Source organism: Haemorhous mexicanus, chromosome 5 (assembly GCF_027477595.1).
Source record: "Haemorhous mexicanus isolate bHaeMex1 chromosome 5, bHaeMex1.pri, whole genome shotgun sequence".
NCBI lineage: Eukaryota > Metazoa > Chordata > Aves > Passeriformes > Fringillidae > Haemorhous > Haemorhous mexicanus.
Genome location: NC_082345.1, coordinates 7,318,266 through 7,462,444, shown reverse-complemented (window position 1 = coordinate 7,462,444; position 144,179 = coordinate 7,318,266). Strand labels below are relative to the sequence as shown.

Below are 144,179 nucleotides of genomic sequence, written 5' to 3'. Positions count from 1 at the left end.
CCTCAGTAAGCTCACTCCAATGTAACTTACACTAGGGCTGGTTAAGAAAGATCCAAGCTTTTTCAAAATGGCTTTAGAGACTGAAATTACATCACTTGTGCTGTTGTATTTCCTATTAGCACCATGGACACCAGCTAACACAGCTGAAGTGAGTATCAGGTAGGTTTCAGCAGGAGGACATTGAACACTCACAGCCCAAAAGGGGACCTGGAGGGAGGCAGTTCCATTGAGGAACTGAACATTTGGGACTATATGGGAAATTAATAAATGACTAATGTAAAATTGAAGGATAATTCATACAGAGGCACACAAAACAGGTGCTAAGTGTCTCACATCATACCTTAATTTGTTATTAATCCTCCTCTAATATTCCAAGCTGCCTTCAACCATAAAACCTGTGTATACAGAATCAATGTGTGATAAGTCATTCGTCTTTCAGTTAAAAATCACACAGAAAACTCTCTCTGAAGTCCTCTGGTGATGGTCTCACACACTTTTTTCAGGTACAGCTGAAGAAAAAAACAATTCCAGTTCAGGCTCTTGATTTAACACCACATCTGGAATCGGTGACAAAAGACTAAGGCAGAGCAAAAGTAAACTGGAGCAACTGGTGTTACTGAGAATCTGACAGGTCTCCTTTTCTTTGTTATGTCAGTAAGCTTTGTTATAAAGCACAGTTTCCTCTTTTCAGCATAGAATTATACAGGGAAGAAGCTTTCTTGATAAAAGAAATTCTATGCTACTCAACATGCAAATATTATAAGCCTCATTTCAAATACAGATACTTAAATAAACAGATTCATAAAGCCAGCAAAGGTTTTTTAGCATGGACATGAATGCCAGTTATCCTAGATAAACATTAGCTATGAAGATCACTCACTTATTTTTAAACTGCTATTTATTTTTTAAATGGTTCCATTACACAAATGGAAACAAAGCAGGCCAGAAACAGAGTGCTCTGAGACAAGTCCCCTGGGCACGGCCTGCGTGCATAAATCCAGCTCAGAATATGCCCTATGGACAGTGAACTCCAAAAAATTTCAGCCTATCTCCTTGGAGAGAATGCTGTAGTATCTAGGATCAGTTCTGGGTGGTCTCCAGTTGCATTGGAGAGACTGTTTTAATACAGATAATTTAACTTTGTGAAGTATTTGGGACTCTGGGGAGCAATGATAGTGATAAAAACTGTGGAAACTGTGGTATTTGACACAGCTCCTGCACCATCTCTACAAGATGCACCACACCAACACCTGCCTAGGTCACCTTCAGTTTGTTTGGACTGAAATTCAGCCAGGTAATTCCAGTGTTAGCCAGATGCTGAGGCTTGGAAAGGTGCCCCAACCCACCGAGATGGGTGGAAAAGGCACTGAGCTGGGACAGAGAGCTATGGATTGAACTGGGACATTGAGCTGGGACACAGAGCTATGGATTGAACTGGGACACAGGGCTGTGGATTGAACTGGGACATTGAGCTGGGACACAGAGCTAGGGATTGAACTGGGACACAGAGCTATGGATTGAACTGGGACATTGAGCTGGGACACAGAGCTATGGATTGAACTGGGACACAGAGCTATGGATTTGTCCTGGGCTCACTCACTCCTGGCCCTGGTTGACTTTGCCTCTGCTCCAGTTTTAGCTTTGGTGGTCTCACAGCACAGTTTTGTAGGACTATCTGCAACTGCAGGGGCAGGCTGGGGCTCGTGTGTGTTACAGCACTGAACCCCAACAGCAGCAGCCAAACACCAGACAGGCTGGGCCATGAACTGCTGCTCAGAGGAAACCTTCACAGCAAAGCACAGGAACAGCTCAGAAACCAGCTCCCACCTCTCCTACAGGGAAAGCATCAGGCTAGTGCAGCTGCACTCCATATTCCCCAGGCTGAGGTCTGCTAAGAATTGCCTCATCATGTGGCACTTGCTTCTTGACTTCTGGGCAGTGGAAACCATATATACAATATCTTTCCTGCTTTCCCAGTATCACATTTCTATTAAAATCATTGCAACAGATACTACAGAAGCACAGTCTGTGCTCAGAAACAGCAGGAAAGGTGATCTGTGATACAAGCTTTGTGTGAAAATGTAGTCCACCACACGAATGCAATCAAGTCTCTGAAAGATAGGAGAGGAGGGCAATACAACCCTAGCCCACAAACCAGGGCATTCAGACGCATTAGCAAAAGATTAGGGCCAGCCACATAAAGATACTTGAGCACAAAGCCCTTTTGTGGCATCAGAGGATGATTGTTATCTAATAAGTTCAGCTCAATATCACCTGGAGCACTCTGGATTTGCTTCTGTGCTTCCTCACTTTTGCTTTCTAGCACGAGGTCCACATCAAACCTGAGAAAAGCTGTTTCCAACGAATCACCTAAATTCTTACCCCATGCACTTTCTTCATGCTGTGCCAGCACACACCATGCCAGTAAAGTCACAGAGGGAATTCTACAAACAGCTACATGAGGGCTCCTTTCTTTTGCAAAGTGCTGCTCTTTGAAGTGGCAGCATTTTGACTCTGTCAGAAGCTAAGACTGTGGCACTGAAAATCTATGGTGGAATCTGTCCCCTACTGAATGGCAAAACTCCCAGCAACTTTAGCAAGACCAGGAGCAGATTCAATGTCCTGTATCTGTAGCAACTCAGAGGCATAAATTGCATTTGTGGGACCTTAAAAGTCAGAAAGCAATGGGTGGTAATCATAACAAAGTTGTTTTTCCCAGGATTCTTAGAAAACAGAAGACAAATAAATAAAAATTCAGAATATTTTAACATTTCATTTTCCCAATTCCTGCTCATGATCAGCTACAAGTCCTCAGACTTTCCCACTGCCAGTGGTCAATGATATCATTCACAGTGATTTTTCTACAACCTTCATTAGCTGGCCTTTCTTAGAGTTGTTAGAGTTTCCTGTGGGCTTTGGTCTGACTTGTGTTTTTCTTGGCCATAAGTTGACCTGAAAATATGAGGCTATTTCAGGCAAAAGTATCAAAAAATAAAGCATGCTTTTTCAAACAAAATGGCCACACCCCTGTGCCTCCTGCCATTCTGTCCAGTTAGTATTTTTAAAGCATGTTGTTTATTTATTTATTTATGCATTCAATTGAAATAGCAGGATTACTGGAGGCAACCAGAATATAATTACAGAGGCTGTAATTTGGCAGTAGAAATCACAAAGAATTCAAAAAGAATTTCAAGTCCATGGGGCCAGATGGGATCCACCCAGGGGTACTGAGGGAGCTGGTGGCAGTGCTCATGGAGCCACTTCCCACCATTTCCCAGCAGTGCTGGCTCACCAGGGGGGTCCCAGGTGAAGGGAAGTTGGCCAGTGGGACACTCCTGTACGAAGGGCTGAAGGAGGATCCAGGGAGCTACGGGGCTGCCTGGACTTTAGGAAAACCTCTGACACTGTTTCTCACAGCATTTTCCTCCTGGCTTGGACAGGGACATGCACTGTTCACTGGGTAAAGGACTGGCTGGATGTCTGGGCCCAGAGAGTGCTGGGGAGTGGAGCTACATCCAGCTCCACTGGTCCTCCCTAGGCTCAGAACTGAGTTTTGGGGTCAGTTTTTTAACATCTTCAACAATAACCCTCAGACACTTTGCAGATGACACCAGACTGGGTGGGAGTGTTGGGTGCTCTGCAGAGAGAGGCTGGAAAGAGGTTATTGCAAGGTGAGGGGTTGGTAGCAAGGGACAAGACAAGAAAAAGTGGCCTCAAGTAGTGCCAGGAATGTCTGTGTTGGATATCATGAAAAATTGCTTCACTGAAAGGGTTGTCAAGCATTGGAACAGGGAAGTGCTGGAATCACTGTCCCTGTAAATGTGTACATGGGACACTTACAGGCATTGTCTACTGGTAGATTTGAAATTATGTGTTAATGGTGGAACTTGATGACTTTAGAGGTCTTTTCCAACCTAAATGATTCTATGATTTTAGAAGCTGTCACAAAAAGATACTTACAGAAGCTGTGCCATGACCAGCTCCATTGTTTCTCCCATCATCCAAAACAGACTCCTCTTGCCACAGGATGCCACTCCAGTGAGGAATGGCTGGAGAAGCAGCCATGCCCCTGATGACCACCAGCACCACTCTGGGTGTTTTTTGGGATTTTCTTCCCCTGGAGCTTTCCCCATGAGCAGGCTCTGATGAGGTGGCAGGATTAGGTGATACCACAACACATCCTAGAACCTGCACTTCCAGCCCTCCCTTCCCTTCTCAGGAACTTCCAAGCTTGCCATAATACAAATTGACATAGTAATTTAACAGATTGCCTATATCCATGTGGACAACCAAATATATAATTGGAGGAATATTCTAATATTCAATTAGTCATATTTTTCAACTGGTATGAGCCTAACACTGTAATCATGACATTACAGAACACTTGCATAGTTTGATGTGGTTGTTTTATAATAATACACAAGGCAATGGCATCATTTTGTCCAACTGAAAATCTGCATGGTGGCACTGAATCTAAGTTTTTCCAGTTGCCAAAATGAATCTCACTATTCAACAAGAAGAGATGAAAAAATCCTCAAGTGAATTGCATTTCTAATTTATTGAAAGCTGCATATAAAAGAAAACAACCTCTCACCCAGAACCCTGTAGATTTATCCAATTTTCCTTGCATGTAAAGGTACAGTCATGAAACAACTGTAAATTGTTTAGGATTTCTCCTTACTGAAGAAATGCTCACAGTGAAGTACAGACCAGTCTAACTGCTGCAAAACTACTTTGAAATAAATGAAATAAAGTGATTGAATAAAATGGGAACCAATTTTACCCGTGTGATAAGGAAAGTACAGACTGTGATATACTCTGAATTTTGTCAGGCTTTTGACAAATTTGCAGGGGAAGTCACTTATGCTGTGATACAGGAAAGCAGATGAACATGAAAACAACCCTCTGAAACAACAGAGCCCATTAATTCACCTAGGGTAAAACTGGAAGTCTTTGAGGGTATCCACCACCCAGGTGACTCCTGTAGAATTTTAACTCAATATAGCTTTGGAAAGCATCCAGCTGGTGGTTGTAACAGTCCATCCAAGCTTTTTCTATGATCAGAAAACTTGTGAAAGCACTGTTTGGACAAGGCCAGTGAGACAAAGTTCTCCCCTCAGAGCCAAATAAGCAATTGAGTGGGTACTTGGCAGCCTCTCATCCCCACAGCCAGTCAGCAGAGGGGCACAGCAAACACCCCTGAACTGCTCTGCACCTGAGCCTGTAGCTTACATCTTTTCAGTGCTCACCTCCAGAAGGAGCTTTGTCTGAAGACATCAGGAGACTGGGGACACACCACTTCCTTCAGACTTTTGTTGCAACACACAATTACTCCTCATTTAATAATTTCCTTCAACTGCTCTAGTGACTCATTATAAAATCAGTGATACTCACCCACATAAATGCAAGCTCATAGGACTTCAGACAAAAATATGCAAAGCTTTTTATCTCTGCTTTTCATCTGCAGCTGACTTCTCTGCAGCCTTGCTATGGCTGCTTTGATCTCACATTGGCCAGCTTCCATGCCATCCTTCACTTCATTTGGGAAAGACTGCACTGAGTCATGGGCAGCGTGGTTTTATGCCAAGCTCCTTCTGTTCAGAGATGAAATTCCCAAAGTGGTGCCCAATTCTCCCTTCCTAAATTCTTGTTTGACCACTTTGTTAACTGGTTTTTTGGTTTTCAAAGATTTGGAGTGAAAGGCTTCTTCTGACAGGAGCTTTCAGGTGCAAGCCTAGCTTTGTAGAAAACATAGATCTGGTTTTCATGTTCCTAAATAGCAAATTAGAATTACAGGTTTTCTTCTGTGGGCTCAAAGATCTTGACAGGAATGCCTATCCGCTGTTTATGACCCACATCATTTGGCAATCCACATCATTTGGCAGCAATTACTCAAGTTGCCATGAGCAGTTTAAATCTTCACCAGTCACATAATTTGCTCATTGGAAAGCAAGTAGCTGGGTAAAATCAGATGGTGCAGGATCAAGATGTGAAGAGAAGTCCACAAAGCTGGGTCTAATAAATACAGTTACAAGACCTCTAAATGATACCAGAAGGAGGTGAGAGCCACATCACAGTTCCATAACTTCATTCAGTTTCTAAGTATTTCTGGACTGCATCATATTGCTTTAGAGTGGGATTCCAAACTTTCATTCACCTAATATATGTATGTTCCACCACCATAAGACCTATTTTAAAATATTTCATATATTTACCATTAACTCTGTGAAACACTAACTTTTAGGGTTAGCTTGGATTGTTAACCTGGCTGTAGAGCAAAACTCATTCCTTTTCTGGATTGGCAGATCTCCAGCTTCTAAACCCAATGGCATTCCGCAGATTTAATGGCATCAACACTTGAAGTGGCTAAATCATCTGAACATTATTGAGGCATAATTTCCTCTATGGACATTTAGGGAAAAACACTTCAGCCCAAAGGAAAATAAAACATGGCCCAGTACACACAGAGTAGCAGCAGGAGCAAGCTTTGCTGTGGAAATGTTCCTGGACTATATTAATTTAGGAGTTAATTTCCTGGACTAACTTGACTACTGTGCCTTGATAGGAACTTTTGTGATTACAGAATAAATTTGTAAAGATGGGAGAACACCTATTTCACTTCTTAGCCAGTGTCCTCCTTTCTGATCTTATCCTTCCTCAAAACTACCCCTGCAGAGCACCACGTCCTGCCCCCCAAACCTGCAGCTCCAGGACTCCTGAGCCAGCCAGCAGAGCCTTTACAAGGGTGGCAACTGAGGTGCTCCCAACACTCTCAGTTTCTAACTGGACCCAAACAGAGGCTTGCCCTCCCAATGGTCCTACTGGGCAGCATCAACCAGGAAAAGGAGAATTCCTTGGAAGTCCAGCAAGCACTGTGTGCCTGGTCCACTCCTCCAGTACCGTGCAGTCTTGCAGCCAAAGCCTAAATTAATGTCAACAGCCTCAAATCTTGTGCTTTTTTTGTGCTACTGTTGTCACTCAGTCTTGAACTGACACAAAACCAAACATAACAACCTGACAACTTTGCCCATGAAAAGTGGAAACTTTGTAAATATCCCCAAAAATTTATCCTTAGGGGTAACCTTGTCATCGTCTCTGGTGGAGGCAGTAAGTTGCTAGCAAGCTACATTGGGCTGATTTGATTTCCTTCACATCCCTACCTTTCTCCTTGTTAATCTAAGGTAGCTAAGGCCAATGCCCAAAAAAATCTGGTGGAAATGTTAATCTTGATCTCTGCCTGCCAACAAAAACTTGTAGGCTGACTGGTACAAGTTTAGGACATTTCCCATATGTCTACTAAAATTAGTGGCAAAAGGTCTTCTACAAGCATATTCACTGGAGTTTTTGGATGCGAGGCACGATTTCAAACCAAATTGTATTTAATCTCAAAATTAATTAATTAGCATTTACATCATTACATTTACATTTTAAATTAATTAATTAACATTTAAATCACAGAAAAGAAGAAAACTCTTTACTTTTAAAAGAGCCACTGCTCTCTTCTGTCTGAGCTGTAGGTGAGAGGTTTGCTATCATCTCTGTGATTTGGAATAACACCTTTTCCCATAGGAACTGGAGTAATATGACTTTATACCCTAAGAATTGTCCTTCAAAGCTGCATCTTCTGCTCCTGAGTCTGAAAACAAGTGTGGTGTTAGAAATTGCAGCCAGAGGGACATGGTCTCCATGCCTTTGGCTCCCTGCAGCCATGTCCTGAGTGAATCCAGGACAAGATCATGGAACTTGAATTACTGGAAATCTTCACAGAAGCCAGGAAAAGAACCGCCAGTGTTAAGTGAAAACAATCTTGAATCAATGTTGTGCTACAGCATCAAGATGTTCCAGACAGATTGTAATGACCAAAAGTGCAGCTGTGCTGAATGTCAGCTGTACTGGAAACCTGTGCTGAGTCTGATTTGCAGACTTTTCTTTTCACCCCCACCTTATTTTCATCGTGTCCTTTAAATGGTGTTCTCAAAGATCTCCATGTGAGTTTGGTTCCTTTGGAACAGAGCCCTGAACATAAAATTATCTAAAGCAATCTTTCTTTTATTCTAATACTGACATTCATAATCCTCTAAGGACTTAGAAGAAATAGAAGGAATAATATCAATTATGGGAAAAAGGCTTTCATAAACTGAAAAGGCGTTTTGATCTATTAAAAAAAAAATCAGTCATTTGCATTACATTTCCCAGGCTAATCCCTGGTATAATTCAAATGAGATGGTTTAGCACACAGAAAATCAGAGAAATCCTTTTTATGGGACAAACCCACAAGGTTTTGTTTATTTAAGATAATTGCAGCTGTGGGATAAAGAACTTTCACTGTACCAAATGATCTTCATTCACATATTACCAGAAATTGCTTCTCCTTTCCATTCCTTTTAGAAGAGAGAGGTGATTACAAAGACAAAGTCCAGCAAATCTTAGTTGTAGACTATTACAGCTCTTTGGAAGACACAGGATCACCTTTACTGCCTTCAGGGATACAGGAAGGAACAAAAAGAGATGCCTTGAACAAGTAAGAGGAGAACATCATCCTTCTCCTCAGACAAGGGTATTAATAGCCCTGGGTGAGCTGCCTTTTGAGAAAAAGCCTTTTTTCCTTTTTTTTCCCAATTTTTTGAATTAGCTGATGCTAAGGCTAATGCTCCAACTGCCCAGCTATTGAGCTGTACCATCCAACTCAGGGAGATGCTTTTTGTGTGGTAGGTATGGTCCTCCAACATCTATCTTAGAGTAAACATAATCCTTGGCTCTAGACTGCCTCTTGAAAACACAAGTATTTCAAGAATAAACCTAAAATCATGGTTCTTCTCCCCACTGCTACCTATGCTTTCACTCTAGCACATACCAACAAAACCCACCATACTTGCAATTTCACTAATGGGTTAATATTTGGGAGGACTTAGCTCAATTCTCTGCATTTCTCCAATTTTTACATTTTTCCATGTTCACTGAAAGAATTTGTAAAACAAATAAACAAAATATTTAAGTCTTTTTACACTTCCCTGAAGAACAAACTGGGAGCAGTCATGAGGTCTGGTAGCCATATGCTTGCTAGAGCTGGGACAGCCTGAGGAATCATGAGTCTAGATTATATTTTATACCAAGATATTCTCATTAAAGTGAAGAGCAGAGCCTTAATCCATCCTCTGGACATCTGCAGTTAGAGTCAGGGCTGGGACTGGGATTCACATTTCTCTACTCCAGAAAGGGCACTTTCTGCTCCTCTGTATCAAAGCACAACAGTCTTAGAGTTGTGCATTTGCTGCCAGGCAATTACAGCCCCAAAGCTCATGGACCCTGCAGGTCTGTCTCTCTTTCCCTGAGAGACCCCTCAAACCCAGCCTGGAAAACTCCTGTGCAGTTTTGTGAATGCTGGAAAGGGGTGCTGAAATCCCAAAAGAGTTGCCCTAAGCTGTTTTTTTCCTTTGACTGCTGGACCCGACTTGTCCAGCTTTTCTACTCCTCTGTAATTCCCCAAAAATATTCTGTTCTTGTGCCACATCTACTTCCAGCTGACAGTTCCCAGGGCAAATAAAAAATGGAAAAGTGTGGGAGCAAGGATAACAGGAGCTTTCCAAAAGTTCATGCTTGACTATCAACAGAACAAACAGCAGCTGAGGTGAAGGTAAGAGTGATGCATTCACTTTTCATGAACAGATTTCAAACCAGTTCACATTTTGTGAGGGTTTCATTACTGTACCTCTTTAGTCACATAGAAATATTGTCTCTAATTTTAGCATACTCAATAAATTATTATAAAGTGCATTCCTACATTCAGGTGAACACCAACTGCATAGCTGACAGTCAAACAAACAAAATTAATTGGCATTACCCCGTTTCTGTGGAGCTGCTCTGACACATCTCACAGTATTTGATGTTGATCCATTTTACAGCCACTAGCAATTTTTAGAGAAAAATGTATTGCCAAACCAGATAGCTGCAAAAAGTAGCTAAAAAGAGTAACCATGTTTATGTCCAAGGTTCAGCCCTGCCAGTTTCATACTTTCATTTCACATTTTTAACCCAATCATCCTATTATTGTTAGACCCATGAACACTAAGGGTTCCACAAAAGATTCACCAAGCTACTTGACTGTTGAATTTCTTCCCCACCTTTCACCCACTTCATTGCTATGGAGTAACCACAAAACTCACTTTTGTGCTGCCACATATCACACACAACATAGTATGAGCCACAGATAAAGTCAGACTTTGCTTTTTTCTTTAACTTCAGCAAATGCCACACACTTCAGAAGCACAGGTCCTTAAAGGCACACTGCTGTACCATTGGTTTCACCTGCGAATACTCTGCAGCCAACTAGATTCCAACCACTTCAAAACCTATCAAACCTTTAGATAATCTTAAATGCTGAAGATTTCTGTAAGATTCAGAAGTTCAACAGCATAGGGAATATAAGCAAGAGGAATTGTCTTCATCAAAGGCAAACAGATGTTGCTATAACCTTTTAAAAAAACCCTTGCTCTTGGAAGCACTATAGTAAATATGTAAATATACTTTGAAATTGAATATCCTTCCTGGAGTGGAAGGCCTGGAGTACAAGAGCTCTTTGAGAGTATGTTTTGGTTTCATGGGGTCATATGTATGCAATAGTGAGCTGTGCCTGGCAAGGCCTGGAGTCATTGCTACCATATCCTCTGGCAAGAAGGTTGCAAGGAGGAGAGCTGTCCCAGAGACAGGAGCAGGTAATAAATGTGTGTGCACTGTGATGGCATCCACATGCCTCTGACCAGGCACCCAAGAATACATATACCCCCAAAATTCTGCCTCCATATAAAACAATCTGAAGCATTTTCTATTTCTCTTCCAATCTCATTCATGTGGAGTTCATGTTCACCTCACACAGTTTTTCACTTGTCTGTTTCCAGATATGAAACAGAAATTTCATTGCCATAAATTACATCTGCACTATTAGAAATTAGTTCTGAAAGAGAAGTGAAATTTTTATTCTTTTAACACAGAATCACAGACTGGGTAAGGTTGGAAGGGATCTCATCTGGTCTCACCTCCCTGCTCCAGCAGGGCCATCCCAGAGCACAGGATTGTGTCCAGAGGGGTCTGGAATATCTCCAGCGAGGAGACTCCACATCCTCTCTGGACAATCTGTTCAGTGTTCAGGCACTGCCCAGGAAGAAGTTCTGCCTCCTGTCCAGGTGGAACCTCCTGGCATCAGTTCCTGCCCGTGGCTCTGGTGCCACTGCTGGGCCCCCAGAGCAGAGCCTGGGCCCTGCTCTGCCCCTCCCTGCACACAGGGACACCCAGGGCTGAGGGCCCCTCTCAGCTGGGGCTCCTCTCCAGGCTGGACAGCCCCAGCTCCCTCAGCCTTTCCTTGTCAGGGAGATGCTCCAGGCCCTAAATCATCTCTGCAGCCTCTGCTGGCCCCACTCCAGGAGCTCCATGTCCCTCCTGTCCTGATGATCCCAGAGCTGGACACAGCTCCCCAGATGTGCCTCCCAGGGCTGAGCAGAGGGGCAGGATCACTCCCTGACCTGCTGGCACTGCTCTTCCTGATGCACCCCAGGGTTCCAGTGGCCCTCTTGTCCCCCAGGCCCTGCTGGCCCAGGGACAGCTTGTCCAGCAGGGGCCTCAGCTCCTTCTCAAACATTTTCCCATCTCAGAGGTTTTCCCTCAAAGGGTTCTGGCTCCAGCCCACCCGTTTGCTGAAGAAGATTGAGAAGTGGAAGCAGCCTTTGGTCTTTGTCCCCAGGAGACTGTTTCCAGCTGTGGAATATGGGTTAGTGCTGCTAAGGTGAGTTATGTCCCAGGTGAGATGCAGGAAAGGACATTTCTGGGCCAGGAGAAAAACAGAACAAACACAGATGTTTCACAGTCTTGGGGGATTCAGGAAGAGCAGAAACACAGGCACCACGTGGAAGAGACCACATGGTGCTGGGACCAGAGAAAGCTCTCCAAGGAGATGGCACAGGATGATGATAAATGGTTTTCTGTCAGTCCAGTGCACTGAACCTAAAAACTCTTCAAGGGTGATATCTTCCCCTTGCAAGCAGCCAGTCTGAGCAGTGGGTAGCTCATGATCAGCTCGAATGACTGAAACCAAATCATGGTACAAAGCATTTCATCTTCTGCTCAATTCCTCTCATAAATCTGAGGCAGGGGATTCATAAGCTACCCATTTCTTGTGAAGTATCTTCCACAAATATTCCCTTGGATCACCTCCCAGGGAAGAGCAGTCTCTTTTTCAGCTCTGTCTGTAGCTCCTTCAGAAACCTACAAACAGCATCTGGAGGAGCTCACATGCAGAAAGATCTAACAGCCCTCTGCTTTAGGGGTGTAACCCCAGCATTTCAAAGGGCTTCTCAGAGGGCTTGCCAAACCTTTCCCTGTTCCCAGGCAGGCATCAGGCAGTAACACAGCAGTGCCCACAGCTGTGACACCAGGGGTGAGGGCTGGGCTGGGATGTCACCCTTGACCAGCGTGGGGAGGCTCCTGGCACAACTCCCAGGGCTCCTTCTCTGGTCTGTCCCACATCAGGGCTGGGCTGCAGCTCTGGCAGGCAGCCCTGAGGAGGAGCCAGAGGAAGGAGCTGAAGAAAAAGCTCAAGGAAGAAAAAGTGACTGTTTGGCTCTGCTTGGGGACAAAACACAAGCAAGATAGGAAACAACTGATTTACCTAATCATGTTTCTAATTATCACAATGGACAGACAGGGCACATTGAGGGTGCTGAATAATCAATCCCAGACCAAAATCACCCAATCTGCAGCATCAACTTTTATTTTTGCCTTTTCTGCACTCATAGAAGGGCTGGAAGTTGATAATGGGGGAGGGTCCTCATCTGCACTGTACTGACTTGCAGAGGCAGTCATCCAAAACTAATATTCTGGGTTGAGTTCCTGGAGAGGGATGTTGGGGTTTTGTGGTGGGGAAAGGTTGGCAACCTTGACTCTGATCTGTAAAATTCCTCCTTTAGCCCTTATACATTTATTAGCTTGTTTTCACACCTTGCCCTCTTTGAAGGATTATATGCAGTAACACAATGCAGTCTGGAGCCTCAGCTTTCAAAGGTACATTAAGCTTGAAGCAAACCCTGGCACCCCAGAAAATTCCCCCACACTGAAGGTCAGATCTACATTGACTGGCTTCCTAAACTTTCCCTGCCTCTCTGTTTTTTGTAAGAACTTATGTGTGTTCTAACACATCCTTTCTAACTCAACAAAAATGCCATATCTAAAGCTTTAACTGCCATATGTCCCATACAGGCATATGAAGCATATTTCTTTTTAATTCATATTTTATTGGAAGCCTTACAAAGCACACAGAACAGATGCCAGGACATCAAATTCATCATGCCTAGCCTTGATTATACAGACCCAGAAGCCCCAGCCCTGCCATACAATCCTTCCTTTCAGGAAATAAAACCCAAAGCCCAGTTTTCCCGCAGGACCACTTGTGGGTAGAAGCTGAAGCCCTTATTACTGGAGGTTCCTTGGATACAATTTAAAGTTTGAAAGTTCCTCATATAGCTGTTCACTCATCACAACGTGCCTCTCAAAGCCCAGGCATGCTGCTCCAAGGAGGAACGCCCGTCCAAAACCAGGCAAGCACTCGGCCAAATATCTACTTCAGTCTTAGCAGCAGCTTTCTCCTTTTCTCTGAGCAGGAGTGCAGCAGATAAGGAGGGATATAGGAGAGTGAAACATCACAAATCACCACCACCAGGAGCTGCTGCTGTGTGTGAGGAGATGCCATGTCAGTCACAGCAAAACAGGGTTGTCACCTGAACCAAATCTACTCTGCAAAGAGGAGATCTAAAAGGTCCCTGAGGGTGTGACGTGCTGTGCCATGACAAAATGCCAATTGAAAATAAATTAACAGAGCAGATTCTCACTGGCCTGGAATTTCCTCCTATAGCTTGTGGTGTAAATCAAAGCATGGTATACTACAAAATTTTAGCTATATTTACATGTGTTTGGGCTGACCATGTTTACTCACTCAGGGTTTCCACTCCACCACTTGTTAATGCATTTGGCATGGTCTCATGTAAATACATCTAGGATTTCAAAGGAAGGTCACTCGCTTTTCCCCCCTCCATAGAGAGGGAAGATGCCAGAACTGTGCTGAGGATATGGAATGAGATCACTCAAGATCAGAGGCACTGTGGGTGGGTAACCATGAGGTTACCCCTATGGCATATGTCAAAGTATTGCAAACCCTCATTACAGTTGTGATACATTCACAGGAACACAACAATCCCATCTTTGAAACTCTTCCTTGATTTCAAGGCTACTTGCTGCTTTATGGAAGTCACTCCTGCAGTAATTTTCTGCTGGTGTAATGCTAAAAGGCAGCAAATAGGGGGGAAAAGGCAGCAGGGGTCATGAATGGAGGAATATTCACAACAGAGGAGTGCAGAAAAGGGAATACAGGGAGAGGGTGGTGGAGGAGAATGGGAGAAAACCAGGGCACCATCATGCATTTGAGGGTGTAACTTCAGACCAGTTCTGAGCCCCTGTTTGTAAATCACTACGAGGAGCCAGCTGTGTGTGATCCCAATACCCAGGGCAGCCTCCCTGCACTCAGACTCACTGCTTCAAGAATCAGACCCTGCCCAGTCCTGTGCTTCTCTTTCATCATTTAGAGCTTTTCAGTCAAAGCAAAGCTTCTTGAAACTCGGCCAAGCAGTGAAAGTTGCAAAAATTTCCATGTGTTTTGGTCAAAAAGGCTTCAGTGCTATATAAGAAAGGAGATGCCACTATCAAATACAAAAAACCCTGCAGAAATCTCTTTCCTGTGTGTATCCAGGCAATTGCCCTGGTCCTTGTTCAGGCAATGCCCCTGCAATGCACAAACATCAGTTCTGACCCCATGTGACAGAGATTTTGTTCATATTTATTCTAAGCTGTTGTGGAAATAAAGCCTATGTTGGTTTTCAGCTTTATTTTTTAGACTTTATGGTAAAGAGTTTTGAATTTATTTTTCTTAGAATAGAATTTTATTTCTTTAAAATACATCTGGCTAGTGGGCATAAAATGAAACTATTGCTGGCTCAGTCCCTAGAGTTTAAAGGAATATTTCTGGTCACAGGGGACGTAGCTCAAAATTTATTTCAGGATTATGCACTTGAGGATTAAAGCAAAATACAGCCCATGCAACACTTACTATTTTATATTTAAAATTTAGAACTGCTTTGAAAAGCCCAGCCAGAATTTTTTTTTAACTTGTAAAAGATTTCTGTTAATCTTTCAAATTTTAATGCTGAAGTTATCTTTTTAGGAACTGTACATATCTGTGAAACACCTCTTTGCATAAAATGACAGGATTTGTTGAAGTCATACTTCAAATGGGTTTCTTTGTTTTCTATTTCTTTTCAAGAATGCACCACACTGACACCCCTAACTCTTCTTCTGTACCTAGGATGGGATTTCTGAAAGCTTTTTTTTTTTCATCTAACTCTAGTCCACCTCAATCCCAATAGAGGCTTAAATGGGAGCAGGATTAAGTAATTTCAGAAGACATTTGAAAATCCAAAATTGATGCCCATTTTTCCTTAATTTAGACCACAATAATTCATTTTTGCAGGGTACTGAACTAACCCTCTTAAGAATACAGCTTTCCATTACTCAAGAGGAATCTAAGATGGAACTTTGACATCTGGATTTATGAAAGCCCAGAAATATTGGGCTTTCCCCCAGGTGTGTGTGAGAGACCAGCTGCAGGGTGGATGCCTGCTGCTGGGGAGCACACAAGGCAGGTTTTGAGCAGGTGTAAAAACACACAGCTCTTCTGAGACATAATTTTCAGGGGAGCTATGGCAGCTGAGCTCCTTGTGTCAGGCTTAAAACAACTTCTTTGCTGAGTGGTTTATGTCACTGAGTAAAGTGTTGGCACCCTTAGGTGGGACCCCACCTGCAGAGCTGCCTCCAGCCCTGGGGTCCCAGCTCAGGGAGGACATGGAGCTGCTGGAGCAAGTTCAGAGGAGGCACCAACATGACCAGAGGGATGGAGCAGCTCTGCTGTGAGGAAAGGCTGAGAGAATTTGGTTTTTTCAGCCTGCAGAAGAGAAGCTCAGGGGTGACTTCATTGTGGCCTTCCAGTACCTGAAGGGAACCTGGAACAAAGATGGAGAGAAACAATTGACAAGGGCCTGGAATGGCAGGACAAGGGGGGATGGCTTCAAACTGAAAGAGAGTAGGCTTAGATTAGATGTTAGGAGGAAATTCTTCCCTGTGAGGGTGGTGAGTCCCTGGCACAGGTTGCCCAGAGAAGCTGTGGCTGCCCCATCCCTGGAAGTGTCCAAGGCCAGGCTGGACAGGGCTTGGAACAACCTGGGAGGTGCCTCTGTCCATGGCAAGGGGTGGGATGAGAAGAGTTCAATGTCTCTTCCAAGCCAAACCATTCTGTGATTCCATGATTCTGACATCCTGATGGTCCCCAGAAGGAACTCCTCTAGAGGAGAGCACAAGGCCTGTCACTGCCTCCAGGGATTCACAGAAAGCAGGGAGGGTTTCCACACAATGACAAACCTCAGTGCTGCCCTGTCACATCCTCCCCATGTGTGTGTCCAGCCCCACAGCCAACCCTAAAACTCCTGGCCACACATTCCCCATCAGCAGCATCATCACCTGTGAGAATTTCAACCAGCCCCAGCTAACATTGCAACAGAAAGAGGGTACAAAAGTGTCAAAACATCTCTTCTCTCACCAAGCTACACAGCAGCAGCTCAATATAACAGAGCAATAGCAGACCAATGCAGCTTTATGAGCTGATTTCTAAAAAGCAAAAGCAGAAATGTAAAAATGAACTTGTTTCCTGCTTTCCAGTGTAACACCACTTTGCCTACATCCCATTCAAATATTATCTTGCCCTTTCAGCCAGCTCCTACTCGAGCTGACCACAGCAAAACTAACAGCTCTAGTGACCTTTTTTGCCATATGTCAATTCAGCTGAATTAAATTGAAAATGTATGAAAATATGCAGCTTGGATGAGGGGCACTTTTAATAGTTCTTGGGAAGGCAAAAATCTCTGCTAAGAAGGACACAGCACTTGCAGAAACCAGCAAAAATAGGAGAAACTCAGAGAAGCTCCTCACATCAATAAACAGTGTGAGATTTGACAAACCCATGTTAAATGGAGGAACCATGGTAGCTCATTCAGCTCATTGCTTCCCTTCAGAACAGACATTCTATAATTTTTTGTTTCTTATCTTTAACTAAAGTTTGATTGAAACTCATCTTGACCAAGCCCATTCACTCACCCACGGTTTCACAGCCCAGTAGTTGTGTTTGAGAAGCACAAGTGGTTTTGTGCAGGGTTTGTGGATATATCCCTCATGGGAGGAGGAACTATTTTTAGACATATCCTGATGCATCATTGTGTTTATGTAGAAAATTTAAAAACAGTTGGTTAGAGAAAATTTGCCTTCTCTGTTAGCACATGAGTGAGAGCTGACTCACATTTTTATTATCTGAGTGGGTCTCATCTACTGGAACCACTGTTTCCAGTAGTTGCATCTAGTACTTCTCACATCATCAGTTCTTCCTCTGCATGTCTCTCCCACACATATCTGAACTTTTGAGTATCAAGAATAAGGGAAGTGAAAACACCCTATTCATTTCAGGATGCAAAATAAACCACTCTTGGGGTTAAAATCAGAACAGCAATTTCAGGATACAGTTACTAGTCCATGCTTTGTGCAAAGGTTTTCTGGAAGACCAAAATGAAGCCCCTGCAAGCAAAGGCTGCCATGATTTTAACAGGGAAGTCTTTGCTAAGCTATGCCAAATAAAATAAATTATTTGTGATCTTGAATTATTTGGATTTTTTCAGTAAATTTTCACATGAAGATTAACACACTGGAGAACTTTGTTGCATCAGACAAGTAATTACAGAATCATAAACCTGGAAGCCCTCTGAAGACAATTAATAATGCACACTCTTATCCTAAGATCAGCCCCAAATTTTTCAGTTCTCCAAAACCTTGATCAAGCCACTCATGTTCAGTGATAGAACTGACACCCATTTCCCAGGCTGTCTGGTCCCAGTGATTCAGTTCTTACCATTAGTTTCTTCTTCTCATGTCTATTTAAATCCAGTCCTCCTTCCAGAACCCTCTGGCACAAGGAGCAGAGTTTTCCTTCTCTCATTGAGACTCTTACTATGGTAAAACAAAATTTCAAGTAAGAGGAAACATTTCCAGAAAACAAACCCAGTGTTTGAGATTGCAAAACACGAGGCCTTCTTGATGTTTATTTCTTTGTTTTAATGTTTGTATGCATGTGTTTTCTCACTGGTTTTAGTCAAAATCATTATTTAAAAAAAAAAAAAAAGGTGGTTTTGTTGGTGTTTCAGAAATGGAGTCCCAATCTCATTATGCAATAAATCAGAAAAGGCAAGCTACTCTCATGGGACTGAAATGCTGCTTTCTGGACCAGAATGGTTTCAGAAATCTAAACATTAAGATTTTTATCTGAACCAAGCTATGTGAGGCTCTCCCATCACTTGTTAGTAGCCTGGTTTTTCACCTCCAGAGACTTCAGTTAACATCCTGGTTTAGGTCACAGGGAGAATGAGAGTTTGGTGGTTTGCATCTAGTGGACTTCTGTCAACAGTGAAAAACCACCACACAATCCTGCTCAACTGGAAAGTTCTGCTTAAGAGAAAGTCTGGACTGGAATATCAGAGGTCCTGACAAGTCAGGACAGAAGGGTGATGCCACAGCTGCATGGAGAACTGGGAACAGTACCTGACACAAAGAAGTCCAGGGACAAGCATAATGAATTTCCTGCTGGCTTAAACTGGGACATATTTATCATTTGTCCAAACTCAATGAGTTTGTCAAACTCATTTTGAAAGAATAACTTCACCTTTTAGTCAAAAAAACCTGATGAGAACCTCATGCTGAGCAGTGGTGACAAGGAAAGCAATCTCAGACACTGCAGATCAGAGTATGGGTTTTACATTTACCATACTAAAAAAACCAAGCCCCAAGGAAAATAAAAAATTGCAAATAATGTCTTCCTCACCTTTTACTCCAGTTGCCCTTTTGTCCTCCAGTCACACACACACAGAAAGACAGAAGTCCTTCTCAGCTGCTCTGCAAACACGTGGACACAAAAAGAAGTAGAAGCACTCTTGTCTGTAGGCAGATGCCAAGCACAGGCTTCCCAGCTCAGGTGTTCCAAAGCTGTGAAAGAGCTCACTGTCCTGTGACCCAAAGGACCAAGAGGATTTCCCACCAACTTTCAAAAATAATTCACAAGTGCTTTTGGACCAGAGGTGGTAAGTTTCTTCTCCCCATAGGACTATCTGAGGAAACACCAAATGGAAATGAACAGTTTTTGCTGTGAGCATGGATGTCACTTCAGGTACTGGCAGAAAGCTGGGAATTCAATCACCTGTGCTGGACTTTGCAGCTTTTATTAAATAAAACCAGAACAATTGTGCCTTTTTTTCTTTTTCCTTTTTTTTCCACCACAGTTGCACTAGATGTTTATACTCCCCATGGCAGGGGATTGGAACGATATGATCTTTAAGATCCTTAAGGTCTGACCATTCTATGATTCTGTGATTTAGAGGACAACATAAATAAGTAAAAAAATTGTTTTCTTGAGTTTGAGGTGTGCCTAAAGTGAGACTGGAGTCATGTGAAAACTCACATGAATCTCAGCAGAATATCAGCCATGAAGAGGGAAGCTAGAGTGACCCACATCATCTTCCAATCAAATTTATTTGATTGAAAACATGACAACAACCCCTATGAGAGCTCTGGCACCGATTTTATCATTCATTTGCAAAAATGAATTCAAAGTATGTATTTTTCTGATGCTATCACAGCTTTATCTATAGGTTATTTTCTGAAGAACTCAAGCTACACTCCACCCTGAAAACAGCTTTGTCATACAGTGAAATCTAGTGCATAATACAGTAACCCTAACAAACATGCTCTTGCAATAGTTTTCATCTGCTTTTTAAATTTCACATTATTATCCACAGCCCACAGCAGAATGTCAGCTGTGGGACTGGATCAAAATTCAATTTTGCAGTCCCTTATGAATGGGACAATAGATATTCAACCACATATCAGCTGAGGAGAGATAAAAGAGTTTGCATTCTCAGCAACAAGACTGATGGATTTCTGCAAACAGTGAAATCAAAATTAACATAAATGTATCAAGAGTTAAAAAACATACATTAGTCTATTTTAAAATGGAAACACAAGAAAGCAGACCTTGGTAAACAAGTGAAATGTCCTTAAAATGAAAGGCACTGGAAAGCCTCTTCACAACAAAAGTGAAGGTTCTGCACAGCTCAAGTTCCATGTTTGCTGATGTCCACCTCAGAAACATCGGGGATCAGCTCCATGCACTTGAAGGCAATGATCACAGTCCCATTAATTGCTGTATCAGCTGTGTGCACAATTTAAGAGCCTGAACCTAATCAAGCCTCAAGCCTTCAAGGGGAGGATTGACCCCAGCAGTGAGCTCCTGCTTCATAATCTCACTTAAAGCATTTATTTTTGAATGAAAAGTAATGGAAACCTCGATTCTTTTGAAGCATTCAGTTCCTCATGGTGACTTTTTCTGCAAGAGTATAAATTACCAGATGGGATTTCTGCACCAAATTCCACTTCAGAAAACAGCAACTTGAAGACTTAAGTGCAATTTTGGGTTGAAATGCTATTGCTGTGCTGCCATTTTCAGCTTGGAATAGACATTTCAGGAACTGTAAAATGTTCTTGAGCATTCAGGACCTGCAATGATCTGTAGCATGCAGTAATTGAATCAGCATGGTAATCTTCTCTTTGGAGCCCATTAAAGTCAAACTTACAAGAACAGCCTGCTTCCAAATACAGTACAAATGCAGATCTAATGCAATGATCAGATAATAAGATCAAAAACATGGAGGAAATGCTTTCTTCCAAAACACATAATTAAATTCTAGACCTCACTGATACAGGAGGCTTTGGGATTGAGATAAAAAATCCCATCAGAGAAACACAATGACAATGCATGTGTCAGTAGCTATAAAAAACAGGAGTGCAGACTGAACCTCTGGCCAGGAGAAGCACCAAGAGAAGTATTTAAAGTAAAATACAAAATTTCAAGGGGATTCCTGGGCAGAGACATGTTCTTTTTCCTCCTGTCTTGCTCAGGAGCAAGTCAACAATCGAAGGGCAGCACAATTTGGTATGGAAAGAGTTGCATAACATTGCAACCTCCCTCCTTTCTTAGTCATTATGGAAGTGCTGAGCTTTTTGCCTCCAGACTGTAGCTGTCACCTGAGGAAGGGTCATTGCAAGTGACAAGCTTTGTCTTCAAGCCAGGAAGGGTTATGGCAGAGATTACAATTAGCCCCATCATTCCTGGCTGCACACATTAGGAGAATTGTCTTTATAAAACAAGAACATGTGGGAATAATTGGTTTTTCTTCCCCTTGCTTCTCAGTCCCACCTGCAGCTGGAGTCAGTAGGAACAAATGGGATTGTCTCGACCTGGGGCTCCCCCAGCAGCCAGCATGGGAAAGTCACACACTGCAGGCACAATTTCCTGCCTCCAGGGCAGTGGTTTATTGCACATTATTTACAGAATTCTGCAAAGGCAAGAGAAGTCCAGGTCTGCACATAAATACACCATGCTACTTCTTAAAGCAACTTTTCTACTGCATTTACTCCTTGGGCCATTCCACAGAATCACAGAGCTGGAAAACACCTCCAAGGCCACTGAGTCCAGCCTGTGACTGATCCCCACCTTGCCACCCAGACCAGAGCACTGAGTGCCATGTCCAGGCATTCCTTGGACACCTCCAGGGATGGGGACTCCACCATCTCTCTGCGTAGTCCCTGCCAATGCCTGGCCACCCTTTCAGTGAAGAAATTCCTCCTGATGTCCAAACTGAATCTCCCCTGGCACAGCTTGAAGCCCTTTCCTTTTGTCCTGTCCCTTGTTCCCTGAGAAAACAGCCTGACACCCCGGGCTGCCCCCTCCTGTCAGGGAGCTGTGCAGAGCCAGAAGGTTCCCCTGAGCCTCCTTTTCTTCACCCTGAGCCCCCCCAGCTCCCTGACCTGCTCCACACTGGACTGACTCTCTAGAACCTTCACTATATTCCTGATGGGATATCACAGCTCTTTCAGAGTCAATGAGAAAACAATCTTTAAAATGTAACTCCCCATATACTCTTTCAGTGCAGACTGGATGCTGAAGTGTCAGATCAGACAAGTAATTAAGATTTTGTGGGCTTTACTCCCAATTATAGAAATGGCTGAATGAGCTGGATGGGGAAGAATCAGAGCATTATGAGACTTGTGTTTGTCTTTCTGCAATTACAGGGGAGAATTTAGATGAAACCATTCCGCTGTCTGTGGCTTTAATGAAGACCACTTGCCTTGCCTAATCAAAAAAACAAAAAGTATATAGTTGAGATCCAAAAATATCTTGGTTTAATGACGCACACAGGCAGAAGTTTATAAGTGGGCAAACTTCCTTGCTGCACAGCCTCAGTGCACCTGTGCAACAGCTGGGTTTAATCTGCCAGGGACTGTATTTTAGGCTGGAAACTGAATAGTGCCCCACCCAGCCATGGTCCTGTCCACAGGCTTTTAACATTTCAGTGAGGGTAGAAAAATTGTATTCTGTGGGTTAAAGAAATCCAGGGATGAGCTATGTGGTGTTGGGTGTTTAAAGAGAAGAAAATAAAGAAAAAAAAGAAAGAGGGCAATTCAGCTAACAAGAAAACAGCCCAATCACCTGGTCTGGTGCAGCAAAGAGAACACCTAGACTTACCAATAAACATGATTGATACTTGTGCTACTTTCATTACAGAACAGTATGGACAAAGAGGATTCTGATCAATTCCAGTTAAGTGCATAATTTTCACAGCTTTATTAGAAAAAAGATCTGCACTTCTTCCATATCTTTCAGCAGTTACATGTATTAATAGTCTGCACAGTGCAATAACACAATAACAAACACACAGACATAGACATAAAGATAAATACTCTGTCCAAGGGCCAAGCACAAATAACTATCAGCCAAACGACAGCAGGGTAAATAAACAAGGCTCTAAAGCCTGCAGGCTTTCCCAGCAGTGATTTAGGAGACCTATCTTTGGACACTTTTTTCTTCCTCCCCCTCCAATCGTGGGTAAGATCTTGATACCACTGACCTAAGTGGAGCCAGGTTTTTAACCATTAGCCTTGCCATCCACACCCATCTGTTAAACAGATGGTATGAGATCAGGCTATGATCTCATACCTTCTCAGGCACAATATCAAACCCCAAAGCATCTAGAGCAAAGGAGCTGCATGTGACAAGACCATCTCAACACCACTGCTTCACAATGAAGATCAGCAGAGATCTCCTTCCCAAACTTGCAGAAGGCAGGTTTTTCCAAAACTGCCATAAAAATGTTGGTTGGCTTGCTCTGTAAGATCTGACACTGCAGGGCACTGTTCCTAAGGCCTGACACACTACCTTATACACTGCCCCTTCTCCCTTCTATTTTTGAAGCCACTCTTTTTGCATTGAAGATTGCTGGACTGAAAAGCAAAACACAAAATAAAATTAACCAAAGTTATTACTGAAATAATAAACCCTCCTTAACACTGTGATTAAACTGTCAATTTATGGCCATGTGGAAAAGTTATTCCACCAACAGCCAATCCAGTCCACTGATGCTTCCTGCCAATTCAGAAGCTAATACAGCATCTCAGTGCTATCTGGCAATGTTCTGGTCTATAAATCACAAAATCATTTAGGCTGAAGAAGATCTCTAAAAACATCAAGACCAATTGTTAACCAAACACTGCCAAGGCCACCACTAAACCATGACCCCAAGTGCCATATCCATGACTTTTAAATATGCCCAGGGATTCTGACTTCACCATTCTCCAGCCAGCCTTTTCCAATGCTTGAAAACCCTTTCTATGAAGAAATTTTCCTTAATGGCCAGCTGAACCTCCCCTGGCACAGCTTGAGGCCATTTCCCCATGTCCTGTCTCCTGTTTTGTGGGAGAACAGACCAATCCCAATCTGGCTGCCCCCTCCTGTCAGGGAGTTGTGCAGAGCCAGAAGGTCCCCCCTGAGCCTCTTTTTCTCCAGGCTGAGCCCTCCCTGCTCCCTCAGCTGCTCCTGGTACTCCAGATCCTTCCCCAGCTCCATTCCCTTCTCAAGGTCTTTCTTGCAGTGGGGATTCCAGAACTGCCCATGGGATTTGCAGTGCCCCAGCAGTGCCAGCACAGGGACACTTTCCCTTTCCATCAGCTACAGATCAACATCCTCTCCTCTGTGGCCCATCTCAGACAAAGTGAAGCTCCTCCACTCAAGGGACTGATGAAAATTCATTCCTCAAGCCATGACATTCCATTGGTTAGACATCCATCAGGGGCTGGGGCCCTGGATTGTGTTCCCTGTTTTGGGGCCTGCTTATGTGTGACCTCAAGTGCCATTGTAACCACAGAAATTCAGAATCCTCCTGAGTCCAGTGACCAGGACCAAGCTCTGGGAGAAGGTCTGCCCTGAAGCCCTGCTTTAGATCAAAAAGGTTGAATGAAGTGAGAACACTTGCTTTTCATTTTAATGAGTGAAAGGGGAGGCAAGTAGCTGCAGTTGACCTGAAGCAAATATTTTTTCTATAAGTTTTGCTGAACTGGAAAATCAACTTTTCACAAAGCCCCTAATCAACGCAGGGTTTCATGGTGAACACAGATGGATAAACTCCCCCACTGTATATTGCATTTTTTTCCCTTAGAAATACTATTATTTTCTTCCTCAGTTTCAATTTTTCTCAGGAATGAGCTTTGCTTACACTAACTTAGAAGTTTGAGCTTAGAGGCTTAGAGGTGCAAGATGAGATTCCTAATCCCCTAGTGCAGCCACTCCATGGAAATTAGAAAACCTCCTCCTTTTAAAGATTTATCTGTGAGTTTCAGTTCATCAAGCACAAGAGAAGGATCTCAGCCTGCGTAGAATTCAACATTAGAAGGGAATGCAATTTACAAGACACATGCATTAAAAATAAAAAAATAAGCAAAACCCCAGCCCTTTACCCAAATAAACCAGCAGATTTCTGAGTTGCTGGGGCTGGGGGGTGAGGAGACAATGCTGAATTCCCGTGGTGTAAGAATACAGGTACACAAATTACACATTGAAATATACAGCTTGTGGTGTTATTTGGAAGATGAAAGTTTCACCACAACAGAATGTGAGAGGGTCTTTCTGTCAGTGACAAGCCCTTTCACAAGTCTTTACCCTGAAAAGAAAGGAATGCCAGCACACCCAGTCACTTCTGCATCTCCTGTCACCATATTTTTCTTTCCCATGCTCATCTTGGGCAGCTGTGACATTGCCCCTGCTCTTCTCTATTTGAACAGCTGGATGTCCAGATGGTATTCTGGATGGTATTCTGGAGCAGCAAGGTGGCCCTGCCAGGCAATTCCCATCCTCATCCACAGCTCTTGCTGGTCTTGGCCATATCTCACCACATACATTTACAGGGATAGACAGAGAGCTGCCTGAGTGACTTACAGAGAGCTGGTGGATGGTGGAGCTCTGAAAGTAAACTCAGACTCTAAACTTCATTTGTTCGTGGTTTAGTTCTTCTCAAGGGCTTCAAAGCAATAATTCTCATGTTTTCTCACAAGATTTCCTTAACAACAAGCTCTGCAGAAATTCCTTTTGCACAAATCCCCAGGATGCAGTTTCAACACAGCTTTAGGCAAATCTCATTTTTAAATGGCAGCTCAGATTCTTCTACTCACCTTTGCTTTCATGAAGCAACTAGAGATTTTGCCAATTGACATTGGGGTGCTCACCATATGTCAGCCATGACTCTATATTACCATGCTATTATTTTTTCTCAAATATTTATCTTAACAATACCCCTGAATGGTTAAGAAGTGTTTTGAATTTCCCACCTGTAAAACAGGAATTAGAAAACCTTCCCCAACAAACCCACAATAAAAGGCAAAGTCTAATGTCCTCAAGGAGAAATTTGGACTCTAAATCTGAGCACATCTTTCTCAAACACACTGTTTAGACAAAATATTTTTCAGTAAAAAGCCAATACATAAATAATATAGATAATAATTAAGTAATGTAAGTATAAGTAATAATTATTAAGTAATATTTAGGTTTTCCCACTATACTTGCACAAGACTGAAAACTTTCTGAAACTTCAGAAAAGAGAGGTTTTACTCTTATCTCATGGAAAAACCTGTTTGGGAGCTACATACTAGGAGGAGTCTTAAGGTCTAAAATCCTTGAAGGAATCTGAGCATACCAAAAACTTGCTTCCTATACTGAGTTCAATCCCAAACCCAACCAACTTTGTTTTCAGCATCTAAAGAAAATGTACTCAAATTTGTTCAGTTTTATCTGAACAGGAGACATTGGACCTACTTGGATTGAATAACTGGGATGGGGCAAGAATTGCATTGACCTGAAAAGAAAAACACCAAGGCTGCATGGCCCAGAAGATACAGGCACTGCAGGGATGGAGCCAGAAGTGATAGATTTTCTTGTGGCCACAGGCAGGTGTAATAGCACATGTTACTGACCCAAAGCTCCCTCCATCAGGATGCTCCTTCCCAACACAGGAGCCAGAACTCCTGCAGATAATTCCCCCCAGATTATTTGCATCTGCTCAGGCAATTGCATTCAGTACACAAAAATCTTGACTGGCATTAAGAAAAGCAGAACACTTTGGCCAACACCTCCCTTGCCAGAAGTGACAACTCTGTGTCACAGCTCCAAGCCTTGCTCTCAGCTCTCCAGCCCAGTGACAGCTCTCTCTCTGTCTCTCACTCCAAGCCCTGCTCTCAGCTCTCTCTGTCACTCCAAGCCCTGCTCTCAGCTCTCTCTGTCTCTCACTCCAAGCCCTGCTCTCAGCTCTCTCTGTCTCTCACTCCAAGCCCTGCTCTCAGCTCTCTCTGTCACTCCAAGCTCTGCTCTCAGCTCTCTCTGTCACTCCAAGCCCTGCTCTCAGCTCTCTCTGTCTCTCTCACTCCAAGCCCTGCTCTCAGCTCTCCAGCCCTTGTTCAGCTGTGACAGAGGTAAGTTGTGCTGTCAACCACCAGCCCATATCTCTGAAAATCCTGTGCTCAGAACTCCAGGCCTCTCTACAGCACTGAGCCTTCAATCAAAACAAATTGTTTATTTCTTTCTGACCACAAGGAGAAGTCGGGTTTCATCGTTTTCTTTGGCTACGTGGCCTGACTGAAAACATGCTACAACGCTAGGAACTGCATGCAGCCCTCTCTGGAGCTAAAGTCATGCAGTTGCAGTTTACAGTTCTGACTGACAAAGCCAAATAACAATTCAGAACTGCTTTTGAGGCCATGGCACTCACTGAGCAAGCCTTCATTATACAGGGAACAGCCCCACGAGCATGAAGATGAAGATACTCAATAAAGGGTTTTGAAGGATGGCAATGAGGAAGAGTTTCCAGGGATCTGTAGTGCAGAACACAGGAATACTGACCTAGCATGGGAATGGAATGCCACCCAGCTGGCACAGCTTGTGGCTCCTCAGGCCTCTCTTCAGCCTGTGCACAGCACCCAAACCTCCTTGGCTCACCCCAGGCTCCACTGCAGATTAGGCTGTCCCAGGGTGATCTGCTTCACTACTCTGACAGCAGCTTGGGAACAGAAAGACAAATGATAATGTTTGAAAACATTATTTTCCTAGTTTATGCTCTTCCTTGTTGCTGGAAGAGCTGCCCTGAATCCTCCTTGTTCTTCACACTTTGTTCACTCACAAATGCTGCTGCCTCTGTCTCCAAGTCCCCAGCTCCCTGGCACATCTCCTGCTGTAAAACAGAGCCCACCAGCAGAAACCTGTGATAAGTCTCAGCGTGGGTGCAATCCTGCAGTTAACAGAGACAGACAAAAACTATACTGAACTGGGACAAATCTGTAAATTTAGCTCCCCATCTTTTGTATTGTCTAACAGAATGTCAGAAGACCATAACACAGCCTGAAAGAGGGTAAGACAATGTGGGTTCCTGAGACTGGGAGGGATTGGAGCCAGTGACCCAGGAGGTCTCATCCCTTCCCATGCTCTTCTTTTCTTTCCATGCTCCCTTCTTGCTGCTACACATCTAAATTTAGGCTGTAAACTAATTTTAACTGTAAGGGGCACGGGGTTGACTCTTTTGAGTGTCTGACACATTGTAAGAGCATGGTAACTAAAACACAAATGCTTATGTAAATCCATCTTTGATTTTGTAATCAATTTAGTCCAGTAATTTGTTGCAGGGATTGGCTGAAGAAACATGCCAGAATTTTTACAGCCTCTCTGCCATAAAACTGACAAGCGTAGGTTTTCTGGTTTTGTTTTTACTTCCTTTCAAGTGTAATAACTTCCCTTTTCATAAAATGCCAACATATTCTTTTAAAACTGTCAGGCTGCCATCAACCTGGTCATGATCCAGTGCCAGGCCATAGCCAGACAGGATGAGTTACAAGGTAATCTTTTCTCTGCCAAACAATACAAAGATATTGGCACCTTTTCTCACTGCTGCAAATCAGCTCAAAGGGCCACAGAAATCAGAAACCCAAGAAGGGCTTCTTCCGTTTTTTGGGGTTTGCCTTGCAAGGAAAGTGGTGTTCTGCAAGGAATCTAATGTTTCATTAATAGCATGCTGGCTTCTTCCCTTTCTCCAAGACTTTTCCTCCACAGAAGTCCTGGATATAATTTTAATGAAATTGAGGATACCCTCCCCCTCTCCAAGTTACACACTGGATTCCTGAAGACTGGTTTCAAGGAAATGCTACTCCCGAGATGAAATGCAAAGCAGCTGCACAGCTTTGGCAGGGGAGGCTGCATAAATGCCACCAGAAAGTGAATCACTGCCTCAGCCTAACTGGAAGTGTATCAATATTCCTGCTCAGGAAGGTCATGCAGCAGTGGAGACCATCCATAACATGTAGAAAAAATAGTACAAAAGGCCACAGAACCAGAGGACAAGACCCTATTTTTTTCATGTAGCTGACATGGAAATTGAGGTTTTTCAAAGCTTCTCAGCCAGTAAATTAATACATCAGTATGGTCAGAGTTTTAAGAGAGATCTATAAAGCAGTGGTATTTGCACATGACTTCAAGACTGCACCTACATTCTTTACTGCTATAATCCCTCCAAATTTGCTTTTAAATTATTTGAGATGTATGTGGATGGTACCAAACTTCCACCTCCTTCTTCCATCTCTTGCTTGGGTATTCAAAGGGAGGGTATGCCAGCTCTTAATTTAATAGCTCTGGAAGGACATCAAGAGTTGTGATGAAAACAAGTGTCTCCATGCAGGACTTGCTGGGATAAATGCAGAACCACCAGGTTTGCACATGCAGAGATCAGGTAGGGATTGTAAGAAGACCCAGTTAGTGCTTCTGGGAGAATATGCTTTTTTTTAAAAACATTTTTAATTGTATGACCATAAAGTACACAATAAACCTAGAGACATTAGTGCATCAATCCTTCCTCATACCTATATGTTGTGCAACACAGCACTGATGTTTTGCCAAGCTGAGAAAAGTTCACCTGGACACTGACAAGAGTCAAGCTGGTTTCCATTTTGCCTTCATGGCACCACTGGGAACAGAAATTCCAGGAGTCAAATCCTGCTTTCAACTCAATGGGGACGACTCCCTGTTTCCCACAAGGCAGAACAATGCCAAGTTAAGGACAGGATTCACATCCACAGTGACAAAATAGTTAAAAATGCTAAGACATATCAAAAACTGAGCCATCCACACACTCTGGCAATGCTTGCAACAATAAAAGTATAAATATTAATTTCTTTCACAACAGCAAGCATGTAGGGATATATTATCAGGTGTCTGCTGATAATGGTGTGTTATGGAGAGATAATGGTACAGAGGAAAGGTGAAATTTTTTCCAAATGACTTCTCAGAGTAGAAAGCATTGAATTAACTAATCTATTATTGGCATTTATTGCTATAATTACTTGGTATTAGAACAAATATCCACATATGGTACTTGCAAAAAAGCCCATACAGGTACAGTATCCATCACACATATCCTTTCTGAAAACTGGGACTGTCATTGGAATTTAATCAGCTTTGGGCTCTACACAAACTATTTAGCAACCCACAATAGCCATTTATCAGAGAATTCCAGCAAGGTATTCTCTTTGGGAAACCTGAATAAGAATTTCCAGCAGCAGGTTACAGGTCCCCAGAGTGGTAAGGGCACATAACTCCAGCATTCACAATTCCAGTGTTTGCACCTTTTAATCCAACACAACGAATCATTGGAAAGGTAATGTTTGAAGTCATGCTGGAAATCCCAACCCCCCATGCATGCAATGTTAGAGAGAAGGTAGCTGGATATCAAACACACCGAGTACTGAGGTATGAAGTTTGAGACAGGCACACAGAAGATGATAGGAAATCTTTCACAAGACTTCAGCTCGTTCCGGAAGCATGAAAAGAATGATTAAAGAAAATAAAAAAGAGAGGTGACACAGCTCACTGAAAGCTTGGAGTGATTTAGGAGTTTGTCTAGTTCTGCTTAGGAAGCCAAATGAACCACTCACCAAAGGAAAATGATAACCAGCAAGGAAAGGAAATCAGATGAATACACAATTTACACACCATCTAGATAAGAAATATTTACCTTCAGATAACTTTAAATTCAACTACTGAAATCAAACATTTCCGGTCTCCAAAACTCTTGTGACTTAGACCAACATCTTTATAGCTCTAATCCATGTACTTGGAGATGAAAAAAAAAAAAAGGAAAAAGAAAATTAAACAAAGCTTGAGGTACCCACACTTCAACTTGATCTGTTAGTGGATACCCAGCAAGATAAGCTACAGTCCACAAGGAAGTCCTCAGGCAATCTTCTGCCTATAGAATACCCCAAACAAAGTAGCCCTCTTTTTCTTGCTCAGTATATTTCATTTGAAATGTTTAACTAGAAAATGGGATTAGATCAAAAACAGATTTACAAGGAGAGCTGCACTTCAGCTGCACTCCAAAGCTCAGTGCAAAATATTAGACATGCCAGCCATGGTGATGGAGAAACAAAGTGTCCACTCTTAAATTTATATAGTATAATTAGCAACAAATCTATTCAGGAAAGTATTTTAAATATATTTTGGTGGTTAAGCAGCACTTTCCTATGTGATTACATAATGTTATTCTTTACATCAAATCCAACTTCACCCAAGAGTTGCATTTGACTTAAAGTCAAGTCTGGTAGTATAAAAGCATATTAAAACTGATGTGAAGTTGATTTTTATATGTGCTTCAAGACATCTTGAAAGAAGTGGTAAAGGTTGTCTTGGTGGCATTGGAACCCAGTTTCTTTGCTCATACATGAACAGCCTTTCAAGGTTTCACTGAAGAGAATCATTTAGGTTGGAAAAAACCCTTTTGACCCTTGAGTCCAACCACTTCTGCCAGTCTTTCTCTCCTCCTTCCTCTTTTTTCCTGCAACAACATAACACTTGTCAGTGGATCATGTCAGTCAAATGAAAATGCACCCTCTGGATCTCAGGGGGTCAGGAATCAGCACCAGCATCATTCTCCTCTCAATCTCCACCACATCATGATGCCACAACTCAGGAGAACAAGCCCACAACAAACACATTTTGCACATGGTGCCACAGCCTCAAGATTTTTGGACAAAGACATGTGGACAGGTGGGAGGCAAAGGGGAGAGGCTGCAGGTGCATCCTACCAATGAGCTGGACACCCCTTTCCAGGTGAAAACCCATGTAAAGGGAGCACTGGTTTGATGCCAAAGCTCTAGTAACATACCAAGTCAATAACTGAGCTAAAAGAGTAATCTCATAACAAACCAACCTCACTCCTCTCTTAAGAAAAGGACTCCCTCTTCTTAGGAAAAACCATGTGCTGTTGGGTGTATAGAGAGTGAGCATTATTATGGGCAAGGATCTAGGTACTGTTTGAGGCTCTTGCCTCAGAGGACTCCCAAATAATGAGGTCAAGAGAGAAGATACATATTCAGGCAGACAGACAAAAGACGAAAGAGTAGCTTTGTAAAAGCAGTTGCAATAAGCTGTAGACAAAACTGTATTTGTAGATGCTCTTGAGGTGCAGGAAGATTTTGAAGGAAAATAACATAATGTGATTTTGTATAACTACAGAAGAATCCTCTAATACATGATCAGCAGCAGTAGAAGGGCAGCTTGATATATTCAGCATATGGCAGTGCATGATTTTTAAGTGAAAAATAATAAAATAGGTCATGAAACCAACCTACCTTGAGCACAGGGTGATATTTTTAAATTACCTATATTTATTTTGATATTTCTGTATTTACTACTTACCCACTCTTTCACTTTAACATTGAACCAATCTGGCTTTATTTTAGCAGGCAGCACTTTATTAGCACTCTAAATCTTCAAGTTTCCTCAAAAATGCCTTCAACATGCAATTTGGATGACAGCCAGGTGTGAAAAGCCACCTCTAACAGAAAAGTACTAAGAAATGGAATGAACTTTGGAATGGAGAGTATGTTGAGTTCAATTATTATGAAAATACAGCAAACATGAAGAGTAGCTGGTGTGCCACAGGGAAAAGCCTTACACAGGCTGATTGCCTAATCCACATTTCTTTCGTGGGCTGCTAATGATAACACACTGGTGAGTAAAGCAGTGCCAGTGCTGAGAGTTACATTCACACACCAATTCAATCTTTAACATATTTGCCTTAAAGAAGAAACAGTCCCGTGGCAATCCCATAGTCTACCTCAATCCCCCCACCCCAGGTACCCCAGAGGTAGCAGAGGATCACTTCCTGCAACACAAATAGGAGTGGGAAAGGACTAAATACACATTGAAACATTTAGCTAGTGTATTTTTTAAAAGGTGCATTCCCTCCATGCTGGGCCCACATGGCTGAGCTCACAGCCCTACTGCAGTGCCTCTCTCTCCACTTCAGCTCCAAGGGCAGCTGCAAACCTTCAAAACCATGTTTTGCCCTGGGTTGTTTTCTTCAAAGAGTAATAAAAAATAGAAAAAAAATTAGAAAAACTGAAACAGGGCACAGCATTAATATTTATCTTTTTACCTCCAGTGACTGAGCAGGACCAAGGATTGGCTTCTTTGCAGAAATGCTCTAGAGGAGAAAGAATGAAATTTTGCTCCTCTCAGGAGCAGTTTTTAGGAATGGTACCAACAGGAGAGGGAAAGTGTTCTCACAACTGTGTGCCTTCCTAGCGTTCTTCCCCAGCATTCATGGGACAGAAAAAACCCAGAGAAAAAGAACTTCCCTGCCTCACCTAGTCATTAATTACAGAGTCAATCAAACTGGAAAGGCCACACAACCCCATTTAATTAGAAACTTGGAGAGAAATCACTCTTTTTTTTTCACTGTTGCTTTTCCATTGCTTCTAGGCAGGGGGAGAGTAATCAGCAAATATCATTTTCTGACTGCATGGACAGGCAAAAGCCAGAACTGACTTATTTAAGGTGGGAGGAATAAAGGTGAGATTTCTGGTGAATGGCAGGAAAAAACTAGAAAGAAACCTGCTAACTACTGAAACTCTACTGAGCAGAGCAGCATGACCCCACTTACAGAAAGCTTGGATTACAGGACATTTGTTGTAAGAAACAGAAAAACCCCAGGGAAGCCAAGGCAGGGGCCAGGCTGGGCAGCCAGGCAGGGCACAGCTCTCTCCCCAAGGTGCCAGCCTTTCCCTGGGGCAAAGACCAGCCCTGCCAAGGAAACACTTGGGATCTGCCTGGCCAGTCTCCTTCTCCTCCCTTGGCCACAAGACCTGGAGGAAGGCTTGTTCTGCTGCTCATCCCATAGGAAGCTTCAGGCAGGGGAAAGGGTTGTTCTGCTGATGGGAAGAAGGGAGTGGCAGGGAGATGTGAGGAATGTCCTTGCTCCTTTTCTGTCCTTCACCTGCAAGACAAGGAAATTACAACAATGTTGTTATCATTTCTGCAAGTGAAAAACCCTCTCTTCCCCACCTAAGTCTCTACATGATCATCTAGAGAAAGCTTCACAATCACCAGCTCTCAGGTCCTTGCAAGAGGCAGCTGGGGAATTTATTAGCTCCAGCACACCCAGGACAGCTCAGGGCTCCTCAAGACAGGAAAGACCTGGAGCTCCTGGAGCAGGTCCAGGGGAGGGTGGCATGACTCTGTAATTAATGTCATGATAAGGGGACTGGAACATCTCCCTGATGAGGGAGCTGGAGCTGCTCAGCCTGGAGAGGAGCCCCAGCTGAGAGGGGAATGCCTTCCCAAGGACTGGGATGATCCACTAGAGAACCAAGGTAGCTCAGAATATGGAAAGGCCAGGCACTGCTTCCCACAAAGAAACTGCACATGCTGTAATTTAACTAATCTTCTTGCAAATGAATTGAAAAAAAATTTAATGCCTAGCTAGTCTTAGGAAGCAATGGCATATATAAGCCACAGCCCCAGTGTAGACTGCTTGCTTTCCAGTGTATTTGGGTACCATTATCAAAAGTGGATGCATACAGCTGAATGACAGAACAGCTATAATTGAGGGGAAAATTTGGCCTGGTCTCAAAGATCAAGCAAAAATTATAGTTACATCCATATTAAGTAGAAAAAGCCCCCAACCATTAGTTTCCTAACTTAAATCTCTTGCTGAAAACACACTTTAAAATCTGATACTAAACAGCCCAGCCATAGTCCTGATACAAAATACAGTACTACAGATGACACACTAGGAAAAATAAAACAAAATTAACATACCAATGTTTGTGGCTGGACCACTGTACCATTACTGGCATTTTGCTTATGTAGTGATTCCATTGGTGTTTTGCATTACATGGCAAAAACATAGGTTCCCCTTCTAAGAAAAGAATTGCTTAATGTGCCAAATGGTACATCTGGAGAGAAGTACTGCCAGCCTGCAACGATAACAACAAAAACAGATTCATCCAATGCTTGCTGGCTAGGTTTCTAGAAGAGGATATTCCTATTAAGAATCATATATTGGTGTATCACTTAAAGCTTTCAGGCTGGAAAGCATCCTTAAACCACTGGGTTTTTGTTTTTTGACCTTTCACTGTCAGAGACACTATCAGGCACAAAAATAGTTTGATCTTCAAATGAGTAACTTAAAATGAAGCCTTCTGCCTGATAGTGTGGATTAAGTGTCATGTGGTATTTAAGGTTCAGCACATGTGTAATGGCAAACAGGCAGAAAGGACCTCCTAGATCACACATGATCCATATAGAATTATAATTATAATATATTATAATTATATTATACATTATATTATAATTATATAATACATTATAATATGAATTTCCAAAGCCTATTACACTACTACCATATAAAGTCTAGCAGGCCCTTACAAACAAGCAGTGACTTTGCTACTTCTTTGGGAGGTTCCTGCACAAACCAAGCCTCTCCTGGAATGGGATTCTGGCAGGAGAAGCCTCAGTGCCCCTTGTCTAACTTTTTGCAGGGCTCTGGAGTGGCTGAAAGTCTATGGCTGTGCAGCTCAGCATGAAAACTGCAGTGCAGCACACCTCAGCTGGAGCCTTAAATTCAAATTATGCCTCCTTTTTAACAGTGTTTTCTTCCTGACAATTTCACTGAAAGAAAGGACACCCCAAGCATTTTAGATTTCAAAGACTCAAGTTTACAGAGAATGATACAAACCTCAGCCAGATATGCTGATTTAACCCCAGTAACACAAAATACCTCTGCCAGCAGAAGGAACTCAGCAGATGTTGTTGAAGATGCTGCTGCAGTAGAGAAAATGACTAATTCAGGGTAGGTTAGAGACATCACCAGCCTCACCTGTCCCAGCAGATGAGACAGGGATGTGGAGGTGCCTCAGAGCAAGGCTCTGCTTTGTGACAGCTGCACCAAACCATCAAAGAGCACAACCAGGCAGAGATGCAGCTCTTCCAGAAGCTGGAGCAGCTCTCTGGTTTAGAGGTTGGTGACAGTCCCTGCATTACAAAAGGCCATCCAAAGAATATGGGTGATTTTTTTTTTTTCCCCACTAAGGGGGAAAGGTTTTCCAACTGAATACTTCCCTAATTTGGAGGCTCCAGGCACGCTTTTGGGAGCTTACAGTAAGTGGCCTATCCTATAGATCTTGGAGCAAAAGTTGCTCAAAACATTGTTCTGGAATTGTTCACAACCAGTCTGAAATAGTCTGTGGATCATTTTAAATACTCAGTGGTTAGAAAAATGAAAAGGTGTTCTGAGAAAGCTCAAACAGGATACTTAACAGGGCAGTAGAAATGTTTCAGGGATGACACATCAGTGCATGTGGAAATGTAGATACAGCACAGGTGAAATATTTGAAATTCTGTAAAAACCTGGGGGTTATTACTACACACTGCTCAGGGCTGGAGGGGTGAGAAAAGATGTGGCTTTCAGGGTTCCATCCCTCAGAAGCTGCTTTTATGCTGTAAAAATTCTCATCAGCTAGAGTAAAGACACTGCAGGGTGGGACTGGGGGAACTGCTGGTTGAGCAGCACATGGATGGCCCCAGGTTGCCCAAACCCCTCCCTGTTTGGGTGTAAGGGACAGTGCTGTAGATGTCTGCTGGGGAGTTACACCATTCAGACTTCAACTAGATAATTATCACCTAGCATAGTATCAATGAATACTGAAAAACACAATTAAACCCAAAATTTAATTTCTCAAAAGCTGCCATTCATCCTCTCCCCAACATGGACAAATTGCCAATAGTCACAGGAAGCTTCCATGTTCCATCACCTGAAAAATGGAAATAGTTTTGACATTTACCAGTGCTTCCCAAAACTGAAAGCACCCCCTCATAAACTGACCATGCACTTTCAAAGACAGACTTGAAGCTTGTTTGGCAAACAAACTCACCTGTCCTCCAAATGTATTGACCTTTTCCTCTCACACAGCAATTCCTTTATTTTCCCAAAGATCAGAATTTTTCCATTCCAGTAGATATTTTTCAGGACTGCTCTTTAGTTCCTTCCTGAAAAACATGTTTGAAGATTGATCTTATCTAAGTTATTTCCTTGTCTGACACAGAATATTAATGGAAGTTGGAACAACAAATTCAGAGCAGCATGCCTGTCACCAAGGGGATGAGGAGTGCCCACAGAGAGACCCAATTATGGAACTTTCCAAACAGCTTTGGAAGGCTGATCTCTACAAAGTCCTGTGTTATTTGTTTACTTTCAATGCCCAGACTTGTGCTTCATTTTATTGAACAACCAGCCCTGAATTCTTCCTAGTGGCATTTAACATGCATCTCTTAGTGCCAGACATCAAATCTACAAGTCTAGCTTGCACAACGTGCACCATGAATTTCTGCCTAACTTACTTTCATGCAGTGAAAACATTGTTTTTCCTGAAAAATGTAATGTAAAGAAAATGTAATAGCAAAAGAACAAAGTTCACAGTGAAAATGGTGTGGCATGGCTTTATCCTATGATAACACAATATTTCTTTAATATTTAACTTTGATAATAACAGCTGAACTAGATACATGCTTCCAGAGACACAAACTGTTCCAAGCCTGGCTGCTCCACAGGTGGTGGATGCAGAGATTAAGTGACTGCCTGAAAGCAGCACTGGGGGTCTGTGGCACAGTCAAAATCTGATCCAAGAGCTCCCAATTCCTCTCCATTGTGTGCACCACAGGGCTGTTGTGCCTTTTGACTAGTGCTGTTATTTTGTACCTGTAACAGTGTTTGTCCTCACCAGCGCTGTTAAAATCTCTCAATGCCATTAGAAAACACCAGCTCCCACCTCCAACAACCCCCATCTTTGGCCTCACATGTCCTAAACCCCCTCAAAGCTGGGGGAATGTCCAGGAGCATCTCCTAGCACAGCTTCCAGACACCCAGCACTGACAATCCCATCTCCCTCCCATCCTAAGAACAACCCCACAGAGCTCCCACCTCCTCCAGCCCCCTGAACAATCTGCCTCACAATTTATTTGCCAAACCTGCAGATCTGGCAGCATGGTGTGCCAAGTCTCACCAGCCATTAGTGTCTAGAAGGAAGCTGTGCCTCAGGAACCCCTTTCATATCCAGCCTGGGATGCCCATGCTCACCTGGTGCCCAGCAGCTCCAGCTGTAGGAATGAGTTGCTGCTGCTTTTGGAGGGACCTTAGCAAGTTTATTTTTGCAGAGCTTCATTTCCAGAGAAGATAGCCCCAAAGCCTTCACCTTTTATTTGGGGTAACTGAGAACATGGAAACTGAAAGACTGTATGGGAGGGATTCACAAAAATACAACCAGCTCTTAACCACTCATGTTACTGCATGTCAGGGGGAAATAAACATCAGACATGTGCCCTCCAAAACCTCCCAGGTGTGATTTGTTCAGAGCTGCAATACAACCAGAAGTACAATCTAGGAATTGCACACCAGTGTGTCTTGGCACTGATCACCACAGAACAGCCACTGCACCTCATGTTCACACAGGGCTGCCCCACTTAGGGCACTAAGTGAAGAGAAATCATGGTGTTCCAGAAGCCATCAAATCCAGCTTCCATAAATCTGCTAAAAATGCTGAAGGAAAAAATAAAACATGAAATGCTTGGAAGGAGCAGTGAATGAATATGGAAGTCTACAGTACATCAAAAATCTAAAATGACTCACTATTTTAAAAGTATTATTTCCCTTTTCACAACTCCTTAGTTTTCACAAACACACATACCTGTTTTTATTATTGCATAAGCCAGCTCATCCAGCTGTGTTCCTATAGTCCAGATTCTATAACTTACAGTAGATGAAAACCAAAAAGCTGGATTCTGTCTTGTGATTAAAAAAGATTTCAGGGATGAAGTTTCCCAAGTAACCACGGAAAAGCCACATATTGATCATTTGTGCTCAGAGTTCTCCCTTTCCCAAGGGAAAGGACATAAAAACATCCATCTGTTTATATCAGTTTGAGAGGAAGTGGTAGAAAGGATGACTGTAACAGTGCCCTGTCCAACATGATTTCCTGGAGCTCATCTGCTGATGTTTGAGGTGCATCTGCACAAAGTAGACCTTTGCTAAACTTCTCAAAATATATGAACCCTCAAGTATTTCAGAACAACAAAATCAAAATTAGGTGATAATAGATATGCAAAACCAAAGCCACCTTCTCCCTCTCTTTCATCCACCTGCAGGAGTCAGCAAAGCATATCCAAATTTGTGTTTGAACCCATCAGCACCAGCGCAAACACGATTTTCAGAAATCTCAGAACAAAAGCATTTATTTCATTAATTTCTAGTCCCTGTCTCCTGTTGGAATAATTCCCACAGCAAACTCTGGAGGCTTCGAAATGGCAATGACAGCAGAGAAGGGAAAGAGGATTACCATCACAGAGACTTACCCTACAGTGATCACTTGCCAATATTAGCATATGCATAATACTTTTAACATAGACATAGAAATGACAGGGAAATATTCCTTTCAAACTATTAAGTTATCCCCAGGGTGATGGTTTTGAAAAAGTAGAATACCTTATACTCTCTACTAATTTAATTGCACAACATGGAAAACAGCACAGTGCTTTTCCCAACAGGCATCAAGTGGAGGGGCTCTTGTGGAGACTCACACTGTTCATTTGATTGGTAATCCCTGGAATCCCTCTGGCATTGCCATACATTCCTGTTCCACAACATATTGGACAGCTTGCTGACAATTCCTTTCTCTGGAAACCTGCTGTCCTTCCAGGGTGTGCTGGGCAGCCTCCAGCACATAACAGGCTCCAGAAGATGCTCCCAAACTCCCAGTGCTTTGTAGGCTTTGGCAATGATCAGAATGAGAAAGGACAAGATGCTGAGTGTTTTCTGTGAGGGTTCTGCATCTTAGCAATTAAAAAACTGGATTTGTAATCCCATTAATTTACCTCACTAATAAGACAAGACATTTTTTTGGTTTAGGTTTATTTTCATTGAATGATAGAGGATAGCAGGATCTCAGTGAGTGAAACTGAAGGCACCTGCTTGGCGTTCAGTGCCTGATATTTTCTAATGCCATGGGTTGGAAAAGTGTAATCTAGAATTTGCTTTAAAAGAAAGAGGGGAAAAAAACCAGTTAATAGATCAAAAGAGATATGTGGCTGTGGTGCAGGGATCCTTGTGATCTGGCATTTGGAGAACCAGCAGTGGATTTGGCACCCAAGGAGAAGCAGCACTCACCAAATCCTCCCTGCCATATCCAGCACAACCTTCACAGTAGCAAGTTGTCCTTGGTGTGACCCACAGGACTTTTCCAGCTAGTAAAGTCCTCCTCTCTTCCGCCTATTCCCTCAGAAGGCATCAGTTTTCTATTTTAAAAATATCAAGTCACCCTATCTCAGCTGCATTATAAACAAAGACAAACAAAACAACCCCAAACAGTTTCGTGTGTGTGGAACAAGAAAAAAAACACTTCAAACCCAAAGAAGTTTCCAATAAGTCACTCATTGAAATTCAGGAAGAAAAAACCCCAAAGGGTAAAAATACCCCCACGTATCCAAGTTCTCTGAGGCCATTTCTTTCCCTCATCTGTGTTCCATCATCTTCTTCCTTATCCAAAAAAGTTGTGGTGTCCGTGGGAGTATGAACAAACATTGGTGTGACCACGGGAAGGAACTCTGTGTCTGGCAGCAGAAAGCCGTGCGTTATCCCGTCTCCAGGAACTCAGCCTTCCTTCGATGGTCATAAATATTCTCTGATGACAAAGCAGAGGGTAGTCATTCACCCAGACTGAATAATCCTGTACAACCCTGAAAAGCACACTGGGATCTGTGCTCTGTCCCCAGCCACAACAAAGATCCACAGGAAACAACACGACTGGCCTCGTGTAGGACACCCTGTGCTGTCACATCCACCTCAGGGCGATTCAGGCAGGAGTGCTGGGCTTCCCTCTCTCGGAGGTCTCAACACACCTGGTGGCCATAAAATTTATCTGAGCACAGTGTCATCCAGAGCAGCCCTTGGGGAAGGACTCGGGGGTGCTGGTGGGTGAGAGCTGGACGTGCCCCAGCTGTGCTGGGACCCCAAACTCCCCTTGTGCTGGGCTGAGCGCGATCAGCCTCAACCACACATCACTGAAGGACACACAAAGGCTGGAGAAAGCACCAAAGCACAGGCTAGCTCATTAATGACAGCTATTAATGAGTACACAATCAGCCATGACACCTTTTTAGTTACACTTTGTCCTTGGGAGTTTTCCAAGTTTTACAAAACATTTAGACACAATTTTTTTTGAAGGGAGGGGAAAAAAAAGACTCACTACACCATTACCTTTACACTACACTGTGTAATCAAGATCTCCTAATTTTCAGGAGAACGTTACTTGACATTTTGTTGCATAAATATTCTGCTTGTGCAAGCAGATCTGGGAGTTATCAGTAAAGTGTGTCATAGTCTTGCCAAAGTTATTGATGAGAAAATGATCTTCATGACCAACCTTCCTCTACCCAGAAGAAAAAAAAAATAAGACTTAAATGTAAGTCACTCTCTTCTGCTGGCCTCCCTTTGCACTCCCCAAACCCCAAATTAATAAATTTAGAGTGAATAAACAAATAATCACTTCATGCTTACCCATATGACTTCTCCTTTTACAGTAGCCTTATAAATTAAATTTAATCTTGCCCTTCAAGGTAGAAACTAGTAATAAAATGAACCTGTTTATTAGCCAGTGTAGTTTGAGAATTATACTGGCATTTCTGCCTTTGAGAACGTGAGGGATTGTTGACACAATGGAGGCCAAGCATGCATTTATGGTGCATGATATCACCGTGGGGCTCACAGAGGCAGTTTACTTATTCCACAGATGACTGCCACAAGAGAATGTAATTGCTCAATAATGTGTCAATGTACCCATGGGAAGCATTTAAGTCATCTGAGACCTGTATTGGGAAGTTGCCAGGGACCCTAGCACTACCTCCAATTTGCACGAAATGGAGGAATTGTGGCCATCTTCTGCAGCAAGGATAAACAGAGCAAGGGAGAAAGTCAGGAGGAGTCAAAAAGGCCACCCTTTCTCAGAAAACTGACCACAGCTGGAAGGGGAAAAACTGCTCCCCAGATTCAGGAAATAAAAGCAGTAAGACTAACAAACTTCCAAGCAGGGGAGTCAACATCAGTGTGGTATACTCCAGCACATGAGATGATCTGCACCGGGGAGAAATCACCTCTTCAAGAATTAAAGCCTCAGAAATAGATGTAACACCTGACTGAAAAGCTATTTATGGACAATGAAATCCTCATCTCCACCATGGCTTTATTTTTTTAGTCATAAATCAAGTTAAGGTGAAACGTCCAAGTGATTGGATATTAGTGTGAGATAAATAACAATTAAATCTCTCTGAACACTGCAAACCGAGAAGCATCGTGTAGGATCAGCTTAATAAATCAGAGTTTTTTCCATACTTCTCAAGAATTAAAAGGGTTATAGGATGAGATCCAACTTTGTGGATGCCTACTTTTAAGCATGTAACTAGTTCCATTGATTTTGAGAACACTACCCAAATGCTTTAGTTCAGGTATGTGAAAATATCTGGGTGAGTGAAAGCCTTGGTAAGGAAACCATCACTGGAAGCTTTGGGAAACTTTTCAAGCCAAAGGAAATTGTATCTCCCTCCAATAAGACCCACAACAATGTAAAGAGACCCTGCAGCTAGGCTGAGAATGACCAGAGTCCCCAGTGGCTCAAATGATACAGGAATTTACAGCCTTTCCCAGCATCCTATTGAAGAATCTTTCATGAATTTTAAAATGGTTTACAGGATGTTTTCTGTTCACCTTTCCTCTTCCTCAGTCCAGAAGAACCTGCCCCCTTTTAGCTGAAATCTGTTCAGTCCTCAGCCCCACAATGAGTCAAAGATCTGGCTGAAGGATGTCCACTGTGCCATGCCTTGATGCTCAGCTCAGGGCCCACATGTGACCCACTCCATGTAAAAAAAAAAACAAAACAAAACAACAAAATTCCTAGTTCTGCTAATTTCAGGTTACTCTTTCAATCTAGTTTTTTTTCCCCTCCAGCCCTCCCTCCACTTCTTCCTCCCACCCTGATCTGACTTTTCCCATTTCAAATGAGATTCAGAAGTCTGCCTGATGGCAGGTGGGTGGAGGCACTCCAGATACTATGTTTGTTGGTAGCCCAGCAGTTATTTGTGGTTGACTTTTTTGTTTGCCCACAAGAATTTCCAGGGTGGTGTAAACAGACAGATGTGGGTTCTCTTCTGCTCTACAGATCACACCATAGAGAGATATCAAAGGACAAACCCAAGCCCATGAATAATGCACTAGTGAGAGCATTTGAAGCTCTGAACTTAAAAGACTGGCCTCTGAATTTATTGGTTTAATTGTTAGGTATGGGCACTTGGGCTGCCAGATAGCTTTTGAAATCAAAACATCATGCAAAGGCTTCCCGAATATTTAGAACTTGATGCAAAGTGTAAGTGGGCTCAAGCACTGGCAGACTCCAGGCTGGTCCCACCCTGACAGCACTGCCCTAATCTTACATGCTAAAATTGCTCTTTCCTTCTTTCCCTCAGTGGCACAGTGCTTTGATTCTTACTTCAGCAAGGCATCTCAACAACTATCCCATGGCTCACTGCTGCTGTAGCCCTGGCATGCTGAAGGGGAGGGTTTCAAAGGTATGGATTAGTAAAGCTCCACTGATTTCAGGTTAATTCATACCAGCCAGGAATTCTGCCCCTTGTTCTCTTGGTTTTTTTGCTTCTACTGTTACCATATTATGCAAATTCTACTTTTGCCATGTAATTTCTACGTGCCTTGTGCTCACCTCACACACCATGGCATTTTTAGCCTTGAGATGAACAATAAGCCCATGATTAAAATCACGTTAAGTCAACAGTGCAACTTGCTAATCATTCTTACTCTGGAGCTCCCAGCTAAAGCTTTTCTCATCATTTATTTTTCCAGAAGGATTTGTATATGTTTCTGTCAGTCTATTTTGGAGCAAGGCAGGTTACAGAGGACCTTTGATTCATGGCTGGACATGGATTATTTTAAGTAGAAAGAAAAAGGAGCCTTGGTTTTAACAGCCTTGCACTGTCATCTTGCGGTTGCAGTGCTCAGTTCCTCACCCTTATTTGGAAGTGCCTTGAACAAGAATTCTATTTGAGCAGAAAGAAATGCTGATAGCCCCACTCCTAGGGCTTTGGTTTGATTGGAGGCCTCCTTCCTGACATTCTTGAGACAAGACAGAGTGACCTTGCCAACTGTTTCCACTACAGCTTTTTTCATGGCCATGTCCTTCCTTTGTGAGAAGAAAGCACCACCTCCTCCATAAACCATCATTATTTAGAAGACTTCATCTCCTCCAGGCTTACAGCACTTCCACCATGAACATGTGCTCCAAGACAAGTTTTCAGGGCAGTGTTATACACAGTCCTCCTTCCTGCCTGAGCTTTAAAGAGGAAAAGCTCTACCACCATCAGCTCCAGGTGAGGGATACATGAGTTTCTCAACTGAGGTGAATCACTCACAGCATCTTCTTGGCTTTGCCCACTGGTCTCAACCTGCCTACAGCAATCATTTTTGCCTCTTTTCCAGACTGCTCAAGACACCAAGCATGGGATTATCCTTGTAGACCCTTCCAAGAGTTAATTTCCTGAGCTTGTCCAAAAGACAAGAGAAAGCCCTGAGCCAGGCTTCTCTTCATCTCCAGCAGTGCTGTTCCCAGCCAGAAAGGTGGTCTCCCACTTAGTTCCTTATACCTTCCTATTGGATAAAAATAAACCATATTCTGCAAGGATAGCCCAAATCCATCCCCTCCAAAGTGAAGCCTGGCCAAATCATCTATCAGTGAGTGACCAGAAATGAGGAAATCAACCTAACTAGTAACTTGGATGTGTGCAGCAGGATGTTATCCCAACCTAAACTACAGATTTCAAAAGTTGCATCCCTGTCCTCCTCAACAGGGAATACTTAGATCTCCTTTTTTACCAAATCCTCCTTACCATTTTACCAATACCAGCTTAATTTTTAAGCTTAATCACAAGCATAAAAATATACATTGTTTCTATTTGTGCTATTCACTTCAGTCATTTGTCTCAATTAAGAGGTAAAAAATCCTCATAAGGTCACTCTTGTTACATTCAGTTTCAGCATCTCTATTTGGGCTGCCAATACCTTGAGGAAATGTTTATTTTTACAGAAACCACAGTTAACATTAAGAGTCAGGGGGAAAAAATAAAAAATGGGTTTCTAAGGGACTTATTTTAGTACTTGGGGGAAAACCCACTCTATTTTGATTAGAATTGTGTTACTATCATTCCCTTGAATGAAATGTAGAGTGTGAAAAATGAACTCCCTCTTTTTGGAAAAAACTGTCTCTCAGCATAAAATGTTGCAAACCATATTTACTTCAACTTTTCTTTAACATGTGAAAATTGTCATGATTTTGCAGACAGATTGCCACAGATAAGATTTGTTTATCAACCCAAAATCTCACTGCCAGCAGAGGGATCCTCTGTGGCCTTTGGAGCCCATTAAAGATCCATCCAGAATCTCTGTGAGGATTATACTCTAAAACTCCCAAAATACAAGAAATTTATGCAAGTGGTTTTTTTTTTTTTTTTTTTGCTATAAGGGATTTTAAAGGATAAGAATTATCTATTTTGTCCCCACACTTTCAAAATGACAACATTTTAGTTTAGTTTCAGAAAAAAAAACTTTAGATAAAATGTAAAACCACTTCAGAAAGAGGACTGCAAAATAATGGGGTGGTATGGAAACTTTGGGAGCTGAGAGTTACCAGAAGTGTGACTACTGTTATCAAACAAAGGGATTGAAATCACAGACTCACAGAACCATTCAGGCTGGAAAACACCTCCAAGGCCATTGAGTCCAACCTAGGACTGATCCTTGTCACCCATTCCAGAGCACTGAGTGCCATGTCCAGGCATTCCTTGGACACCTCCAGGGATGGGGACTCCACCACCTCCCTGTGCCATCCCTGCCAATGCCTGGCCACCCTTTTGGTGAAGAAATTCCTCCAGATGTCCAACCTGCACCTCCCCTGGCACAGCTTGGGGCCATTTCCTTTTGTCCTGTCCCTTGTTCCCTGGAAGCAGAGCCTGACTACCCCCTCCTGTCAGGGAGTTGTGGAGAGCCAGAAGGTCCTCCCTGAGCCTCCTTTTCTGCAGGCTGAGCTCCCCCAGCTCTCTCAGCTGTTCCTGGTACTCCAGGCCCTCTCCCCAGTTCCGTTCCCTTCTCTGGACTCACAAACACGAAGAATCTCTTTTTTGTCAGGCTTAGCAGGGATGTCAAGAGACAAATCCGACTGACAAAGGGCGTGTAGGAAACCCCCATGCATGGAGAGGCCCTTGAACCAAGGGGCTGATAACCTGCAGAGGCAAAGCAAAACCAAACCCACACGGGGACCCAGCTCAGCACTCGGGAGCTGTGCAGGAACACACATCCCACAAGGCCAGCAGCACCAAGCCCAGCTGCTGCTGCTGCTGCAGGGCTCCCAGAGCAGCAGGGACCACCTCTGACAGCAGGAGCAGCACACACTAATTCCATCCTTCCCCTGCTGCCGGCACTGCCAGCCCGGCTGATAATTGGCACCGACTGCAGCCGTGGTTGCTGTGATGTGGGAGCTGCTTGCCAAGAGCTGGACTGAGACCACCAACTCACTTCAGACAGGCCACTAAACACCCATCTGAGGGTAACCACGAGGTCGCTCTCAGCTTGGGCTCGATCCAAACTGGGGACTTGGAGGTGAAAAGGCTCCGCATTCAATTACCAGTCCCCTGAGTCATCCCATCCACCCTCTATAGTTATTTCAAAGTGCTCTGGTAAGCAATATCTGAGAACATTACATGTATTCAAAATGCTAAAAATACACGTCTAAGAAGGCAGGGGAAAGTTCAGATCACTCAAGAGTACATTTTCCTTTCTCTTTAAAAATAATGTAATAATAATAAAAAAAAAGCAATTCACTTTCAATTTCCTTTTTCTTTTTTCCAAATATTTTTTTCCACACCCTGCTTTGCCATTCCAATTAATTTCTTGCAAATATCTTTAGAATACTTTTAATGTCCTTAGAATCTTTAAATATCTTTAGAATCTTTAAATATCTTTAGAAAAGAGAGACAGTTCTTGGAAAAAAAATAAATGTTCCTTTTACCTTTGTATTTTCTAAACAGCTAAATCAGAACTAGAAAAAAGGCGAAAGTACTTGGGGGGGGAGGGGGTGTGAGAAGGGTAGCAGGAACAAAACAAAATGTTAAAAGATGGATTAAAAAGGCCCCACACTGAAATGACAAGTCCCAGGGATTCTCAAATGCGAGGATTTGTTTTCAGAGTGGTGCTGCCCTCTGGTCCCCCAGGATATGGTATTTTCAATGCAGCTCCAGAGGGTCACCAACCCATTTGTGTCACCTATCCTAGGATCTGACAACTCTCCCCAGGGGCTCAGTTAAACAAGCCTGCAGTTTTTAAACAAAGTGGATTTTAATTGAGAAGCACCTGTGGTGAGAGTCTACCAGCATTTATTAAAAAGCAGATTTATCACAGTGAATCATAGAGGGGGGAGGTGGGGGAGCAGCAGGGAGGGGGAGTCCACACGTACGTCATACCTGCAGCACAGAACCAGCCCTTTCACAGAAAACCCTCAGAGAAATGTGTAGGATTTGCCTGCACCCCACAAAGAGTGTTCTTCCCAACAAGCTGTTCCCAGGGTGCTGAAAAGCTGTCATTCATAAAAAATTATTGAGGGGGAAGGAGGTAGCAAAAGGGAGTTCAGGAGGCCAGGGATGCCAGGGGGAGCTGCAGAATGAGACCCTCTGTAAAGCACGCACCTGTTTGTGGCCACCATAAAAGCTTAACTAGAAAGCCTAAAGTTCCAAACTGGGGGGGTGGGAGAGAGGGGGAAAGAGGGAAAACATAATGAAAGCTTGTCTTAATATAAAAATAAACTTTAACCCATGCAGTGCAGACTCACAACAGACAGCTGCAATTTAGAAAAAAGCCCTGGCAATGAGAAATACACAGAACTGAGGAGGAAACTCTTCCAGACACATCTTGGTATCATCAAACATGGGCTTGGGGCAAAGACTGGGATTGCACCACTTTATAAAATATGTGGCTAAAAACCCTGCTTTTAAAACAAAATTTAATGTTGGCCTAGAGAGCAGTTGATAGGAGGTGCCAAGGTCTGTCTAAATGCAGTAATAAACAATTCCAGTAAGGAACAGTTTGCAAGACAAGGAGAGAGTGAAGCCAACAGTTACATGACACACAAACATTTACAGTGACAAGGGATGTGCTGTAATTTTAATGACACTATTAGTAAGATCCCTTGGTGATTTGTTGCAGTGTTATGCACTCACTTTACCCTTGGTGAGGGGCAGAAATGATGTGCTCAAGCCTGTTGGCCCAGTTTAGAAGACTTAAAATTAAGGGTGAGGCTTCTCAAAGGAGTCACTAAGGATGCTTTTTACCCGTGAAAAAATCTGGGCATTTTCATCCATTATTTCCTTATCAATGTTTTCCCATTTATTGCACATGTAAAACTGCCTTTTTCCCCCTTGTGTAAGTAAATCAGCCTCACTTCTAATCAAAAGTAGGCACAGCCTGTGGTGTTCATAAGAAAAGAAATGCATGGTGCAGAATAAAGGGGGCAAGGAACAGAAATATCAGCCACTCTACATCCCATGTCTGGGGAAATGTGGTTTTCTAAATGGTTTATCAACAATTTCAGAATTTGCTTTTTTTCTCTTTTAAAATCACTGCTAAAGTAAAAATCTACTTCTCCCCTGCCCTGCCACAGTGCCTTGATCTGCAAGGCTTGCTTCAAGTTTTTTTGTTAAGACACTGTCAGCTTGGACTTGCATGGAGAGAGACTTTTCACAAGAACATGGTGTGACAAGAGAAGGGGGGATGGCTTCAAACTGAAAGAGAGTAGGCTTAGATTAGATATTAGGAGAAAACTCTTCCCTGTGAGGGTGGTGAGGGCCTGGCACAGGGTGTCCAGAGAAGCTGTGGCTGCCCCACTCCTGGAAGTGTCCAAGGCCAGGCTGGACAGGGCTTGGAGCAACCTGGGATAGTGGAAGGTGTCCCTGCCCATGGCAGGGGGGTGGAATGAAATGAGCTTTAAGGTCCCTTCCAACACAAACCATTCTATGATTCTATAACTGTTTAGATCTCTTTTTTTAGGGATTATCTTTTTTACTCAGCCTATCTCAAATATTCTTCCAGCATGCTCTTCCCTTCCTCCACTTTAATTCTTACATTTAACATTAACAGCTCAATAGCTCTGTGGCAAATGTAGACAACCTCCTCCCCAATTAAAACAGAGGTAATATGAAGCAGCCAAGTGATTCTTCTCCCCCAGCTGCACCCTCAGAAAAGTCCATGAACACTATTTCCATGACCTGTTCCCTGAGAAAAGTGCCAACAGAGAACCGCAAATGCTGAGTGCTAAACTGATTCCTAGTCAAAGGTTTAAATACAATTAAAAGAAGCAATAGACATAGGATGTGTCATGAAAGCCAAATGCTTTTATAAGCAGCCATTGAACAGCTCACTGTGCTGGCCCTGCTGAGGCACTGTGAATCTGGGAGCCTGTTCTGGGCTCCTCACTGCAGGAAAGGCACTGAGGGGGTGGAGTGTGCAGAGAAGGGAATGGAGCTGGGGAAGGGGCTGGAACACCAGGAGTGGCTGAGGGAGCTGGGGGGGCTCAGCCTGCAGAAAAGGAGGCTCAGGGGAGACCTTCTGGCTCTGCACAACTCCCTGCCAGGAGGGAGCAGCCAGAGGGATTGGTTTGTTCTCCTGACTAACAAGAGACAGGACATGGGGAAATGACCTCCAGCCGTGCCAGGGAGGTTTAGGGTGGCTGTTTAGGAAAACTCCTCCTGGAAAGGGCCATCCAGCCCTGGCACAGGCTGCCCAGGGCAGTGGTGGAATCCCCATCTGTTCTGATCCACTTAAGGTGAGGACAGGTGAGTTTTGCCCCAGTCTAAAATTGCAGAAAGGAATTAGGTTCTCAGCATAGTGGAAAACAAGATGAAAACCCAAATGAGCTTAAATGTTGGAATCCAAAGCGATCATTCAGCTCCTTTTTTTTTTTTTTTTTTTCCATAAAGAAGGAAAGAAAGAGATAAAATGGCAAAGTAGGGAAATGCCAAGAACAATTCCAAGAAGCACAGGAAAGGGGTTACCTCCTCTGTGAGTCCAGTCCTGACTCATGGAGTGCAATGGGGAAAACCATCCCCAGTGAAGTCCCTCCAAGAGCTGCCAGGGACTCAGCAGCAGGACCAGCAGGGTGGGGCACAAGCAGCATCACAGGAGCAGCCAGGACAGCAAATAACAGCACACACAGCAAAGACCCTGACACTTTGTAGGTTTTGAAACCTGCAGCAGGTTGGGCACTCGCTTAGAGTGGCCTTGTCATACCTACCTTAGAGGAACAGCATGTCTGGGGAGAACTTCATCTCTGCTCCCTTAAAGTTCATTGGCTGCTCACTGGCATCCAGGCAAAGCTCCCTTGATGCATGAAAAAGTTTATTGCTTGCTTTTCCCATTTATCAAAACGTTATTGCTCGTTTGCCTGATGTACCAACAGGAGATTTTAATGGCCTTCAAACAGGGTGCCTTATTTTCTAAAATAAAGCCACTGCTAAAATTTTTGTTAGAGACTGTTCAAGACTAACTTTCAAAACTTAATATTCAGAGAGGCATTGGAGAAACATTCCTTACTTCTTACTTGTCCACTACACCATCCCTGGAGGGGTTTAACAGCCATGTGGATGTGGCACTTGCTGTCATGGTTAGTGGTGGCCTCGGCAGTACTGGGGGAATGGCTGGACCCAATGGTCTTAAGAGATCTTTTCCAATCCAAACCATTCTATGATTATAATAAACAATCATAGTAAACACAATTTCAAAACCAAAACTGCACAGCACAACAGCTGAAAATCCCCTCTCCACTGAGACTGAGGACTTGCTATGGATTATTTAATTGCACTACCACTTCAGAGCTTGATCAAGATTTTTTTCCTAAGGCAACACAGCTTTTGTGCCTACTTTGGTCACATTTTCAAAACTCCAGTGTTTTAAGACAACACCACAAAAAACCCCACATAACTGACTGGACTGTTTGTCTTATAACAAATATTAACTATGAATGTATGCTAAAGCATGAAGATTTTCAGAACTCTTAAATTATTACAGAACTAAAGGCATTGTGTAACAATGCAAGTGGACAAACGGGTTGAAATACTTCCTAAATGACAAAATGAAAAATCAAACACAAATCCCTTTTGTGCAATTATGTTTCTACATTAATATTTACTTGTACTCAAAAATGAAAGAAACTTTAAAATTTAGCATAAATGTGTTATGGAAGCCATCTTACATTTAAACAAAACCAAGTGCAACTTATAGTGTGTCTTGCTCAGGAACTTCTGTGACATCTCCACGTCATCACTGGTGTGGCATCAGCTCCACTTTTGAACTGAGATGGGATGAGATGAGATGAGATGCCATGCAGCAAAAAAGCAGGAGGTTAATTTTAAATGCTCTGGCTTCCCTTGGCCTTTACCTCCAGCTGTGTTTTCCTTTCCCATGAAAATCCATGCAAAACTAGAATTCTCTGATTTGTTTGTATATTTTCTCTTTACTATTTAAATATTTTAACTATTTAGGTATTCTCTGAATTATACACTACTTTTAGAGTAAGCTCTAAAGCGGCAGAAAATGCTGAGCAAAATTCCCGAGTATCCTTGATAATCTTGGAGCTCTTTTCCAACCTAAATGATTTCATGATTCTATAGGGCAATTACAAGCAATAAAATGCCAATTCTGTCCAAATGAAATTTGGGGTGAAAGAAGACAACTCTTTTATCTTAATCTGGAGAAATGGAGGCTCTTCCTAAAAATACACTTTTTGGACAACAAATTTCTACAAGTGTCCAGACAGCAGGAAGGAAGATGCAAACTAACAAGACTCTCTCATTTGACTGACAACGTGCTTTCCATCTCCCAGGAGTTCTCCCTGGGACGTGAACTCCTCCCTCTCAACTACAATCCACTTTTATCTGCTTCTGCCTTCCCCAGTCTAGTTCCTAATTCCATGTTAGATGGACACCACCAGGCAGGTCTGAGAGAAATGCAGGGAGTTTCTCAGCTCTTGCCTTCTTTTGCCAGCACCACCCTAGTGAGGGGCAACAGCTATGGGAAATGTCCTGTACAGACACTGGATCCATGACTGGAACATCATTTCAGTAAATTTAGCAGCTCAGCCCCCATGTCTCTACCTCCAGTGTATAAACTAAAGTTTTCCAGAGCTTACAATGTGGCAAAGTTCAGGCTGGATTATGCAAGAGGAACATTCACTACCCTCATTTATCTCAGGAATAGCTAAAGCTTTCAAAACAAAGGTGTTTTAGGGATACTAAAGACCTCTTCAAAAATCAATGCCAGTTTCTCATCCTCAGAAATTGCTGGATGTTATCAGAAACTACTGGAAGAGAAAGTTCCCTTAGAGAAACCCATTAAGCCAAAAGCAGGATGAAACCCCCCCACTGGAATGGTTCTGCCTTGGCCAAGCTGTAAGAGAATGGAACCAGCTCTCGACATGGAGAGGCTGTTCCAGAAAGGGCTCCAGAGAGAGGGGGCAGCTCTCTGTCAGGACCCTGGACAGCACCGCGGGGAGCCGGCGGCGCACACTGCGCAAGGGGGACGCTGGGATTTTCAGAAGTGGAAAGTCCAGGGAATCACAGAATCACAGAATGGTTTGTGTGGCAATGGTCCTTAAAGATCACCCAGTTCCAAGTTCCCTCTGTCACAGGCAAGGACACCTTCCACTATCCCATCTTGCTCCGAGCCCCATCCAACCCAGCCTGGGACACTTCCAGGGATGGGGCAGCCACAGCTTCTTTGGGAAACCTGTGCCAGGGCCTCCCCAGCCTCACAGGGAACAATGTCCTACTAAAATGCTTCTGCATTGCTTCATAAACTCCCCCCATTTAATACAAAGAAGTCCACACTAAGAAGACAGGGATTTCTAAAACAGTACAACCCCAAGACACAGCTCAGGCTTGGTACAACGACTGAGGGTAATTTTGGGTAGAGCCTCACATTTTTAGTAGTTCCTCATTTGCAAATCAAGTGGACTTTTTTTTTGATTCTCACTACATAAACACTTGCAAACTGACTGTTAAATAAAGGTTGTGACAATGGCATAAACTGCCTGTGACTTTTCCCCCTTTTTTGGGTTGTATTTAAAAACATATTGCACAAGCACTTTAGGCAAAAATCACTTAAATTATTAGAAGCATATTCAGAGCTTTGCAAACATTTCAGGTTATCTCTCACAATTTGCCAGAAAGCTCTTCCAGAATCTCTCCACTTAGGATGAAAAACCAGCTCCCTATTCTCTTTTAATAACAAATGGACCTTAAAAAAAAGAAAAAAAAAAATCTGATCACTATTGTTTGAAAGCACTCAAAAGCAGTAAGATGGTCACAAGACTTGATTTGCCTGTTCTGCCCCTTTACAAACTCACTAAAGCTTGCTTTTTATGACTGATTGCTGTGCTGTATTAATCCCCAAGCATATAAAACGAGTCTATTGGAGACCAGGACTCCACTGGGGGAGGACAGGGAAGCTGTTGTCTTCCGAGAATTAATCCATCCTGGAAAATCAAAAGCCAGCCACTCACAATACAGTAATCAGCATGTTCTCCACTAAGAAAGCCCTACATTTCCCTTTTAGAAAACACAACTATTACTCCATTATGTACTGAAACACACAAAACTCTTTTAATCTTTTTTTGTGTTTGTTATTATTTGGCTTATATTTATGGGTCTGTGTGTATTCTATCGGTGGGTAGACAACCATCAAGTTAAAAAAACCCCACCCTGTCTACTCCTCATTGCTTAAAAAGAAAAGGGACTCCCACTGCTTTTTCCACAACCAAAGTTCTCTCTGGATTTGTTTTGTGAACAGGATTTTAACTCTTTATCACCCTAAATAAAAGGAAATTCTTTGCATTTTTTTCCTTACACAGAAAGCACAGAAAGTCCATTTTCTGTTCAGAATAATTTTTTCCCCTCACTTTGTCAGATTATCTACCATAAGTTTCCTAAGTAGTGGCACTAAAATAAAAGTGTTTATATTTTTCTAGTTACCAAATTAAGAACAACTTCACTTTATTTCAGATAGTGTCATATTTGATGCTCCTTTGTTAGCAAAAGTTAAATTCTTTCCTTTCAAAGTTGAATGATGCAATCTTCCAAACAACCACTTTTTTTCTTTTCCTGTAAGAGTAGAACTATTTTTTTTTTCCATTTAGGTAGTAGAAGTATGAATCTTCCATTGTGTTATGGAGGTAAGATCAAAAACCCCTACAAGCTCTAAATCTTATGTGACAGTAATGAAAATGTTAAATGAATTCTGGCCTAAACACAATCATTAAGGCTTAAGGAAATCATTGAGAAACCATGTGCTCAGGAAGAACCACAGTCACATTTCCATTCAGCCAGCAAAAGCCAACAAACCTACCTGTGTATGACAGCACTTCAACACAATTTTAACACCCAACAAAATAGTCCTGTCAAGTTATTTTTTAAAAGCAAACAAATCAATTTGCTTATATTCACATTTACTCCTTGCTAAAGCAAAGACAATTTTTCTCCCCTATTTATTTTTTTAAGTAAAAAGTCACTAAAAGAAATAAGAGTTAGAGTCTTTGTTCCTATTGCCATTATTCCTTTTCAGACATCATTTACTTAACAAACAGCTGTAGACAGGAATTTTCTATCCTTGCCTTTAAAACCAACAGGTGTCTAAAATCCCACTGGCTCAATTCCACAGTCCCACCAGGCTGGCATGGCAGACACCAACATCCTTCTGTTAACTTGAAATGACCTTAGCAGTCCAGCTCTACTCACCATCAGTTTTAAGCAGTACAATGTGTTTCTCAAACCAGAGGGTACTTTCTTCCATTTTTAAATCAAAAATTCAGCTGGAGGAGCAAAAGCTCATGCACATGGATGAAGGTCTGTTTACATGTAATATGGAGTTAAGGACATGAACTTGCCTTTCTATTTAAGTGTGGGATTAACTGTCAACCAGAACATGAACATGTTAATTTTTCTGAGACCTCTGAGTTAGACATGGCTGAAGATAATCCAGCTGCAGTAACTGTACACAAATACCAGCAATACAAAGCTGTGATTCCTGTTTTGCTAGTGCAGGGAGGATTATGTTTTTTGGCTTCCAGGGCAAAGCTATGGCACACACAGAGTTAACTGTGCCCTCCTCCCCCTGCCCCCCAGTTTCACCCCCCCTTCTCCCCCATCTCATTCATGCCACATTCCACAGTGGCAGGGTCCAACAACAATATAGGAGGGTACCCAAAATGAAGAGGCAGGACCTTCTATTCTTCTGCCTCTCTTGAATTAATTAACTGGAAATGAGTTTTGTCAATGTTTTGGAAAGGCAGAGGGGTGAAAAGAAACTGCTAGAATTAATCACAGTGAGAAACTACCTCTTCAGCAGTCTGCCAAAGTTCAGAAAACCCATGAGAAGTGCAAAATAAAAGGAAAGTGGGCTGACTTACCCTCCAAAGGAACAAATAACATTCAAACAAACACCCAAGTCTCCAAAACAGAGACATGCCCCAGTGCAAAGGAATGCAGCATCTGTTGCCACAACAGCTTCAGCTTTGGTTTTAATATACTTGTCATGAAGACTGATAGGTATCAAGGAAGAAAAGACAGTTTACTAATAATTTAAATAGACAAAATCCATGTTGTGTTTAATTCACTAAATATTTAAGTACATCCAACATTCTCTTGATGCTTATATAAACAGAGATATTTAGGTCCCACGATTGAAAATTAGCAACTTTGCTTGTTTAGCCCTGACTCAGCACAGACCTCTTACATGGAGAAGACAGCCTGCAAAGGAGCTCTTTCTTTGAAGAGTTTTTAAATAACAGTTATCTCCAGGTTCAGCAAAGGAAATGATGACAAGTTGATACTGCACATATGACATTCTTCTAGTGATGAAAAAGGAAGTAATGAAATTCCAACCAACTGACAAGAAGAATCTTTTCCACCAGCTAATTTACTCAGGTACATAGAAAAACACAGAGGTGATCTTTTATTTACAGCAAAAGGAGGCAGCAGCATCATCTGGCAGCTTTTCTGAGAACAAACACAACATTTTCAACAGACTGGGACTAAAACGGAAAAAAATGGTTGCTGAGCAAGGGAAAATGTTCTAGAAGAGAAACACCCTTTCAGTCTATTGCTAATATTTTTGCTCAGGAGGGCTTTTTCCTGGTTGACTGCAGAATTAACTTGCCATCTCTCTGCTGTATCTCCAAGCCCATCCTCTCGAGGGCAGAGCTGTCTGCCAGCCCCTTGCGCTCCATCTGCGCGATCAGCGCCTGGTTCTGCTCGTTCTGCTCCGTCAGATTCCGGATGGCATAAACTGCCCACTGGCTCACAACTGTTGGGCAGAGTCAAGGATCATTTCTTCATTTAAAGATGAAACAGTGTTTATTTTGATTTATTACTGCATTCACCTCCCCCAGACCTCCCCCAACCCCTTAAACTCAGAAAAGTAGTAGAAATCAAGAATAAGACATTTACAAGTGCTGACACTAAACCTGCAAATACTTGCATATGAGGCAATTTCATTTTAAAAGAGGTTTGCCCTTAAACTTCACACAAATTTACTAGGGTTTATATAAAGTCAAAAAAAAACCCAAAAAACAAAAACAAACCCCAAGCAAATGAACTGCAGGAATTAAAGACATACTGTTTTAAACCAAAATTACAGTCAATTGAAATGTTCCAATTGAACATTCCAATGATCTTTCTAGGGAGTTTAAATAAAAAGTAAGTCAGTTGTTTATGATCTGAACACTTCAACACTACACTTACAAGCACTGGCAAACAAAATTAGCTGTACATCATGCACAGGAAAGATGACTATTATTTTCACTGCAAAATTTGAAGAGATGTAGAAAAAGATAACTTATCCAGGTTAAAATCTGAAAATAGCACAAATAATATTAGAGACACTTAAAATTCTTTGACTTCTAATATTACCTAAACTCAGTCCTTTATGCCTGGGTGCTTTTACACACTTGCCAGGAGACCAGACACTATGATCACTGGCAGGGAGCTCCTGCTGATGTCTAAATGGGCACAAGCTGCAACTCATTCACCTCCCAAGGTGGTCCCTTGAGGCCAGGATTGAGGCACATGTCAGGGATGTAGACAAAGGATTTAAATTCCCAGGATTATCAGCCAGGCATCTCCCAAGTGAACTACAGTGTTCCTTTTATGAAGTGTCAGAGATGTTGGTCCCAATTCTGCAGCTGAAAAGTTGTTATGATATAATCTTTCCCAAGTTACCCATACAGGAGCCAAGCCTTTCTGAATCCCATGAGTGGTTTGCCTGCAGGGCACCAATTATTTACTACATGTAGCTTCACATCCAGTAGAAGAATATGCATAATTTACTCATCTCCTTGACGTCTTTTGGGTTGGGGAGCATCTAAGCACAGAGATAAATGCTCTTGTGGGCATTTGCCACAGGGTGACAGGAGGGGAAAACTCAGACAGAGGGGAACTTCAGACAAAACAACACAAGAGAGGAACTGGACTTAAACAATCTTACACAACCTCAACAGAGAGAGAAGAGTTTAGATGAAAAGTAGCTAGGACATAAACACAGGGGAACAGCCCTGCATTGGCATGTGTCAGTAAAACAGCCTTTCTGTAGCAGCTTATATTTATTTTCAAATTCAAGAAGTCCAGAATTGAAAATAAAAAATAATAAAGTGTTAACTACTATGGAGCTTTTTTTCTTTTCTTGATAGATCTCTTTAGGCTTTGTCAGGAAGCACGCTGCACACCTTCTTTATTCAGAAAAATTCCAGTGTGAGGTAATGACAGAGGAGAGAAATTAAGACCAAAACAACTTATGCATCTCATCAAAGCCTTAACAGGTGAACAAAAGAGAGAATATCAATATATTCTCTTCTGTCAGTGCATCACTACTAAAATTAAGTAACAAGTTACATAAACTCGGTATTTGCACTGAAGATTACATTTGACTATACAAAACAGTAAGATGCTGAAGTAATAAAATCATGTATGTGCAGACTGTCAGTCATTAGTGCCAATGGTGAGAACAGATTTCAGACCAGCAAAGCATGCAAGCTGATGAATGCAGATAAACCAAGGCTTACACCCAACAGGTCTCTTCCAGGTCTGATTCAGGGCATGTCATGAGTGCCAAAAAGTAACACCAAGTTCTCCCAGTGGACTGTGAAAAACATCCTACCACCCTCCCTGGCTCAGCTCCTGGATGAGAAGCAGACTTTCCTTGCTGTGTTCCTAAAATACGGCTTCTGCATAAAATACAGCACTTGCATAAAAGCATATTTTCTATAATATTAACAGCAATTTTCAGAGACTGACAGTTCTCAACCACACAAAGTGCCACACAGGCAAAAAAAAGTACTCTCAAAACTTTTGTGTCTATTAGCCTTGAGAATGATCCTGCTACTATGGTCTTTATGTCCTTCAACACAAACCCGCTGCTAAACCCCATGGCAAATGCTCTTTTCCTATTACCAGATCCATTCATGCTTACATAATATCTAAGACATCCCCATTATCTTATGAACTCTATCACCATTGTGGCATTTATCATTACTGACTACTGTAGCTGAAGCTGCAAAATGGTTTCAATAACATTTTCACTCCTTCAGAAACCCCTTTCTGTGTGTAGGTTTTCCATTGTGACCACAGCCATGAATATTCATCATCCCCTTGTTGGCATGCTGGGGAAGGATGAGGCCTTTGGACAGCTGGGAGCAGACCCTGGCAGACTTGAGTGTCTGTGGAGATTAAAGCCAGTCCCCAGCTAATACTCACATTACCCTCTTGCTCCTCTCCAAAGACAGAGACACAGAGAGAAAATGAAACATATTCGAGAGTCTCTAATCCTACCTACGCTTTCGGCACTTTATTGTATGCTCAGCTATAGAAAGAGAGCTTCTAAAGTTGCCATAGTTACTAAAAATATGAGTGTGAGCCTGTTTGTTGTGAAACTGCACCAAAGAGAAGCAACACAGCAAGCACAGCAGATCTGATTGCACAGACTTGGCTATATGTTTCCAACTCGGCATATTACACTCTCAAACAAATTAATATTATAGACAAGTGAAGATTATGATATTCTATCACAGAGAAGAGGGCATACAAAAGGAAGAAAACAATTCATTTCATTTTGCAGAAGCCTCATCACTAGACTATCTGTGCTTAGGAACTGAAAACAAACATTTCTGTGCATTTATAGCAACACTTTTCCAAAATGTTTCAGTACTGTGTGCTTTGGAATTCCTATGCTATTTTGACATATACAAATAACTAAACTGAATCAACTTGCCCTGTCTTCCATACCTAACTAACATCTTCATTCCACAACTTAAAATTTAAAATCGTCCTCTGGGTCATAACTTTGATTGTCAGGGAGAGGGGAACACAAAGAGAAAGGAAGAAAGGTGGAGAAAACTGTCCCTCAAGGATGAAAAATATTACTATCTGGAAGCCATGAAAATCTGTGCCACTAAATCCTGTGTAAGTTTTGTCTCTGACTGCAAAGCGAACTTTTCACAATTCTCCCAGTTCTTTTCACTTGGATTCTGCTACAAGAGATTGTTGGAGTCAATGCAAGAGCACAGGGACTGGTTTGTAAACTTAATGGGGTGTGAAAATACAAGGATGTCCTGCCAGGAACCGCTAAGCAATACTGCTGCAGAGGAGGACACACAGACCATTTCTAAGGGAGAGGGTTCCACCTTCTCATTCTTGGTCCAATTAGAACTAAACATTATTGACAAGCCCACTGTAGCCACCAGGACCCAAAGGAACTGTTCCATAAAGCAATTTGGATTCTATGGACGACAGAAAACAGAAAGAATTATTAATGAGGCTGGAAGCTGATGAGGCAGATAAAAGGCAATGCACAAGTAATTTTGGAAGTATTTTGCTTGAAAAAGGCAAGTTTTAGAAGATAATTATTATCATTAACTAATACAGGACACTGAAGGGATGACAAGGAGAATGAAATACATATATCTATTTTCCTAAGTCCCCTTCATAGTTATTAATATTGACTAATCTCTAACTACAACATTCTTAGTGGAGAGTTTGATTTATTACAGTCTAGGGACTTTTTTTTTTAAATTAGACTGTTTTCTGCACTACAGTCAGTTTTCCATAATTATTACTTAGGAACTTTCTTCCTTACAAGCAATTAGGTCTAATGCGAAAAAGAAGGCATTCTTTACCCCATCCCATTACCTCATTGCATCAATTTTTTTATTATTTCAATAGCAACTATAGTCTAATCAAATACAGGAAGAGATACACAACCTTATTAAGAAAGCCAGCACTCACAGGTTAGAACCCTTATCAAACGGGCTGCTCATGTAATCCCTTCCTTAAAGCCACACAATTTTTCTAAAACGTATTCTGAAACAGGACTAAAAAACAGAGGTAATGAAAATACAATATTTGTATTGTACAATAACTAGACTTCTTTCTGGCCTTCAACAAGCAATCCAATTATCACTAGAACCTCTGCAGACTGGAATGAAACACTGAAGTAACTTAGAGTCACTTCCAGACCTGACTGGACCGCACTGAAAAAACATAAACCATTTTTCTTTCCAGTCTTTCAATCCTTTCAAGCACTTCTGTTCCATAGCACCTTGAAGATAATTCCTCCCACCACTAAAAGAGGTCTCTAGACAACTACCACAGCTGTTTGTCACAGTTTGGAGCTGTGATATACCACACGTCAGGACGTTGGTCCCTCACCATCAGCCAAACTGCTTACAAAGCTCTACAAGTTTCTTTCTGTCTGGGGTTTTAGTAGTTTAATGAAGTCCTAGAAGCTGTATAAGATCAGAGCAATTCCTTATAACTCCTCTATATTTTTATGTGACTTCTACCTGATTAAGACGCTACCAGAAAAGTAATAACAGAAAATGTAACAAATTAAATGCTTTATCTTAATTTATTTACTTATTTCCAAAAAGCTAATTTATATGTTTAGAATTAATGCTACAGACTCTATTTATACTTGGCATTGAATTACCAGCACCAGAAAACATCAGGAATTCATCCTATACAAACTTACAGTATTTTGCCTAGAAGGTGGGAAAGAAAAAGTCTAGAATATTTCAGTTGCCTGTATTTTCATTTATTCCACAGCTGCTCTTATCACCTGTGATTGCAGTCACCACATTCTGGGTTCCAAAGCCAGAAATGGGCAGCACTGTATAAGCTGGGAATGTCCCTTCCTCCCCCCTCTGTGTGACTTGGCTCTTGCAGAGCTGATGTAGCACAACCATCTAGCCTAGGAGCCTCCAAAATACAGAGGCACTGCTGGATGCTGCCAGAGGTATTTACTGCTGATCACACATTTCAGGGATAAGATGTGCAACACTGGGGAAGTGAAAGCAGATGTTTCTGCTACAGGCAATTCTCACCTGACCCAAGGGATCAGTCAGAGGGTTGGACCATCCAGTACCAAACAAGGTTCCATCTCCACCACAGAGTGGCAGCAAAGCTTCACTGGACAGCACGAGTGGCATGAGGAGCTTGCAGCCAGTCCTTCCACTCCTCACCTGCAGCCCTGCCCAAAGGAAGCTGCTTCCACAAAATATTCCAGTAAAGACAGAAAGCCTATCCCCAAAAACCTGAACTGGGGTTTGCAGCTTGAATTCTGCCCTGCAGAACATGGCTTTGACAGAGGTTTTAAACTGCACCATCTCAGAACAGACAAATGGGCAAAACCATTTGGTTTAAAGGCACTGAAACAGCTTCAATGCTAAGGCAATATTCTCTGTAATTCACAGCCTACAGACAACAGGAAACATCCACAGCACAAAACAATTGTACATTAGGTAATTTTCCAGTTCTGTAGCCCTCACTATCCTGCCCCACCAGTAGTGGAAACTCCAGTTCCTCTTGCAGACAAACACCATACTTCTGGCTACTTGCATTTATGTCACTCTCTGAGCAGTCTACCCATGATCTGCAATGATGAATCCATTTCTTAAAGTGTGCCTTGTGGGACACAGGCTTCTTTAAAACTGGACTTACACCTTCTGTGTAACAAGACACATTAAACATAACACAGACACAATTAACTTCATGTATGACTTTCAGTGACAATTCATCCATTTTAAGTATCTATGGCCAACAAATATATTTGGAAGACCAGAATGGACTACTAAACCTCTTTTGCCCAATACTTCTGCATAAACACAGATTACCAAAGGTCAGCTCCTCTTGAAATCAAGCCTGTAAATTCACTTTTGTGCACTAGATGCTTTCATGCCTTTTCTCTGAAAAATACTTTGCTGACCTGGAAGATTTCACTGTGTCCCTAAATAAACTTTCCTAGTGGGTAAATATCTCACTCATTACAGCCTGTGATTTATTTCTGGCTTAGATTTGTTTAGAATTGTTTCCAAACACAGCTTTTCAGCACAGATAAAAAAAAATTAATTCCCAGATCATAACCAGCATTTGGTATTTTTTGCATGAACTAAAGAAAGAAACCAAGAGAGTTATTCCAAGGTTTGCATAATTTTTGTGTCTCTTCCCTCAACTTATGTTTTTCAGCATCCTTTTTGAAGGACAGGCACCAGAACTAAGTAATAAAATCTGCCAAAATTTGCTATGTGGCTGATTACAGGTACAGCACAGTTTCCTGACCCTTTGGCTGTGACTAGCTCAAAAAGAGAAAAACAACAGCTCACAATATCCAGTTGCTGTATATCTAATAGATAATTACGAATGTATATGTAATATTAACTGTGCTCCCAGAAGTAGAGTCCAAGCTCTCCAGCCCTTCACATTTTCACACCTTTTCAGCACTGTCCAGTACTGACAGCCAGGGCAGATCATGAGGCTCATGTGAGTTCCAAGGCTTCCCTGTTTTTAACTACAGCCTCATGTCAGTGATGTCCAGCTAAATGGCACTCCATGCTCATTTAATTTCAAATTCAGAAATTTAAATTTACTGGGACATTTCTTAACTAGAGTGATATAGGAATTTTTCTCCCTAGATCATTGGTATTTCTGGGTTAACAGTTCTGAGCAGTAACATGCACCTAGATTGCTATTAGCTTTCAATGCCTGCCAACTAAACATTTAATCTATACTCTATGTGTAGCCTTTCATGTTCTGTGGGACTTAAAACCCAATGCCAGAACATCTTAGCATACTATGAACTTAAACAAAAAATTTGGTCTTGCACTTCAGAGCTACAAAAGCCATAGGACATGTTTAGCTCTGTCAGGCTATTTTTATTATAATGTCTCTTATGCCAAAACTTACAGAACTTTCAAAAAAAATTAAGCCATAACCTCCAGCTTGTTTTCCTTTCCCTATACTCAGACTTGTAATACTAGCTTAAAACCAAGAATATGACACATTCATTTTTTGCTGCTTAGGCTGCCAATTTTTTTTGAAATTACGACTTATATTTTTAATAGAAACCTATAATTTATGAGCAACTACAAATCATCTGGTTTTAAAACAGAAAGAATCACACTCTTGATCAATTTCAAGCTAGTACTTCACAGTTAGAATACTCAATTCTTTCAGTCCCTTCTTTTTCAATAATTCCATTTCAAGAGTTCATAAGTAAATCTATTAGCTATCTGTAAGAGGTACCAGAGTTAGCAGGCTGGTTTGTTAAAAAAACTTCAACTGTTGATACCTTACTTAAAAATGCCTTACTTCACCTTCTCTTCCCAAATACTGAAAAAAAAAAAATGCAACATTTCATTAAGTTGAAATTCATGCACCAAATGACTATTAAAACCTATCACAAACACTGAGATGTGGAGCAATGAAGCACAGGAGGATGGTAGCTGTTCACAAACTGATCATCAGGCAGGCTGTAGTCCTTTTAAATTTCTTGGGACATGGAAAGAAAAAGGCTCCACCTTTGCACAGAAATACATTCATGTGTATTTATGTGCAGAAATAATTACCTTTTCTAAAATGCTTTAAAATGGCAATTACAGAAGTCAAATAAAACTTTTAGAAATTTGGCAGTAACACTTAAAAACCCAATCTAATCCATGCCTGAGATGTGGTTAAGCTAATTATAATTCACCACTCAGACAGATGATGAGTTGAGCTGACACAATTTGGACTGAAGCTCTTTCTCTGTTTAGAAATGCCAGAGATTCATCTATTTATATAGATCCAGCAAGGATTTTATGCCACCTTATCTTTCAGCACAGTACACGTGTATTTTATTGATTCAGGGTCTCTGAGTAACTTATGTGGCATACCTTCCCTCCTGCTGCTTATGGTCATTTCAAATGCCACTTTATGACAAATAATCCTAACACTGAAGGTAAATGAAACTCCAGTTCCATGGTCACAGACACCAAATCATGCCCAGTGTGTATCCAAAAATAACAACCATTAAATAAATGGGTGTTTTGAAAGATGCAACTAAATTATAACCAGCTATTTGTTTAGCAAAATAGCCATTAGCCACAATTCTGTCTACAATTTTAGGGAATGGCTGCATCTCCTTGAGGAAATCTCCACACTCCAAAAGAAAGGAACAAATCCACAAGGCGAGTGGAAAGGACTGCAAATATATCTGAGAGAGGAAGGAAAGGTCAGGTTTTAAAAACCGTTTGCAAATCTAAAGAACAAATTTTAACCAAAGATCTGAGGAAGTGAGAGGAAACAATTTAAGGTTCAGGAAGGAGCTACACAGGAGAACACATTCAGCAGCTGAAGATAAAACTGTTCTAATTACAATGATCAAAAATGGGGCAACAGAAAAATGCCAGAATAAAAATATTATTCAAAGCATTGGCCAGATGACATCCAAATATTCTTTGGAGGTATGCACAAGAAAAAATGCCAAGAAGACAGACTGAAATATGATAAGGTGGTTGTAGAAGGCATTCCATTCTCAACAATATTTCTGAACCACTCCTAGCTTTACTTAAAAAAACCAAAAATCTTTGGCTCTCAGATTTCCAGTGCTCCATCTCAGCCCAGAGGGGAATTTTTCAAAAGTAAGTGTACAGAAAAATCAAGGAAGCTGTTTGAGCTATAAAAGCAGTGATTTTCTTTTTTTTTTTTGAGGTGCTCCTGATAACTAAAGACCTGTTTTTTTTTTTTCAAGAATTCAAGCCTGTCATGGATTTAAATCCACCAAGAGGATTAGAGAAGAGGACAAATATGACAATATTTGGTTTAGAAATAGAGTTATTAACTTTAATTCCTCACTTTTACATGCATGAGTTGGTGCCTACAGAGATTACTCCTCACAAGGGATTAGAAATATTAGAATGTAACATTTGAAAGAGCCTTCTCACATTCTCTGCAGCTCTGTTAGATTTCCTTCACCTTAAGAGGGACCCTGTACATCACATGTTTCTTAATGGTGATAGCTGGGTAGAAAGGGGATAAGAAGGTAAGAATAGATTCATATTCTCATCTCTGCAAATCTATGTTAGTATTTTATAAACTCTCAAGGAAATTACTGACACCACCCTCCACCCCCAAACACTGAAGTTCAATATTTTTAAACGATATTTAGTTTACAGTTTTAAATAATTTTTAAATTGTAAATAGTTTTAACCTATTTTTATAATATTTTTAAATATTTTCAGTATTTAAATTCATCCTGCAAGTGCTCTAAAAAAAATGAATTTTAGGAATTACACAATGAGCAACGTGAAATATATCATTAAAAATTGTAACTTTGTTAAATGATAAAACACAAAGTGTGATCCGTGGTCATTTTTGGAAGACAAAAAAGATTAAGTCCTTTAATTTCTCACAGTATCTATTTCTGTACTACACACTGCATTCTTTCTGTGGTCTCAAGTATTTTTCATATGAGGAGAATGTTGCATTTGACAGGAGAAAAGTTTTCCTGGGGAACAGTGTGGAAGACACAATTAGTAATGCAGTACATCTCACAAGAAAACTTGGTATTTTTGTTTTCATTTCAAAATAAACATTTTCTAGCAATAAATACTTGAGAATTACAGTCTTTGTGTCAGAATTTAAATCTACCAAATATGCTTAATGTGGTACATTTTTTCCCTTGGTTCTCCACCTTTAACTGAATTTTGCCCTGAAGAGTTTGCAGCATCCAGAAAAGATAAGCAATGAGTTAAGACATGGAAGCTATGTTATCCTTACTCTTGGGATGTGAAGCCAATGTTTAGTGGGATTTAAAAGAAGGTTTAAATGTGCCCTTTCCAAGAGGGAGCAGCAATCAGCTCCTCCCCTTTTGGAGCTTTATAATAATCCCACTCTGGACACTTTGGGCAATATACTGAAAAATCTATTTGGAATCGAGATCTCTTTGGTCAATGAACACTGATCTAAGAAAAGACTGGATAATCTGGAAATGCTTCTTTCAAGAGTGTAAAAATTACCCCTGACAGAGAGTGACAGCAGAAGGCACTGGTAGGCAAGTGACCTTCCCAAGTACAACCACATATGGTGTTTGGAAATAGCTGTTTGCCTGAAGCCTCTTGGGAATCACTTTACAAACCAGCCTGCTAAAGCCCCACCCTGAAACAACACTGAGGGATTCCCTTCTAAAGCCCCACAGGCCCCTGGTCTCCCTTAGCCACTAACAAAATACAGCTACAAAAATTCAGAGCAACTTGCAGAACAGGGCAGGACTTCATCTACTGAATAAGGTGAAAGAAATAAGCCCCTCTCAGACTGTTCTTGCTCAATGAATAACCACACTTGTACCTGTTCCAGCTTCTGGTCTGACCAGTTCTTCTCTGTACCTTAAAATCACATTCAGACAGAGCTCAGGTGTGTGCATATGTCACAGGAATCCTCCACTCTCTTTAAAAACAATCCTCAGCACATAGGACTTGGATTGGTCTGAACTGGAGCATGGCAATACAGTGAATTCTTGGTTTCCTAGCTCCATCTATGGTGGAATCATAGAACAGAATCACAGACTGGTTTGGGCTGAAAGGGACCTTAAAGCTCATTGAGTTCCAAACCAGTTTCACCTCCAGTTCCAAACTCATCTAATTCCATGGGCAGGGACACCTTCCACTATCCCAAGGTGCTCCAAGCCTTGTACAACCTGGCCCTGACCACTCAGCTGTGGGGCAGCCACAGCTTCTCTGGGCAAGCTGTGCCAGTGAGAAGAGGTAGAGCTGGCTTCCACTCAGCTGTTATTTTATTTTACCTTTGGCTCTATGAATGAAGGGTTCAGGCCAACCAATTTATGTTCTTAACCTGTGCTGACAAGTCCCATTCTTCCACTGCTGACCTCAACCACTGCTTGTTAAATCCCAGTGACACATTCAGTACTGGTTGATAAAAAGTAAGATGTTTGCAGCACTCTCTGTCATCCCTGGATGACACAGAGCAACCAACAATAATGCAAAATTGATTGTCCTCTACCAAATAATGCACTCCCCCTTAGCCTAGGTAGCCTTCAAATTTACTTGTGCAGCAAAGCAAGTATGGAGGAAAATGTTAATTCCATTTCCTGGGTTGGGAGAGCCAAGTCCTGTCCAAGTGGGCAAAACTTGACTGGGCCTGATCCTTTACAGTGATAACAACATGATTTGGTGTATGCTTGTATAAAAATACATAATCAAACAGGTCACATCAAACTTCTTAATGCACAGTCAGTGCCTGAAATGAGCTTTCCAAAAAAAGGCAACCATTGCTGAAGTGACATTGTGCTGTATTTTCTCAGCAACACACATGGGATATCACACGTGCATGAAAACCCTCAGCTCTGTGATGGCTCACTCTAAAAAGTCAACTCATTCTCCTATTTTTGCTTTCTGCTGGCTCCCATTCAGTGGTGAGACTGTTTTACAGCATGTGGCCTGTTTAAGGTTGCACTCTGTAACTTAGATAAAAATGTCTGTCAGCTCCCCCCAAAGTCCTTGCTGGCATCTTGCAAAAACAAACTGCCATTGTTGTAGACCATAGCAACTTGATTTCCTCCAGCTTTAGGCAGTCTCACGAACCACAATTATACTTGCTGCTGCCATAAAGTCAAAAGTATTTTCAATCTACCTCTCAGATGACTGAATATAATAGAAGCAGTTTTGGAAGGAGTATCTGGAAATTAACTTACTCTTTCTACATTTTTATCCATTATTCATACTAAGGGATCTGTGTATGGAAATTCATATCAACCTTTTCCTTTCCATATCAGTCTTTTCCTTTCAGAAACAATGAAAATTCTTACTCCTTAAACAGCTGGCTAGGTGTTTGCTCACATATATAACATACACATATATATAAATATATATCCTCACAGCAGGATACATATTCTTCATGGATGACTGATTTCTTGGCAAATAGACAATGGTGTTAATTAACAATTTATATAAAATAGACACTTACATAAGGTCATTCTGATTAAATCCAGATATTCACAAAATCAATTTATTGAGACACCTATAAGAATCTCAAAAGGGTAATATTGGCAGGCAGCCTGAAAAAACAAGAATATTCCATCTTCAAAACAGCAGTTCACTTCTGACTTTCAAGTTTTACCACTAACTAACAGCTATTATATTGCAGTACTCTGGATAATATTTTTTTCCCCCAAAATAGTAATAAATAATTCTATGGACAGCCACTGAAAAGCCAAAAAAGGCACATCTGTGTGTGTTACTCATGAGCACAAATATTAGGAAGCAGTGAAAAACCGAGCAGCTTAGTTAAGGTAAACTGAAAAGTCTTCAATAATAAACAGGTCAGTTTATTTAAAGCCTCTCATAAGCACCTGGTTTTGAGTGATTAGGGTCAAAAGTATTTTGATCAGAAGAGGCTGACCTCCCTGCTCATGTTTACTTTAAGGAAATGGAACCTGTGAAAAGGCAGAAATTAAGCTGGAAGGAGCAGGAAGAGCTTAGGATGAGGTAAAAGGCAAGAACAAAAGGAAGGGCTCTTGTCTGATGATAGAGCCAGTCAGAGATGAGGAAGACAATGATTCAGAGAGCAAAATAGAAGAGATTTGAATTTAGAACACCTTTTCAACACAAGTAACCTGAAAAGCAGGATTTGGAGTAAATTTTTTACTGGTATTACCCAGATAGGCACCTCCAACCCACTGTGCTATCCTTTAGCAGGTTGAATTTATTTGTTTTTAAGCACAGGTTACAAAGGTAAAGCACAATGTTCCCAATTTCAGAAGCAGAACAAGAAACTGAATTTTCAAAAATAAAGATTAGCTCATACAGGAATCTCTCCTTAATCTAAAGGCAAATAATTCTGCTTGCATTTTGAAACACCTTGTTTTCCTTTGAAACAGAAGGAGAGTTATGACTGGGACACAGCCAACCCATGGAAGATTTACCAGGTATAGAAAAGTGGTATTAAGCCTTCTTTGAAGTTTAACTCTTAATGAACTGCATCTCCCCAGTCTCACTCTGTTCACCCTTTGTCCTGTGCTGAAAACTTAAGAGCCACAGAAAATCTGGCATCCTTCAGCATCTCTCTGTTGCATTTACATGCAAAGTTGTAGTAGCTGGAAAATTAAAATACCAATCCAAATAATTAGAGAGGTACAGTAAATTTGTTTTTAACTGTCCATAATAATCTTCTTTTCTGTAACTATGAGAGTGGTGGTTTGTTTGTTCTTACTCATGAAATATCCTGAAGGAAAAAACCTGTTTGCTAGGATAAATGTAGAAGTTACAAGTCTGAGATATAATCAGACAATATAACAGTTCTCCCAAACTCAGACTGAAAGATGAATTTAAACAATTAATTACAGCAATGGAAACATGTCAGCTGAACTTTGTAAGATGCAAACTCCCTGGTATTCTATACACATCAAAGAACTGTTCAGGATCTCAAAGAAAGCAATTTTAAGGTAATGACAGGTTTACAAAGGAATTTAATTTAGGATAAGAGATGACCCATTTCCTCTTTCAGTATACTTCCATATGCTACAAATAAAAAGATTTATCAAAGAATTTTTCCTCTCGAATGTAATACAGAGCTCCTTTAACATCTACCATGGCAGTCCAGCTTCTCCTGATAAACTGCACACTTTAGGGAAATTATTTTTTTCCACCCAGAAAAATATCCTATTGCTTTTACAACTAAAGTTACATTTTTTGGTGAGAAATTTTTAATGTGTAATATGAAGGCAGAACTTTTCTAGTAAAATGGAGAAAACATAATGACATCTTAACTGTAGAGCTGGGGGACTCCAAAACAAATTCAACAAACATGTGCATCTACCAAGACTTACTAAGAAATCTAAGAATTTATTATCTCAAAGGATTCTGAGCAAAACCTTTTCCAGTCAGCTTTATCCAAGGAGAAATTCAAGTAACACAGCCTGAAACCACAAAAACAGGCACTAGGAGTACGAAGGTTAAATGAACTTTCTGGACATGACTTCCTGAAGGAGCCATGTTTCAAGAGCTATGCTGAGCTCTTTCTTGCAGCTTTCCACCCCACCTTGGAAAACTGCAGATGAGCCACTGTGGTTCCTTCCAGCCTTATCCAATCAGTGATTCTGGGATTTGTGCAGGCAGGACTGGAGCACAGAGAGTGCAAAGAAACTGTCAAATCTCTTCAGAGAAACATTATACAATGGATTCAGGCATCAGGTGTCCAGAAGCAGCAGAACATACTGCAAAGCAGATGAAAGCAGAGACAGATCTGAACTGCAAACTTGTCCTCTGCTTCCCTGTGTATGACCTGCTGGGAAGGCAGCAGATGAGGAATGTTAGAGGCAGGAGAGAAGCAGGGGAGCATTACCTTCATGTAGCACAAGAGCACCTGGAATGGCAAGAGGTCAAAAAAATAAACAGCCATAGTCAGTAAGGCCTAAAGAGGCTGACCTGGAACAGAGGCTAGACAGAGTTAAAGGAATAAAGCAGGTATTTAATAGAAGGCCTTCAAAGGCTTTCATCTTGGACAGTACAAGAGCCCAGTCATGGCTCTGCCCAAGATGGACCCAGGATGGATGAGCAGTCACGAGCTGTCACACTTTTGTAAGTTTTGGTCCATTTCCATATTGGGGTCAATTGTCCAATTGCAGCTTCAGGTTATGAATTCTCATCCTCCCAGATTGCTCTCCTCAATTTGCCACTGTTTAAATTTCTTGACCCTAAAGCTGTAATGGTGTCCTTGGTTCTCAGGCTGGAAAATGATTGTATTGTCTGACTACCCTGTGAAGAGAACTTGCTAACACATATGAAGTTCAGAGTCACACACTAAGGCAGTACAAAACCTAAAAAATATGAAAGCTAAAACTTAAGGCATCACCAGGAGCTGCAATCCAGAAGCTGATGCAGCAAACTTTGTCATAGCAGGCAAGTCCTCCCAGTGCCATCTGCTACTCACTTTTCCATATCTTCCAATACTGTATGCTATGGATCACTGGTGAAAGCTCACATTAAGAGGTGTTACTATGTTTTTAAAAACCAAGTAAACAAAGTTTTATCCTCTAGTAAGTTTATGGTATAGCCATAAAATATCAGCTTGTATCAAAAGGTGCCAGAAGTTCCACTTTGCTCAAAACACAGTAAAGACTCCCATGGTATTTTATTTTCCTTTCATTAGAGACCATAAATTACAAGTCTACCCTTTGAGAGTCTCCAACTTTATCCTCTTCTACTACAGCTAAAATGAAGGATTAATCCTAGAAGTGGTTGCACAGCTGTACTTTTCAGCAAAGAAGAGTCACTTGGGGCAAAAACTCCTTACTAGGTTTTCTCAGGGCTGCTTTACCACTTAGGGAAAGGTAAATTTCCCTGCCCATCCCACCACATCCAGCAGTGCCCGCTACCAGATCTGGACCATGGAAATACAATTCTGCCACTCAGTGCACTGTCAGGTCTCAAACTGCAGGAATACTGAAGATGTAAAACTTGTGGATATAAAGCATCAAACTGAGTAACTCAGAGGATACTTACCACCTGTTGTTCCTCCACCCAGTTTGTCAACATTGTGCTATCATCTACATTATTTCATCATTTTATGATTTATTTAGATGTGCATGATGTTCTGCAGGACACAACTGAGAGAATATGAAACATTTTCACTACTCCTTTTGTTTGTTTGTTATGCTTGCTAAAAAAAATGTGCTGTTTCTTACATAATAATTTGAAAACCCATTTCATGTGTTCAGTGACATGAATCTGTACAGGAAAGACATTTGATTTCCAGATGCAATTATCAAAAAGCTAATGATTACATGACAGAGAATCACAGCTCAGTCACTGAACACACTTGTATAACGTGAAGAGATGGATAACTCTGCTTAAGAACTGCTTATCTTCAATATAAGATTATTTCCCTCTAATAGCAATCTATTTTTGAAAGCTTCTGCTCTTAAATTCCAGGAAAAAAAAATCCCTAATATGAAGCACAACACCATTTAGATTAAAATCTCCCCAACATTTCAGAAATTTGCATAATTTATTTTCTCAACTATACAGATTTTCATAACAGCTTGCTAGCCTTGTCTTTGTGCTTAGAAAAAGCCCCCAGACTGATTTAACAAGTGTAGAGAATTGATGAGGTACTTATTTCAGTTTCCTGAACAGATTTCAGTGGGAGCAAAAGCTCTAAAATCTGGTACAATGACCAGAGTCTGAATTCAGATTTCTGACACAGCTCTTTGAATAGGCACTTGCAAACCAGTAATATTTATTATTTTAGGAAACAGAATGTAACCACAGTTAACTCACTCAGAATGGAGTTCATGGAAGCCTATTTGTACCCTTGCTCACTTCTGAACCATTTAAATATAACCTAAAAGCTCATGAGGCCAGCTCCATTTAGATACCCTGTGAAAGCAATGCTGGCATAAATCCATGAAACCCCCACACCTTTTCTCATGAGTCATATTCAATAAATAGAATTATTTGATAAAGGATACAAGGATTGTTGTCATCAATGCTGCAATTGTCCAAAATCAAGGAAATGCCATCCAAATCATACACCTAAAAAAACCCAAAAGTTAAATTAAACAGATGTCTCAACAATACTAACAATGTTTCATGCAAGAAATATATAAAAATGTAACAGGGATGTTTGTTTCATGAAAAAGATTAAACATGTTAACATGAATTGCAGAGTAAACCTGGTGTTTTCAGCATGAGTATCACAAAACAGCAACAAGCGGGCTCTAATTTCATATTCTCCCTTCATTTAGCAAGTGTTTGACTGAGGTCTTTTCTGTTTCTCACACTGAGCCAGATAAGCTATGCTCAAAGCTCCTGCTTGCTTCCAGAAGGAAGAACCATCAAAAACTGTGGAGCAAAAAATAGGAAAAGAAAGAAGTTGAAAAATTCACCTACACATACACACAAGTTTGCATGAGAGCACATCTGCTGCACCTTCAATAGCAATGTGTTACTTGTACACACTCAGCACAAATTCTTTATACCAAATAAGAGCCATGGATGTTTTTCCTTTGAGAAAGTGGTCCTTATGTTACTGGCAAGCGAGCAAAGATGAGATCTGGTGTCTTTAGCTCCTTGTGCATACACACTCATGGGAGTTCATGAATTGCACTGCCAAATTTGTGTGTGTGTATGAGATAGCAACAAAGAATCCTAAGAGACTCATGAACACACTTCACCAAGTACTTGGGACAAGCTGATCTTAATAATAAACCTGGAGCATTATTATCTTATGGAAAGTATGTCCCATAAGAAATTTATGTAGCCTCCTAAGGTACACTGTAACATCTCACATGCATATTCATAGGTTCACATGTCCCTTCCAACCTCAACCATTCTGTGATAGCCAAGCTATACTTGTCCAAAGTTTAAATTCTTTCATTTCTTAAAATTTCATTTCAAACCAAGAACTGCCAGTTAAAGGAATTTAATGTAATGCCAATTTAGGCCATAGCTTGATGATGGTGTTCTCTCTTCCATCCTTTTTGCCCCAAACAAGATGCATTTTTATGTACCAAGGAAAAAAAAAAATCTCAAAATTTACACTGCAGGATCATCAGCTTTCTCTAACACAAGTTTTGTAATATGAGAGGCAAGTGGAGTAGATTTAGATGTGAAATCCCAAACAGCCTATGGATCAGTAAAACTGAATTCAGAGACAAAGATGAGATCTGGTGATCTCACCTTTGAGAGCACATGCCTCAATGAGCACAGGCCGAAGATGAGCCCATGCCTTTTTTAAATTCCTTTCCAGATTATGTTATTGCAGAGTCTCAAGCTAGATGAGAAAGCAGGGGTGACAGACAAACAGACAGGCAATGCTTACATGTAGAAGAAGCAAAGAGCACTGCTAGGTCTTAAAAGCCACCCTGCACATCTGTGCTAACATGCCTAACTTTACCTACATGAAATACAGTTCATAACACAAGTTTAAAAACATCCATTCTTTCCACTAAATGTTTGTGTTTTCTCCAAAGGCCAAGCACCATGCACAGTATCACACTTCAAAGCGTGAGCAAGCAGTGATCTTTAAGCAACATGGCACTTGCACATGCTTGGGAAATGCTGGTTCTTTGATGTGCAGGCTGCAGCCAAACTCTGATGAGCCTGCAATGCTACCTCTTATTTCCCACCAGTAGAAATTAATTGGGATCAAGTGCTGTCAACAGAAACAAGCCATGCAATAATATGTTCCAGTCTGATTCAAATGAGATGTCTCCTTAACAGAGTAAGCATTTTGGGAAAGTACAATTCTAACTAGCATCCACCAATGTTTCAAAAAGTTACTGCAAGAATATGACAAGATTCCTTCAAAGTTATGTGGGAACAGCAGCAGCAAACCACAACCTCAGTGATACCTTCAAGGAAAAACAAGTTGCTAACTACCTGCATTGTACCTCCCCCCTTGGAGTTTCTTTAACATCATTCAATTCAATTGTACATACAATTTGAAGGAGTTAGGCACAGCTTTTGTCACCACAATGCCAGCTTTGGAATGTCACCTATGACTTACTACACAGGGAAATGGAGCAAGAAGAAAAACCTTACAATGCACCTGCCCAAGACAAACCTATATACTCCAAGTGACTCATGAGATGAAGAGGTCAAATCCTGAGCAACCACTATAAGAAAAGTTCCAGTCCATGCCAGCTGTTCCTGAACCTCCAGCAGTCCACTGAAAAAACATTTAATGGCAACCAACAATTTGTGCTCTATAATGTGAGCCAGTTCAGCAACTGCTCTGCACATAGCAGAGCCACCTGTGCAACAAGAGTGCCACAGGCACTCAGGGAGAAGAATCATTGTCCAACCAAGTGTCTCACTTGCATTGCTGAGAGTCTCTCAAATCCTGTTGCTCTCATCTCCTTTCCTCCCAAACCAGCACATTTTGCAAACATTGAGAAATTGTCTTGCACCTCAACCTCTTACACAGATCCATTGGAACTGCACTGCCCAACAGAGAGTGCTCTGGGAACTCTTCCAACTAATTACTGCTCTCAGAGTTTTTGCTTTGAAGAGAACTCTCTGTGAAATGCTCAGTGTAGAGCAGGTGAGCAGAGCTTTTGCAGTGATCTTCTGCAGGGCTTGGGGAAGAAGTTAATATTGCACAAAAGCCTAATCTTATTTTAAATATGGTATGAAAGTCACACTAAAATACTAAATTATGCCAAAGAAAAGGATTCCAATGAAATATACACTGGGGATTTGTTGCCAGTCTTTGGCCACCATTTACTCCTTCTGAACGTATCACATGAGACTACATAATGACTTATGCACCTCCTTCAGACCCTGACACCAAACAGGCTGACTAACAAGAGTAAATTTTTCTCCAAGACCTCCTCAACAAATAGTTAATGAGTGTTTACATATCTGTGCAGAATCCAGCATCCAATGTGGGTAACAGAAGAGCTTAATAAGAGTAGGAACACAGCAGCTGTTAGGTTTCCAAACAGGCTTCTCTGCATCTATGATGATACTGAAAAATATTACTTCTTTTTTTTTTTTCATTTCTGAGTCTTGGTTTTGGGCTTTTTGTTTGTTTTTCCAAGCAGCAAATGTGACAGGAGATACACACAGGATATTCTACTGCAAAGTACAAAGATTACTTTAGCCCTTCAGTGCTGCTGGACTCCAAGGCCTATGGTAGACTACAGGCACCTTGGTTTAGAATACAGGCATCAAGTCTATTCTAGGAGTTCACCACATTCTGCAGATCTACTGAAATACTTGTGGACAGAGGCCCCCTTCTCCAGGACACCACAGCAGCTGTGCTGGGTCTGAGAGCCCCTTGCACCAGTATCCATGACTTTGCTCATGTCCACTTCAACCAAGGCAGTGTCCACAGAACACTCTTCCACCTCTACACCAGCTAGGGAAGCATGTATTTCACATTTTAATGTCTGAAACTCAGAAATCAGGGCAACAAAATCTGATGCTCCTGCTACGTTGATTTCAAAGATATTTGCTCTCTTTCAGCATTATTTTCCAGAGAGACATGAAGTTTATTTCAACTCTCCCAAAAGTGGAGAGCCTTGCCTCTTTCTTGGAGGTTAAAAAAAAAAAAAAAAAAAAAAAATCTTAGAAACTAAATGTGGAGTACCTTTGAGATGTCTTAAACCTTCCCTCAGAGAACCAGTTTGGAAAAAGAAGGTTTTGGCCTTATGGAAGAGGAAGGGAAGATGAAGGTTCCAAGCACACCATCAGGCCTGAGCCAAAATAAGCAGATGCAGAGTGTCCAGCTGAGAGGAGAGGGTAGCATGCTAACTCAGCTGCTGAATCGTTTTTTTGTCTTTCCAAGAGCAAAACACAGGAGCTTCCAGCCATTGAGATGATAATACAAACACTTGAGAATTCAGATAGGTTCCCACAAGAGACAGTAACACAACTGGAAGATTTGCTTTTTAAACAATGCAGCTTTCCTCATTCCCTTATGTACAGCTCCTGCACCAGAAGCCACAACCAATGGATGCTGCCAGAGAAGCAGGCTGTTTGCTCTGGTATGGTTTAGATCTGTGACTTGACATGGATAAAGTGAGCTCCAACACAGACTCATTCTGCTTGGAACACACAATACTTGCTAGTGTAGCCTTTGCCTAATCTGGCAGCAGCAGCAGAAGAGAAAAATGGTGCTAAACATCATCCAGTATTCAACACTGCCCTGCAAATCAGCTGAATTTGTACAAATTTGCAACAACACCACAGTATACATTAATGTACTTCTAGTCACACACTCTCCTCTTCTCAGTCCACAAACCCCAGTAATCAGATGATCTTTGTTTGCTGATTTCCAACCACTGCTATAAAAGTGATTCTTAATTCTCTTGTCTTCTTTCATTAGACCAAAAAGAACCTAGATGGAAATTAAATGTTGTCTCTAGTCTCTTATGTGACTAGAGACAACTTCTACAAGACCATCCAAACTTCAAAAATTCATTTAGTTCTAAAGCAAAGTGAAAATGAAAGACTTCTCACTTTGAAGTTCTGAAAAAACACAGGGATAAAGGTTGAATAACAAATCACATGATACCTTTCAGCCTTTTTAATCACTGTTGTAATAGGAAGTTCCAAGTCAGTCTGGCAAGCTGCCACTGTTTTGGTGGCTACAGTATTTTTGTCTTCCACATCAAGCTTTAAAAAGCACTTTATGAGTATCTCAATTAAAATGAGATACTCATTTGTTTTGTGGGTTGCTATTTTTTGGAGGCTTGTTATTTTTTGGGGATATTTTTTGTTTGTTTGTTTAAAGTTTTGTTCTCTCTTGTTCTACATTTTATATTACATCAGAATAACTTTTCTTCTGGAACAGAATTCCAGACATTCCATAAAAAAATCCTGATTTTGAAAATCACTGCCATTGACAGAAAAAGAGATTACCACTGAACTCTCCTGTTGAAGATTTCCTCATTACTGTTCTACACTAGTGATCACACACTCTCCCAGACAAATTTATTTCTGCATAATTGAACTAATGTCACAAACTACTTTAGCAACAATTTTACTGAGACAACAGTCACACATTTTAGAAATAAAACCCCCTTAAGATTAAGAACTTTGCCTGAAGAAGATACTCTCTTGAAATCAGAGTATCCCAGACAGACTAAATGATCTCTCATATGCTGAAATGAAACAAAGAAAACAGAGGACTTTCAGTGATGTATTTAAAAGGTTTGGTAGTATTAAAACAAGGGAAGCAGTGGCATGAGAGAAATACTTTTCAATGCATTGAGAAGCTTTATTCAAGTTAACATTCATTAATGAATGAATGTTCACCTTGAGGAAAAAAGGTGACTCTTTCCACAAATGTCATTTTCCACATTTGATTTATTCTTTTAAAATCAAATTTTACTTGGTTTCTCATCAGCTGTGTGTTCTATAATCTCTGTCTTTAATGAGAAGTAGAGATGTACTAACAAAGGTGTTCTGGATTGCTGGCTGGTTACAGAGTGGCTAGCAGCACAGCAGGCAAATATAAAATCTGGAAAATACCACTATATATGAGCATGACCAAGAAGTCTTGCCTGTTTTTTAAAGAGACAAGTATTAATCTAAGGTTTGCAAACTGGTTGAATGCAAGTGTTATTCTTTAACAGGGCCAGGTTGGACAGGGCTTGGAGAGCCCAGGTCTAGTGGAAGGTGTCCCTGCCCATAGCAGGGGGTGGGATGAGAGAAGCTTTAAGGTCCCTTCCAACCCAAACCATTCTGGGATTCTGCGACTCTGAGCAGCTTCACCAAAGAAGTGGGGGAAATCCCTGTGTATGCATATTATTGAAAAGTTTAATGTTTCTCACACTGCAGAGCAGAAAGGGGTTTCCTTCGGTTTGGGGTCTTTTTCACACCTTTTATACATTCAGGATTAATTTCTCGATTATTCCAGGATTTTGTCAGTAACAATGTTTCATTTTTAACTGCAAAAGAAATCTGAATTATGATCTTTTTGTGATGGCTCATGATTTTTGACATTTGCAACCCGTTTTGCTGATGTAACTGCAGTTAAAAGTAACTCTCAGAGAGTTTTTCCACTGACAATTTTTACAAAGTGTGATTCTGGCAGCATAAAGTTTTAGTATCTTTTCCATTACAGTTTTGGAAAGTTCCAAACTGCCAAACTACAAAAGAATTCAGAAAACAAGCTGAATGATACTCAAGGTTACAACAGTACAACAGTTTAGTATTTGCCCCCTTTCAGCAATTATCTACAACCACAGCAATAAATAAAAGCAGAATAAATCCTTGCACCTTACACTGCACCCCCATGACCACTGGAGACATCAGTCATCAAATGACATGGTTCACCTGCACCATAACACAGCTCAGATCCACAGACTCACTAACATTGAAAAAGACTTCCAGGATCACCAAATCCAACTGTGACTGATCCCCACCTTGTCACCCAGAGCAGAGCACTGAGTGCCATGTCACTGAACACCTCCAGGCATGGGGACTCCACCACCTCCCTGGGCAGCCCCTTCCAATGCCTGCCCAGCTTTTCCATGAAGAAATTCCTCCTTATGTCCAACCTAAACTTTCCCTTGAGGCCATTTCCTCTCATCCTGTCCCTTGTTTCCTGAGAGCACCTCCACCTGGCTGCCCCCAGCTGTCAGGGAGTTGTGCAGAGCCAGAAGGTCCCCCCTGAGCCTCCTTTTCTGCAGGCTGAGCCCCCCCAGCTCCCTCAGCTGCTCCTCACAGGACTCAGAGAATGCCCAACTGCACTCTGAAATACCACTGCTGATCCTGAATGCCTGCCCACCCTGGACAAGCAGATGACTGCACTAGTTAACAAACCTCTCTGTGGCTTGGGAGCTGTTTTTATTTTAAAAACTATTTTCGAGGAAAACAAACTTCTGGACAGGTTAGGAAGCAGAGAATGTCATGAGGTTAATACAGGAGCAGGGCACATTGCAGCTTGAAAACCACATGTGGTGATTCAAGAGGTGAGCAAATGAATTAGCAATGATCTGCCAAAGGTTTACCCACACAGAACATTTTGAGGCGAAGGTCTCCATTGCCCAAGCCAATGGGATCCAAGGTCTAATCCTTCCCAGCATGATCAAAAAAATTACAACAACCATTACAGGAGGTGTGGAACACAGGGTGGAAGGAAGGACAAGATTAATCAACCTCATCTGAAGTGAGCAATACATTGGTGAAGTCTGAAGGCTGCCATAAACTTGGGTTGATACAGCTCATTTCAGCAGAGCTGCTGAGTGCATGAGCAGACACAGAGCTGGGATGCCAGAATTTGGCACTGCCTTGCTGCATTTTTCAGGTGGTCCCTGGGGCTGCTGGCTCCTGAGAGCCTCCACTCCTCTGGGCCACACTCAGGAACTGCTGAGTACCCAGTGCAGGCCATGGGCTCTGTCCAAGGAAAGGAGAGGCACTTCTGTGATTTGATTTTGGTTGAGGGGAGGAAGAGGAGAATGCTGGGATGTGTATGTGAGCTATGCCAAACTCTGCAATTTGCCCTCAAGGCTAGCAATGGTCCCTCAAACACTTACTTGCTGTACCTACCACGGACTGGCCCAGCCCTCATGGGACACTGCCACTGCTTCTTTGCTGACAATCCAGACTTAGAGAAAGCTGAGCAATTATTCTCTGCATTTACCTGAAATGCTAAGAATACACATTTCCTTTTAATGATTCACCAAGCATAACCTTTACACAGGATCAGACTCTCTTAATAAGATAAATTTAGCCACCTTGCTGAGATTAAGATCAACTCTACATTTAGAAAACAAGACTCCTGATGTTGTGATTTATATGTCTATAAAAGCCATATATATGGTATGCATGATACACAAAAACTCAGGAATGCATGCTCTAGCACTAAATTTCATGCTGAAAGCTTGCTGATGCCTCAGGCTTCTGAGCGAGATTATACACGAAGCTGTACACAAGGAGATTGCATAGCTGGTTCTTAATTTGCCTCTAAATTACAACTACCAGAGGGTTTTCTGACTATTTGTGCTTCTAAATGTCTTGTAGTCTGGTAATAACAACTGCAGGTATTAAGAAAGTAAGATTCCCCATTTCTAGCTGAACTCCTCCATCTGTGACAAAATTCTAGGTTTTAAATTTGCAAAGCTATTGCTCAAAGTTCAAATTGCTTTAAAAACTCCATAATAAATGTATCCTTTCATAGGGTTAATTTACCTGAAAATATTATATTATTGCACTAAACAAGGCATATATATATATATATACACACTCAAGCACTAAGCCAAATGTTTATACAATTTTGAATGTTCTGTTTTGCTTTATTTATATTGTCATTTATTTTCTTGCAACAGATGATTAATTTGATGACAGCCTATAAAGACAAGACTGTATATTTTAACTGAAAAATAAAAAGAGTTCTTGTTTCAAGACCTTTTCATTAGTCTACATTAAGTATATATATAAAAAAAAAAACATGTTATTAAAAATTATTTAAAGGAAAGCTACACAAGCACAGACAACTCCTCCTAGCAAGTCCATTAACAAGGAAAAAAATCTCTTATGAACAGAGCTTGAGGGTACATTTCCATAGATGAAATTTGTACCATAATTAATACAATCCTAAAACCTGGAAACTTTAAAAAAAAAACCTTTGAATTCTGTAAGTCAGTATGTTTTACTATTTTTAAATAGGAACAGATTTCTATAGGAGTTTAATAATAAACACTTTCATTTGAAGTTGATTTTCAAAGGAGCAGGTCAACACTTTTACAGAAATGCCTGCAGGAACAGGTTGACAGTAATGGTGGGTCAGAAGGTGAGAGGAGAAAAAGCCTTGAATCAGAACCTCAATCAGCTGACACCAGGTTGATCTATTGTAGGGGAATTATAAGTTTTGTTTGGGTTTTTTTTTTTCCTCAGCAGCTACAAAGTCTAAAAGCATTTTTTAAAAAGTGCATAGAATGGTAAGGTGCTCATGAGTCTGTGTAACTCAAGAGCTGGAACTAAGAGGTGACACTCCCAACCACCAAATATTCCACTTGGATTGCAGGTTCCTGAAGAATGGGCAGTAGTCAGAGTCCTCCCAAACTGCCTCTGCTCCCTGTGCCTGCAGCTGTGGGGAACAGGCAGAGCTGAGACAAATAAACAGACCTGGCTGGAAAATACTGAGGGAGTGACATTTAAGTAGTAGGGAACAAAAGTTAGATGCAGGTTAAAGGGAACCTACCAATTTATGACTAATTACACTGAGCTGCTTGCATTTTGTTTGCAGGCAAAACACAGCTTTCTTTATTATAATTATTTTTAGCTAAAATGCTGAAGAATTGCCTGAAATAAAGGCCTTTAGTATTTCCAAAGCCAAATGCACAATCATACATTCCCTGGACTCAAGGATAAAGAGATTTTTAGAGAAGTTGGAAACTCTCCTATGTAAAATTACAAGCCCTAAACAGCTCCATGAGTAGCAGCCTTCATTTTCTAAAAAGACAGGAAAAAATTGAAGGTAAATGTTATAATTTCCCCTTATTAAAATTCAACATGTGTTGCCAGCTTCAATATGAATCCACTGAGCTCCATAATTGTGCTTTAGAACTGTAATTGCTAGACCAAAATCTAAATCCTTCTTATTTTGTTATAGGTAAGATTAATGTCAAACCAAAGCTGACTGTAATGCTAAAACATGCAGGAAAACATAGAGGAAAGACACTTATGTTCAATACTTATTCTAGTTTATGAAGAACACAAAAAATTCTATCTTTACAAAATGAAGCTAATCCTCATCATAGAATCATGGAATGGTTTGGGTTGGAAGGGACTTGAAAGCTCATCTCAATTCATGCCCTGCCATAAGCAGGGACACCTTCCACGAGACCACATTGCTCCAAGCCCTGTCCAACCTGACCAATTCAATATTGCACTTCAAATATCAGATTGTAATAATATAAAAATATTAAAGCAAACTGAAATATTGCACATAAAACCTCAAAAATTATTAGACTGAAATGAAGCACACTGGCTATTTCTACTTCAGAGGCAGTAAACTATCTAAATTTTTTGTTAAAAGCAACAAAATTCTATTTTTTAAGTTAGACAAGCAGAATGCATAAAAAAACTGAAATCAGAATACTGCACCAGCCTTGTTAAACCCATTCATACTGCACACAGACCCCCTGGGCTGGATGCTCTGTCCCACAGGAAACTGCCATCAGGGGATTGTCACTGCCAGGGTTTGTATCATGACCTAAATCACATCCTGGGGTACACACACCAGTCAAGACTTGTGCATTCTTGTACTTGCACTTTTCAAATTACTGCTGGCTTGCAAAGGAAGACTTTCCAACTTCTGTAAAGTCATACCATGTATGTTCATATGATTTTGTCATGTTTTCCAGTATCAGTGTCATTTTACTTTCTTCTTTTTCACATCAGTAAGATTGTGCCAGAACTCATTTTTAAACAAAGGTCTTTAAGAGATGCCAAAAGACATCATCTTGCCAGTAATAAAAAATGATCCACCACAGTACATAGAAAGTATTTATGGTATTTTTTTTAATTCAACAATGCAAATTTTCTCCCAGGAACTGAACAAGAATTATGATTCTTAATGAAGAGAGTAATTAGGAACATACTTGAGAGTCTCTTTCACCGTGTATTTGTGTAATACAACTTGAACTCTGCTTGTGGGAAGATTATCAAAGAGAAGTAAATAAAAGATGTATAATACAATTAGTTTTAACTAAAAGTAATACCAATCTTTTCCATTTTACCCAGAGAAGCCTTCCTGGAGTAGTACATTGAGGCAGTTTTTATATATGCATGTATGTACATTGAATCACAGATTGGTTTGGGGTGGAAGTGACCTTTAAAGATCATCTTGTCCACACACCCTGACAGCTTCCACTATCCCAGGTTGCTCCAAACCCCAACCAACCTGGCCTGGAACACTTCCAGGGATGGGGCAGCCACAGCTTCTCTAAGCAAGGGACTCACCACTCTCACAGGGAAGAACTTCCTCCCAATATCCCATCTAACCCTGCTCTCTGTCAGTGTGAAGCCATTCCCCCTTGTCCTGTCACTCCAGGCCCTGGTAAATAGCCTAAATATCCTCTTTCCATTCTTCTTGTCAGCTCCCTTCAGGTACTGGAAGACCATGCTACAGCTGGGGTTTCAACAGAGCAGAGTAGAGGGGAAGAATCAACTCTCTTAACCTGCTGGCTACACTCCTCTTTCAAGTATATATTATATTTTTGTATTCCTGTATATATTTTCTATATTATCTATCTACAGTGATGCACATATCTATATATATAAATCACGCACACATGCCTATATCTATATATATAAAGTTATATAGCAAGTAAGCCCCTAAATATCTAACTTGTATGAATTATCAATTTCTTCATTCTTGGAAATGGAAATACTATATTTCATAAATGAGAACAGTAAGACAAGAACACAGTTTTGACAGAAAGGTAAGTGCAAATAAAATCAGACAGAGCTTTCTTCTGTCCCTCCTCAGATTACTGCTTTTCCACTCAGAGGACATTTGTGATAACCAGCCTGCTGTATCTTGCAAAGCATGGCTTTGGTCAAAACCATTCATTATCTGTGTATCCCAACTTCCAAGAGTTCCTACACCTATTTCACCCATTTGGAACAAGCACACTGTAGCAGGCTGACCTTGCCTTGGTGCCAGGTGCCCATTAAAGTCACTCTATCACTCCCTTTCCCAATAGGACACAGGAGATAATAAGATGGAGAACAACCAGCAGGGTGAGATAAGGCAGTTTTATTACAGTAAAAGAAAAAGAAGCAAGATTCTGCATGCACATAAGCTAAAGAAAAAAAAAAAGTCAACCTCTATTTCTCATTTGCAGCAATGTTCAGACACCTCCTGGGAAGCAGGGCTTCAGTACACATAAGGATTCCTCCAGGAGGCAAACACTGAGGAATCACAAACGCCCCCCCTTCCTCCCCTATCCCTTAGGAGCTGACACCATTTGGTGTGGAATATCCCTTTGGCTAATCTGGGTCAGCTGGCCTGGCTGTGTCCCCTCCCAGGACCTTGCCCGCTCCCATCCCCTTTGTGGGGGAAGCAATGTCAGAGGACAGCAGCCAAAACTGCTGGGTCATCAACACCTGCACAGCACAGCACTGGAGGGGCTGAGAACTCACCTCAGCCAGACCCAATACACACACAGACATTTGTTTTCACTCAATCCTCTACCAGTGCTGACAAAAGGGCATTTTGGAATTCCAGACTGTGAGGATGTATCTGAAATTTAGGGAGTCAGTCTTGTAGATAGGAATTGTTTGGGCACACTCTGTATTGTTGTTACTATAGGACATGAAATAACACAACGTGGACATGCAGCTCTTTCCAGGTAAAAAGAGAATTTTTAATTTCTGATTCCAACATTTATGGATTTCCAAAAGTGACAATGGGTTGGAGGGTGACAGTGCCACTTCTCCAATGACACTGGACAAACCAACAGTCCACCAAATTTCTCCTCCTCTATAAAAGAATGCAAAACAATAAATAATTTACATAAATTGTGTAAAAAAGTTTGTTACAAGAATGTAAACATCAGAAGGCTTAGAAAAACTTGAAAAAATCAAAGCAACATATTATCATATTTCTTTTTCCAAGCAGAGTCCGTGGGAGACTCCATCAGTCCTGGAAGGTGGATAAAAAGATGTGCCAACCTGCTCTCTGCTTCCTTAGTTTCCCTCAGGCTAAGCCTATGGGGACCTGAACACACAGTGACTCTCAGCAAGTGCTTCCTCTTGCCCCACTGAGGGACACCCTTGTGAGCAAGAAGGAAAATCACACTGGTGGCACAGGTTTCTCTTTTGTTAGAGAAGAGTTTAGTGTCAGCACATGTGAGGGAAGTAATCAGTCTTGTGGGGTTACCCACTGGAGATGCTTCAGGGTAAGATGGAAGGATTTTTGCTAGCAGTCTTTAATTAACTAAATCTTAATATATACAATCAAGGGATCATCTTGGCTTTTGCATATCTACCTCATTCTGCTTTTCACAAACAGCCAAGGATTAATTCAATATCTTCTTGTGCTCTTTCAGCATAGAGATGACTTGACATTAATCTTGCTCCCACAGCTACAATATCTAAATATAGGCCATGCTCCCTCCATTCAAGAAACTTAAATCCAATTGTTTTTCCAGTGTCTTTATGAAATCTTTGGTCAATGTCCCTTTGAAATCCTTCCAGCAAACCACTTCTGCCATAACAATCTCAACATATCTGATTGACTGCAGTTATGAGGCAAACTTGGGGACTCACAGTTCTAAACATTTAAATACTCATGAATGAGGCAGTCCTTTGTCACTTCTTGATTGAAATACTGAACTTTTTTTGGTTAAAGAATAGAAGGCTTTCAAACAGCACAGTTAATGTGAATTAGCATGCTGAAGTTATCAATAGACTGTAAAACGAGAATTAAGTCTGTTCTCTCCCACAACACAGGCAGAAGATCCTGAATATTTATGAATCCCTTAAACAATGCAAGAACTGAAGATATTTTTCTAAAATCTCCTTAAAGACTGCAAGTTCTCTTGTCACCTGTTCTACTACTGCTTACATGAAAAGCTAAGTCGGTTTCTTCTAATCACTGGCTGAGGATAGCAGGCAGATTAAATTAGTTGATAAAAGCATGCAGAAGTGACCACCATTATTTTTATATTATTGCAACTCTCTTATAACATCAGGGCCCTTTGAAGAGCCCACATTTCAAGCAGAAAAGAAAACTGAATGGAGTTTTGCAAATAACAGCTGAATGGGCAGAACCTTTGCTTACATGGACTGGGGCAATCTCAGCCCCAGCCTCCTTAAAAATGAGACCAGTCCTTTGATTCCTTCAGGCACAGGCATGAATAAGCTCGGCTCAAGCATTGCCATGCTGGAGATCAAGAAGTAGAATTCTGCAGGGCTACAATTCAGAACAAACAGCATCACCCAATGGCAGAAATTCAAATCTGCAGATGACTGTCACTACACTTTCTGGCTCCTCTGAAAGACATGAAGGAAAATGGGAAAAATGGGGAAAAAAACTAATAAAATCAAATACTTGGTCTCTAGCTGAAGACTAGGTGCTCTGGTATGGCCTCACATCCTTCAACAGGAGTTTTAAAAAACAAATAATTAACAGCTGGAGGCGTGTCAGAGGAGGTTTAGGCTGAACATTAGGAAAATATTTTTCCCTCAGAGGGTGGACAGGCACTGAAAAGGCTCCCCAGGACAGCAGACACAGCCCCACAGCTGCCAGAGCTCCAGGAGTGTTTGAACAGCACTTTCAGGCACAGGGTGGGATTGTTGGGGTGTCATGGGCAGGACCAGGAGTTGGACTGTGTGATACTCGTGGTTCCCTTCTACCTCAGGAGATTCTATTCTATAATTCTAATTTTCAGGACTGGCAAGAGAATTCAGACTGGTTCAGAGGCACACAGGCAGAGAGAACTGAAGGCTGACAGCTGCTTTTTGACAAGGCAAAGCTGGGCTGAAGCCTGCATGGCATCACACCTCTACTGAACCTGGTAACAGCTGTCACAGGGGAGGGGGACAGTAACTGAACCCCACTGATGAAACTGAAACTGGCAGCACATTGTGAATTCCTGTCTAGCTCAGTGCTTCTCTGATTTTGGTGGGGAAGTTAGTAGCAGGATTCAGTGGCATGTCCTTAATATCCAGCTTGCTGATCACTGGGAAGGGCTCTTCCACTACCCCTTACACACAAGATCTCCTTGGTGCTCTCCTAACCCTGAATGCAGCACAGTGTGCCACTAAAACCAAGTTACTGCAGTAAATTCACCACAAAATGCAGTCTTTCACATGTCAAGCTTCATTATTTCCTCCATGAAACTATTTTATTTCAAAATGTGAACTGAGCTACATTATAAGCAGTGATGGCCAAATCTCAACACTTAAAATATTTTTTTTCTGCTAGTTCCTATAAACTTCAGGATTGCCATAAAAGTTTAAGCTGTGAAACTTTAATATCTCACAGTAACCAAATCTTAAGTTGCTTCTCGGGAAACAGATGAAAAAATGAATGATTCCTGTGCCTCTCAGAGAAATTAAAATAGCAAGCACAGCCTCTTTTAAAGGGAAAGAGAATAAAGCTGTATATCCAAAAAGGATCACATTCAACTCTCACAGCATTTTAACATCAGCCCATTGTGAAGTTTGGTGCAGCTTTAAAAAAAATCCAAAACCCAATAAACAAAACATCCTGAAGAGATTGTGTGCAGGATGGCATTTCAGAGAAGATGGGGAAATTCAGTTCATCTTGAGGTTAGGACAATGTAAAACAACATAGAAAACTTGATGAAAATCTTGTTGTAATACTGGAAAATATGTCACTTGTATCTGATACCAGTAAAAGTGGGAAGAATTTGGATTAACAGCTCAGATCTGAGCCAGAGAAGGAGCATTCAGAAAGGTAGATGTTCTTCCACGTATGGATTTTCTGCTTCCAGCAATCCCTACCACTGGCAAACCCCAGGAACCACAGATAATCCCCTTCCTGCAATACAGGGTACATTAGATCTTCTGAACCTCTTTTAAAAAAACATTAACTTAGCCACATCAGAAGGTGTTATTTTAGTAAGTTTTTCTAACATTGTGTACTCCAAACAAATTCAGTTCTTCACTACCTAGTAAACTAGCAAGGAATGTTCTTAGTTGATATGGTGCTCTTCATTTCACTGAGTATAATACAGGTAACAACAAAAAATCTCTGAACATCTCTAAATATTTCTCAAGTGACTATAATTTTAATAATCCATGCCTTACAGAATCATTTGAGGATGAAGAAAGGAAAGAGCAACAGTACAAAACCCTTTGGTGAATACCAAGCTTAATTCATGTTTGAAGTAGTTACCACAGGTATGACAACTATTACTCAGCCTGCTGGACCAGGAGAGAAGTTGCAGAAATCTCTTGAGAACTCTTCCATATAAAGGTCAATTACCTTATTTTTAGATTTTTGTCTGAGAAAAGACCCATGGTAGCAACTGCTTACAGCTCTGCCCACCCCCTTGAATCTTAAGAACCTATCACAGCAGTGGAACTAAACTGTGAGGAAGAAAGGAATTAAAGAATGCATTCCTAATGCTAACAGAGTACAAGCTAAAGATTGCATTCTAAAAGCAAAGACTGATTTTAAACAGAAAGTGAAGAATAAAGTGCTAGTAGGGTATCTCTCTGTTCCAAAGCATTACAAGATTTTTCCCCACTGCCAACAAACCAGTGCACTAAACCCCTGCATTTATTGTTGCTATAGCAGGTGGAGACCATGAACAGAGAGGTGGAAAAGCAGCCTTTGCAGAGAGATTCTCATCCCTCTCTGGACAGTCTGTAGCTTTAGCTCTGTTACCTGCACCTTGTGCAGGCGATCTGCCCCACTGAATTTTGAAACACACACTGCAGGACCCACACCCAAGAGGGCAAGTAGCCTGGGTGTCAGTCAGCTCAGGAAGGAGCTCCTGGACACAGTGATCCAACTCTGTTCCATGGTGAGCTTGCCCCAAGTCACTATTCAAACCCCAGGTCTGTGGGGACTGCTTTTGTTTCCAGAACAAGCCAGGCAATCCAACATCAAGCACTAAGGCTGCATTACAGATTCACAGAATAAAATCAGAGAATTGCCTGGGCTGAAACAGACCTTAGAGATGACAATGATGCTCCAAGCCCCCTGCCATGGGCAGGGACATCTTCCACTAGACCAGGTTGCTCCAAGCCCCACCCAGTCGGGACACTTGAGGGACCAAGTGTCACAACTTCAGCATTCACAACTTCTCTGGGCAGCCTGTGTCAGGGTCTCACCATCCTCACAGCCAAGAATTTCTTCCTAATTTCTCATCTAAACCTACTTGCTGTCAGTTTGAAGCCATTGCCCCGTGACCTGTCACTACAGTTCCTGATAAAGAGTTCCTCCCTGACTTCCCTGTAGGCTGCTACGAGGTCTCCATACAACCTTCTCTTCTCCAATTATATATTCTCTCCCATATACATAGCCCTTATTATAAATAGAGGGGCTATATATTTTTTTTTTATTATTAGCAGTGTGCTATTACTCCATTTAGTAATTCATTAGCATTGTTACTGGAGAAAGAGCTCTACTGGAACTGGAAATTTTGGAAAAATACTAGAGAAAACAAGTATGAAAACCTCAGTTCACTCAAGAGCCTGAATTCTAGGAGTGCTGCTGGAGAGCCTTTGGTAAGGCTGTTTCCAGGCTTTTCCTGCCCTGCAGCCCTCTCCTCCAAGGCACCCACCCAAGCTGTCCTGAGAGAAAGCTGCTTCCCCAGCCCATGCCTACAGCTCCCACTGTAAGTCACAGGAGAGCAACAGCCACTGGTAAAGTCCAAGGTCTCTCACATTGGTCACTTGGCTTGTTACATCAACCACAATCTATCCTTTCTTGCTTTTGATTGAATACAGACAGCAAACTCTGTGTAAATCCAGTAACAGATACAAAATCAGACCTACATTGTGAGATACAAGTCTGAAGAGAGGTGTGAACCCAGCTCTAGGTCTGAGCCATGCACCACTTTGAACATTTAACTCATCTCAGAACTCTTTTTACCTGTGCAAGGATAGCAGCTGCTTGTCCAGTCCTCACAAGCATGTGTTTATGTATGAAAACTGCCTTACAAATGGCAAGTGCATGTATTTGAACCAGTTTAAATATATGAAATAAACTGAAGGTGCAGACAGGATATGATACAATTGGCATTTCTGAAGTTTCAATGGCACTTAAGTCATGTACCATGATATCACACACCAGAATCTAAATATTTTTTAAGACAGCAAAAGGCAATAGTATTTTCAGGCAGTTTATAGCCACTTAATACCCAACTTCCACTGAAAACTTTAAGGCAGCATGCTTAATAGCTCCAGGGGCCTTTGAAAATCCCAGCAAAAAGGACAATAAGCTGTAAATTAACCCTTTCAAAATGAAAGCAACCCCCTCCCCTCTGCTATCATTAGGTATTCCACAAAAATGTATTTTACTTCCACAAACACATATTACATCATAATGGGTCAGAGACACAGCTAGGCAAGAGTGATTAACAGCATTAATAATATTTTCCAGACATATTAAAAGCTTTGGTTACATACTATTAATACAAATGAGGAAGTGGAAAATCATTCCCATATTACCCATCCAGAGGATCATATTACTAGAATTTGTCAGACAAAGACACTTTTGGAAGGGTTTTTCTGGCTGAAACTGAGATAGTCTAACAAATCCTGGAAGAAAGCCACATCTTTTATCAATCAAAAAGAAAATTAATATTTAAAGCTTGCTGCTGTTTCCTCTTTTTCCCCAGAGTGGAAATGAAACTGATTTTCTATATAGGAATTATAAGATAAAGGGTTTCAAGTGATTTGATAAAGGCAGACCTCCATTTTTAAAGTGACATGAAAAAGGCAGAGAAAACATTAGATTAATTCAAAGATTTAAAATTAAGTTCATGCAACAAATCACACCCATTTCCCTTCAAAGTGAAGTTGAAATTTAGTTTGAGACTTTTCAAAGAAAGTGCAAAAGTGAAAACTACAAAGGAATTAGGCATTGGCTTGAATTCTACAGGGCTGAAACAAAAGGTAGGCAGGCAAACATTACACTGCTATTAAAAAGTCAGCATAATTGTGATAGTAATTCATAGGCACCAAAAAAAACCTCTTTTACACTATCAATTCTACAATTTACAAATAAATTTCTAGACCAACAATACATTTCAGTTACCTCATAGTCAGGCATCTGTTTAGACATCAGAGATGTGCCAGAAAAATGTACAAGCTCACCTTGTCTTGGTTTTTCTTATTCTTGTAACACAGATTTCCAATCAAACGGATGAGATGAGATTTGAAACCAACAGCTGGATGTGAAATTTCCTCCTGCTCTGTCACAGCATGTGTGGCAGTGAAAATATTTACAGCCTGCTTCCCAGCAAGGTGAGTTAATCTCAGGGTATCTAGAGGAAACATTTTAATACATTACCATGAGAAAATCAGTTTCACTTGGCACAGAGCTTTATTATTAATTGTGGAGTTCAACAATAAGCAACAGAATTTCTGATACTCAACATCATGTCAAAGAAGTTTGAAAGTTTACCTCATTGTGTGATTTGGGCTAATATAACCAACCATAAAAGACCAGCCCAATGTCAGAAGGCATTTTGAGTACTTCTTACATAGTTCACACATAATGGCTGAAAGCTGCTGCTATCAACCTCTACCTAAAGAGTCAGAATTTGTAGGCTGTTGAGAATTCTGGCACCATAAATATATTGTTAAAACTAAGATTTTTAGAAAACTTCCTGTAGTTTGAATTTGTCACAGCAATACATACTAACCACAGAATCACCTTTTCCTCTCTTCTTCAGCCTGCTCCTGGCACTGTAGCATGATGAGAAATTTCAAGTACACAGAACTACAAAATAGTCTGGGTTAGAAAGGACTTTAAAGATCATCTTATCTGCCATGCTCAGGGACACCTTCCACTATCCCAGGCTGCTCTGAGCCCCATCCAACCTGGCCTTGGGCACTTCCAGGGATGGGGCAGCCACAGCTTCTCTGGGCACCCTGTGCCAGGGTCTGACCACCCTCACAATCACTCTCTAGCAGTTTGAAGCCATTCCCCTTGTTCTGTCACAACAGGCCCTTGTCAATAGCACCTTCCTTTCTTCATCTCCACCTTTTCTGTAGGCTCCCTTCAGGTACTGGAGAGCCACAATTAGATCTCCCTGAACTTTCTCTTCTCCAGGCTCAACAACCCCAACTGTCTCAGCCTCTCCTCACAGCAGAGCTGCTCCATCCCTCTAATCAACTTCAGGTTTCCTTAACACACACACATGCACAAAATAAATCCTGTTGTTAGTCATCTTACTGTAAGCCACAAATCTAAGAACCCATCACCAAAAATAGAAGTTTTGCTGCTTTTTAAGTTTTTCTTTTGTTGTTGCTGGAGGTATTTTCTTTATTTGGTTTTTTATTTGCTTGTTTGGGTGTTTTTTTACAATAAGAACCCTCCAAACATCTCAAAAGAGTCACCAATAAGAGCTGTTTGAACCCTTTTTTTTTTTTTAATTTTTACCTATTTGTCTCAAAAATACACAAACTTTTACAATTTTCTCACAAAATGGTAGCATACCTCAGTCTCAAATTGCTAAGATGTAAAAAAGCACAGGTCATGTTATGTATCACCCCTCCTTCCTCCCTTGAGCATCTCTGGAATATCTTGGCATAATTTTCTTTTTGTATAGTCCTTCTCTTGCTGTTTGTTAGCTTCTTTAAAGCTGACCTTTAAAAGTCACTGGATTTGGTTAATAACATTCAAACTGCACTTAAATTTCAGAAACTTGGGAAACAGAAGGGAACAGGCATGGAGGAAAAGCCCTTTTTCTACTTCTTGAAGAAACTCTTCTAAGCATTCAGCCAGTGGAAGAAGGTAGGAAGCAGCTGCCCCTTGCAACACTTTCAGTAAGGAAAGAATATTGCTGATACTTGAATCGAGGCTCTATTGGGCAACACAGGCCAGCAGGGAAAGTGGAGAAGCAGAAAATTTCCAGGAACAAATCAAATATTTGAAAATGCAAATTAACTCCATCTTCTATTTATTTATCTCATTCAAAGGTCAGAATTAGAATGACCACCAGTGGTGAAAAACATGTTTTCATTCACTGAGCACCAACAGTTCAGCCTTGTGGCTGTTCACTCACCTACAGCTGTTTCAAGCAAACCAGGGAATGCCTGCAGATGTTCCAGCTGGCTGTTGTTTGAGGTCATTTCACAAAGCACATCGAGAAGACGAATTGTCACCAGTGCTTCCTGGAATAAAAACTGCATTTCTGAAAATGGCTTATGAAGGTTAATCATAAAAACATAAACCCAGAAATGTAAACAGGGGACAGGAACTCTCAGCTCCTCAGGTTTTGTGCAGGTTTTCCATACTGCCAAGAATAAATTTATATAAAATTAGGGCAACTTTCTAAAATAACAATAACGTATTAGATTGCAATAATTTCTTTTCTACAGTTAGTGTTTTATCTGCCTGAAAAATCATGGGGGAACCAAAACAGAGCCATAAGGGATAAAATTTTAACAAAAACACAGTAGCTTCCAAAAGCAGAAATACAGAAAATTACTAGCTGAGAAAATTATTTCTGTATAAATGTTTTCTTTGAGTTTATTCAGTCTGAGTGTTCCACTTTAAAGACACAAACACCGCCTGCAAGACACCAATTTGTTATCCGCAGGAATTCTGTAAAGTTCTGTGGTCAAACAAACTTTGGCTGTGAGAATTTACATTATTCTTGGGTAAATAGGATTGTGATCAGAGATGCAGCATTTTGGTTAGGTATGAGACACAATTTCATTTGCATATTATTTATTCAGCCAGAGAACTATTTTTTCTCACAGAATATGTTGGTCCTGCTTATAATGACAATCCAGCACTTACAGAAAATACCTAAAGAGCACATGACAGAATTTGAAACACCACATATTGCTCAAAAGCCAGGCTGTGACTGCAAGATGATCCCACTCCAGGAGTGTTACATAAACTGCAAGTAGCCATGAAAAGGCTCAGACATTGGTCACAGTAACTATTACTGCCTTGTCTGGTCCAGGAGAAAACAAAAGGTTTACTTACCAACAGTGCAGTATTTTGGATCCATATAATGTTATTCAAATCATCAAAAATAGTTTTCAGTAATTAGGTAGTACAATTATATTCATTTATTGCTCCTTGAAAACACCAAATTGCTATAGGGCCCCGGTGCTAAAGCACTGTATTTTCAGTGTATTTTTTGACCCATACAGGTGTAAGAAAGTGCAAGTCTTGCCCTAAATTATTCAATAAACTGCTTTCATCAGCACAAAGGCAGACTCTAAATACATCAGCCATTATCCTGTTACAAAATAATAATACCCCAACTGCATTTCAGAGACAGTAATCAGCTTTTTACAATTTTTAAGAGGAACAGATTATTTAAAAACCATAAAAGAAGTATCAAATTTTCATGTATATTTGAAACTTTCTAAGTTAAAAAAAAAAATGTTCCTTCCCTGCTGCTGACTTTCCAAATTGTTTTTTTTTTTTTTTTGCCCTCCACCTGTACAAAAGAAAGGCAGTAAAGGAAAATACTTCCTTTTGAATTTCAAAACCCAAAATAGTTTGAACTCTGACAGACATCTTGATATGGATATAAACTGAAAAGTAAATAAGGAAATAACTGTAGACTTTTTAAAATAAACATACTTAGAGAAAGATGCAGAAAAGATGTTCCTTATAAAGAGATGAACTAAATCCAGGGAAGGGTTTTATTTTGCAAGTATGGTTGAAAGTCAGTGCAAGCAAACTGATGCTCAAGTCAGGCTTTGAATGGAAAAGCTATTTTAAACATTGGTTTAAGCACTGCAGAAGCATATGATTAGCTTCACATGGGTTTAAGATGCAGGCTACAAGACCTGATGTTCCTTAAGAAAACAAAGCAGTGTCTACACATAACAGATTAAACAGTGGATGGGACACCCAGACAACATTCTGGGAGTAAGGCCAGTCCAAGGACTGTTCCCAAAAGTTTTTAAATGTGGCCTCAGAGTCCTGGAGTCAAAGCAGCTTACTACTACAGACATGGCCTGAGCAAGGCACTTGGCTTGTGGGCCACAGAAAAGGCCAGGCAAAGCCAAGCTCAGTATCACAGATGTTGCCTAAAGCATTTTTAATGACAGACTCTACATGCACAACCACATTTTTTGCAGTTAAATACAACTGCTACAAAAAGCCTAAAAATACTTATACAAATGAGGAGACATTGGTGCAATTCTTTGTAATTTCTTGTAAGAAAGGAGTTTTATGAATTTAGACTGGCATTTTCTTTTCCCAAGGCAAGCATATGTTGTGAACAAATGTGAGCACAGATATGCATGCACACATTTTGCCCTCCATTTATTCATCTATTAGGACTGGTTTTTTCTGTTCATTCAATGAGCCCCATTTTCCTACCAAACAGTGAAACTCAACTTATACCTCTTGTTTATGTGAGAGAAGAATAAGAAGTAAGTGTCAAGCAGGGCAAGTTATGCAGTAATATCCACAATACTGCTGTCCCAGCACCTTCTGGCTGGACAGAGACCTCCTTCTGGTGTGCAAACAAATAGTTTTTTTCCATGAACTGAAACCACAGAAAGTTGTTTGGAAAGTAACCACAAAGGATAAAAAAACAAAAAAGGAAGGCAGGGGGGAAAAAAGCAAAGATGGAATTGTCTCAATGTATGTCCTCTCACTGCCAAGTTAGCACCTTTTCCAGAAGTAGTCAATTAAGTTATCTGACATAGCTTAGACTAAACAGCTGGGACAGTGGGGAAGGCTGTGTTTCTTGGAGAGATAAGAAGAGATTGTATGCTTGCTGGTTTGTGTTTTGGTTTTTTTAACACATCCAACTACCACCTCCCCATAAAGTGATCTATGGTATTTCTTCACAACACATTTCAAACCTACATTTAAAATTCTTGTGCCTATTTAAACAAAAAAACCCAAGCAAGTGCAACACTTTTTAAGATTATCATATAAAAGCTTTTAAGATAAATGTTTTTTTACTTTAATAGTAAATTATTTATGACACTACTTCTCTAGAGTTTCTAGAGGTGAAACTATTGCATATTAGTTTTGTATTAACATTAAAATTATTCTGACTACATGTATATTATGGCTTCCCATCTATGAACAGAATAAGCATTTTTGGTTTGGTTCATATTTGAATCATAGGGTCATCACAGAATCACAAAATATTCTGAACTGAAAGGTAGCCACAAGGATCATCAAGTCCAACTCTAAGGTGAATGGCCCATATGGAAATCAAACCCACAACCCTGGTGCTACCAGCAGCATGCTCTGACCAGCTGAGCTCATCTCAGGTCATGGTCTGAGTTGGAAGCGACCTTAAAGCCCCATCCTGTTCTACCCCCTGCCTTGGGCAGGGACACCTTCCCCTATGCCAGGTGGCTCCAAGCCCTGTCCAACCTGGCCTTGGGCACTTCCAGGGATGGGGCAGCCACAGCTTCTCTGGGCAACCTGAGCCAGGGCCTCACCAACCTCACAGGGAAAAATTTCCTCCTAACATCTAATCTGTCTTTACTCTCTGTCAGTGTGAAGCCATTCCCCCTTGTCCTGTCACTACATGCCCTTCTAAATTTGAATTAATCACAATTGAAAACTCAAATAAATTACAGAAGTGATCCTTGGTAAGATAATAAAATATCCAAATATGTGACAACTTGAACTATTATTATTTAGATTTTGAAATATTTAACACTGGGGTAGACTTATTTTAACGTACCATATCCTTCACCATCCTCAAATTAAAAGCAAAAGTTGGCTGCTGTCTTACAGACTCTGTGTGCTCTGCCACTGCTTTCCCAAGGTAAACTGGAAAAGACACTGTTTTGTGTGTCCCCCCCCGGGCAACAGTGGCAATGAGGGTTTATCACACCAAATTCTAGTGCTTAAAGGTTACCAGTCATACCTCATCTTCTGCAGCTGCTGCAGCAGTCAACTTGAGCACAGCTCCACATTTCTCTTGGAAGCAGTCTGCAAGGAAGTCAGCATGTCTCACAAACACATTCATTTCTTCACTGCTAACTGAGTTCTTGTCACTTACTTTCACCATCATCAGCTCTAACAAAGTAACTCTGGAGACAGAAAACAATTTGTGAGTCAGATTCACTGAGCCACATACCATTATCAGTAGAACAAGCAGTAGTTAAAAAATGATAAAAACAATTATCATGCCAGTAACAGAGAGGATTTTTAAAAATTACCAAGCCTCAATCAGTTTGGCAATCACTTTCTGTCTGCTGGGTTTTTTTTCTTTTTCCCGTACAGAATTAATTTAATTCATCATTCAATTAATACAATCTGGCCAGACAGTCAGTATCTTTCTCAAGTCTATTTCAATTTATATTTTCTTATGTCCGAACAAAACATTACTGAGGTTGCATATTCCCTATATCTAAAATTTCCAGCAAACCAACTCTTACAAGCTGTTAAGCATAGCAAAATAAGCACAGACTATTTGACAGTTTCTGTTTGAAAAATACAGGTTTTCACAGCCCTTGCCTTGCTCACAGTCCTTCACTAACTCTCCCCCACCACCCCAAACCAATTCTAAGACCAAACAGGAAAATAAAAATTGATATGCACACTCTGTTCTTTACAATAATTTTATAATTGTTACTAGATGGACTAAGCAAATCCAAGTTAATCACTCATGTACCAGTCAGAGATATTCAATGTATGAAGTTGGCAAGTAATGAGATACATAACGAAGCTGCTGTATGAAATCTACTTGGGTTGGGTTTTTTAACAGCTTTAATGTTATTTTATTTCCAATGTCCTTTCATGTTGTCAGGGCAAACTAGAAGCATTTTGTGGAAGTAGGACTTGGACATGGCAGAGGCTCTCCTACAGGTGCCTGCTTAAGTCCAGCACACAGGGACTGGTGAAGTCTCACTGCCATTCCCTCAAACTGTAAGACCACTGTTTATTGAATGAATCCAAATGCCAGCTCAGCATTTTCTTCCAGTGAAATATTTGAAATTCAGATGGAAAAAATGACATTTAAACATGTGGAATAGCTCAAATGCTTTTTCTTTTAAATTTACCAAGCAGGTTGTCAGAAGAAGAAGAGAAATGTCTTTTTCTGTGGAAAAAGCTCGGTCACTGCTTTATTAACCTCCAAGAACCCACCTTCATTAATCACAAAACAGCTACTTAGTCCTTGCTAAACTCAATTCTCAGTGTCATTGATACAGCTGCATTAAACTATGATCTGAAGGAGGACAAAAAGCTTTTTCACCACAGCAGCACAGAAGTGCTGCCGGCACACTTGGCAAAGGGTGGACTGCGGGCAGGAGGCTGGAGCAGCCTCTCCCAGGGGCTCTGCTCACTGTCTGTTTGTCCTGCAGGTTACAGCCAGGTAACCCTGCCCATCTCCAAACAAACTGAGTCCAGCCCCCCAACACCCACACTGACCAAAGGAATAAAACCATTCCAAGCAGTGACAATGGCAGCCCTGTAGCTGAGCATTAGCAGGAAGTGGTGCTGCCTGCAGGACCTGAGTGCCCATTTCCTGGCAGGCAATTCCATCAATGGCTGCATCCTTCACTCAAGACACTTCACCTGACAACACTAAAATCAAACCTAGAGATGCAAGTACTTGAGCATCTCAAAAACACATGAAGCTGTTCAGCTGCACTTTTTCATGCTGCTAATTAAAGCAAAACCCCTTCTTGGAAGGGACAGCAACAGATGTGCTCATTTTTGAAGATTTTATGATTAAGACAAGCAAGGCATGAACTTAGTGTGTCCATGCTCAAGGCTAACTTGGATGAATGCAAACCAGGCCTTTTCTAAATACTTCTGCCAAATACCTGTATACATGCAGGAAAATCTCAAATCTGGCAAAGAATTCATGATCTACACTCTTTTACCTCAATGACCATATCCTTCCACAATAATCCCCTCCAGAGAACCAGCAGGCATTGTCACAACACCATGCACTTCTCCAGGCCAGAATATCACTAAAAACCTGATCACATGATTTATTTCAGGCCATTTGCACACTTAGACATGCAACACATAAAATTTGTAAAAAAATTAAAGAGAAAATTGTCCAGAAGTCAGGAATTTTATTTTAACTGAAAATTCAAATTGCTAATCCACTTGCACAAGAACTGCTTTGGGGGAGGCACCATGGCCACTTCAACACAAATGCAATAGATTTGAACAGCAGGAAATACTTTGAATAGTGCAAATACTGTGAATAGTGCAAATAACTGCAGTGGCATAGCCATGTACACTCTGGGCATCCCAGGCTACTGCAAGCTTTGGGAGTCACCACTGATGGGCATATTCACAAACTTCCTCAGCACAGCTAGTTTCATTTCAGCAAATACATTTAAACTATCTATATTTAATGTGCATGACAGAGGATACTGCAACTGAGGGCTACCATACATTCATGAGTTCCAGCTGCCTTCCCCAGACACCTCAATCCCATTCTTCATTTATAGCACTTGGTCAGCCTCACAGGACACCCAACATGACAATGCCTGCAGTGAAGACTCCTTGTCTTATTTTGAAACAATGACTTCCCTATGCTTTGTGGCTACTTTTTTTTCCAGTTCATGACATCCAGTGAAAATGTTTTTATCTGAATTGGATTTGTCTCCTCATGCATCTCCAAAGAATGCATTCCTAAATACACTAACACATCCTAGGAAGATGCCAAGGCAGGGTATTCTTCTATAGCTTGGATGCAAAAAGATTATTTCACAGCACTTCCATATGTTTGTCAGGAAATTAAGCAGTGTCCAATTCATAACACACTGTACTGTGATTTCTTTGAAAAACTTACTGGAATTGACTGGCAGAACTCTTGGGATTAATAATAAATTCAGCAGGCTGTAACTGGTGATCCCCTGTGATCATCTATGTCATGCCTACACCAAAAGCCTTTTGAGGTGAGGAATCTGACAACCATCTGTACTATGCTGTGACCTTTCTAGAAACTGGTTACATCTACTTTTAAGTACCACTGAACACTCTAACCCAGCCCACACTATCCTCAAAGGCCTATGAAAACATGCAAACTGCCATTTGTGATATTCCCCAAAAGAATCCAATCTAGCTCATTCACTCAGTTGCACAGCACCTACCTCCCAGTACACTAAGACAGCTCAGATTTGTTCCCACTTGTCATCCTGAATCATGGAGGAAAACAGTATTTCCCTCCTGACTGTTCCCATCCCATCCCCATACAGTAATGGTATTTTATTTACAGTTCAAACTTATTGCATATTCTTTCTTTGTCTAATATCCTTTCAGTTTTCTTATAATCTCCAATCAGTACCTGAACTCTGACCTGTGGTAACACTGGAAACAACACAAAGCACAGAAAAAACCACAAAGGCACTGTTTCATTTAGTGCTTTGTCTTCCACCTGCAAAAGTTTGCAGCTTCCCTGGGTGGATGCAGAACAATGTAGGCACATTAAACACATAAATGAGACCACAAAATCTTCAAGCAGTTGGAGGAGCTGCAGAATTCTAGCAGTGTGTAAATTTGATTGTCATAATAAAATATCTTTTTTAATCTTCCTCTATTAAATTCTCTATTAAAGCAATGAGCATTTTTCCATTATAGCAGTGGCCATTTCCCATCAGTTCAGCACACATTTACTCACACACTTGAAGGAAGTGAATGCTTTTTGAAGGTGAAGGTTTGTTGAAGCTTTTCAAAAACGGAAACATTAAAGACTAAGCAATCACAGGCATCTGCTCATCTATGTTTTGCAGGTTCTGCTAACCAGTATGAGACACACTTCCATCTTTCTTAAAGGCTTCCTCTTAATTTCTGGACATAACAACAGAAGTATGAAGAGCTGAGGACATTTCTAATCGAGCTGTAAAACTCTGCAGGGTGTGGTGCTCTTATGAAATCAAGACCCAGGCATGAAATCCTGTCCTTTTTTGTGTGTGAAGTTATTTCTTTACCGAGTAATGGCGCCAACCTGGATTCTGCAACCCTACATAAATCACTGCCAGTTGTGGCTAAGCTGTAATGTTAACCAACCAATTTAAAACCATTACTGACATAGAAACATGTATTTAGAGATTTTGTGCCAACTATGAAACCACACAGTTTTTCAATCATGTGAACAGGATACTCTATATGGAATGCTAAATACTAAAACCCACACTGGTTTTGGGGTTACCTTTCTTGATTGCTCAGTTTGGCATAAAGGGCTTTTACCAGCTCTGGACATTTCAGCAAATGTTCTGTAACAATCAGGAACCTAAGGGAAAAGAAAAAGAAAGTCTTATTAGAGCTATAAAAGCAGTATCCACATTTACTTTAAATGGTGCTGATTAGTTTTACTTGCAGATTAATGTGCGTTGTGCTTTTGGTCCTACTCACTAATAGATACAAATTGGCACAAAATAATTGCAAGTTGTCCTGCAGTTTCCCTAACATAGCAACAACCATTTCTCAACAGTTCAGCACACTTTTACTCACATGCTTGAAGGAAAGCTGGCTGGAGTCTTAGGCCAGTTATATACACCACAATTCAAACAACGGAACACTCAACCAATGGTTTATACAAAAAGACAAAATTCAAGATTGAAAATTTTTATTCTATTCATCACAACACTGCCTGTATGCCCAAACAGTAAAAAAGTGCCCAAATAATATACTTATTTTTCTTTTAAAAAGGCAATCTAACAAAGCATCAAAGCAAATGGGAACTCTTTTGTCAGATGCAAGGCAGCAAAGCACTTTTCTCAACTTCAATACCATACCCTCCTTGTGTAACAGAGACCTAAGCTGAGAACAAATTCCAAGTCCTTGCTTTACAAGGCAGGTAGATATAGAATCATAGAGTCTCATATTCTGGAGGGGACCCACAAAGATCGAGTTCAACTCCTGGCCCAGCACAAGGCACCCCCAACTTTAACACAAGAATCTTGCCAACTCCTGGCCCAGCACAAGGCACCCCCAACTTTAACACAAGAATCTTGCCAGTCAAAATCCACTGAAGAATATTCTGTAATAAATTATCACCCAACACCTTCCTTTTCTCACACCATATTTGGGGTTTCTGTCTGGAATACAAAAAGACCAACAAATGACTAAAAGTTGACAAACTGGTCACTGGTTCTTTCTTTCCCTTCACCAAAATGTTGCAAGGGATCTATGATATCAACCTTCCTCAAAAAAAGAGTCTCTTTAAAAAACAATCTATCCAAAACTGACATGGCTCATTCTTTCTTCTTAATATTTTCTCTGGAAAATATGGTCAGCCTTGGCCTTATGCTCATGCCAGTATTTTCATTGTTTGCTCTCCCAAGCACCATCCACAGCAGGTGACACTCATTTAATTTCAACCCAGACTCATAATCCCAGTTATGGGGAAAAAAACAAAGTAAAAGTATTTAGCTCTTCAGATCACATCCCCAGGTGTGATATTTATGGTACATAGGTACACTCAAGCTTCTTTAAAAATGCATAATCTAGTTTGTCTAGGCTACAATAGTTACAAGTTAAGTCTCAGAGCATCCTCTCAGCTGATGAGGTTGGAGAGAAAGAACAGCTAAAATAATATTAAAATCAAGCAATTTCAATACTCCCTCCACCTCCTCCCTAGCTTTCCCTTTGCTGACAGCCTTTATTTTGCATAGCCAGAATCTATTACATAGCTAATAAGAAGATCACAATGAGGCCTTCCAGCTGCAACAAAGTATTTTTTGCACAAGTACTCAATGCCAACTGGTCAAATAGGAGACAAAGAGGTGCAAAAGATTAATAGCTATTATATTTCTAATGCTAACTGTGGACTTAGCCAGCATCTGATTCAGTTACTGAAAACTTGACATTTTTAAGAGGGGGAGGAAGAAAAACTATTTTCTGCTGCACTTCTTTTCACTGATATTTGCACATTCATTCATAAAAAAAAATAGGCAGAGGTGTAAAGAATCATCAACTTAAAACTGGCATGCTGAGGAGTGCAGCATTGATCCAAGAGTTTTTCAATACAAATTTCAAAAAACACGAAGACTTGCCCAAAGTCAGCAGCAGGAATGTATCCAACTGAGCTGCACAGACTCAGCTCTAACACCCAAGTGGAGCCATCAGCAGGGCAGTCAAGGGCAACTCTTCCACAGTTCCTGAACTAACATCTCAAAGCCATCCACAGTTAAACCTTCAGAATCGTCACAACCAACTTCATTTTCCATGGATTTAAGCAGAACCACAAACTTTTGTGTGGAGCTGCAGAAGAAAATAGCACAGATCAGTGCTGTGCAGAACACAGAACTTGGCCTAAGAATGTACAAATTTCAGCTGACAATGCAGTAGAGTAAAAAGTGCATTTGAGGAGATAGCCTGAAGCCAAATTTTTCTATTTTGCAATTGCGGCTATTTAATTTAATGCTTAATTTTCATGTTTAAGACTACATTGAGGAAACCTTCTTGCCTACTTGTCTTATAATTAAAAAGTGATCAATAACCATCACAGAAAAAAATCTGCTGCTACTAGGTTTATGTTCCTGATCAACCACTACTGCAAAATGGAAGGCCCATAGTTCAGCTGTTCCTTGGGCCAGTGCTCCTGCATCATCTCCTCACACACATTTTGCACATTCTGTGGACTAGACCTCTACTGCTTGAGAAGCTTGGAATATTTGAAGACTAAAATTTCTGGTTCTTATCTTCTGGTTTCATGATGTAATGCAACACCTCAGAAAATAAAAAGCTCTGGCTGCCCCATCCCTGGAAGTCTCCAAGGCCAGGCTGGACAGGGCTTGGAGCAACCTGGGATAGTGGAAGATGTCCCTGCTCATGGTAGGAGAGAAGCTTTAAGGAAGGAGATGAGCTTTAAGGTCCATTTCAACCCAAACCAGTGTGTGATTCTATGAAGTATCTGCTTCTGTAATTAAGTGTTCCTTTTACCTTATCCACTTCCTGTTCTTGAAGAACAGAGCATGAGCATCATCACCAAGAGATAACAGAAGAACTAATAGTGGAGTAAGGCACTTCCAACTCCTTCACCATGCCTAGCAATTTTGGAGGTAGCTAAACAAGGATGCAGCAAATTCAAAGTACTCTCTTTAGTCCTCTCAGCACTCCTGTTTTTCATTTGTGGCACGAGAAAAGAAGAGGAAAAGTAAGATCATCCACAATTCTGAAATATAAAAAGATATTCAGTTTTGGGTTACTGACTGAACATGGCATTTCAAATGCACACAAAAGGCTTTGGTAGGAGATTTAAACTCTCTTTGGGGGCCAACAGCAGAACCACTGGAATAAACTGAAGATCACTGTAATTTAGTGAAGGAAATCATGAAAATTAAAGCTGTTATGCAAGCGTAACACAGTAAGAAATGAATAGTGTTAAATATGCCAATCTTCTTGACTCTTTAAAAATTGTTTGGCTAAAATCCTAAAAAAATCAAGTGCTTCCATAGTAGATAAATACAGGAGGAGATGTTCAAAGACTTTGTAACAGCACAAGGGCTGTATTGTACCAAACTGCAGTTCTAAAGCAGCCAAGACAAAGTGGTATGAGCTACATTTGCACTCAGTATATTCCAGATGGCCACTAAGCTTGCTCCAATCAAAGCTGGGTGTAAGCAATCAACTTTATCATCAAATGTCATGCTCCATATTAAGTTGATTTTATCCCATTAGCAAATTTAGGGAACAATTTCCTCAGTCTCAGGAAAAGAGGAAGACAACCCCACATGTTTTCCAAGTACAAAGAACAAGACATGGCAATTCTCTACTTGATCAGCAACCTTCTTTTTCAATCTCAAGCCAAAAGCATTTTTCATCACCCTACAATAATGCCACTCTATCCAAAATATTTAGTAAGAACTAAATAGCTATCTTTTTACTGTAACTTAACAAACAAATGTAATAAATCATCCACATTTTGAAGAGAAGAAGAAAGTTCAGCTATTTTCAGCCAACCTTCAAACTCTCATCACCAGCCTTTTCAGATGCTAAAAAAAAACAATATGCCTCATGAGGAATTATTTGGAATCAGAGCACATTTTAGAAGAAGCATATTTCATCCTTGCACAAGAATAGAAGAACACTACCAAAACCATTTAAATAAACAATTACAAGTATAAAGCTATTCAATAACAAGTGGAACGTGTGCTGTCATAAAATTCCTAGAAGAGGTAATTCACCCCATTCCCACACCAGCACTTCTCGCTCAGAAGAAGAATAAAGAAACATATTTTCATACATATTTTCATATGGAAGGCTTGGTCCTAGCATCAACCATCACAATACCCCTCTCCTGTGCTGAACCAAGCACAGCAGTGAACATCCTTCTACCTTCCAAAGGCATTCCCCAATGAAACATCCTCCCTACTGGCCATGATAGCCCCCACCAAGCAAACTCTGAGGTCCAGAAGACTAAATTCAAATTATGTGCAGTATTTCTCTGATTCAGAAGACACTCCCACTGAATTTGACAGCTACATCTGAAAGGCACTAAACAGAGATTAAATCTAATTTATACATAAAACTGAAATAATTTTTTTCTGAAGAGCTACCAAGAAATAAATGGAAGATGATTAGCAATGGCTAATAGCACTTCCTGCTCCTCCCTCTCCACAATATACACAAGAAGAAAGAGGTGACAAGATAATTAAATGTATGAGGCTGAGCTTTGAAAGATTGAGGAAATCTGTGCCAATTCACTGCTACTGCAAATAGAAAGTAGAAGTTACTCAGATATCTAAAATTAAGGAAACTTTTCCAAGTGTCAATACTATTCAAAACCACAGCTGAACTTGGAACCTGCAACATAACTTCAACTTTCCTGGAATTAAAAAATAATTATTTTCTGGAGACCAGAAGAAAGGGGTGGAGGACATCCCAAACTGTCCAACAGAAAAAAATCAGTTGCCAGCCCAATGAAACAAAAAAGTTACTTCACCACACACACACACAAACACACACCCCCAAAGCCCAATTAAACAAAAATAGCAGCACTGAAGAGTTCTATCCTTGCCTTTAAATCTTGCCCATAGGCAAGACTCCTTGCCACAGGAGTACCAGTTTCTGTCCACACATATTTCCATAAGCCAGGACAAAAAACCCAAAGGCAAAAAATTGGGGAGGGGTAGCCCCACATCCTAATCTTTACAGTAATCATTGAGCTGTGGTTTCAAAAAGAGAAAGTGGATGTTCAGCAAAACTTACTTCAATGCCAAACAGCTGACCACACTTCTAATATCATTTTTCTGAAAGCCAAAAAGCACATTATGCTTCTTATTTTAAAATGGAGGATTTTTGTACTTTGCTCTTCAGGAATCAAAAATACAACCTGCTTTTCCTATCCATACTGGCTGAACTGCCCCATGCACACACTTAGAAAAAACTGATGACACAAGCTTTACTCTCATCTCTAATGGAGCCACCAAGGTATTTCTAAAATAAACAGCTTTTAGAACACACATTGATCTTGGTTAGGATAAATTACAATGTATTTTTTTTACTATTTTTTCCTAATTATTTGTAAAAGACACATACTGTTCTAGGTTCACATTCTAAAATAGATCTCATGTGGCATTCTCTGTTGGTTTCTTTCCTAAATACTGTACCTTCCACATTCTGTGACATACTTTGCTACTGATTAACACAAACCCAAAAGGGAGTGAATGTGTATGTATGTGGAAACACAGAGAAACAACTTTTGTAAGGCTCCACAATCCTCCAGAGCCAAAGGCTCTCTGCATGTATTTAGGAAAAGCTATTACTGAAAAAAAATAAGACAGAGCATTTCTTTGGAACTTCACAGGAGTTTGTAACAGAGGGCTCCTCGGGTCTCAGTAGTATTCACACAAAGGAGAAAATACCTATCAGTTATTGAACAGTTATGGCCAGTTATATTCCAGCTTTGTTTCCTAAAGGATGGATATGTCCAATTTCCTGACAGCATCCTTTGGTAGGATGTGGCTGTTAAAAGCAAGCAGCACCAGAACAAGAACCAGCTTATGTGTTTAAGATATTTAAACTGTTGGAGCAAGTCCAGAGGAGGCCACAAGGTTGATAAAGGGACTGAAGCACTTCCCTTATGGAGACAGGATGACAGAATTGGGGTTGCTCAGCCTGGACAAGAGAAGGTTGTGTGGAGACCTCACAGAACTTTCCAGTATCTGAAAGGGTAACAGGGAAGCTGGAGAAGGACATTTCATAATGAACTATAGTGATAAGACAAGGGGGAATGGATATACACTGACAGAGAGTAGGCTTAGATCAGATATAGGGAAGAAATTCCTACTATGAGGGTGGTGAGGCCCTGGCACAGGTTGCCCAGAGCAGCTGTGGCTGCCCCACCCCTGGAAGTGTCCAAGGCCAAGCTGGACAGAGCTTGGAGCAACCTGGCATGGTTGAAGGTGTCCCTGCCCACGGCATTGATACCAAAATTGGCCTGATACAAACTTTCTAACACAGTCTGAGTATCAGAAAGCAAGTATTCTTTATGGCAGCACTGGGGTCCCAGGGGGATCCTTCTTTCAACTGAGTGCCCCAAGCATTAGATGAACAGAACTTTTATGAGACACTCTGATTACATATTCATGAGCTATTTCCACTTCCTTGACTTTATTTGACACAGTCACATCCCTTGGAAATCCTTACCTGGTTCTTTGGGATCTGTATTCAACACCAGTGTCGTTTTTAGGTGGCTGCTCCTTGACCCCCACTTTTGAGTAAATGCAATATCATTGTTTTGTATTAACTCTGTCAACCTTGCACAGCTGAGCTGGCATCCTGATTGCATTTTGCATGAATTCTGTTTTGTCTGCTTCTCCAAGGCTACATTGGCTCTTATTTGATAAGAGTAAAATATTGTTCTGTTCTGCTATCCTTCTCAAGTGAGTAAAATGCTGCTCAGTTCTACTTGTCCTTATTAGCAGGGAGATGGAACTGGATGAGCTTTAAGGCCCCTTCCAACCCAAGCCATTCTACAATTCTTTATATTCAAGTCATTATATTTACAGTTCAGAATTAAATCTGTGTATCATTACAGCTACTCGGGACAGATAGAAGATACACAGAAAATAAATTACTGTCACACAAGGGCTTGAAAACCATGTTCATCTCTTTGAATAGAAATATAAGATGGAAGAGAGGGGTGGAAGAAGCAGGCCCAAAAGATGCAGACAAACCAATAAGAGTTCAGGAGACAGCAGCTCACTTTGAGAAGAACAGCAAGTTTTCTGGAAGACAACTGCACAGCAAAGAACAATGGAGGAGATAGGATCAGTTAATTACGGTATGCCAGAAATCAGATCCAAGAAAGGAAGCAAACTTGTTTCTGCAGAGTTAGTGTCTTTGCAAAGACTTACACTTTCAAGTACATTCTGCAACATCATACACCTTGCAACTTTCCAAAGCAGCAAGCTCTGGGCACCCTCCGCAAGCCCATCTATAATGGGGTACGAGCCAGTCAGACAAATATTTTTAAAAACCTCAGAACTTATATTCCATCTCAGTACTTATATACCACCTCAGAACTTATATACCATCTGCTTCCTCAGACCACTGCTCTTGAGAGTCAGACCAGCAGCAGCAACCTCGGATGAGCTCCAGCATTCAGGATTACAGAACTGCCAGCCTGACACAAGCTCAGGAGCTGTACTGAATAGAAGTTCAGTGGCAATGTAAAAATACATTGATATTGATATAATAGATGTTAATATTATTTTAATGTGCTATTCAGCATCTAACATTAAAAACGGCAAAGACAGCAATATGTAAATAATCCTGGAGCTGTTGAGAAGATCAAGCTTTTAAAAGAGAAAGAGAAGGATGCATCGGTTCTTGAATCATTAGAATATTTATTAAATGTGTGTATTACATTCTCCAGCTTCACAGATTTCAGAGATAGAAGCATTTCTGAGGCTGACAAGTAACCACAAGTTTAATGAAATGAGCCTTCAGACCATCTGATCCAGAGAAACATGATCACAGAAGAACTGAACACCAAATTTGACCAGGGCATTCCCTAGAAAAACAACTTCCTCCTTTATTAACTATTTCTTAGCTCACAGCACGCCACAAAAATACTTAATAGAATGTGTATCACTCAACAAACACAATTAGGTGTACATCACAGCACTGTTACCTCTCATTCTTTAAAGTTTTAAGGCAACGTTTTGTTATGTTGTCAATGTACAAACATTTTAAAACTGCATCAGTCCTTAGTCTAGAAATTCCACTAGGCTGATCTGCAAAACAGCTCTTCTCTGTTTCAGAAACTGCTTAGGAAGTGAATGACTTGGCTTTCCATCACTGATTAGAATCAGAAGCTGCTGAACTGAGATCTTACTTCCCATGACCCACCCCTCACAGGAAGCAGAGCCAACACCTCAGATATTCCCTCTTTCCTGACCCAAAATCTTAGCCCTCTACCAAACATCTTGTGACTCAAGAAATAGGCAAAAGTGACAGGAAAATTCTAAAAAGCTACATCCAACCTTTAAAGATCCTTCCTCTGCTCTCTCTAACTGGGAGAGGAGTTTGGGGCAGAGAGAGGAAGAACAGCAAAAGTTCTGCTACCATCTGCTGTCTCTGAAAAAGAAGCTCTGAGGAACTGCTCAGAACAATCTCAGATTTCCTTGGATACACAGTGTCTGTGGAAGAGGCAAAAGGCATCACACTTGGAAGGAGGTTCCTCCTCAATTTCTCCTAAGGACTTTTCCAACTAGAAGACGGGAAACTGGACTCTAAACATGAATTCAGGATTATTAACAGAGAAAGAACTGCCAGCCCATCAAAATAAAGACCTGAAAAGTGTGCTTGCATTCCTGTGACGGGTGAGGAAGAGAGAACCCAAGTGTGCCAGCTGAACTGAGTAGTGAGCACTCCATGGAAGAGACTATATTTCAGCCAATGGCCTTAAATCCAAAGATTTATCCTGGATATCCTCTCTCTGTCCTAACAATTCATGGCAGCAACTGCAAAAATATTTTGAGCATCATAGTTGTTTACTTGCAGAATGCATTGGGCACTGTCTCAGAGGAACATTAATTTCATAAATTTCAGTGCACAACAAAAGGGAATAAAATAATGAATAGAAGTTCTGCCTATGACCAAAACTTACCTAGTTACTCAAATAAAGAGTTCCAACACCTAAAAGCAACAATTGACAGCAAGAAAGCTCAGTCAACAGGAAGAATAAACACACGTGTTTCACTTCTTATTTGTTTTAACATGAAATCAGATGCTCCAGCTCAGAGACAAGAAGGCAGACAGGAATTAAGTGGTACTTTTAACTTTAGGTAAGAACACCTTAATTTCAGTCCCTTGTGAGTAAGCATTGAGCATAACCACCAAGAATAATCTGGATTTCAGTCCAGTCATAAAATATCATAGAATGGTTACTGTGCACTTTTGCCAGCTGGGGCACAAGAGACCCAAACCTTTCCAACAGGACACTCACTCTGCAAATGCCACAGCCATGTAAATTCCTTCCAGCAATCCCATTGGGATGTAGATGTACTTCAGTGAGAGCTGCAGTACAGCTGCAAATTCTCAGTGTTAAAGTTTGCCCCTTTTTTCATTTCAAGCCTACCCTGAAAAGAGACCATTCCCCACCCTCATCAAACATCCACAGGAGGTAAGACATTTTCATCATAACATCAACTGAATCTACTTCACACTAGAGAGATCAGGGAAATGCATCCCTCAGAATTGATTTTGATGCTGCATTTATTCTGCATTTACCTTCAAAACATAAATTTGCCACTACAACTTTGGTATCTCAGTCAAAACAAATTTCAAAAATTAAGGATAATCAAGATAATTATCTGAAAAGCAACACTTTACATGTGTGTTATTGACAGATGACAAAACTAAGGACATGGTTTGTCACTTCTGGAACAGAAGTCTCATTGTCTGACCCTAAACTTACATTTTGCTTTTTGAAAACCATTATGCCATAAGCAAACTGCCCTTGCCATTAAAAAAGCCCAGCCACAAACAAATTTAGGTCTTTTTTTCAGTACAAAAGTAAGCTAGAAAATGACATTGACTTCTCATTCAATCATCTTAAGTCTGTGTTAGACTTTCTATATTGCTTTTAAAACACCAACAATTCTTCCTAATTAAATACTGAATTTAAACACAGCCTTAAAGAGAATGCTACAAAAACATGCAAATAATTATTTTCCCCTTGGAATACATGGTGTCACAATTAGCTGAATGTGCTTCCTTGCCATGCAGGGCAGCACATTTATCAAAGGCAGAACTGATAACAATATTTAGAAGAATGGCCATTAGTAAAAAATACAAAAGTTCAGAGGGATAAAACCACTGATTAACAGAATTAAAGTGCTCATAAAGTATGAAATGAAGATTCACCAAAAAAATTCTTCCCTGTTTGGGTATAAAAATGACTGCATGTTGCAGTAGAAAACTGCTATGTTAAAAAGGAAAAAAGGAAAACTCCAAGGTTTTATGTAGCACTCCTAAGCAATAGACATACAAGTCTTCCTAGCATGACCTGTCTGTGAAACTATTCTGTGCTAACTTTAAAAAATCTCCACAAGTATAAATTAGTTTGCATCCTAAACCCCATTTCATTATTGAAAGAAAAGCAGACCATGATTTGAAAATTTTTATGTCCTCAACAAAAAATGGAGTCTTAACTTAGTAACAATCAAAAGAGTCATGAAACTACCATGGAAATGATCTCTATTCTAAACTACTAATTTCTAATTAGATCTTCATTTACTACTTTGCAGTGTCACAAGTTCAGACATTTTAATACAGTGATTTACACCAGAAAAACACCTAATTAAGAGGTGAAGAAAAAGAAAATTGAACAATACATACGACCACTCAGAATCCAACTGCTCTTTGTAGACTCTCAGGACATGAAGGGCCACAGCCAAGTTTCCAGGATCCAGCAGTTCTCTCACTCGCTCTGAATTCAGGCAGGTGAACAGAACCATGCAGCAATAGGAGACAATTTTCTCATCACTGTATGTCAGACATGTCCTTCAAGAGAACATAAGGAGTTAAGGCAAGTTGAAATGGACCCTGGAAAAACAGGCAAGGGACACTGAGCTTGCTGAGTTGTTCTTTGCTGTCTTTTAGAGAACCACAAGTTTGTCATTCCCTAAGAAGGATGAAAGTCACCTGCAAGGAAAAATATCCAACTCACTGCTGAAGGTCCAACTTTACAGGAAGTTAACAAAACTAATGCTAAATTGGAACTGCTGTTCTTATCGTAAGGTCTTCCTACATTTTTTACAAGTGGGCTCCAAAAACACATGGAGAACGATTATCAAATTGAATCAAAGTGCCTTTGTTACCAGCTTACTACAAAAAATCTGGGTGAACACATCAATAATGCTGCCATGTGTCTGCACAAAATAGTTTATGTAATATTTCTTTACACATATGTCATCAAAACCCCAGGAAGATATTCTGGTGAGGTTAGGAGGGGGATGGAAGGATTGAAAGAGATGAAGATTAAGGAACTTTTCTAGATTACATCTGATCCACCAATATTGACAGATCTGCAAAGCAGCAACATGAGAAAAGAAAATGCTGTGTTCTTGGAAATGAGTGTAACTACTTGAAAACATGTCTGAAATAAAGCTTATGTCTGAAGCTCATCATTCCAAATAGTTTTCTTCCCGTTTCTGTTAAATTAAATCAATTTACCAATAGTTTAGAACAAGCAGGTTTTTAAAGGTTCTGACTCCTGTGGTTGACTAACAAAAACCATCTACAGGATATGGTCTCAACCAGCCCATTCTCACCAAAGCTATTTTTCAGAGTTTCAGGGTGCTAGCAAAGGCACAACTATCATGTACAAAAGATTTGAATACAACCACAGAAATGACATTAGAAAAAAAAAAAAACCATCCATGCTTACAAGAAGAGATCTGGGAAAGCACACTTCCAAATGCTATTCTGGGAATCTCCATTTCCTGCTGCAATGTTTCCAAGAAACTGAAGACTACAACGAAGAGCTGAAAGAAATCCAGAAAATACATTAACAAGAATTCAAAGCAACACTAATAAATTTCAGAAAAAATTACATACTTCAATGTTCCAGATACACACTGCAGAATCCATCTCCGGGAAGCTTTAGGTGCAGTATTATACAGGTACTGTACATAAATATTTACATTTTCTCTTCTAATACAAATAATTTTACAAAGTATTTTAGAATTACACCCAAGACTTGTCTGACTTTTACACACTGGCTACTGGTGATTACAAGAACTAATTGACAGGTTCTTGCTTCTCACATTATATTCTGGTCAGCTGGAAAAAACATTATAGATGATTACAATGTGCTCAATACCTTCTATCCCAGAACTTCTCTCCTAGAAAAATGAAAGCCAGCTCTCCAAATAGCTCTGCCTCCATTTTTGACACTGAATTTAACATGGCTGATTTCTGTTCTTACTCCAAAGGATTTATTTTACCCTCTCTCAATATAAAATTTAAAATACAAGAAGATGATATTTCACCACGCAAGTTAATATCCTAGAGCAGCCACCAAAAGGTGTTAAGTCATAAAACACAACAGCATGAACTCAAAGACTTCACAAAATTAAAACATTTATTTTGTCCCTATCAACAGCTCTCAATACCCTGGCCCTTATTAATAAGTTGGCAAAGAAACCTGAAATTACATGTTCAAATTCAGTTTAACAGATAGTACAAACAGCCTAATACATATGGAGGTGGCTATTATTGCCAGGTTCTGCACATCTAAAATTAGGTCTCTTGGAAAGGTGCTGTGCCTCTGTGCCAGCTGGCAGCCAGATTTCCTAAACAGGTCTGGGCATATGTCCTCTTGAGAACAAGAAGAAAGCAAGTCTGAGAAGTGGTCACTTGGGCTTAGAAAAATGTTCCTTTTTTTTGCCATATATATATATATATATATATATATATATCTATATATATTTAAGCCCAAAATGTGTATCTATTACCCATAATACATCTTGAACTATATTCTCCTCTAGTTACTAAGATCTCTGTTCTCTCCCCCAGCACATCTGCACTGGTTTATTATTTTCTGCTCATCATTGTGCTTCCGCTTCTCCCGCCCATCTGGTTCCCATCCTGCTGACTAAGGAGTTTCTGAAGGACAGCAAGCATGGGCATGCCAGCAGGCATTTTGTGGAAATACTTCCCTGCTAGAAAAAAACAAAATTAGGCAGTAAATCCTAAGAACAGGGTATTATTTCCCTTGGTGAATTCCTTACCTATACAGCAATAAGAAAGGTCTCCCAAAGGAATATAAGGTTGATAATATTCCAATCTTTCCCTGAAATTTGCTTGACCTTTTTCAGCTATTACACCTTGGTTGTTAAGAGATTAATCTGTCCAAAAAGAAGGAAAACTGTTCAAGATCTTGTAAAGTTACCATCCTTACTGCACCAGAGAGGAAATGCCATGAACACATTTACAGTACAGTAATAAATAGCTACAAATTTCAATATTTGTGAAACCAATCAACACTGCCCTTGTCCAACAGTGATGTCCTGAACAAGGGAGGAAGATACAGGAAAAAGTGACAATTCTGTAAATGCACCCATGTTAAAAAAAAAAAAAAAACAGTTTCAGCACTAAGTGCTTGTTCTTAACCAATAAGAGGTAAGATTTTTCTTTTAATTAGAGCACACAAATCAATATATGGGCAAGTGGATATTCTGTAAGACAAAACCTATCACACCTATTCCCAACTAAGCAGAGAAAGAGGATGCCTTGATAATGCAACACTTTGCCATACAAACACTCTCATATGAAAAATCTCAGCAATTTGGAAGATGTGATTCTACAAATAGAAATAAGCACTCAAGGCAGCTGAACAAAGCACAGGGTCCAGGTCACACACCACGTCCAGCAGTCACAGACAGAAAGGCACAGATGAAGAGGCACAAACAGCATGAAAAACCATCATACCTGGAGCAGCTCATCACAGCACATTCTCTGAACCACACCACAGCAATATCTGTATGGTTGTGTTTAAAGAAATAACACTTTTCTCCCAGACTCCACAGGTGGTTGTCTTGGAATACATAAATTTCTCATGCAGTGCTTCCCTCCAAATATAACTCCATGGAAAACGTGCTAGCCTAGCACCAAGCTACCAAGAGAGAGTCAATTTTGAAAGAAGCATTGAAAATTTATACTATGGTATTTATGCTTTAAATAAGAAATTCCCCAAAAATCGAGCTAGAGAAGTTAACTCACAGCGAGGTATGTGTGTGTTAAAAAATGGGAACACTGCCATAAAAGGAAAGTTTTGCATTTTGAACTATGGAACTCTTTTCTTAGCAATCAATTCCCATGTTTTTCTTTTCTGTTTTACTGGACTTGACTGCTGCATCATATGATTGAATTATGCTTGGATATCTGTACAATACAAACACTGCTTTTCTCCTCTTTAAGAATTTCTTCATCATAAAATCACAGAACTAGAATTAAGCTTGGAAAAGACCTGTAAGATCATGAAGTCCAACTGTCCACCCAGCACCACCATGTCTACCACTGAAGCATGTTCTCAGGTACCATATCCACACCTTCTGTGAATACCTGCAAGATGGTTACTCCAACTGCCTCCCTGGGCAGCCCATTCCAATGTCTGCCCACCCTTTCCATGAAGGAATTTTCCCTGATATCTAATGTGAACTTCCCCTGGCACAATCTGAGGCAATTTCCTTCCATGGCCCTTCCATGTCTTTACAGCAAAAGCAAGAAAATGTAGAAGCTGATGAAGACAGATTTCCATTCTGCCATCCAATCAGAAAGTCATGAGACTTCTGAAAGGGAAGAGGGGAAAAGAAAAACAGAAAAGAGGGGAAGAAAAGACAAGAAAATCTCACTTATCCCCAAAAATGTACAGACTTTTACAAAGCTAAAAACAATATTCCTAAACAATTCTGTAGCTATCAGCATAGCTAAATTTTACTTTAAAAAAGGTTACTCTGTGTGTGGTCAAGAAGAGTATTTTTAACCTGATGGTCAACCACTGTGAAATTGCATGTACTAAGATGTAACTTATGATACACAAATCAACCCTGGAGCTGAAGAGATTTCCCCTCACCAAGATTTCAACAGCTCCTGTAAAAACAGGTGTCCTTTAGCAAATACACAAATTACATGTTGCTTTCACAACCAGTCTGCAATGGCTTAAGGAGACTTTTCTAGGTTCTACAAAAATAACCTTTTTACACAACAGGGCAAAGGGGACAAGCAGAAACACTGAGTCTTTACCTAATGAATTCTGGTACCTAAATGTTTGTCTGCATGTAAACTGAACATTTAGTTGCTCAAGGCCACCCATGACAAAGGTGATACAGCTGACACTTGATGGCCCTGTATGAAGATGGTTTAAATGTATTCCAGCAGTTCAGTACCTCCAAGATCTCAGCTCCCTTTCTTCCTTCCAGTCCTTTATTATCACAGAACTACTGAGCCAGACTCCAGTGCATGCTTTTCATTTAATTATTATATAGACATTATCTCATTTAACAATTACATGATAATTGCTAAAGGACCACAGTGGTCATCTGGTCCCACCTCCCTGCTCCAGCAGGGCCATCCCAGAGCACAGGGCACAGGATTGTGTCCAGAGGAGTCTGGAATATCTCCAGTGAGGAGACTCCACACCCCTCTGGACAATCTGTTCAGTGCCTGGTCACTGCCCAGGAAGAAGTTCTGCCTCCTGTCCAGGTGGAACCTCCTGGCATCAGTTCCTGCCCGTGGCTCTGGTGCCACTGCTGGGCCCCCAGAGCAGAGCCTGGGCCCTGCTCTGCCCCTCCCTGCACACAGGGACACCCAGGGCTGAGGGCCCCTCTCAGCTGGGGCTCCTCTCCAGGCTGGACAGCCCCAGCTCCCTCAGCCTTTCCTTGCCAGAGATGCTCCAGTCCACAAAAAGACATCATTTCACACAGTGCCATTTGCAGAATCAGATTGTGCATTAGATGAAAATTAAAATCCCTGAAGTTCTGAGGACAAAGACTTTAAGCATTAGGATTTTAAAATTCAATACTTGTTTCCTTCTGTTCCACATGGTTAGAACAGGAGGCCACAAATGTGCTCAGCAATCATTTCAAAAAACCTTGACAGCAACTGTAGAGGCTTAAAACAGTCCTAGGAGATTTCCATTCTCTTTATTTGGGTCTATCACAGACAACACAGTGATAGTTGTAAGTACAAGCCCCTGCCTTTTCTGGAGTTATAAAACAAATAGAGATTTAAAATAGATCCAACCAAAGCACATACAAAACTGTACAGCATTGCTTGTCAGACTGCAAACATAAAACTTACAAACTTGTATCTCTCTTAATGCTCTAACCAGTAATAACACAGGAAAAATAGAGCTGGAGTGCCCCCTCTGCACTGGGACAGACACAAAGCCTAGGAAGTCCTGGGACCACATCCCAGGCTCCCAAGAGCCTGCACACTTCTAGAGCTGCCTGTCAGCTTTGCAAATCTAAAGTGTGAGCTGTGAGCTGTCATGCAGAACAGCTCTGGCTCTTTGTACATAATGGCAGAATGCTTTGTGATAGACTGCCTGTCCCAGAAAAATAAAACCTCCAACTCAGCATAAGGTGTAGACCTCTATTACTATAAAATGTCAGTTTCCACCACTATCATCCGGTCATTGACTTGTTTCCTTGTGGCTGCAAGTTAAAGCAACTTCCAGTCATAAAGAGTTATTTGCCTCTTCACCACCATGAATCATACCACAAATACTGATGAAAATGTATTTTCCTTGGAAAACAGTCTGTCTAGACTACTGAAATTGAATGTACAATACATATATGGGCTCTGTCATTTAATGTTATTAAAATAGTACTTAGTATTTTATTGCTGTAAATAAAATTATTGTTTAGCTACCTTTTATATTTCCACCTTGGTGTTACTGCACTTGCTGCAGTGCAGACTAGTAACCCATTTTTACCATCTGTGGAACACCAAGAATGTTGTGTTTAGTAAGTTTCTGCTCGCCCTCCCCTCCATCTCCTCTACCTTGGAAACAAAGTTGCACTCTTATTTTTTTTTTCTTTCCCTTTAGAAGCGCCAACCCTAATTTTAACAGAACATTATGCACACTGATTGGACAACCCTTGTGTTCTTGGAAGATAAATGTCTAGGCAAAACATCAACACTTTGTTCAGACTTTAAAGGAGAATTTGATTAAAAGGCAAGTAAAATTCTTGCCACACTATTAAAAACATGGAGTTACAAACAAATTAGAAGGGAGCTGGAAGAAACCATCAGACCACACATCAAATTAGCCTCCGATGCAAATTAACTTCCAATGAGGTCTCATAATGGGAGATTAAAAAAAAAAAGTTTGCATTTACTAAGAGTCAGTTAGACAGACCTCTTGAGATCAGGTTGGAACCTACTCTGATTCATAAGCACTAACAAGGCTCATTAAATACAGCACTAGAACAATTTTCTCTGTCTCCTGTTATTTTAATTACATCATTTCAGGTTTAGAAAGTAAACATAAACGTGCTCATTTCTTTAACAAATTATCTATTAAAATCTAAAGGCATATGAAATGGGACTCCTGTTACATCCCCATAAGTAGCAAAAGAACATGCCTGAGATTCTCTCCTATGTGAAGTGAAACACTTTTAAGTGCTTGCAGACCTGGGAACTACCCTTATTAGCTTTCTGCAGGCATTAGGATGTAAAATCTTGTTCTTGAATCAGCCCAAAAACTGAGCCTAAATCTAATGCAATGTCTCTTTAAAGGTCCTGCAGCAGTGAAATCAGCAAGTTTGAAATACTGGAGAGTCTCAAACGAGGCTTAAACCATACCAGGAAACCAAGAAAAATAAGAAGGACTGGCCACCCACTATGCACTATTAGTGGTGTCTGACTGTGAGACACACTCCTCCTACATGATACTTTGCACAGGTCTGGGAAAAAAAAAAAAAAAGGAACATGTAAAGTACTAACCAAGGTTATGAACAAATTTCTCCAATTACTTTTGATAGCATTCTATGTATATTGTTTCATTTAACCCAAAATTTCTACTGAAGTGTTTATATTTGCCCTCAAAGAGCTGGATGAACTTTTTCTGTAAGTCAGTGCAAAGAGTATCAGACTTCCCCCCACTTACTTGTACCATTTATATTCTGTACCTGGCTAATAAGTGGATCACAGTCCTTTTGGAATACTAGCAAACTTACACTTAATATTTTTACTTGCATGTCCACATTAATGTACAGCAACAGTTTTAGCATCAACCTTTTTGGGGCATTATAATTTATTTTAATACCTGTAAAGGCAGCTTACCTCTTCTCACTGCCATGTTAGGTTCCCTTTGTACCGCATGGGGTATATGCCCAGAGGATGGAAGAAAAGGAAAGAACTTGATGTGTCTCACAAACTTTCTTGATGTCTCTACACATGATGTAACTTGGCAATGTTCCCTAAACTTCTCAACAAAAAGGGGGAGACACATTTCTCTCCAAGCCCAAAGCTGCTAGCAAAAAAAGTGAAATGGAAAGAACTGGGAATGAAAGTTCTTGTAGCTCTGTGTCTGGAAAGCCATGGTTAGACAACTCCCTCTTTTCCACCAGAACAATGCTCCTGTAACTGGAGAGCATGGAAGTTGTGCCATGGCAATGGTAATTAAACAGCTGAGAGAATGACGTGTAACTCCTACATAATTTTAACCACTTGGATTTTTATCCCAACAGGCAGCAGATGCCTCCCACTGCCCCCTCTGCCCAGATCTTCCTCTAGCTTCTTTCCATCCCCCTTCCATCTTCTCCCTCCCTGGAGGAAAGACCTTGGGGCCTCTCTGGGAGACTCTTTAGAAGGGATATCTCCTCTCAGCACATGTGAAAAAAAGCTAAGCTTCTTCTCTCTACATTACATTTATGATGCTCTGTCTTTATGAAGCTCTCTGCAATTTAAAGGTTTGTTTGCCCCATTCTTCCCACCTTTATCTTGAGATCCTAATGGCCCTACAAAAAAAATTGTGACCATCTTAAATCTAGGGATGTTTCTGCAAGGTTTGATTCACATATATTTGTGCAGAACAGAAACCTGCCTCATTATGAATCTTGCTGACATTATTTGCTGGGGTTGGGTAGGGGACACTAAAGAGCAAGGAAGGAAGGAAAGGACTTAGAGAACACTGTATTTAGAGATCCACAGAAATACAGGCATTACCATTCATTTCAAGCCTCAACCAAAGTAACCAGAAACCATTCTAATTAAATAGACATCAGCAAACTCCTATTTCCTTTGTGCTCCAAGTGGATATCAGTCCACATTATAAAACCACTATGCATGTGGCATAAATCAGCAACATCTTGGCAGGCTATACTAGAAAGCCTCCAAATTGCAGCAGCAGGAAAAAAACAAACTAGCTCTACACACTGTCTAAAAGCTGTACCAGCAACAAGCCCAGGGAAGCCCATAGGGCAGCCCACTGACCTACTAATTGTTCTGACTTAGAGATGTTTCCTCAGGTTACTCTCTCTCCTAGAAGAAGCAAAATGATTTACACTGACCCTCAGACACTCACTGCCTCTGCCTCCCAGTAGAGCAATCAAAACATCTTTTCATGAGTACCACCAGAAGGACAGTTTTGACCATCAGCACAAGTATCAAACTGCTGGGAAGCACCAGCTTTATAATGACTACTTCAAAGTCTGTTTCCAATGCCAGCCATGTCATCAGTACCTGACAGGCAAACCTCATTAGGCAGGATCTGGTCTGTAGTTCAAATTGTGCCTCCACAAGTTGCTGCAATAAATTATTTTTATACTCATGTATACACAGTCAATAAAATAATTCAGTTCAGCACAGCCTTAACAGAGAAAGACAATTTACACAGGCCTGGACTGACAGGACAAGAGGGAATGGCTTCCCACTGCCAGAAGGCAGGGTTAGATGAGATATTACAGAGAAATTCTCCCCTGTGAAGGTGGTGAGGCCCTGGCACAAGCTGCCCAGAGAAGCTGTGGCTGCCTCAGCCCTGAAAGTGGCCAAGGCCAGGTTGGATGGGGCTTGGAGCAACCTAGGATAGTGGAACCACGGGAGGGGGTGTGGACAAGATCTTTAATGTCCCTTCCAACTCAAGCCATTCTGTGATTCTAAATCAGACCTCTACTGCAGAAGCAGCAAGACTCAAGGAGAGAATCAAGCCCACAGTAGGAAAAATCCCCACTACCATGAATCACTGCATTCAAACAGCAGGACATTTAGACTAGAGTTAGGAAAAGGTTTTAAAATGAGATGAGAGCCTTCCATGGGACTAATAAGGGATAAACACAGCAAACTGGAGCTTAATATATTTGGAGACAAGAGCCTACAACTACAGTTGCCTGTAGTAATGAAGATCCCAACCCTGCTGGAAGTTGGAAGCCCCACACCCTCTTCCTTTTTTTTTTGCCATTATGATAAGAAAGTGCTGCATTTAAGTAGAGTTTCTGGTCCTACAATGGATCCTACAATGGTGATCCTACAATTTGGTGAATAGCAATATTCACCAAAACACAGCAGAGACAGAACAGCTGTACAGTTAAAACTTGCATATAGGGCAGGACTGGAGCATCTGTGCATCTGGTAACTTGCCAGTGCCCTGCAGCAAGTTCTGCCTGTACCTTTAACCAGCCAAGGCACAACTGCCTATTGCTAGAAAACCTCACAACTGCTTCTTACCATGTATAATTCTGGGAGATGTTCCCACTCACTTTTAAGAGGAACTCAGACTCATAAAAAAAAAAAAGAAAGAAAAAAAAGGGTAAACACAAGGGAAGAACAACAACAACAAAAAACCCCAAATGGTATGAAAGAACAAACCAATTACTTAAAACTTTCCTGTTTGGTAAAGTAGCAAAATGCTCTGAGCTATAGTAATTAGGGGATAGCAAAACTCAAAAAACAGAGGATTTTCTTAAGCTATGGAAACATGAAACCAAAATCCCAATACAAGTGCAACTAGCAGTTTACTTCTACCAGATAGCATATCAACTGATTGTTAGGGCACACACTCTGCAAATGCTAGAGATCATGAAAATCCCTATATTATTTTTACAGATTGGAAAAACACAAAGGCCAAAAACAACACCAATAACTCAAATAAAAAACTCAAGCTTATGTTTACATAAAAGTTTGATGAGTATAATATATTCATCACACTCCCACAATTATTCCCTGAAAATACTATAAATATTATTTTGACAATGTAATTATAGTTTTTACTTTAACAGTGGCAGCAAAGTATTGGTACCAGTCCCCCATACAAAAATCCTAACAGACAAAGCAAAGATCACACATTGTAACTGGCAACTCTTAAGGTCAGGGCTGTCCTTTATTTCTATGTCTAAAAAAAGTCTGTTTAAGTTAGCAGCTGGTTTATTTAAGCTGTAGTACATAATGTAGTTTTAATTATGCTAGTTGTAAGCAAAAGGAATCCCCAAATACAAAAATAAATGGTAGTGCAGATTTTTAAATGCAGCTGAGGTATGTTCTTTCATGCTGCTTTTTGGGATTTAATCCCATGGACTGTGGGTAGACTCAGGACCTGCTTTCTCCCTCTTCCTCTCTCTCAAAAGAAAAGCTAATGTGAACCTAAACTGAGAAACATCACCTATAAACAGTTCATGATGACTGTATGACAGCTAAAATAATTCAAGTTTTATATCCACTCACTCATTCCATGTAAATCAGCAAGTAACATGACTACTACAAAAAAATCTGCAGCACAATAGTTTACTGTGTTTGGTCACAAGCACCCCCAAGATCTCCAACAAAACAATACGCCTCCTCCTTCATAGCTAAATATTTGGGGCACTGACATGGGAAGAGAGGAAAGATTAACTTTCCTTCCTTAATCCTGTTGGTTTAAATTTAGTAGCCATTGTCTATGAGAGTCTCCAGGACACAATTCAGAAATTACACCTTCTCCAAATCCCTACAAACAAGCCTGTTTGAAGACACTTGTTCAGACAGTTACAGACCTCTTTTTATAGACAATAAAACTTGTCAATGGTTTCCCAAGTGCATTGAGTGAGCTCTGCTATGATGCCTGTCTCCAAAAAGTTACTGTGTTTCACCACACTTTCTAAGCAAGTTTTAAAATATTTATTTTTTATATAGAAAACATTAGCAATAATTTGGAAATGAAACCATTCAGTGCAACATGATTAAAGAACTACAAAAAGAAGTAAAAGCAAAATGCAGTTTTTTAAAAGAATAAAACAGAAGAATGAAAAATACTGGACAAGAGATAAACGGGAAGCACAAAAGATGAGAGTTGACTCTTCCAGTCAATACTGGTATTCATTTAAGAACATTTAGGTTCTGTAACCGACCACTTTGTTTCTCTGTCCTGTTGATTTTAAATACTTAGCTGATTGACCAGGCATTTCAAATAATTTCAAGAATAGGTGAAGGCTAGTTAGACTGTCATGCCAGTACATAAGCCTCTAATGCTCAGATTTTCAAACTAGCTAAGCCTTAAATACCCAGATTTTTCTCCTCACTCTTTCTGCAAAGGTACTAGTCCAATGCACTTCCAGAAGTCCAAGTATTTACTTCTAGCTCATTCTCCTACTGCCAAAATAATCTTTTTAAGGAGACCACGGCCTTAGGGGAAGGCTTCTTCCCCCTTTCTTCTAGGGGAAAAAAATAAATAAAGAGATAAATAAATATTGACAAGAAACAGTAAAGTTAAGGACACATGGCTGCCCATTTAAGAAGGAATACAGGAAAACCAACTCAGTGAGCTTTGGCAGGTTTGAAAGCATTTCCTTCCCTTGCTCTTCTGTACCTTCAAAATTAGCCAGTCTTGATTTTCCACTGTAATTCCAGTCTGCCAGTCCTTGAGTGCAGAAATGGAAAACGTCAGAGCAAAGAAACATCTCCTGGTTTTTTTCACTGAGAGAGGACAGAACTGAAAGTTTTGTTTCCCCTACACCCTCCTGAAAAAGTAGAAATCACTTCACTGGTAGTTACCCATTTTTGGTTTCAGGAATACTGTTGCAAACATAATTTAACCATGTTTTACTCATATTCTTCTTCAGAAAAACAAAAACATTTGATTAAATATCTCCTTTTCTGTAAAACTTTGAAAAGTACTTTGAATTAACTTTTTAGAACTGAGAAGGTACCCAGTTTAGCAGCTGGAAATTTATTTCCTCTTGCCATTTATTCTCAGCAATCTCTCCTAACGAAATGTCAACGTGATTTTCTAGTACTACATGAGCACCTACAGCTTATATTTAGTGGCTTTTGAAACCCAGCATGTCTTCACCTTCAAAAGCTTACAAATAAATTAGGTATCCTTCTCTTCTCAGCCATGTGATGTTCTCCTGTAGACCTCAGGGGAGCTTTTGTCTTCTTACTCCATCAAAGAGGAAATGCTTCCATCCCATTTGGCTTTTACAAGAAACAATCTCTGGAAACTATAGATAGGCCTAGGTCCCTTACATGTCATTCTGAAGCATGTGCATACCCCTATGCTTTTTAAAATTTATTTTTAGTGTCTATGAAGGAATGATATTTTTATTTACACAAAGTTCTGAATTCAAAGGTTACTCAATGATATCTCATCTGCAGAGTGCTTCTCCTTCAAATTGATGGATTACAAACACTTCCCAAGGCTCTTTCTTCCCAGACCATGAGCAACTCATAAAGCACCCAGGGGTCAAGAACAACTTGTTTTCATTAACTGAAAGAAAAATATGCATGAGAACCAATCAGGTCCAGAACTGCTGGAGCAGTTCAACAACATTGACTGAGGATGAATCCATGGTACTATTAATGGTCCTGGAGGACAGAGGAAAGAGGGGAAAAAAGGCAGCTGAAAAAAGAAAAAAGAAGGATAAAGGAATAAAGGAAAATAAAAATAGGAGAGAGAAAAAAGGAGGACAGAGGAAAAAAGGAGAGGGAAAAAAAAAGAGAAGAGAAAAAATAGAGAAAAAAGGAGAGAGGGAAAAAAAGAAAAAAAGGAGGGGGGAATAAAAAAAGCTCAAAGAAAGGAACATTTTTTTATAGCTCCCTTATAAGAACATGGCATTTGTAGTTCTTGAAAAATGTTTAAAATATCACATATTTTCCCACATATCCTCCCTCACAAAAGGAAGCATGAACAGGTGTTAGACATATGATATTCATGCAGCTGAACTTCCTACCAGAAAATGCTCAGTTACTATAATAAGTGCAGGATTAAAAAATTTACATAGAGTCATCTTTCATCACTGCTTTTAAAGGCATGCTGTAAGTTCTGTTCTGAAGAGAGTATCTGTAGCTGCTTAACTACACCTGAACACACTGCAGAAAACTGGAAGCAAGGTCAAATTCCTGTTCATGGATTCAAGCTACAATCCAATCTATGTGAACCAAATTTCTAGACTTTGTAGAATTATGAGCAGAGGACACCCCAAACCCTGCTCTAACAGGCAGCACACCTGGACACAGGTTTTGGCTGAGATCCCCTGTGACACAAACACAGGCTCCAAACATTCTGTACCAAAAAAATTCTGTACCAGCAATGGTGTGGCAGCAGGACACGGGCAGTGACTGTCCCCTGTGCCACCACACTGCTGAGGCACCTCCAATCCTGTGCCCAGTTCTGGGCCTTTACCTAAAAAAAAAAGACACTGAAGGGCTGGGAGCATGTCCAGGGAAGGGAATGGAGCTCGGGAAGGGTCTGGAGCACAAGTCTGATGAGAAGCAGTTCAGGGAGCTGGAGGGGCTCAGCCTGGACAAAAGGAGGCTTGGGGGAACCTTCTGGCTCCCCACAACTCCCTGCCAGGAGCAGGCAGCCAGGGAGGGCTGGGCTCTGCTCACAGGGAACAAGGGACAGGATGAGAGGAAATGGCCTCAGGCTGTGCCAGCAGAGAGTCAGGCTGGGCATCAGGAGGAACTTCCTCATGGAAAATGTGGTCAGGCATTGGCAGGGATGGCAGAGGGAGTTGGTGGAGTCCCCATCCTGGGAGGTGTCCAAGGAATGACTGGATATGGCACTCAGTGCTCTCTGGGTGACAAGGTGGGGATCAGTCACAGGCTGGACACGGCAGCCTTGGTGGCCTTTTCCAACCTCAGGGACTCTGTGATCCTGTGAACCCCCCCCAGCACCCATCCAGCTATTCGCTTCTTCACGCAACTCCTCAGAGCAGGCTCCCTTCTCCAAGCAGTACAAAATACACACTGCTCAAGAGAGATTAGCTGTAAGAAAGATTAGTCCAAAGAATGTCTTAGATTACCACAGATGTACTATGTAAGCAATTATGGGAAATAAAACCAGGCTATGGAGCTCAACTCAAATTAACACGGGAAGTAAGCAAAGAGGAAGAGTGGGGACAAACAGCTAACTCTAGCAATACCATAAAAGAAATGTTTGTGTTTTTTTAATGCAAGTATTAAGAAGAAAGGAGACTCTTATTACAGGGACAGCTGGCTTGTACATGGGAGTGAACAATCTCTGAATGCTGTATGTATGAATTAACTATTTTTCAACCTACCTGAAGTTTCCAAGAGCTATTTTAGGACAGACATTCCAACTCACCTTCAAGGATTTTGGCCCACTGCCTTAGTGGTGTATTATGTAATCAAAACAGTAACTTTTTCCACAACTAGCTGGGACAAGTACTATAAACATACAGTAATTTATCGCATTTTTTAAAGCATTGACAAAAAGAAAAAGTAAAATGTATGGTAAAAACATGCAGTAGAGTTGCTTCAGTAAATATACTGAATTGACAAGCCAAAATAACCATGTATATAACCCCTGGGCAACTATTTTTTAAGTATTACTCATAGCAGAGAGGATGTAGAGGAGTCTGGATTTATTTGAATAAATATTAGCAACAGTTTTTAGCCATACCACTTTGCACAACACCTCCTTTTTTGTTTCTTTGATCATGTCCTCTCCCTTAACCATTACACTGGTCACAGCAATGGTCAGACAATACATACTTTTATTCCATTTCTGGTTTTATCCATTTGAAATTGTACTACACTGAACTTTCTTACAAAAATTAGCACACCACTCATTTATTAGCCTTAACAGCTACCAATGGATTAGAGTGCAAACATGATGCCATAGATCAGGATAAATGAATTTTCAGTCTGCAGAAAGAATTTTCAATTTCATATTTGTAAATACAATAATGTTGGAATTTCAAGTTTATTTAGCCTACAGTAATTTGTTCTGGGAATTTTTCACATGAATCTGATCTGAAACATTATTTAGTGCTGCTCACCCTGCAGTACAGCCTTACCTACTCTCCCTGTGCTTTGTTGCTATGGAAGCAATATGAAGGTGTTTAAAAACTTTAAGAATATACACAGGCACCAAGAGGGATCATCCAGTCCAAGCAGCCACTTGAGGGAGGAAATTATACACACCCCAATGAATAGCTTGAAATACTCCACTTAACACCTAATTATCTGCAAGAACAAAATACACTTTCTACTCTAGCCCTGTGACCTGATTTCCTATATGAACCATGAGGAGAGTCATGAAACAGAATCACAGTTAATAAATACAGTACCACTTACCAATTTCATGGGTCTCTTTTGTTTCAACAGTGCTATCCAAGTCCAATTTAGCAATTCACTTCAGTACAACTAATAATCCACAGCCAAATTTAACTGTTAACTTCTGAGGTAAAACCTGTGGTCTAGGCACTACATTAATTTCCATTTACAACGAAGTTCATCAGATCACTCAGCAAGGAATTAGCAACATTTGCTTGTCTACAATTTTTTTGTTGTTGTACTAACATACATGGAATACATAATACATACATGCTCACCTCATGCAGAGGTTCCCCAGGGAGATCAGTGCTACTTACAGCATCCAATGAACCACCTACCCTGGGCCAACACAGCAAACTTTGGTTATAACTCAGATGTATTTACTGAATGGCTATGCAGAGTACCAGTCACAAAACAACTTCTACAGAAATCCTGTTAAAAATTGTCTTGTCAATGCCACCCTTATATTCAATGTTGATAAACAGATTTTTACACCACCCTCTGGCTAGGAAAAAGTGCCTGAAGCAGATAATCAAATTACTGGGTTTTACCCCCTTTGCTTTTTGCTCAACTGCATTCCTCTCCTTCTTCAAACCCATGAGCAGAGAGCAGCACACACATGTGACAGCCAAGCAAGGATGGGCCAGCAGCCATCAGGCCAAAGGGATGACCTCAGGCCATGCCTGTATCCAACAGTGAGCACACCCTGCTCCGTCTCCTGCAGGTGCTGGGCAGCCCCTCTGGCAGGTGGCATTCTTACACCACAATTCCTGATGCTCTGAAGGAGGCAAGCCCACTTTATCTGCACACCTTTCTGAGCCCAGTGCTGCCCAAGGCCCCAGCATGGACAATGACAGGCTGGACAGTGTCACTACGATATTTTCTGAAAAATCCTCTTTGCTCAGGATTTTCTCCTGGGAAGCTGAGAAACCTCAGAGAGAAATGTAAACAAGAATTATCTGACTTGCTTTTCCCTGTTTTGCTGCTTCTGAATGTGGCTTGGACATTGTTTACCAACAGGTGAATCTTTGATTGGTTCCACATGAAGTGTTTTTACTTAATGACCAATCCCAGTCCAGCTGTGTTGGACTCTCTGGTCAGTCACAGGTTTTTATTATTCATTCTTGTTTAGCCTTCTGATCTATCCTTTCTCTTTCTTTAGTATAGTTTTAGTACAGCATTCTCATAATGTAACATCATAAAATAATAAATCAGCCTTCTGAGAACTTGGGAGTCAGATTCTCATCTCTCACCCTGGGGACCCTCACAAACATCACAGGACAGAAGCAACATTTTGGCTGCCATCACTTTTCCTTTTATCTTGCTGGTCTGTAAAGCAGTTCACAATTGTGGGGCAGGACACTCTTGCCCTCCATGACCTTTCCTGTAACATGGCTTGAAAGTCACTCCTGTGTGCCATCAGTTCCTTCTCTTTAGGGCCACTGAGCAAGCCCTTTTTGCCACCTACAGAGCTTACAGCCCAGCTCCTCCCACACTGAAGGGCTGTGCTGGCATCACCAACCCTTCCCTGGCAGCAGGATTCCAGCAATAGGCCCAGGAGTGAGTCTGGTTTAAGCACAACATCCTCACATACCCACAGGGCTTCATTTTGAGCCAAAGAGAGGAATCCCAGCCTCCTGGACTTCACTGCTCCCTCACAGCTTCAGAAAGGTGTTTGAGGGTAAGTTTCTGTATGATAGCTGATTCAACTGCTCTCACAAAACAGCAGAAAAGCAGCAGCAGAAATCCAGTAAAAAACCTCATCTGAGGAACAGGAGTGAAAAGAAATAACAGACACACAAGAAAATAAACATGCTCTATTGTCTGCAACCACAGACAGTCACAACTGGAGTCCAATGTATAAAGCTCCACATGTCCACAGTGAGAAACACAGATTGTGAGAATTACTGAAAACCCTGAATATCCAGTGAAATGAGTAGCAATAACTACCACTGGTACTAAATAGCCACATTTTCTCTTCACTGCATTGAAAGAAAAAACTTATCTGTTAAGGAAATGTGAACACTACTCAAATCAGTATTTAATTCTTGGCAGATACCCTCCTGACTGGCCAACAACCATGGTACCCAAACAAAAATTAAAAATAATTTTTAAGAAGTCACAGGCAAAATTTGCTTCCTGGAATCAGATAAATTATCTTAAGTATCAGCAAATAAAAAACAGTAAAACAGCAGAATGTATTCTGAATGGAGGTACTACAATAACTTTTCCTTTTATAAAACCCAATGACTCTGCTTCATATTAAAAAGTTTCCAAATATCTTTCCTTTAGCAATCTATAAGGAACAGTGAAAATACAGCTGAACTAGACTTGAGGCTGAGACCTTTTCAAGTATTCTAAGAGAGGGCCAATTCTTAACTGCAATTCAAGAATTAAGCTTATTTATAAAACAAATGCATCGGTAAAGTGAAATCATAACACACGTGTAGAAAAATAAAATGCAGGCTACACATTTAACAAAATTCCCAGCCTTACCAGTCAGTAACAATTCTTCTTTGATTTGTATTCCATGAAGCAATTTTATCAAATGGACAGATGTAGAGATGAGACCCAAGTTCCTATTGTTAAATTGGGAATAAAACAAAATAATTCACTTGATATGAAATACTCAAAAAAAACTAAAAGGCTTTTCACTGAAGTTAACAGGAAATTTTTAGCATCATCAGGACCTTTGAAACAAAAATAGTTTCTCCTACCTTACTGCCTGCCTATCAGTAGCCACATTACTACCATCAGAAGCAAAGCAAAAGGGTTTATTGCATCAATCTGCATTTTACCAATTTTGGGCACAGAACCTTCAGAGCTAAGTACCCTTTCCTCCCTTTTTTTCTATTCTTCCTGTCAGACATTAAACATTATCAAGTTATTCCCATAATTTAAACAGCTTTATTTCTGTAAAAACTCTGCTCTGTCTGGAGGTCAAGCATCCAGAACAAGAGTCATGTATCTTACTTCATAATAAACCTGGAGGATTTTCAATGCCAATAAAGCAATTAGTGACAGCTACCAAAAAACAACAGGGCCAGCTCAAAGGGGAACATACACAACTCTCAGAGAAAAGCAGAGAAGGCCAAGTAATCCTTTATCCTTTCTCCAGTGAGGAGGAATCATAGGTAGACTCTCAGAATGATTTGCATTGCAATTTCTACGGCATTAACAAAATTCTGCCCCAGCAGAGAAATCAAGACTTGGTCCCATGTCCAAAAATTACATTTAGTTCAATAAATCAAATTTGATACATCCCAAGAAGCCAATTTTTAAGACTGTAGCCCCCAATAATTCTTTGACATAACCAACTTGTGACAAGTTGGGGCAGCTTTTTTGTTGGTTGGTTGGTTTGGGGCTCTCAGGGGGCATCTGGGCAAGGAGGGTGTTTCTTGCTGTTTTGCTGGGGTTTTTTAAAAACATCAACCAGACTGTCAGGTTTTCACTAACTACAGCTGGTTGTATCCCAAGCATCCCTTCAATGTTGCAACAGACACAAGCAAAGAACAGAGAGGCTAAATGACTTAAGGAACCAGATTGATTTAATATCCTTTAAGCTCAACTCACCTATATATATGTATCAGGATTAATATGCACAGTTCTACATGCTGTGCTTTGCCAGGAAAGCCAGACAGATTTAAATGAACTTTAAAAGACATACTAATTCTGTAACTGATTATTAAGACCATGTACTTATTAATTATGTTATAAAAAAATAAAGAAAGGGGAAAAAAAGATAGTTCTACAGTCAGGCTTCCAACAGGCTTATATCATTTGTGTAATCAACTTGCATTGTGGACCCAAACACTTTGTTCTGTTACTGAGCAGGGCCCCAAACTGACCTACAAATAGGTCAGCTATTTTTGTTTCTTGCATATTTGAATTCAAGTGATTCCATCAAGTAGGAAATGCCAGTTAATAAATCAACTAACAGAGCAGTGTAAAATAAGAATCTCTTTTATAAAACCACACAAACATCAGAAGGTGGTACTTTGGTATGGGCTAAAAGGGTTAATAACTGTACCTCAAGACATGTTGATTCTTGGCACACTCAACACAGGCATTCCTCAGACACCTGAAGCACTCTGCTATGAGCAGCAGGCAGGTGTCTAGATCTGCCAGCCCACAGGAGTCCTTACAGGTCTGCTCAATGGCACTTGAGGTGCTTGTCAGGATTTCCAGGACATCCTGAAATACACTTTCTTCTGCCGTTTCTCTGAAATACATAAATTTGTGGTGAAGAAAAAAATAAAAATGCACTCCTACCAAAAAGCCTATGACATTGGCACTTTTTATTGTAAACCCAAAGATGTTTCTGCAGCAATCTTTAAGTATTCTGAGTATTTAATGACTCATAATAGATATTTTAAGTGGAAGGAACAAAAACATAACACAATCCTCCCATCTGCCTTTTCAGAGAAGGGGCTGTAGAAGAGTGGTGCTGCCTTAGAATTCCTCGTGACGTTTCAACAGCTCTTTGGAATTTTAATGAAAAGAAAACAAAAAATTCTCCCTAATACATACAGCTGGCAGGTTTATACATGACACTGCATGCTGCTTTAAGAGGAATTGCTTTAGTAAATGAACAGTTTGGATGTCCAGCATTAGATGTTTCAGAAGAATAAGGTATCAGAAGCTCCAGATGCAGATTTCCTCAGAGGGACAAAGGTCATGGAGAAAGCTGGTGGCTGCACAAGCACCACTCTGAAGTGTGTGAATCACAGTCAAGGGAAACAGCCAACCCTGTCCTACCTCAGCAAACAACTATCCAACACAGAAGGTACCAGGCCACTTCCAGGAGCACTTGGACCAAGGAAAACAGCACTACCAAACCATAAGTACATGCAGAAATCCATATAACCAGATGACAGCTGCTGTTGCTGCTCCATGAAGATCCACCAGCCTCCCAGGACTGACACACACATCTACAGATGATCTGTCACACAGAGATAAACAACATTTCCAAACTACAGCTGCTTGTCTAAGAGCCTGAATGAGAGATGTGGGACTCCAGGCAGCTCTTCAAAATGCAGTTTATTGTATTAAAGACATTACAGCAGTCCAGGGTCGTGGGTGACAGAGCCTGTGCCTACAGCTGTCAGCTCCAGCTGCAGGCAGGCCTGGAGACCCTTAGTTTAGGTTACAATGCATTATATACTTTTCTTTGCTGAGCATCTTAATACAGTAGAACCAATCTGTACCTTAAATTTTATCTATAGCCTATCATAACTACTATAATTACCACATTCATGTTACTATTCTCCAATCACTAAAAGTTAGTACATTACAGTTTAAGCTAGAAGTTGTTTTTCAGTTTTCTTGCAGTGGAAAATTCTGAGACTTTTCTTCTACTTGCAACATCAGCTGGCTTGTTTGCCTGTGCTATCTTTCTGCTTGGTAAAAACATCTTCGTGTTTGAGCTGGGTTTATCCTTTGCTCTAAGCCATAAAAACCCCTTCTAACTAACATATCCTCTGCCTTCTTGGTTATCCAGTAAGACTGGCTCAGCAATTCTTTCCTTCTGTATCAAAACTTGCTTTCACTTCTATTTCTTCTTCAGATTCTACATTTAAAAATCCTTCTGCTAAGCATACATATCTGTGAGACTTTTTTGTCAAATTTTCATCCTTCCCAACATTTGTCTACAGTTTGCCTTGATTTAATGTCCACAAATGTGATGAGGGCAGCACATGACCAATGCTGCTTACTCAGTTCTGATACCACAGGCTGGTGGAGAGAAGCCACACCAGAGAGTATTTACAGCATTGCTACAGGGAAGCTCAATAAATCTGCTTGTCCAATACTTCTGAGCAGGGTCAGGAAAAGGAAATGCAGATGCAGCCTCCTTGAACCTTAAATAGACTTGTCCTGTACTTAGGATCAAACACAAGAAAGTGGATGAAAGGAAATGTAAAGTAGCATTAAAAAAAATGTTCACACAGAAAACTCTTCCCAAAGGAGAAGTAAAAAATCTCTTGATCAAACACTACTGGGTGATATGGTATTACCTGCATTCTGAAGCTCACTCAAATGCCTACACATTTGCACAATTAGCAATTCTACCTCCTCTTTCGTAAGTGATCATGTCCATAAATCAAACCATAGAACCAGAAAGGTTGGAAAAGATCCTTAAGATCATCAAGTTCAACATTAAGCAAACATGGCCAATCCACCTTGTCCCTAAGCACACCCTTAGACATGTCTGGAGCCATTATTTCCCACCTCTGCTCCTGCCATGTTTCCCTTCCTAAACAAAACTCTCTTAGTCTTTGCTCATAGTTCATATTTTCTAAGTTACTTATCAGATTTGTTGCTCCAATAGTGACACTTTTATGCTAGGCTACATCTTACTGACAGTACAGTGTCTCCAATGTTGAGGTCTGTTAGGGCATGGAGGAAACTTACAAAGAAGGGAGAGCGTGGTAAGAAATAGAACAACATAACACTAATGTCACTAAATTACCACAACATTAGGTTTCAGATCTCCAGGAAGAATGTATTTTATTCTGCAACCTCACAGTTGATCAAGACCAATATATTTACACATTCTCTATCTACACTGAAACATTAATAAACTCACCACTGCATCACTTGAGCATTATGGGGAAGAAGCTACATTTTACAGTGGTGCAATACTGAAGGGAAAATACCAAAGTGGCACAAAAAACAATGACCAAAAATACAGCTGGCCCTCAGTCTTAGAGAAAATAGTGGAGCTTACATAACCAGAAAGAAAGTTTGGAATTTGGTTTTGGTTTCAAGACCGAAGAAAATATATTTATGGAACTTGAACCTTCAACTTACAAGAAGCAGTGTGTAGCTCCTGCCACCTCAGGATGTGCCAAGAGGAGACTCAGTGGCTGACGTACCACAGCCCCCATGGGAAATGCACCAGAGATGAGTTTTTCTAAATGTCAGTAGAGCTACAGTCTGGCAAGGTAGTCCCCAGCCAGGGAGTGCTTTCTGCACTGAGCAGAACCATTAGCTGTTCCAAGCTCTTAAACTCTGACATTACTTTAAAATGGGACCACTCAGCCCACTGTAGTTTCTTTCATATCAGCCTGTGCCTCTTGTTGGATTATCCCATGAAACCAATAATTTCCTCACACAACTGCAAAATACAGAACCCAGTGGTCAGTGCAAGACATACTACTGTACAACATTCACTTATTTAAATCGGTAAAAAGAGAAATTAAAGAAGCCAGAAGAAGTTTTGTGCACATTTTTGTGACTAAAGGGGTAAAAGGACACCTTACAGTTATTCTTGTGCTGGAAAAGCTCCACTCTCCTGGCAGAGCTGTGCAGCAGAACAGAACTTTAAGTCAGACATTGGATCAGAAGCATGCTGAGCTGTTGTGACAATTTTTCTTTTAAAATTAGATTGAAAGCAAAAGAAAACCTAGGAGTACAGACATTTTCAGTAAAATACAATGATGATAAAATACAAATTCTTGTGTGTCCTGATGGAGCAAGTGTGGGGTACACAAGGAAGTGTCTGTCCTTGGTGTAAATGTGGAAGCAGATGTTGATTTTTTCACATCCTTGAGAAGAGACAGAACTCCAAATCTGTCTCCTAACACTATGAAAGAAAATCCAGACTGCTCAAGCCAGATCATTCCAGGCAGAAATCAAATCTCAAAGCCTAAGCAGCAAGCAAAAGGTATTCCAAATGAACACGGACTGACTCAAACACTGTTTGATAGAGCAGGATTCTGTTCTGAGAAAACTTACATAGGACTCTTGTACCTAAGCATTCAAATAGCACTGCAATTTGAGTGTGTACTACAAAGAAATTTAAATGAAAACTGTCCTTCTGAATTAAAAAAATCCTCAAATTAGCAAGAACAGCAGAAAATATTTAGCTGATATTAAGAAACTAGCCAAGAATGACTTGAGAAAACTGTTTCACAGCAATGCTTACTAACAGTTTTTTAAAAAATAATCTTTTTTTCCACCAGTAAAACAAAGTTTCACATACAAAGTAGCACCTATAAATATTTAAAATGTATTTTCGAAATGGAAAACATATTTTCCCTAATTTTTAATTTATAAAACTACCAAAGAGCCTCCTAAGTGGACTTTAGATTAAAAGAATACCTTGCATTGTAAACAACCCTTGAAATCCATCCAGAAGAGCTTTGTGGATATTCCACAAACTTCAGTTTCCTGTGTCTGACTGCCTAACACAGCAGCTCTACATTTTGTTATTGCTACCTGTCCTTCATTTCCACATCAAGTTCTGCAGGAATACAAATGGAAGCAGAGGCAAAGGGTACAGCAGCCCAGCTCTTGGACAAGGAAGACATGCACAATTTAATGTTAAGTCAAAACAAGGAGTCAGAATTCCTGCACATATGCCAAAAGGAAGATTACTGTCACTCCTTGTAAGACCTGTTTGATTGTTAAAAACTGAAACTCTGCAAGATACCACTCTAGTGAACATGGAGTTAGAAACAGTAATGAAACTGTGTTCAAAAGACCAGGGCTCCAAAAAATCACAAAATTAGTCAAGAACGATGTGAACAAATGCAAATATTTACAATTCTGTATTTCCACTCTTAGTTTCAGGTATTTGCAGAACTCCATTCCTGTAAGCAGTCCCTAAAAAGCCTCTAAAGTACTTATCCTCACAAGATTCCCAGGAACAAAACAAAGCCATTTTCTTTTTTTTTTTTTTTTTTTTTTTTTTTTTTTTTTTGTAGCTTAGTAAAGGAAGCATGCAGAAATTAACCAAAAGCACTGGAAGCCTCAAGTAAATCACACAGCCAAGCATCAACAACTTGGTCAACAAGATCAAGTGCTGGTGCTGCCCTTGGGTCAAGACAACCCATGGGGATCAATCCAGGCTGGGGATGAGCAGATGGAGCAGCCCTGGGAGAAGGACTCGGGGGTGCTGGTGGTGAGAGCTGGACATGCCCTGGCCATGTGTGCTGGGTCCCAGAACCCCCCTGTGCTGGGCTGAGCCCCCAGCATGGGCAGCAGGGGAGGGGGATTCTGCATCTCTGCCCTGCTCAGGTGAGACCCCACCTGCAGAGCTGCCTTGAGCCGTGGGATCCCAGCACAGAAAGGACATAGAGCTGTTGGAGAGAACCCAGAGGAGGCACCAAGTTGTTTAGACAGATGGAGCAGCTCTGCTATTAGGAAAGGCTGAGAGACTTGGGAGCGCTCAGCCTGGAGAAGAGCAGCTTTGGGCTGACCTCAGTGATGCCTTGCAGCACCTGATGGGAGCCTACAAGGAAGATGGAGGTTATTTACACGGGCCTGAAGTGACAGAACAAGGGGCAATGACCTCAGCCTGACAGAGCAGGTTTAGACTGGATGTTTGGAAGAAATCTTTCCCTGTGAAGGTAGTGAGATCCTGGCACAGGGTGCCCAGAGAAGCTGTGGCTGCCCCATCCCTTAAGTGTCCAAGATCAAGGCGGACAGGGCTTGGAGCAGCCTGGGATAGTGGAAGGTATCCTTGCCCACAGCAAGGGTGGGATGGGATAAGCTTTCGTGTTTCTGCAACCCAAGCCATTCTGTATCTCTAGGACATTTTATGCCACCCGCGACTAAGAGACAAACACCTTTCCTCCCTGCTACAAGCACAAGGCCTGAGCACACTGCAGCTCCTCACGGGCCCCCTGGGGCAGGACAAGAGAAGGCACAGCTCACTCCCCAAAAGCACAGCCCCAGGAGAAGGCTGGGGCTGCAGAAGCTCCCCAGAAGAGACTTCATTCACACCCCTACTGGGTACGGAGAGCCCCTTTTCCGTCCCGTAGCCGACTCCACGAGGGGCAGGACTTCGCTGAGAGCCGAGGCGAGTCCTGCCTGACATCCACCAGCACCGCCACTCCCTGCTCCCCTCTACCTGGGCTGCGCTTCCCGGAACAGACCCGACAGCGCCCGCACGCTCTCCAGGCGGGCCGCGGGCAAAGCTTCCGCCGCCGCCATCGCCGGCCCGGCCCCAGCCCCGGCCCCGGCCCCGCTCCGCCCCCGCCGCGCGGAAATGGCGGCGGTGCCGCCCCGCCAGGCGGGAGGGGTGCGCGGGGCCGGCGGGAAAATGGCCGCTCTGGCCGGGAGACGTGTTGGCTTTCCGTGTCTGTTAACTTACCTGGTGCTTTGCCTTTTTTTCCCTTTCCCTTGTTTTTCCTTCCCCCCCCCCACCTTTTCCCCGTAGGAAGCTGACGGCGGCGCCGGCTCCCTTCACGCAGCTGCTGCTGCGCGCCCCACCCCGCGCCCCGTGTGCTCTTGGGGATACCCGTCACTAAATAAAACAAATATTAAATTAATATGAAAATACATAAACTGCGGAATAATTATTTCATGCTTAATATCTTAATTATATACAGATTTTCCAGCCTGTGCCTGGGATGGGAAAATAGACGATTTCTAAGGTTCCTCCCTGTCCAAGCCTTTCTGTGATTCTGTGAAGTGAATCCTACTTTGCTTCAGGTTTTAAAATATTTTTAAATTAAATGCTACATTTTTAATATTTATTTTCTAAAAATATCGGACAGCGTTTTCTAAACATGTATGAAAAGTTAATCAGTATGTGTGCAGGTGGGAAATTGGCTTCCAATGGTTAAAAAGACTAATCGTGGCCAAACACTATAGAAAGTTTTATTAGGCAATCACCCTCACAGGGAAAGACACTCCTAGAGTTCAACCATGCAGCCAACTCTTATATAAAATTTAGTAATTTTTTTTTCAGATTACTTATGGATGTTTTATTTTAAGCTCATCTGATCTATGTAATTCTGTGAACAACAGGCTGATCCCTTAAAGATGAGCTTTTCCCCCAGAGAGTTTGGAGTCTAAGTAGAATTTATTTTTCTCAGCACAGCTTTACGGAACTACAAGAGGGGAAACACTCCACCTAGAGCCAACTACACCTGAAAATAAACTTATGCAGCATTTATTTTAAAGAATTCTCCATCAAATTAAGAGATAGACTATACTTTTGAAGCTGGAAACAGGGAAGGACCTGTCTTAGCTAAGACTCTGGAAGAAAATTGCCCCACTCCAGCAAATGCTGGCTCTGCAGGAGGCAAAGCAGGTCAAAGACATTGAATCCCTCCTACCTCAAATGTTGTGAGAGGGCCACTTGATCTAATCACAATATGTATACTGACTGTGCCCCTTTTTTAATGGGGGCAACTTCCATCAGAAGAAAATTTGGGCTCTGGAAAAAATTACAGTAAAGAAGCAAATCCTGCGGCATAAATATTTTATACATTTCCGGCGTAAATACTGGTTTTCTGACTCTTATTTTGGGCCTGCGTTATATTAAGTATGACTTAACCCACACAGCTTTGAAGCTGTAGACCAAAAGCTTTTATTTTTGTTCTGTTATTTAATAGGATCTAGTGAAATTGATCGATGCACTTGAAAAAATGCTTTTCATTAGTCTCTGTTGCTAAATCTGTGGAGCACACCCAGCCATCATGTCCTCAGTTTCCTTCTTACACTGGGCAAATTACAGGCATTCCTTACCTTGCCAAGGAATTCTGAACACCTATATTAAGATGAGGAGGAGCAGATCTGAGAGGAGGTAGCACCATCTTTTTAAACATCAGAGGTAAAACAGAATCCGTATGACATGGATACTGCAGACTGTCTCAAACCCAAGAATAACTACTGCAATCTGAGGCCAGCCACATATTTATTTGGCTTCAGGTGAGGTGTTACACATGTGTCTGAAGGCCATAAAAGAGCAGTTATTTTTGATGTTGAAATTTATGTGTCACTTGTTTGTTATGTAATATCATGAATAAATTTAATTCTTTATAAGAAAGAAATCCCTCCATCTGGAAAAAAAAAGCCCACAAGGCCTCAGAAGAGATGTTCAAAGCCCTTGCATTTTGTCCTGGAAACAAATGACATCCTCTGAGAAGGAGTTGCAGATGAAATGCTGTCAGCTGCACAGTTGCCAGGCTCCAAGTCATTGCAGGGACTCCTGCCTCATTTGTTATATGCAGTCCTGTTTTTAGAGGCAATGAGGAATTTCATGACTGTCATCTGCCCTTCACAAAGGATTTATGCCACATTTGCATGGAGTGTTTTTGTTGGAATCAGCATTATCCTCATCATATTAGCCAATGGCATAAGCATGTGGAAAGACACTATCCTTGCCCTGGTCAGCTGGGTCAGAGAGATGCTGCTGAGGATATCTGGTACCCAAAGTCTGGTTCCCTGGTAGCCTGGAGAATTTCATGGTACATGAACTCATATACCACTGAATTTATAATATGTAGAATTTAGAGTCAGGGTTTTGTCTGGCACAGAAGAAAATGCAGCTGAATTTTAAGATGGCTGGTGCTGAATGCAAGGAGGTTTTGTGTACGCTAACTTGTGTCATCCTGCAGCTTTTCCCATGCTACAAGGTGCCAGGGAGAGTCCTCCTTCCATTTAGAAATTTATTCTCATAGATAGAGAATGTCCCTTTTACAGAGTTAACACACATTTGGATATAACTAAACCTTAAAAAAGTCACTGATTCCACATCTTCTTGAGTGTCAGGTGATGCTCCATCCCTGGAAGTGTTCAAGGTCAGGTTGTGTTGTCTTAGATAGCATGAGTTCTAACATCATTATAGTGCAAGGATTTCATATCACCAGAGCTTCATACCTCCTCAATGTTTCCCACAGGCAGCTCCTCTAAGCACAAACTGTTCCTGGTCCTTGCAGCAGCCATCTGACTCCAGATCCCACCAATCCACTCTTTTACACCACTTGTTCTTGTTGGCTACAGGTGTGGCCTGTTAAGATCAGGCCTGCTTCTAATCTTTAGTAATTGGTCCAGCTGCAACTCACTGGGGGATAAGATTACCTTCGATTCCACCTTCATTTACCCATACTGTATCCCCCTACAAGGTTGGACTTGGGCTTGGAGCAGCCTTTTGTAGAGGAAGGTGCTCCTGCCCAAGGCAGGGGAGTGGAATGAAATGCTCTTTAAGGTCCCTTCCAACACAAACCCCTCCATGATTCTATGATAGCTAGTAGTATATAGTTTAACACTGCTGCAGGGGAAAGAAATTGGTTACCACAGTTTAATTTCTGAAGGAAAGGACAGGGATGTGCAAGGGCCTACACAAAGAAGGGAAGGACATCTCTCTCCACAAGGAAGGCTGCCCCTGACTCCAGTCATGAGGCCGAAGGAAAAATGGTGGATGTGGGGGATGTGGCAGTAATCAATGAGCTTGCAGAAATGCTGCATAGAGACAACATATCTGAAATAAGTTCTAAGAGTCTTGTTTGAGGTTTTGTGGTAAAGAAGGATTCTTGAGAAGGACTGTGAAGGTGAGAGTGTGCAGTTACTAGTCTCCTCTTGTGACCTTTTCCACTATCCAATGTTACTTTAAGTCCTAGAAGCCAGTGTGAAAATGCTCCCACAAGCAGTGGAGTGAGAGCTAGATTTGACACTTTTGCCATATAATGTAAATTTTCCATAGAAATACAATCAGATTTCATCTCTCATATGAAAACATTGGCTTTTCCTGCTTTTCACTGCAGCAATAGCTTTTCTGGACTTCAGCAGCCCAGACAACTGAACAGCCAAAAAGCTGCTATTAAGCCAGTGCACATAAATCACCTCTGTGCCCTGTGCTGAGCTCACCAGGCTTTTGTGCTTCTATGGAGTCACTCTGTGGCACAGGAAAGGGAGTTCAAGCAGACTCATTGCTTTTGCACAGTGTGGAGTCATTCTCCACATGCACATTAAACCTGCTGGGATTGCTCTGTATTTGCAGAGTTCCACATGAGAAACTTACCTTTTGGGGACTGTGGCAGCCACTGCTTAGCATCTGTGAGCAAAGTCTTACAAAATCCTGTGTAAAGTCCTGGAAATGCTATCTGTCTTCTGTTGCTTGGAAAATGCAATTCATCTGCTAAGCTTGGAGGCCAGCCTGGCTCCTTCAGGTATCTCACAAAGATGCTGTTGGAAAGATGGGAATACTCACTGAAATTGTACCTCATTCCCAGAAAATAGAAATAAATATCCCTGCTAGGGAGCAGAAATAACTGAAAAGCTCCCCACCACCTGGTTGCTCTCAAAGAGTGAAGAGGCATGTGCTTGAATATTTTCAAGGAACTCAGCAGTTATATAGTTTTCCTGAACAGATGTGTCAAGCCAATGAATGGAGGAACAAAGGGAAATGCCCACAGGGAATCCCACATTACTTGGAAGTTCTTCCACTTACCAGCATTGGTGTACCTTGTCAGTGCTGAGAAATTTGCTGCAGGGAAAAAACAAGGCATAAAAGAACGAAGAGCAAGAACACCCATACAGGGACTCAGAGTGTCTCCTATTTTGGGTTACTGCTGGTGCTTGGAATTGGAGAATTGTAGCTGTAATCCTGACCGAGCTTCATACTAAGAAATAGAGATTAAACCCCTCCAGCTCTGTCAAAAGCCTGACATCTAGTGGAGGTAAAATAGTGGGCAGCAGAACTCGGCCTAAAACCATTTGACTGCAGAGTTTGTATTACTCACTGCTGGTGCAGAGTCCATTTAATTTGTTAAATCCATCTGTGAAATAAGAGTTAGTCTGCTCATCTTTTTTCTACACTAAAATCACAGGATACATGTCCCTTCCAACTTAGGATAACTTAGGATTCCAAATCACAATAATCTCAGCCTTTAGAAGATTTTCCATAGGTACAACCTCTGTCAGCAGATAAGCTTTGTAAGGTGAGAGCAATGGGCCAGGGATTGGTATCTTCATGTTAGGAGTCAAATACCTACAAAGTTTGCTTTTGCAGAATTTATGAAAGCCAGTCTAATGTCATCTTAAGAAATAATATTTGAGAAGATGCTACTGGTAACTAGAAGTTGCTACATACATTATCTCTTTGTCTCTAAGGAGAAAATATATGCAGTTATATAGAGTTGCTGAACTGACAAAACTGAGAAATAAAGGGTTAAAGTTCAGTTCTACAGAATCTTTTTCTTTAAGACTTTGTCAATTTTTGCAGCTGTAAGAAAAGCTTTGATACTACAAGAAAAGTTACTGAAAATTGTGAGCATTCATTTTGATATAAAACTATGAAGCCTGTGAAGTTCTAGTTAAAAATCTCAGAACTTATTTTCTCAGAATTTTCTTTTCCTAGCTTAATATTCATTGAAAGAAACATGCAACATAAACTTAAAAAAAAAAAAGAACAAATATTGCTATTAAAATATAATCTGAAGATTTCAGAAGATTCAGATATAAGGGTGTTTTGTTGCCTTTAAATTTCAAAACCTTAACCCATTGAAGGAATATCTGATGAAACCTCCCTGCCATACCTGTGGATCTGCAAAAAAGAAAATTAAGTTTCTTTTGAACCAGTATGTAAAGGCTGTCCAAACCATTTGTCTAATTATGTATCTGAAGAGAAGCTTTGATCCATTCCTGTTTTATATATCCTTTTCCACAAGGTCATGTCAGAAGACAAAAGTGATAGGTTATTAATTTTTTTAAACTAACATCTTTTTTAAGCAGACACAAAGTCAAGTTTGATAGTTTCCATCTGCATCTACTGATTATAAGATTTAGCCTCTGCAGAAGTCATTATTTGTATGTGTATGACAGGCTTCTAAATTCAGAAATCCCACACTTCTTAATGACTGGGAGTAATAATACTTCAGAGTTATAAATTTCCCAGCTCACATGGAGATAAAAGCAGATATTGAAGGAGTCATTTGTCCAGCTGTTCACCTGTGCAATGTTCTCATTAAGTCCAAAACTCATCCAAATAAAATCAGCCCCCTGTGTCTGCATCTGTGTGCCACACATTAATCACTTGCTAGATCTAGGCTACCTAGGGTTTGTTAGCCTCCCCTCCCATATTTTACCAGCCTCTGAGTGTGCCTCACACCTCAGTAACACAGCACGCAGTTATTAAGTAATAGAAATTAATAATTTAAATATTAACTATTAATTCCATGCAAACACAGACATGTTCAAGACACTGTCAGGGATTGGTAAGACTGCTTTTTGATCTGAGCAAGTGCTGATATTCACAGAATACAAATACTGGTTTCACCAGAGGGGGAAACAAGGAAAAAACCTTGTGATGAGTCAGAGGTGGAGCCTCAGTTGGCAGGAACTGGGTCTGGGACCTGACTTCTCTCTTCCCTTTTCTCCTTGCCCATTATTTTTGTGACTCTGCAACTGCACAAAAACTCTGAGTCTTCCATTACCTTTGGGAAAACGTTTTTTTGGGAAAACTTTTTTTTTTTTTGGTCTCCCTTTCAGAGTGGTCTGA

General features: G+C 40.8%; 1 protein-coding gene and 2 long non-coding RNA genes across 3 annotated transcripts; all 3 read right to left on the bottom strand.

Annotated features, from left to right (window-relative positions):
* Positions 1-32,330: 32,330 nt before the first annotated feature.
* Positions 32,331-37,840, bottom strand: LOC132327049 (uncharacterized). The gene is made up of 3 exons (XR_009486427.1): positions 36,817-37,840; positions 34,703-34,860; positions 32,331-33,878 (listed from the first exon to the last, which is right to left on the bottom strand). It is a non-coding gene; the product is annotated as an uncharacterized LOC132327049 (long non-coding RNA).
* A 1,311-nt stretch (positions 37,841-39,151) lies between these two features.
* Positions 39,152-55,175, bottom strand: LOC132327050 (uncharacterized). Its single transcript, XR_009486428.1, has 2 exons — positions 54,821-55,175; positions 39,152-40,614 (listed from the first exon to the last, which is right to left on the bottom strand). It is a non-coding gene; the product is annotated as an uncharacterized LOC132327050 (long non-coding RNA).
* A 487-nt stretch (positions 55,176-55,662) lies between these two features.
* ATXN10 (ataxin 10) lies at positions 55,663-137,907 on the bottom strand. The gene is made up of 11 exons (XM_059845744.1): positions 137,802-137,907; positions 131,976-132,167; positions 130,442-130,524; positions 113,334-113,430; positions 112,283-112,447; positions 101,640-101,720; positions 97,389-97,554; positions 93,582-93,690; positions 91,666-91,835; positions 72,873-72,936; positions 55,663-56,387 (listed from the first exon to the last, which is right to left on the bottom strand). The coding sequence occupies exons 1-11, from the start codon at positions 137,882-137,884 to the stop codon at positions 56,200-56,202; spliced, it is 1,398 nt and encodes a 465-aa protein (XP_059701727.1). The 5' UTR covers positions 137,885-137,907; the 3' UTR covers positions 55,663-56,199.
* Positions 137,908-144,179: the final 6,272 nt, after the last annotated feature.

What these genes read in the sequence shown, in the direction of transcription:
- ATXN10 (XM_059845744.1), bottom strand. Translation starts at nt 137,884, where the DNA reads ATGGCGGCGGCGGAAGCTTTGCCCGCGGCCCGCCTGGAGAGCGTGCGG. An exon ending in AAGAATCAACATGTCTTGAG is followed by an intron (nt 130,525 to 131,975) that starts GTACAGTTATTA and finishes ATTTAACAATAG; the next exon opens with GAACTTGGGTCTCATCTCTA. An exon ending in GCTTTCCCAGATCTCTTCTT is followed by an intron (nt 112,448 to 113,333) that starts GTAAGCATGGAT and finishes GTTCTCTTGAAG; the next exon opens with GACATGTCTGACATACAGTG.